The following is a 144,179-nucleotide window of genomic DNA, read 5'->3' as shown; positions in this document are numbered from 1 at the left end:
ATTTATAGTTAAACTAAGTGAATATTTGTGTTGAGCTGGTTTTTTTTTTTGGTAAATATCGGAATAATACAAAGATTTCAATACCAATATCAATCAGGTTTACTTGTGCTTTATTATTTAAACAATTTTGCCCCTCCTTGATTTAAAAAACAAGTTGAAAACCTAGTTTCACGATAGGCCATGCTTCCAGTGTAAATTGAAATTTATATGATTTATATCATTGTGAACAACTATCACATTTTTTCTGTCAGGGCATAGGTAAGACTGACATGCATATGATCAGTGTTTTGGAGGCTGATTAAAAGTTAATAAAGTAACAACTGTTTTCATCTTTAAGGTTGATCACACTTACGAAGAAAAGGGAAGGAAGCTTGTCCTGCCTAGCCACAAATGGAATTGCCCTGCGTTCATCATGCTGCGATATATCGTCAGGTTTCCTCAGTATAAGGTGAATACCTCTCTAGAGTGTGTGAAATTGTTGCCAAAAAGAGCATTTACAACTGGGTTTTGTAGCTCTCTGAAAAAAATCACTGTCAACTGGTGCTCTATATGAAATGTTAAGCATTGGTCCAGATCTCTTCCATTGTGATGTCAAGTAGATCTGCTAAATGCACTTCTATGTATTCCAATCTGTGAGGGTTTTAAGCTCGACTATTTGAAGAATAGGTGGGCTATACTACTCGCCCCAGCGTCGGCGTCTGGTTAAAGTTTTAGGGCAAGTTGGGATTTTCATTTATAAGTCCAATACCCTACATTCAATTGACTTAATACTTCACGCAGTTGTTTAGGGCCATCACATGATGAGGTTAGATAACTTCATATTATTCTTAACTCAGATTATTGCCCCTGATTGACTATGGAACTTCGGTTAAAGTTTTAGGGCAAGTTGGAATATTTATTAATAACTTCTATATCCTTTGTTCAATTGACTTAATACTTCACACAGTTGTTCAGGACCATCACACAATGAGGTTATATAACTAATATTATCCTTAATACAAGTTATGGCCCCTGATTGACTTTGGTTAAAGTTTTAGGGCAGGTTAAAGTTTTAGGTCAAGTTGGGATTTTCACTTAAAACTCCAATACCATTCAATACTTCAGACAGATGTTCAGAGTCATCACATAATGAGGTTAGATAACGCCATATTATCTTTTATACAAATTATGGCCCCTGATTGACTATGGAACTTAGGTTAAAGTTTTAGGGCAGGTTGGGATATTGTATAATAACTTCTATTCCCTTCATTCAATTAACTTAATACTTTACACAATTGTTCAGGACCATCACCCAATGAGGTTACATAACTCCATATCCTTAATACAAGTTATGGCCCCTGATTGACTTAGGTTTTAAGCAAGTATAAGTTAAGGGTAAGTTGGGATTTTAATAAAAAAAACTTCTATACCGTTCATTTAATGCACTTGATAAAATTCAAAAATTTATTACGACCATCTTACAACAAGAAACATAACTCCATTTTAAGCCTAAATATAAATTATGGCCCTTGATTTTTTTGATTTTTTTAAATTTTATTTGAAAGGCATATATGTATATTCTTAACCACATTTTCATAATGGGAAATCAAGTTATTTGAATGACTTGCCTCATTGTTTGGGCGGGCTGGTGGGAGAGCAGCATCAAAGTCACCATATGTATCGAATAATTTTAGTTAGGTTTGACATAAAGAGACCAAACTTGGTATTATTACAACCTTATTGTATTATAAGTCAAAGCGGCGTAGTCGAGCGCGCTGTCTTACGTCGGCTCTTGTTTTGTTAAATGACCTGGGAGGCATTTATTTCATTTTTCATCTTAAAATTTTGTCGCTACACAAAAGCTTGTCTGCATATATATATATTTATAACCAATAGTAGTGCACACAGGTTCATGGACCTTTTTGTTGAGCTGAGCATGCACATACTTTTTTTGTCACATTCCACTTTGTCTTTCAAGAGTTATGGTGATGATTGTTGAAATTCTACTACTCCTGTGTCCAGGCCTTGTCTGGGGAATTCATCACTTCTGTGATAGCTTAAGTTTACGGAATGATTTTAGATACACTCTGATTCCAAATACCAACGTAGAACACAAATTGATCGGCTGAAAAAGTGATCTACAGAACAAAGTCATGCCTGTGTTGGAACATGGGTGTATTGCTCTACCCCAGAAAGTGCTGAACACAAATACCATGTGAGAGGAGAGGTATGATCATTTTTAAAAAAAGTTGACAATTTTTATATAACTTGAGACTAAGAAAAAACACTAGGAACAGAATGAAAATACTGTTACTTCTTTTATTAAAAATGATTTTTTTTTCACACATACCCTTTTTTCCTTGTTTTTGATAGGAAATACAGCTTGTGTTAAGATAATCCACCTTCTGTTATTTTTTAAGCTTGTTTTCTCTGAAGTCATCATATGATGTCTTACCTGAGGTTTAAAAGTCATTGATAATAATTAACAGTTTGATGATGGTTTGAGCCATTGTAGGAATCACCTTAAAGCAGTGTACATAAATTTAAAAACAAGGTTATTTTGTCATTGATCAGTTTTAGATATTTAAATCATTATATTGACCAAATAAGTATTGTTTGGTAATTTTAATCTCTGTTGACATGTTATGATGATGGTGATATTCATTCAGTGGAGCCAAAGGTTACATGATGTATTCTGAAATGACTTTTTCCTTTTGATTCCTTCTTTTTTCAGTTTGGATCAATATTTCAGCCATTGGACAAAGTCATCATCAACAGGATCAAAGCTCTTGTTGCAGAAGAAATTCGAAGCGTGTCAGAGATGAAGAGACATCTTCGAATTTTCGCCAAGCAAAATTTTCCAGGGGTATCAGAGCTGAGCAATCGGTATTTCCCTTCAAACAAGGACATCAGGAACCATATGTCAGCAACTTTGAGACTTGACAAGTAAGTAACAGGTTATACCAATTTATCAGATATTATAATAAGCATAGCAACTTGAGTGATGCTTTATTTTTAGCTCGACCATTCGAAGAATAAGGAGAGATGTTCTACTCACCCAAGACTCTAGTTTGCATTTAATGCCAAAAATTGCCCTTTATATTATTCGACTTAGAAATTCTGGTAAAGGTTTTGCATCTAAGCACACATAGGTTAATATCTCAGCAACTACTTGATTTATTGCAATGAGACTTAATACAATGATACCCAACCATCCAACTTACTTAACCAAGTTAGAAAACCCTAGTTTGCGTTTAATACAAAATTATTGCCCTTTATTATTTGACTTTACGATTCTGGTAAAGGTTTTGCATGTTACCACATTAAAGTGAATATCTCAGCAAAAACATGTATTGCATTGAAACATTAGATATGTCTTTCAAACTATCTGACCTACTTAATTAATAAAGTTAGATAACACTTTTTTGTAAATATAATGCAAACACATTTATGTTACTATCTCAGCAAAAACATAATGTTATGTATTGCATTGAAATGAAATCTAATTTAACAGTGATCCATGCATTTTTCGCCAAAACTGTTGAATCCTTACACTGAAAAGTGGTGGAATAGTTTACATGCTGTCTCTGTGACAGCTCTTGTTAATGTTGTTCTTTTATGAGATAAATTTGATAACCATACTGCTGTGGTGTGTCCATGTCATGAAAGAACTGCCCAGTTTTTAAAATGACATGTGTATATAAAACAAATCACAATGGCCTGTAAAATCGTGATTTTCTCTAGATATTCTGATGAAGAGCAAGAGAATCTAAGGTTGCAGATCAACCAGTGGCAGACTGAAAATCTCCAGGACAATTTTCACTATATCCCTAGGTAAGTTTATATCGCACCTAACAATGGAAGTTCATACAGAAGTTCCAAATTGCAGTACCCCAGATAAGCTGCATATTTGTTTATTCCACTTGATAGAAATTGCCAAATACGCTATTAATTTCATCTATAGGATGCAGTGATTGAAAATTTGCCCTATTAGATTACAATTTATGCATAAAAACAGACTTTTGACACTTACACTTAATATATTTTTTTCTCCGCAATTTTGCAGTGCACATGCTTGCAGTGCTTCGCAATCAGACGGGCTAGGGGATCATATGGAAGAACTTATTTTTGTGCACCAAAACAGCGACAAAAAACGCTTGCTGGCCAAATAAGGTCATGAAGTCTGTCTTTTGGATGCAACATATAAAACAACCAAATATGACCTCCCATTGTTTTTTGTTAGTGTCAACACAAATGTGGGGTATATGGTTGTTGGAAGTTTTATAGTGCCGTCAGAGTCTTCCTACAACATTGGGCGAGGTCTTCAGGTACTCAAGGCTTGGAACCCTTCCTGGAACCCAACATACTTCATGACAGATTATGATCGTAAAGAAATCAATGCCATAGAAAATACTTTTCCAGGTATGTAACATTCCTCAATGATTTTTACACTTAACTCAAAATTTACTGAGACTGTATACTTTGTATACTTAAGATAAAATTGATTTTAATACTTGTCATTTGTTTACGAATAAAAAAATGAATTAGGATTACAAACTGGTTTAAACAATTTTCTGATGTAACAAGATGTCATAAATCTCTATATGTATACCTAAAATATGAGCTGTGCTTTGACAAGACTAAGTTTAACTTAATATCAATGTATTCTTAAACATCATGAGATGCCTTTATTCTCCTTTGTCATATGTAATATCAGACAATGATTGTCAGAGCAGGGCTTATATAATGTAGTGATATGTAGTGGCATTCTATGCTTCGATGGGAGATGCACAAATCAGTTCATGTTTGGTCTAAAAGTATAAATTTTGCAGTGACTAGAAACAACTTGTAGATGATAATTTGGCAATGAAGTCTGAGCAAAAACATTCAATTAAATTTTAAATAAATGTACTCATATTTATGTTCTTTATTGATAGGTAGATGTGCTATGTGTGAAAAAGATTACAAACCTTCGTTCTTTTACTGTGTGCATCTCCTTGTTAATAGCTGTTTAATCTGTTTCAAGTCTGATATGTGGTGTAAATCAGTCACCATAATCCCTAACCCTTACCCTAGTGACGTAGTCAATGTCTTCTTTTTATATTTGTTTGGTGATAGCACTCGCTTTTCTTACATCTAAACAGAATTGATATTATTTTGTTTTCTATTGTACTCTCTTGTGTTTCTTTAAATTTTGCTAGCACATACACATAATACAGCTTAACCTTTTTTAGGCTTTGGGCAGCTAAGCACAAAGTCAGGTCTATAGATATCACCTAAATGCATATAAGGGTTTTATTTAAATTCAATTTAGATACCATTGGCCTGGTTTTATTTAAATTCAATTAAAATACCTTTAGGCTGATTTTCTTTCTTAACATTTTCCGAAAATTTATATGCCAATTGTGCAAGCTGAAGAACAATATCATAAATCCGAGCCCTTTTTTCCCCTCTCAATGCCTTTAAAAAATCCAACATTTTTTATGAAACATTTAGCCAAAAGCCCTAACAAAGATGCTCAATGCACATAAACCATGGGTCATGCAGTCTAAAGGTCATTGTTGCATAAAAAAGTAAATAAATGGAGCCTGATGTTCAGCGCTTATTTTATTCATATAAAAAAAGACAGAGGTGATATCTGTTTAGCTGTGTGTTAACCGCAGATATAGCATAGTTTTGATTATTTCTAACTAAAGCAGGAGTCAAGTTTTCAATATGTTGAATGGAATTCTGCTTTTGTGCAATATTCTTTGTTTCTTCCTGTATAACCCTTCAGCAGTACAGTTATTTAATGTATTATCCTTTTCACCCAAAAGCAAGCAGTACGCATATTTTGCAAAAGTAAATTCTTCTTGAATTAGAATTTTATTATTGCATTAACATAATACCAGGTAAGGGAGATGTGGACTGCAGATATTGAGGTAAATTTATTGCAGAAAATGTTGAGTATATTTAATATAATTATGTTCTTGGCTTAATGAAATGAAATTATGCTTGACTATTGGATACTTCTGATCAATATGGTGAAAATTCATGATTTTGTAACTTAGTTATCATTAAAACTGAAAGCTTATAAAGGCTTGTGAGGTATGATTAAAGCTCTCCTAGCTAATTCTGTCATGCGTCTAATCAATATTTTGAATTACACAATTATATTTATTAAAAATTGAATTTCTTGTGACAAGTCAAGATACAAATGATTTGTTTTGCAAATGTTTTGTTTGTTAAAAGAAAATAATTCAAATTAAAAAGGGCAAAAGCTGTTTCCTCTTGTTTGCTTAAATCAGCATTATTTTGTAAGATCTTTATAAAACAGCGGGTCAAGTATGAATCTAGGTCACATTGAGGAATTAAAAACAACACCAGATAAATTCTTAGAATTACTTTGTTAAAGATGCACTCTTACTCCCAAATAAGATTAAACACAATACAAATGTTTTAATATACCAAAAATGATGAATAAATGTCAAAAACAATGGTTTCTATGAAGGATGCTAAGTTTAACTTGGAAGAAGGGTGCAGAAAACACGGTATTTCTACCTATTGAGATGATAGTGGAATACAGTAAATCTTTGAGCATTCACTTCACATGTCACTAAACTATATAGTGGCCACATTTTCTGTTTGATTGAAACTTGTTTTAGGAATTGCATGTGACTTTCGTAAGAATCTTAATTAATGATATACACATTTGTAATATCTGTACCTTATTGCAGGTTGTTTTACATACTTGTGCGACTTCCATCGGGAACAAGCTTGGCAGCGCTGGGTTGGACCATCCAATGGTATTACAGAATCCGCTGACCTTCTAAAAAGTGTTAGTATTATGTTCAGCTGAACAAAAGCATAAGCTTAACAATTAATTTAGTTGTTTTTTTTATTTAAAGTGTGGTGTATTTTATACTTGGTTGTTGTATTTCAATTTATTTACTATAAGTGGGCAAATAAAACCTACTTTATTCAGTACACCAAAGAAACATGTCAAATATCAACTACTACAGCAATGGACCATTTTTTCACAAGCATTATTCAAATGTACAACTGCTTCAGATTGAGGAGGATTGCCAACTCTCAGTCAGAGGAAGAGTTCATTGTAGCTGTTGAAACGCTCAAGGACTCTGTAGATTGGAAAGAAAATCACAAGTTCCGCACATGGTTTCAGAGATACTGGCTATCTGTGTCAGAGGTGATATAAAGGCACAAGTGTCTATGTTAATAGAGAATCACTTTATCAAGTAAATAAATCATAATTATTTACAAGTAATATGTCAGAATTTGAGAGTTCTTCTTATGAGATTTTATGACATTTTAAGAAATCATTTATATGTATGTTGTATGTTGCTGATAAGTGGTTAAGACCAGATACATATCTTATATTTTACACATGAAATACATACAGATTATTTCATAAATAAATGTTCTTAAATATACTCTTTTTAGTGATTCTACGAGAGCATATGACCCTTTCGATTTAGTATTTAACAGAAGAAAATACTTCAATTAAAAACATGAATGTGGTTTTGACAGTTTGCCTTTTGACTAGGTGATTAACATTATTTTATATTTTAAAACAGAACACAGTTATCTGTTCATCAAAATGGTTGATTATGCTTGCTTCAGACCAGTGTTTTATACCTAACTTCATTATGGATGTACCATGATGAAACACTTGACCTTCAATTGACCTTAATAAGCACACGACATTGTATTTGTCACTCTCAGGTCATCTATTTACATTTCAGAATAAGAGTTTTCAATATTTTGTTTACATTGCATAAGGGCTATTCCAGTAAAACATATAACCCCTGGGGGGGAAGGCACTTTACAATTATGCCAACCCCCTACAGAAGCAAATTTACCCTATATGGGTCCAAATTAGAGAAAAAGGGCACCCTCCTATATATACCATTTAAAAAACTGCATTCCCCCCGTGGGTTATATGTTTTACTGGAATATCCCTAACAATGATTTGAAGAAAAAAAATTTAACTATTGTTTGCAGAGATGGGTTCAATACCACCGTCAGACATATTTGATTGTGCGGGTGAACACTACAAATGGTCTGGAAAGGCAGCACAAGGAGTTTAAAGAGAACTACTTGGCCAACTATACGATGGGGTCATTGAGCAGTATGGTCACTACTTTGGTAAAAAAGTTCCTTCCAGAGCGCTACATTAGGTAAATGTATACTTTATGATAATCATTGTCCAATCTTCACCAAATGTTATCAGAATGCATGTGTATGGTCATAATAGCTTCCAGCATGTTTGATAACCAGACATATTGCTTCAGACATTCGAAAGTTTTGCTGTTGCGTTAAAGATCCTACCTAAATTCATTATTGTCTGATGAATAACCTCAGGAGCTTTTGTCCAATCATCAGCTAATTTGGTCAAAATGATCATGGAAAGAATATATCAGTTGGGATTGATTACCAGCCACGTTGTCTCAGTCATTATTCCAGATAAACAAACTTTGATTTACTGTTACTACAATTTCAATTTGGTTGTAAGCTACAACCACTTGTCACTATATTTGATTACTATAAATAGGATGGGCATATTTTGTGACAGTGGGAGCTCTTGTCACAATTGTGTGCGATTTTGGAAGTTCAACTCCTCCAAAATGTTGGCATGTATGTCTCTCAAACTATACATGTTGAGACTTATGAAATGGTTGTGTAGAAATACAGGGGAGATTGCCCTTAATTATTAAAGGATCCATTAAATCTGAAATGGATTAATCTACATTTAAAGTGGAACTTCGTATGTTAGTTAACTTCATTTTAACTAAACTGTTTGCCAACAAAAATATTGAAATTGCATGACATTGTAGCTCTATGCTTTACCAATATTCACAAAGACACCATCCAGCAATTTGTATACACTTAAAAACACTACTAGGCCAATTTTTGTTTGTCATAGCTTGTATTATTTCTTATTCTAGGTGTGTTCAATACAACATCAAAAGCATACACAAGAAATATGCCAGTGATGTTCCCAGACACTGCAAACCCAAAGTGTTTGTTGACCACTGTCTTGGACGACTGCCTACACCAGGCCATCCAACTTCCATAAGTGCCGAGGTAGTAGGACCAAGAAAGTTCAAGGTCACCAGCTATGATTCTGACAGTGTTTATACTGTTGACTTGGGACAAGCTCTGCCTTGCTGCAGCTGTAAAGACTGGCTAAATACACACTGGCCTTGCAAGCACATGTTGCATGTCATGATCAACATTCCTGGCAACAGTTGGCACACACTGTCAGAGGATTTTATTAATTCCCCACATTTGTGTTGTGACAGTGATATACTTGTTGAAGGTCAAGTTCATGACCATGCCTCTGGTGACTCACCTGCATCTGCAAATGTTTCTGTAAAGAGGAAGGCAACTCTGAGCATGTGCAGTGGTGGCATAATAAACAAAAAACCTGTGGCCATAGCATCCACATGTAAAACTTTGGCTGCCTCTATTAGAAATATGCTGTTTTTGGTACGGGACGCAGCTGACTATGAAGACATCTATGTTGATCTCCTATCGGTTCATAGGAAGCTGGCATCTCGAATCCCGGCCCAGTCTGGTCTTTTTCTTCGGCCCACCATTAGAGGGAGGAGACCCTCAGTGTTGTTGCATGGCTCTCTCAAGATGCGTAAGAAACGAAGTTGGAAAAGAAAACAAGGTTTGTTTTTTGGGGGGCATAATAATTAATACAGAAGTGTTTTTTTATACTAGGACTTTATTTAGGCAGGTGCATGTGTCGGTGCAAATCTTTTCATTTTACAACCGGTTAACCACTTATTGACTTAAACAGATAAGCCTGCACATAGTATAGAGTAGTCAATATGACAGACCCTATAACATGCCTTCCATACTGAGAACTTGAACAAAAACAAATTTTATCTTGCAAACTAGCTGTGCATAAATTAATCTTTGATAATCATCTATTGGTCAATGAGTTAAATTAAAGATATAACACATATATAAAAAAAATGACTTACATTTGACAAGCATGAAATGATGACCAATTTTACAGTTTTACTTTTTCCAAACAAATGTCACATGTTAGTCATTTCATGGTTTCTTTTCTTTGTACATCAAGGGATATTTGAGCAATCGCTAAGATCACTGGTCTTTTTTATGGTTTTGATGTTACATCTATTTTATTATTTTCAGTACTGAAGACTGCTGCCAGGGTTAAACATCATGTATCTTCTAGTTTAAAGGTTATCCCTCAGGATAGTGTGCTGACCGTCCCACAGGATAGTGTGCTGACCGTGTCACAAAACAGGTGATATCCCAAATTATTACTTATTATAGCTGTAAAAATTCATACAACATCATACATGTTTAATGATTTTAGATTATCAGAAGATTAACTGTTTTTAAGTAAGTAGCAGTTGTAACCTCAGTGTCCTCTTTATCTATCTGACTTTGTATTTGCTTAAGCCTTTTTACTAGAATATGATTCTTTTAAATATAATCATTGACAAAACATCATACAGAAAACTTAAGTACAAGTAATGTATTTTTTTTATTTTGACAAAACTTTGGAGAAGTACCTCAAGTAGAGCTAGTTCTGTTAAAGGGGCTTTACTCTGTATGATAAAATTGCCATAAACTTGGTATTAATGTGTACAATGCATTGAAACTTACTAACTGAAGTACCACATAGTTTACAATTTCTTTAAGTTTAGCAGTTATTTCGTATTTTTTCATAAAAAAAGATTACTGGGTATGTCTACCTAATAGAATTCATTCCTTATGCATGATTGGCTAGTTGGTGTTGTCACGTGATATTACCAGGTTAGGATAAAGCTTAATTATGTCACTTGATCAGAGGAAGCCATCGTTGCTCACTGGGTATGATGACGCTTCACTGCAATTTTGGCGACACGGGTTCAAACCTAGAAAAAACTTTTTTTTTGGTGCCAATCTGGTTTACAGTCCCTTTAATTTCATCACACATATTTATATTGAATTACAATAAAAGTTTTTATGCATTTTTATTAAATCTTTGTCAAATCCTACTTGCAAATTTCCTTAAGAATTATAGTGCTGTGTTTGACATTGAAAAATAATGAAAATGTTCTTTAAACCTGTAGACGCTGATGACCTGTTAAAGTCTGGTCCAACAGTTGATGCCAGGAGTGGGACAGCAGGCAAAGGTATCATTCTTACAATTAAGTTGTTTTTTATTTATGTATACTCACGCAGGTTATGTATATATATAGGTGAAAGAGTTGTATAAAAATGTTTAAACAAAATAAAGATTGATTTAGTATATATCTTTCCATTGTTTCCATTGTTCTGCCAAAATTTAACATTTAATATACTAATTGGTAATTGCAACTTGTACCATTTAATTTCTTATACTGCATTATGCTTATGTTTATCAATTCTTGTTTTTGCATTGAATATGTTATCAGAGGCTGATGCAGAAGACTGTTCTTGCCCGACTATAGTGCCTTTTAAAAAAAGTCTATAAATAAATTGAAATTTATTATTATAAGTATTGATTGTCAGCTTGTCCCCATTAGAATATATAATATCTAAGAGTAAACAACTACCACATCAGAGATTGGATTTAAATGAAGAGAACATCTTTTCTATGACAGGTAGATCTGAATGAAGCATTGGTTTTGGGTCTGGCATAACTATTAACTATTAAAAGTGATATTAGGTAGAGAGATGACAGTTTACAGGAATGTTCATGAATATCCGAATTTGAGCCCTTGATTTGTTTAAATATTGACCCTTACACTGTTTGCTGGAGGGCCAAGTGTTGTTATACCTTTAGAAGAAAGACACAATGAATTTGCAGCTGGTGAAGATGAGAATAGTCGTGAGTAAAGAATGTTTTGAGTTGAAGATTTAATCACTTAAGTACAACAAGTTAATTATGAGCTTTAAGGACTGTTTGATACATATATATATGTGTCATGAGTTATGCATCATTTTTTCATACAACGCTGGCAAGGTATTCTTTATTTAAGGAATGAATTGCGGGCTTGATGTCATTATCGGGATTTGAACGCAATTGGGCTGGTGAAAGTGTTTGGGGTCGAAGTACTTATATTTACACAAATAGTTCATTATTTCATTCAATAATTGTTTAAAAAATACTACATTTCATTTAAGAAAACCTTTCAGTAACTCGTTCCTACCCATTCTGTAAATATAATGCCCTGACTGTAACCGGAAGTTATTTTCTCAAATGACGTAACAATAACGCAGGAAAAGATCAGCCACTTGAAATCACTTTTAAACGTAAAATTCAAACACTACAAGGCAACTATTCATTTAAAATTTAAAAAAATACTTTCTAAAATGTTGATTTATATTTTATGGGACCTGCTGTCACAATTCAAACAATAATAGTATCAGTATTTTTCATGTATATTGTTTTGCAATCCGAACATATCCAAAGATGTTGTGTTCATCGATTGATAAACGCAATTGCCGAAAAGCAGTTCATTTAAGGAATGGAAGTTGAGTTGTAAATATTGAGACTTAGAGGACAAACATAATTTTAATTTGATATTTATTGGTAGTTGTGATACCATGTTGAAGCTCAAAACTGTGTTGAACTGACACAATTTCGGTTATAACTTTGATACTATTTATATCAGATGCTGTGCAACTCCTCTGGGATCTTCCTCGTGACTTTGACATCCCTGTGGCAAAGGTGTATGGAACGACTGTTACTGATACCGACATTCGTTCACTCCAAAGTCCAGAATGGCTGACTGACAATGTGAGATAATACATTACTTAACAATGAGTTGGTGTATGTATATTTGTCAGCTGCTGTCTGAGAAATACTGTCTAAATAACATAATAGAGAGTTGTTTGCATTCTAAATTTAGAAAATTTCATGATATTTAACATGTTAAAAGATATTGCCATGGAGATGTGAGCTTCAAGAAGAAAAGGTTGACAGAAAACAAGTTTACCCTCTTAAGCAAAATATTTCAAGACAAAGTTGAAAACCAGAATTTAAATAGTAAGCATGTCTCTTGTGCTATGTAAAGACCTGATCAGTGTCAACCTGTACTTCATGTAATAATATTTTGTTCAACAATGAGTTGTAGAGGTACTTAATTAGTCTAAGTTGATTGGATTATCTTATCCTGATTTACTAACACCACAGTCTTTTTACAGATAATTGATGCATACTTGCATATGCTGTGTGTGGAGCTGACTGGGGGCAAAGTAGGCAGAATGCTGAACATCGACAGTATTTCCATGAACGCGATCATGAACAAGACATTCCGCCCAAGGAACCCACCAAATGTAAGCATTTTTCTGTTTCTATGAGAATTTATGGCATTTGAACTGCACTTACTCATCACTGTAAACTTCTTTCATTAAACCGTTCAGGTGTAGAAGCTCTCTATACATTTATCAAAATTTATTAAAAAATAACCCATTTACAACTAATGACAAGTTGCGGATGGATGAACTTTACAGAATCTTGAGACATTAATGTTTTCATTTGTTTTATTTGTCTCAACTTAAAATAATGTCTTATTTCGTTTTAGATATATGAGTACATGTTCGTGGTAGGTGCCTACTGTAGAGCAGCTCATTGGACGCTTGTGGTGAGTTTAATCAGGAAAGATGGAGTTTTCGTGTTGTCTTCAACAACAAGTTTTCTGGAAGGCTTAAACATTAATATATACCAGATTTTTATTCAAGTATGTAACCATACATTAAGTTACTGTTATGGACTACTGTACATTTACAGATTTTGGATGTGGAGGAGAAGAAAGTGTTCTTCTACAATCCCATACAGGCGGTGGAGGTGCTTGAATGTGGAACCATCAAGAAAGCAATGTGGTAAATAGCTCAACCTGATTTGCACTTATATTTGCACCTTGTAATTATTGCTTAATGTATTTCATAGGCTAATGTTTATAGTTTTACATATATATAGCATACATAATCCATTATGAAAAAAATTCTAGGAGCTATTCCAACAACCATAGTTCTTAGACTTTTATGGGATTGACTTTGGGGCCCCTATGGTCAAGGTTATGGTCACTGTAACCGTTGGTTCTGAATAACTTTATTTAGGGTTGACATACTGTGACCAAACTTGCTAAATAGGAAGAATTAATGGAGGACTTCGATGGGATTCCGTTTGGGTCAAGATCAATGTTGCAGTTACTAAAAGTTGAAATAAAAACAGTAGGAATTGAATCAACCAATGAAGGCTGTAGTTCTTCTGTCAATCATTGAATTCCTGGTTTTGTCGCATTGCAACTTAACTTTTACATAGAACTTTTCTTTATGCCTCGTTTCAGTGGTTACATTGCTTTATGTGCTGGGGAGCCAGAACATGTCATACAGAGGGAATGGAGATCATCCTTTGTGAGACATGCATCACAAACAGACAGTTTTAACTGTGGCATCTTCTGTTTGATTGTAAGATGTTTGTCAACTATGGTTTAATACTAACTAGGATTTTAATGACATAATTTAATATAACTTAAAACAATTCTCAAACTCTCTTATATCAGTGAGCCATCTAAGCTGACAACATTTTTATTAATTTGTTTTAAAAGGTTATAGGTATATTCCTATAATTATGCTGTATTGTGACTCCTGGATTTAATATTGTAGTCAGTAAAAGATTTTTTAAAAGTTATCCCATGGAACAACCATTGGTTTTTCATAGGAATTGATAATTAAGCAACAGGTTTTGTATTACAAAAAGGAAAAGCTAAGGTGATCAAACCAGGGTCATTATTATTGTAGTTGAAGTTCTATCTTGTGTAATAACATGTTGGTTTCTTGATTTGTTTAAAATATTCTATATTAAGTATAATGTTCTGTACATTTGATATTTAATTTGCTGGAAATTTACATTGTTTAGTTTGCTGAGAAACACATGACTGGTGCTGCTGACAGCCTTGTACATATTACCCTGGCTGATCTCAACATAATGAGGCGGAAAGTGGCGAAGAAGGTTATGGTATTTGAAGGTATTTTAATGATTTGTTGAGGTTCAATTTCTATTGAGAGATTCCAAATTACTATAGGCACCATACTTTGTAGTTGATTTGTATGTACACACCCTATAATATGCAGGTGATCAAAACACTTTCTAACTTCCTTTAGGAACTGGTAGTATTTATGCCTCTTCTTTAAATGAAATGGAGATGTATCGTGTTTATCATTATTCTTATGATTCCTATTATTTATATATTTTTCTTTAGTCTGGAGCAAACTCTAAAACTCCTTGAATGAATTGATTTTAACTTGAAACTTTGCAACTTGTAAGAACTGTGGTACTTTTTTTTGCAGAATTACCTTTTTTATAATGCAAACTTAGTGTTATAGATATGCATTTAAATTGTATGTTAGAATTTGCCAGATAAAACCTAAAACTTGCTTTGTCGTATTATTTTTAGTGTTCCTTACTGGTTGCTGCCCAAAGTGTGGAATGACTGTGGATGATGATCTTGAAACGGTAATCATATACAACTCGAATAATGTACCTATGTACCAAATTGTCCTTTTGTGTAAGTAATTTTTGCTGAAGAATATTTGTACCTTCACTAATTTCTTCTTTTTTCCTAAGTTTCCTAGTAAATAGCTATCTGTTGCAGATTCCATGTGCTGATTGTGGTAGGTCCTATCATTTCACCAATTACTGTGTTGAAGCAGATGTTGAGAGACTGGGAGATGGGGAGAGATTTCGCTGCACTCTGTGCAGAATGAACTACTGGGTATTTATAAAATGTTACAATATGTAATTTCCAATGTTCAGATTGATGGTGCATTGTTTTGGCTTTATGTAGCTTATGAGGCTGGACATATTAAGCAAATATGAATATATTGTTAATATTTCAGGTGCAAGATATCCTTACACTAAACTCTGATCATATATGATTAATAATGTGTATTAAACATTATAAAGACATATTTTGTTACGATTTTTTGTAATACCCAATTCATTCTTCTTGTAGAAGTGGAAAGGCTTGTTGGAAAACTGATACCTTCACTAATTATTATTTGTAAACATTTAAGCCCCGGGTACTAAGGCAACAACAGAGGGCTACCAACACAAACCAATCCAACTTTCAAGATTATGTAAGGTTTAGTGTTTTGTAGTGTTTAACAGTTTGTCAAAACTATATCTTGTTATTAATTTGTGTTTCATATGTCACATTGTTATGTGATTTCTCGTACAGAAGTTTGCAGAGAACTTCTTTCCTCAGTCTTACAGTTTAAATTAATAATAGAATTATTAATAGAATTATTTTTTAACTCCAATTACCATCTGACTACCTTTTCAAATACAGAAATGTTATACAAAGCAGAAATTTTAGTTCATGTTAAAGGCTACATTGTATGTCAACATTGTATGTTGAAATAAAAGTATTCCAATCTGACAGGATTCAGTCAGTAGAGGACCTAAGAAGCCAGTAAGCCCAAAACTGCTGGCAGAAAAGACGCCAACATGTTGTTTATGCACAGAACCTCATGATGAAAGGTACAAACATAACAATATCAGCAATGAAACAGAAAACATCAGAACATTGCCCTCAATTGGTTAAAACAACTGACCTTTGAATTTTGCTTTTGAATACTGATTTAGGATTTATATAATTGTATTTCAATTACAGTATGATATTATTTACAGACAATACTGAGACTGTGATAAATGTGGTTCAAGGTTACATCCTGGGTGCATTGGCCGTGATCCAGATGAAACACCTGCAGATAGCTCCACCGCCTTCTGGTGTGAGGCATGTCTGGTAATAATACACGGTGGAATTATTTGTGTTTCAGCTTTGAATTTAAAATAAGTTCATAAAACACTTAGTGTTGCATCTTCACACTGGTTGATAGTTCTATTTTTAGAGGAATTACTGTTCTTCTTCAGACTGCAGTCGTCAAGGTCTGGCCTGTGGATAACTGTAAGGAGTTTATCGAATCAGGTGGACTCAGTGATGATGTAAGTACTATATCTTTGACTATTACTGAATTGTTGAGCACATATAAGTGTATATTGTCTGTAAAGTCTTTTGAAAAAGATGTTGCGAATTTGAGAACTGAGAGTTGTCAGTGGTAAGGGTGTTTGCCTCTCACTAAAAGGGTTGTGGGTTTTAGCCCTCACCATTGTAACTTTCCTAACTCACAGCTGCCTGAGAAACATACCGTAGTAGATTTATATCAGCTTTGAGCGGTCTTTTAAATGAAGCAATAATGAATTAATAAAAACCAAAAAAACATAATATTGGTTTCTGTTTAATGCTGTCTTAACAATTAAGAGAAATAACAAGTATAAACCAACACTGCTTCAATGTTGAAGAAATTCAGGCAGATGTTTGTTTAATTGCCAGGCTTTTAATAAGTTAATGTTTATGGTGTGTATCTTTCACTGTTAAATTACTCTTTGTACACTTGTACAATATTGTTTTTAACAATGTATCCACTGTGTAAAGTGCAACCTGAATATTTCTACAAAGGAGAAGTTGCCTCTAAGTAGAGCCATATTGGACCATCTTAGCCCTAGTTTTATCTTTCAGGAGGGGTACATCATAGATGCAAGTGTTGTTCTGTCACTGGTAAGGGTTTTTTTGGTAATACAGTAAAAGAAGTGGAAATAATGTTGGAGTGATTGGGTGGTTTATGATGGGCCCGATGATTGTCTTTATAAACCATGAGTATGTATTATAAGTAAACAACTACCAAAATGACTCACCAATTAACTTTTATTAATTTATTATTTTTAAGAGTAATATACATATGTTAAAAGTGTGTTTTGTTTCACTAATATTTCACGGAAATGTTGTGCAGGGAGACAACATGAGGTTTGCGCTGTATATAACAACATATATTTATAAAGTATTATACCAGTAGAGTATATATGTACATGTTTGCATATGTAATGCTCAATCACTTGTTATGTTTCAGATGCATGCTGGGTACAGTCGTTGTTGGCTGATAATCCATGCACAGGGAACAAAAAGGTTAATTTAAACAATTGAGTAGCAGTAGCTTTGGTATTGCAAATAGTTTGTAAAAGGATAGATCAGTAAAATACAAGGATCAATGGTTGTCTGTAATTATATAAAAAATGTTTTTATAATAAGACTAATAGGCAGCTTAAGAGTCATTGTAATAATGGAGAATGCGTCAACAAAATTATTGAGATTAATGGTAGTTAGCCATGATTATCTTACAAAATAAGGCAAGTTTAACTAATTGGTTTTTATCTTTACAGTTCATAAGTAATATAAGTTTTAACACATTTGTATCATATGAATATAATAATATTGTGGTGCAGAGTTTGCATACAGTCTGACCATCAATGCTACAATGTTTTTTTTATCACATAGCAGTTGCTGTCAATTTTCAATATAATCAGTCATGGATATGCAGACATATTTTTTTACCTTTCTTAATACATAGATATTTCATTTATAGTCAAACTCGATGGCTGAAGAGACATGAGGCATTCCTGAGATGTAGAAATCTGCCTTACAGTCGGTATTATGGAGCAAATGTGTTCTCAGGTGATGTAAGTATTAAACATGTTTTTTCCTCAAATGGTGCACACAAAACAATTTCATTGTATGTCACTTCTTTAAATCTTGCAGTCATGTCTTCAGAAATGATTCACATTTTGAGCACATGGGCAAAAGAAGAAAAATTATTTACTAAATATTTGTCCTTTTGATTTTTTGTGTTTTTGTGTTTTTGTATTTAACAATTGTATGACATATTATACAAAGTTGATTATAGTAACAGTATTATTATACCAAGATTTAAAGTTGAAGGTCACTATGACAATGAACAATTGACAAGTCTAAAGTCAGAACAGGATATAATTATGTTTTGCAAAGGTTTTCTTATGAACCAGAGACTATGTTATAAGTTTCAATCTCTGAATTATATATGTCCGATAAATCTGTGTCAACTTCTTTACAGGCACAGATAATTTTAAGAAGAAACCTTGACAGAATTTTCCTGAAGAAAAAGTAGTAAGCAAGAATTTTTTTTCAAACGGCTTAGTAGTAAAGTCAATGTTAGCCATCCTATTTTTAGTTTGACTATTCGAAAGATATGAAGAGCTATACTACCCACCCGAAGCGTCGGCATCACACCTTGATTAAGGTTTTGCTCACACACATAGGTTAATATCTCAGCGAGGTATTGCATTGAGACTTGATACAATGTAACTCAACAATCAAACCTACTGAATTAACCAAGAAAGATAACTCTAATTAACATTAAATGTTATTAATTGCCCTTGAGTAATATAGTCAACTAAGATATTCTGGTTAAGGTTTTACGTGTAGGCACACAAAGGTTAATATCTCAACAATTACTTGAGGTATTGCATTAAGACTTTATACAATGGTGTTCAACCACCCAACTTAAAACTAGACTAAAATATTCTGGTTACAATATTCCATGTAAATACATTTATGTAAATATCTCAGCACATCATGTATTGCATTGAAACTTATGTGACAGTGATCCATGCATGTTTCACCAAAACTTTTCAATCATTTAATACACTGAAAAGCTGCAGAATAGTCGAGCCCGCTGTCTCTGTGACAGCTCTTGTTAATGTATATAATTATTTCATAATATTTATATATGATATAAGTGAAATTATCACAGTAATAAAGTTGGGGAAAAGTTAATACTGTAATCATTTAGAATTGTTCCTATTAGTAATATGGCATGATTATATCTGATTGACTGACAATACACTTTTAAAAGTATGAAATTACTTTTATCAAACCTTATCCAGTGACTGATGGTTTTGTCTATTAAACGCATCAATTTATATCACTGTTATTTTCAGTCCAGAGGAAATCTACAGTAAACACCACATTATTGATGGCATTGAGAACAAGGAGTTTGCAAACTTGTTTAATGAAGAGTTTGGGTAAGAAATACTCAAATATGATATACTTTTGTAAATGAGTGGTTAATTAAGCTCATAGAAACTTGGTTTGAGATGGGAGATAAACAAATTGTGAAATCGGCTATAAGATCAAATGATCAAAAATGCAAGTTAGGCCTCCTCTTTCAAATGATTTGTCTGGCTGAAATTAATGTTGATTACACTTCCTGACAGATTGGCAGAGTGTTACGTGTCAAAAGTGTTGCAGAAGGAAGCAATGATTGCCATTCTGCAAATGGTAAGAGTAATGTTGTTTAGTTATTCAAAAACTGCATAGGAATTACCATAATGATTTCTTGCTTGGAGCGTTTGTGATGTGTTCTGGGATCACAAATGATGGTCAGAATAAAAAGTAGTCTTTGCATGTTTATTGACACCATAATTCAGTTAAGATTAATAACCAGCCAAATTGCAACATGCACCTTTTTACTTAATTCGCTTTGTCTTCAATCCAACTCAAATACTCATTAATTTCTTAAAAATGTCTTTGGTTATAAATGATCCAAAGGAATGATCTCTATGAATATTCTAGATCATTAAGGTCTGACCTATGTTAAATGTTATAGTATGGTTGTGTCTATATAACATCCAATATGATATGTCATAGTATTGGCGTGAAGAAGTCGGACATTTCCAGTCATCAATGTTAAGCACTTCTCAATTTCAGCACTCTGCTGTCGGTTATCAGGAGGTGGATTCAAGACTGAAGGAGGCAGAGAGTACCAGTAACAGGGCAATGTTGGCTGGGTTATTGTAAATGAGGCCATGGAGTGTGATGGCAATACTTAATATTTTATCACAATCTTAAGTGATTATATTGTTGATAACAGACAGCCATTAAGATATAATTCACTGTAATTGTGCACAACTATGTACCAAGTATTTTATATCAGGATAAACACCGGGGAAATACCGGATTAAATTTTAGCATTTGAACACATACATGTGTCATAGTGAAACTTTTCAGTTGTATCGCATTTTCTGTTTTGTCATTGTATAGTTGATGAGACCATAAGTAATAAATACACTGTTAAATTTCACACTGAAAGTAAGGTATGAGTGTGTATATTAATGTGTCACCAGTAAAACTTGCTTTGTAGACATCCACATCACCGATGATGGTTTGTTCACTTATGACTCATGCGATACATTGATATTTAAGAAAACGTTTATTTACATGTATTTATAAGGATAACTCTTGTGGAGAATATATTGAACTCGTTAAGTTTGTGAATTATTTCCTCTTCATAAGAGTGCATATTTCAACATGCATGTCTAAGAATATATTTTATTGTAATATGAATGTATGTAAATGGTAATTCAGTATGTGTATCAAAAAGAAGAATTAACTATTTTATATTCTATACTTGGTTCTAAACGTTATAGAAATGCTTCTTGGTAAATAAACATGTTCACTCGTTTTTATTTTTTTCTGATACAAGTAGGAGACTTGATTGGGTCACTTTCTGTATATTTATCTTATGACGAAAGTTGCTTAGAAATAATCACCAACGCTCTAGTACTTGTCGGTAAGCAAGCGCAGCTGTGCTCTTGATAGGGGTTGAGGGATCCCTATGTGCTAAGTATACAGTTTGACAGAGCACCGTGGAGGTTTCTAAGGAACATCCGGTATATTGCGATCCTTATATGCCTAGTTTATGGGAGTGTTGTTAGGGAGCATCCGGTATATTGCTATTCCTATATGCCTAGTATATGGGTTGACTGAGAGATGCGGGGAGCATTCTTAAGGAACATCCGATATATTGCGATTCCTTTATGCCTAGTATATGGGTTGACTGAGAGATGCGGGGAGTATTCTTAAAGAACATCCGGTATATTGCGATCCTTATATGCCTATTTTATGGGTTGACTGAGAGATGTGGGAAGTGTTGTTAGGGAAAATCCGGTATATTGCGATTCCTATATGCCTAGTATATGGGTTTACAGGGAGACGCGGGGAGTATTCTTAAGGAACATCCGATATATTGCGATCCTTATATGCCTAGTATATGGGTTGACTGAGAGATGCGGGGAGTATTATTAAGGAACATCCGATATATTGCGATTCCTATATGCCTAGTATATGGGTTTACAGGGAGACGCGGGGAGTACTCTTAAGGAACATCCGATATATTGCGATTCCTATATGCCTAGTATATGGGTTGACTGAGAGACGCGGGGAGTATTCCTAGGGAACATCCGATATATTGCGATTCCTATATGCCTAGTATATGGGTTGACTGAGAGACGCGGGGAATATTCTTAAGGAACATCCGGTATATTGCGATCCTTATATGCCTAGTATATAGGTTTACAGGGAGACGCGGGAAGTATTCCTAAGGAACATCCGATATATTGCGATCCTTATATGCCTAGTATATTAGTTGACTAAGAGATGCGGGAGTATTATTAGGGAACATCCGATATATTGCGATTCCTATATGCCTAGTGCATAGGTTGACTGAGAGACGCGGAGAGTATTCCTAAGGAACATCCGATATATTGCGATTCCTTTATGCCTAGTATATGGGTTGACAGAGAGACGCGGGAAGTATTCCTAAGGAACATCCGATATATTGCGATCCTTATATGCCTAGTATATTGGTTGACTGAGAGATGCGGGAGTATTATTAGGGAACATCCGATATATTGCGATTCCTATATGCCTAGTACATAGGTTGACTGAGAGACGCGGAGAGTATTCCTAAGGAACATCCGATATATTGCAATTCCTTTATGCCTAGTATATGGGTTGACAGAGAGACGCGGGAAGTATTCCTAAGGAACATCCGGTATATTGCGATCCCTATATGCCTTGTATAGGGGTTTACCGAGAGACGCGGGGAGTATTATTAGGGAACATCCAATATATTGCGATCCTTATTTGCCTAGTATATGGGTTGACTGAGAGATGCGGGAAGTGTTGTTAGAGAACATCCGGTATATTGCGATCCTTATATAACTGGTATATGGGTTGACTGAGAGATGCGGGAAGTGTTGTTAGGGAACATCCGGTATATTGCGATCCCTATATGCCTAGTATATGGGTTTACAGGGAGACGCGGGGAGTATTCTTAAGGAACATCCGATATATTGCGATTCCTATATGCCTAGTATATGGGTTTACAGGGAGACGCGGGGAGTACTCTTAAGGAACATCCGATATATTGCGATTCTTATATGCCTAGTATATGGGTTGACTGAGAGATGCGGGAAGTATTGTTAAGGAACATCCGATATATTGCGATTCCTATATGCCTAGTATATGGGTTTACAGGGAGACGCGGGGAGTATTCTTAAGGAACATCCGATATATTGCGATTCCTTTATGCCTAGTATATGGGTTTACAGGGAGACGCGGGGAGTATTCCTAGGGATCATCCGGTATATTGCGATTCCTATATGCCTAGTATATGGGTTGACTGAGAGACGCGGGGAGTATTCCTAGGGAACATCCGATATATTGCGATTCCTATATGCTTAGTATATGGGTTGACTGAGAGACGCGGGGAGTATTCCTAGGGAACATCCGATATATTGCGATTCCTATATGCCTAGTACATGGGTTGACTGAGAGACGCGGGGAGTATTCCTAGGGAACATCCGATATATTGCGATTCCTATATGCCTAATATATGGGTTTACAGGGAGACGCGGGGAGTGTTGTTAGGGAACATCCGGTATATTGCGATTCCTATATGCCTAGTATATGGGTTGACTGAGAGACGCGGGGAGTATTCCTAGGGAACATCCGATATATTGCGATTCCTATATGCCTAGTATATGGGTTGACTGAGAGACGCGGGGAGTATTCTTAAGGAACATCCGATATATTGCGATCCTTATATGCCTAGTACATAGGTTGACTGAGAGACGCGGAGAGTATTCCTAAGGAACATCCGATATATTGCAATTCCTTTATGCCTAGTATATGGGTTGACAGAGAGACGCGGGAAGTATTCCTAAGGAACATCCGGTATATTGCGATCCTTATATGCCTTGTATATGGGTTTACCGAGAGACGCGGGGAGTATTATTAGGGAACATCCAATATATTGCGATCCTTATTTGCCTAGTATATGGGATGACTGAGAGATGCGGGAAGTGTTGTTAGAGAACATCCGGTATATTGCGATCCTTATATGCCTAGTATATGGGTTGACTGAGAGACGCGGGAAGTGTTGTTAGGGAACATCCGGTATATTGCGATCCTTATATGCCTAGTATATGGGTTGACTGAGAGATGCGGGAAGTGTTGTTAGGTAACATCCGGTATATTGCGATCCCTATATGCCTAGTATATGGGTTTACAGGGAGACGCGGGGAGTATTCTTAAGGAACATCCGATATATTGCGATTCCTTTATGCCTAGTATATGGGTTTACAGGGAGACGCGGGGAGTACTCTTAAGGAACATCCGATATATTGCGATCCTTATATGCCTAGTATATGGGTTGACTGAGAGATGCGGGAAGTATTCTTAAGGAACATCCGATATATTGCGATTCCTATATGCCTAGTATATGGGTTTACAGGGAGACGCGGGGAGTATTCCTAGGGAACATCCGGTATATTGCGATTCCTATATGCCTAGTATATGGGTTGACTGAGAGACGCGGGGAGTATTCCTAGGGAACATCCGGTATATTGCGATTCCTATATGCCTAGTATATGGGTTGACTGAGAGACGCGGGGAGTATTCCTAGGGAACATCCGATATATTGCGATTCCTATATGCTTAGTATATGGGTTGACTGAGAGACGCGGGTAGTATTCCTAGGGAACATCCGATATATTGCGATTCCTATATGCCTAGTACATGGGTTGACTGAGAGATGCGGGGAGTATTCCTAAGGAACATCCGATATATTGCGATTCCTATATGCCTAGTATATGGGTTTACAGGGAGACGCGGGGAGTATTCTTAAGGAACATCCGGTATATTGCGATCCTTATATGCCTAGTATATGGGTTGACAGAGAGACGCGGGGAGTATTCCTAAGGAACATCCGTTATATTGCGATTCCTATATGCCTAGTATATGGGTTTACAGTGAGACGCGGGGAGTATTCTTAAGGAACATCCGGTATATTGCGATCCTTATATGCCTAGTATATGGGTTTACCGAGAGACGCGGGGAGTATTATTAGGGAACATCCGATATATTGCGATCCCTATATGCCTAGTATATGGGTTGACAGAGAGACGCGGGGAGTATTATTAAGAAACATCCGATATATTGCTATTGCTATATGCCTAGTATATGGGTTAACAGAGAGTCGCGGGAGTATTCTTAGGGAACATCCGATATATTGCGATCCCCATATCATTAGTATATGGGTTTACAGAAAGACGCCGGTAAGAATCGGTGCGGATATTATATCATTAGTAATACCCCGGTATATAGATTGTGTCGAAAGCATTGCCCATTACTGATTCATAATTTATTTCAAAGTAACTTTGTTTAAAAACCCTTTTCACAAAATGCATTTCAGAAAAACAACCTCGCGCTGAAACAACTAAATACTTATTATGTTTGTTTCCAAATAATCTATTCTGATAACGTCATTCTCTAGTTATTTATTAATCTAGTTAATACCCATATATACATTGTGGTCATGGTCAGGTTACAAAAACATAAAAATAAAAATTAACGACACCGAATGATCAATATTCTAAATAACATTAAGTATAGTCTAACATAACCTATGTAATAAACTTAGTGGCACGTAGCCGCCGCCTCATTTACATATTTAAATTTGTAGGCGTGTCATTTTCGCACAATATCGGATGTTATATAGACACCACCGGGAATTAGTAACACGAGTGGCGTAAATAATAAGCCGCGCCTACGACACGCCTTCGCAATATACTGGATGTTCTTTAGACTTAACCGAGGCGGAGTCAAGGGCAGTTGTTCGTGTGACGTGCTGCAAACGTCACAAAATCAAAATGGCTACCGAATCGACTGATGAGACTAATCATCAATGGCATTGTAATATAAATTCGAGGTATTAATCCATAATGTAAACAGTAAAGCATGTCGTCGAGCGCTTTATTTAATACTTATTACAAGAAAGACCATTGATGCAAAGCATCAAAGGGCGCCGTTTAATAGTTTATGCATTTGTTATATGTTGATAGCCAGGACAAACGTTTACGCACTTGCGCAGAATGTATCTGTCACAATGATAAAGTGACCATATAAAAACAAATTCTCATTATATTGGGATAACTATTTCGTAATATAAACTTTAGATTCGGCAAGTTAAAAGTTAAATTAACATTTTAAAATACTATTTGTTATGTATATTGTTGTTAATCTGGCTGACTTTCGTCATTTAACATATCGGATGTTGCGTAATGAATGTAAAATGGACGCCAAGATGTTTCGCAGACTCTGGATGGGGGGTTTCTTGGATGATTATTTTTTGTTAACCAATTAAATCCCTTGTTTCAAAATTTGTTGAAACTTAATAAGGGGGCACAAGGGTACTTAGAAGTGGTCTGCTTTCCACATTTTATGACGTTGCAACTTCGGAAATTTACTTCAGTATTTCGTCAACTTTCGGCACATTTCTTCCGAACTTAGAATAAACAGCAATCTTTTGCAAACTGATATATAGAATATTTAAGCATTTTATAAAAAAATGACATAAATATTTTATACATAAGTATTAGCGCTTCTCAGCGCTTTTGATGTGAATTGCCCCTGTACACCCGCGATTTTTTTCTCATTGTGATCGGTGCCAGGGGAGGTAATTTTTCGCTCTTTTATTTACTTCCGGCAGTCGTAGTTATATCTATCTATCTTTGAATACTGCCGAACCCCTCTTTCGAGTATTACTGGCAGGTGCGCGTCGGACTGTTAGTAAAGTGAAAGAAAGAAATAAAAGATAACATTGTGAGACATGGAATAGAAAAACAAAATCCAGTCATGGTTAAAACATGTTAGTCGTGAGAACATTTTTAAAAAGTAAAATATGATAGTACGTAAAACTAATATTGTAAGCTTGACACTGCCTGTTTGAACCTATCAAGTTCTGTTGCTGGCAGAGTTGCTACATTGACGGGTAGGCTATTCCAAAGAACTATGCTATGGGGGTAAAAGGACCACTTTTGATAATCGGATTGGACTTGGATTTGCTGAAAGCTATGGGGATGAACGTGCCGGCTAAGTCTGACAGGCTTCTGGATATAGGGTGGAAGGTTAATGGCCACGATGTTGTGTAAGATTTTGAAGAACATGATGAGCCGCATGTCATTTCTGCGATATTCGAGTGACCGCCAGCCAAGGCTGTTTTGCATCTCAGTAACACTTGCAAGAGGGGAATAGTTGTATTTAACCCAGCGGATGGCTCTTCGCTGGACCATTTCGATTTTATTTTTATTTGACTGTGTGTAGGGGCTCCAGACTGTTGATGCATATTCAACTTGCGGGCGAACTAGGGTTTTGTAAGCCATAGCTTTCACAGATTCATTTCTTGTGGTAATGTTACGCTTAAGAAAGCCCAAGGTCTTATTGGCTGTTGCTGTTATTCTTGTAATGTGGGAGTTGTATGAAATATCTGATGAAAGGTCTAAGCCGAGATATTTTGCACAGGGGACAGATTGGAGTGTTTGACCATGGAGTATGTAATTGTGCTTAATGACTTTTTTGTTTTTGGTGATGTGGAGTACTTGACATTTAGAGGGGTTGAACTCCATGTCCCAATCTCTCTCCCATTGTTCCATACATGCCAGATCTTCCTGAAGCATTTGAGAGTCAGACAGTGAATTTATTGTAAGATAAACTGCCGTATCATCGGCAAAAAGTCGTATTTGGGATTGTACTGTAAGGGGAAGTGTATTTATATAGATCAGAAAGCAGAGGGGCCCAAGGACAGAGCCTTGGGGCACACCTGAAGTGACTGGTACTGCTCTAGATTGATCGCCCTCTAGGACAACTGTTTGGTTTCTACCAATAAGAAAAGATCTAGTCCAATTAAGAATCTGGGATGAAACACCATGTTCCTGAAGTGTATATAGAAGTTTAAGATGGTTAACTTTATCGAAAGCTTTCGAAAAGTCTAGCAATATCAGATCTGTCTGTTTCCCTTTTGCCAGATTATTAACAAGAAAGTCTGTCAATTGAAGAAGCTGCGTTTCACAAGAACACCGTTCTCGGAACCCATGTTGGAGGTCGTAAAGAATTTTGTTTTCTGTAAAGTGAGAAGATAGGGCAGACGTTTATACTAAACAAGCCAACCATCGTTTATTTGAGGAATAATTATCATCTCTAGTGCACGATGTAAGTTATATTTGATCATTTTTGTTTCATTCTTTAACGCCAGTGTGTGATTATAACAAAAAATGCACAGATAATTGAAATGTCTGTCGTGTGTCCGAATTTACGTGAAACTCAGAAAACAAATTCGGATAATTTGCATTTCATGTATTAAGCGAGTGTCTGACTATATTTATAATGCATTATACACACGAGTGCATGTTTTATAAGTCTTTTTGAAATTGCAAATGGTAAAACATTTGTTTCTTTCTCCACAACATGACATTGATAAAAAAATACTTTTTAACTGTTGAAGTTTTGATGTATTTTAATAATTTCTGTGACATCATGATAATCTAAGAAATTAGTTTGGTAAGAGGAGGAGTTTAAAGCTGTGTATTGTTATCTTGATTATACATGGTTCATATGTACTTTTGATTTACAGTGTTATGTCACATGGCTGATCCTGAAGAGGTTGTTGTGATAGACAGTGACAGTGATACAAGTACTATCAATCCGCTCAGTCAGGATTTGTTTTCTGACGGTGTAGAAAGCCCAGCTGCTTGTCTTAATCTTGAAAACTCCCTGGAACCACTTGTCCAGTATGTATATACTTAAGGATTTTATTGCATACTTTATTAATAAAAAACAAGAGAATAAATCTCACATAAAACTGCTCTTGTTTGCAAGCATGGTCTGATCAACTGGTAAAGTTAAGTGAATGTCGTGACCACTCTCGAATGCTGAAACTGGGAATCAAACCTGTAGAAAGAGTTGAAGCTCTTTTGTAACCACTCAGATGACTGTTTAATGATCAATTCATAAACTCCAGGGTGAACTTTATTTGTAATGCATTCCAAATTTTAAACAATTTTAAAAATTATCTTGATAATGAGTAAGGCTTACAAAAAAAAGTTTGCTTCCGGTAACCCTTAACATGCTTATATTATAGGAAAGCCCCGTGTTCAGATGTAGGAAACGAAAGTGCACCTACCAGGACGAGTCAGACATACAAGCCAGTACCAATAGCCTTGTAAGTGAAATTGAGAGAAAACCTTATTTAGGCTAGCTTTGAAATTATTTTCGTAATATGGGTCAAAAGTGTACCCCATCCAGATAGTGAAAAATGAATTATATTATCATTCAAGTTGATAATTGTCGTTGACAATCTTCAATTTTACTGACCTGTTGAGTGAAATTTGAATATTAAAAATAAATTATGCATACTATTTAAGTTATAAAATACAATTTAATTAGATCTCTGTGGTACATTATTGAGGGTTGTAAAATGTAACTATTTAACTTTATAGAATCTATCATGCGTTTCCGGTACAGATAGAAAAATCCGACCCGAGGGCACGCGCGTAAGCTGGTAAGGAGGCTTGCCTCGTTACCGGTCACGCAGCGTGCCCGAGGGTCGGACTTTTCGATCCGGACCGGAAAAACATGATTGATATCTTTTCTTGCATACTTAAAAATATGAATTTGTGGAAAAATTGACGTAGAAAACACACTTTTGTACATTTCACCAAAAAGCGAGTGCGACGTTGTGTACTAACGTCATAAAGCGCAGTGATTTTAAATCACTATCGACGTCAAATAGTTCCTTTTAAATATCGCGCTTTTACAATTTTTTATTTTCAATTTTAATTAAAAGTATTGTATACTTATTTTTTTATTCCGCTTTATAGAAATTGCATAATATACTTTTCATAAGCCATACAATAAAAGAAATAAGAAGTGGCGCGTTGTTGCGCGTGACTCATCTTACATGGGGGTGTAAGATGAGTTTTTTCTAGCACCGGTCACATGACCGGAAACACACGTCCGGTATGCAAGAAAGTAGTTTATATACTAACATGAATGAAGTCATTTTATATAAACTAACAATCATATATATATATACTAACAAAACAATATCTTTGGTGTTTTGAACTCTGCTTGTCCTTACCTTACCTGCTTTTGCAAGTTAATAACAGTCATTTATAATATGAAGTACCTAAATCTGTTAATACTACATTTGTTTCTGGTCAAGATGGTAAGGGATAAAAACCATTATTTTTGACTTGAATATTTGCATTTTATGATAGTCCATAACAGTATATTTTTTAAGTGGTCACTGATGCAATATTTTCTATTCCGATGAAAAAAACATTGAATTGTCTTGACACACTTCTAAAAAGCTGTGTATTAGTAATTTATAGTGGTTCATAATATCAATAATTGAAAGGGTGACCAGAAACAAGATGTTTTAACTCAATAGACCTCAGTGCATTGATGTGTCCCTGTTGCATGAGCATGTTAATCAATGTAATAGGTAGAAGCTTTGTGTTTTTTTCGCAGAGGATCCTCAGAGATGAAAAAGGCATGCAGACATTAACATCTTTTGTTAAATCATCTGAAAATTTATTTAACATTGGTTGATCAACAAGGAGAAAGATGAGCGTGACAAATTATGTAACAGTGCCAGAAAGAATGTTAAAAGATTAAGACAAGACTTCAAAAAGCGTCAGCTGCAAATAGAACAGGAAACAAAGAGAAGAACACAGGAAAGGCTTGATGCTGCTGAACTGGCTAAACAAAGGCAAATAGAAAAACTCGAGAAGCTAGTCAATGAAATACAGGTCTGGAGCCTTTGGCAGACCACTGCGGAGGTTGAAAGTGGATTAAAAAGAATTTCTACACAGAAGGATAAGTTTATTGCTTTAAAGACACAGTTAAATTTTCGTAAGAATGTATTAAAGCAAACTGGACCACCAGATATCTTTAACTTCACTAAAAAAGCTGGAGATAAAAGAGTAAACCTTTCCGTGCAAGAACTATCTGGAAATCTCAAATCTCTGGTTGTAAGAGCTCAGACCATTCCAATTGATAACACAGAACCTGTTGTGATTCTTGGCAGAAAGGTGCAACATGCATTTAAAGAAAATGACAGCACAGTATGGTACATAGGCCAAGTAATATCACAGGTAGTTTAGTGGTTGACTTTGCTGTTGCGTTTGTTGTGGTTGTTGTTACTATCATGGAACAAGTTGTATCACAGGTTGTTTGAGGATGTTGCAATTGTCGTTTAAATTGATAGTTGATACACATTTAAAGTTAAATCACCAACAATTTGGAAGCTGTTTTAGCAGTTGTTGATGATATGACACATTGTTATAAGAGAACAAACAGTGGAGCTGGTATTCGGCTCATTTGTTTAAAATGCAAAGATCGTGAAGAAATCTGGTTGTGCTTAACTTTATGCATGATTTGGTGCAGGTATTAAGCTATAAGAACTTGAATAAATACTCCTTTAAGAAATCATATTGAAATCTTTTTGCTGAATAAAACTTTCATAATATTAGATGTTTGCTTTAAATTACAACAGTTAACAAAATGTTTGTTTTTAGAAAAGATCTGTTTAATATTTGAAAATAATATAATGCAGAGACATAAATAATAAATATGTGCTGAAAATGAATCACTTGTAAATATATGCAACTGAAATAAATATTCACCAGGAAGGAATATATCCATTAAAATGACTTTTAATGTTTTGGGGCATGTTTATTACATATTCATCTTCTAAAGTTTGATTCTGTTAAAAGTATTTCTCATATTTCTGTATTTGAATAGTGTCTACTATTATTTCAGGTTCCAGGATATCCGCTGTGGTTCAACATTAAATACGCTGGAGATTCCGCTATATCTGCGGATGCATCGAACCGCATCCATGAAATTCTCAAAATATTTGTAGTATTCTGCTTAACAACATAGGCTAAAGCATTGGAATTGAAGAGTTTTAAGTTGAACATTTCATTAGGGGTGTGGTACATTAATGAACACGGCAGAATTAGGGTGCTTGTGCACTGTACTATTTGTCATTGCCACCTATCCATATACCAAGTTTTATTTCAATACCATGACTATTTTGAAAGTAATGCTCTGGTCAAGAAAAAGATGCAAAGAGCAATAATTCTGTAATTAGCTGAAATACAGCTATAGTCATTGTGCTTTACTATTGAATGATGTTTAATGAAATTCCAAAAAGTACTTTTCTTGTTATGCTACGGACAGGAAAAGGAACAAAGGGAATAACTCTTGCAATTCGCTGAAATAGAATTATTGTTCTTGTACACTGCAGTTCTAATCATTTAGGGGGAGGGGGCAAAGTCACCATGCTGGAATGATAACTTGAAGGGAAGAATAAGTTTCCTGATTATATGGGGAATTCATCATGAAGAAGTGACATGAAATAAAAAAAAATGTAGAACTTTAATAAACATTATCATTTCGTCTGAAAGTTACAAACATAAATAGAACATAATTATTGAACTGTTGTATAAAAAGAGAACATTGTTTACTAGATGAAATGCATTTATAACATAACATGCCTTGAAGTTGTTTTTTAAGCTGTTTAATAATACTAAAATGTATGAAATTGGACAAATTGCATAAAAAACTGGTCAATGGAGTTATAATGTTAACTTCTCCATTTACATGGTAAAGAAGAGTTGAAAATGGATGTTTTTAGTTGATAGTGATATTAACACAAAAATAGCATGTGTCTTATAGGACAATGGCAAATTTTTCAAATATGATAAAAATAATGCATACAAACTGAATATGTATCAGACTATGTATGAAAGAAATAATACTGTTTTTATTTTTCACAAAGGTTTTGAAATGCAACAATGCACATATAAGCATAAATAGGCCAAATATGCACAAAATAATAGTAAACAATGTGTGAAAGTGATACTGAACACTTATAATAATTTCTTTGTGCATTAAATGAATATATACCAGAAAAGCAATACGAAATCAAGTCCAAAATGTATAATAACATGAAGAACACCCCTTTATGAATATCTTCATAACAAATCAGAGTACATGTAAACAATAATCATTTATATCATTAGTATCAAATGTGTCTACTTTAAAGTGTGTTTTCAGTTGCATTAAATTAATATATACCAGAAAAGCAATTATAAAAATCCTTAAATGTATAAGAAACTGAAGACAACAAAGAATAACACCCATTTATGAATATCTCCAAAACAAATCAGAGGTCACCTAAACAATAATCATTCATACAATTAGTATCAAATGTGTCTAGTTTTTGTGTGTCTGTTCATTATCTTTAAATGAGCATCTTTAAAATGAAACTCTTATTTGAAATCAATACATATTTGATATAATTGTATTTATAACACACATCAAATTGACTGATAAAACAATAACTACTTACTAAATAATGTATTTACTGAAATATTGTTTACTGATTTATAACAAGCTTGTGACCCTGTTTATAATAGCAGAAATCATGACAAATATTAAATGATTGGTGATTGCTAAAATATTTACTGTGGTCTACTATAGTATCACAAGCCAGAAATACCATGTTTTATGTTCATTCTTATTAGCAAATTGAACTCAAAATCCTTCATTAGAAACATTGTTGTTGACATCTATCAACCCATTTTGAAAAATCAAAACAATAATATTAATTGTGATCAGTCTTGTTTGGGAGTAAGAGTGCATCTTTAAAAATAGTGTGTGTTTTTTTCACTTTATATGAAATATGTACCAATTCAATTTGACAAATGAGACACTTTTTTAAGTTAGGAAATAGAAGTAGTAATTGTACATAATACAAAACAACAAAAAATTGACAAAGCTCAATATAACAGGAAATCTATATGAAAACAAAAGTCATTAAAGGCCATAATTATTTAAACTGAATTAAGGTATTAGTAATACACACTTTAATAAAAGCTTTCACCGACAACATAGTTATTATCATGGTACACTATGGGACTTTAATCCAAATTTTGAAGATAATTTACCGTGAATTAATAAAGTAATTTAAATTTCATTACACCCAACCCCAAACTCCAAGGGCTACAAAGAGCGACAAGTAAATATTTTCTCTATATTTGATTTGTTTTACATTATCAGAGCTTATGAAATAAACACAACAGTTTCTGGTGAAATACACTTCAGTTAACAGAAAACATAAGTTCAACCGAACAGCATTATTGATACACATGCAAAAAAATAATTTTGATTGATCTTGTGAGTCTTCTGAACAGAGCAGTATTTCGATGTTTGAAAATATAAAGCAGTTTTATAAATTCATAAAAAATAATTAATAATAAGACAACCTGCTGAAATCATTTTAAATATTTTCTATGATGTCTAATGAACAATTTAAAAGACAATTTATGATAGTTTACCGTTCAATTGAAGAAAATATACATAATGTCCTGTAACCATACATTTCTATAGCTAATAAAATGCTTAAAAATCAACCCTTTTCTTGAAAAAAAAAAAAAAAAAAAGCTTTATTGGACTTTTTCATAAAATGTAATCATTCAAAGAAATGAATTTTACGTATGATACTTACTCAGAATTCAGATTTAAAAACAATGAATGTACTTTCAAATTTAAATATGTAAAGAAACAAGAACACTATGTACATGTAGGCGGTAATGCCCCTCCAAAAATGTCAGAGTGAAAGTTCTCAACTAATTTGCACTCTTCAACATTTGAAGCTTGGTCTGTTCCCATGCGTTTGTACTTGTAGTGTGTGCACAGATGATAATTACTCAATGCTGAGTCAATGCTGATTTGGTTTTCATGCCCCTTCAGGTTCTTTACCCATCTAGAATGTTTAGTGCTGTAAAGGAAAAAAAATGTACTTTAAAGCTTTCTAACTTATTAGTATCGATAATAATACTGCCATACATATACAAAATAAAATATAAACAGTTTAATATTTCTCGACATTATATAAAAAAACAACAACAAGCTGATACAAACATGTAGATAATATATAAAGAAAATTACTAAATTTATCAATAAAATTCATCATCATCATCATCATCATCATCATCACCACCACCACCAGCACCACCACTTGATTATTGAATACAGTGAGTTTATAAAACAACAAACATCAACTCAAATATGTTTTATATGAAATACTCACATCATCTCTATCAGATGTGACTGCCTTGTGGATGACATGGATGTCCCAATGATCCAACATAGTATTTAATGCAGGCTGGAATTCTTCATAACCCCAATTTGTTGACTTAGTAATATTCAGTCATCTTCCTACCTGAAATAAATTAGACTTCTGATTATCAACCGGCAGAAAATACAACTGTGAAAGACAAATGCACATGTATCAATTATACATTCTGTACTAATATCCGTGTTAGCCAAGAGTAAGTTGGTAGGCACAAATGTGTAGTTGTTGTGCATTATGGTTGATAATGATTCACAACAGTACGGGGTTTTAACGAGACCTACACCAAGCAAATGAATGTCGCTAGTGTCAAAGCTGTCGTGGCTTCCAGCCCGAAACCATGTACGTCTTTTCTTACAGGTTTATTTGAAAATATGCAGTTTGTAAACAAATAATGGGTATGTTCATGTATTATGGTATGTTAAAAATAGGTCACATACCAAAACACATCATTTTTAAACAAAATTTTAAGTCTAATATTTTTCTAAGATAAAACAATCAAATAAAAGATTACATACTCATATCATATACATAAATAATGTGCATAAGTACATTTAAAAATATGAAACATATACATAATGCACCAGTCAATTGTAACCATGGCACCCCAGGTCCGGGGATAGCCGGGGAAACGAGCCGTGTTTTTACCTTACAGGTGGCCCTGCAGTGCCGGGTGAATGCGGTGGTTTTGTCTTCGAGCAAAATATAGCGGGGAATATGCCTCACCTAGGCTCCCTGGGGTGCGAGGGCATATGGCAGGGATTTGACCATCAGTTCGTCCTCGCAGGAGGAGGATTTTACCTGGGGTTGGCTGGACCGAAAGTCAAAGTCCCGGCTATTCCCCTTACCGGGGGGGGGGGGGCGTGGTTACAATTGACTGGTGCATAAGTAGATGTATATGTATATTTATAATAATATATAATTATAGTACATGTATGTACAAATATTAACACGCTGTCTTAACATTTAGCAAATATAAATGATTTAAGAATTCCAAAGATAAATTAAAAAAACAAACATTTTTGAACACATCAACGTACAAAACTACTCAAAGATACTTACATACATAGCCCTTTGATACGAATATCCCAGTTCCATGCCGATTGTTGACATTCGTTTTTTTTCGACAGAAAATCTTCTCCTACGCGTATAATTCACTTATAATCCATGTTTTACTGTAATGACTCAAATTGTTAGGTGTATCGTAATCAACTGTCAGTATGCACTTTTAGTGTTTACTTATTTTAAACGTATATTCATGATAAAAACATCACCCGAGTTTCCAACTACTACGATGTAGAAATTCCAATATTGACCTATGAATAGCGGGGAAATACCTCCTGGTTCTAAAAATAGCAACATCCGGTATGTGTTACAAATCGGGGACAATCGTAATAAAATTTTACAAATGTCACCTTCAACACATTAACAAATAAATTTAGGTGAACATTTAATTCCAATATCGATGAGATTAAAGAAAAAAGATTACCTCATGGTTTATCAATGCAGTAAACATAACAAAACAACATAAAACATAATTATTCCCATTCACATAATTACCGGTCCACACATTTTACATTTCCGGCACATGATATTTCAGATATTTCAGGTAACCAATCGGAAAACGTCAACGAATCGGGAACAGTTATTATACTTATTTGTCGTTCTTCCGAAATAATGTTTTAAAGATAAATTGAAGACTATCTATTCAACCATAAATAGCATTTTAACACCCATGCAATAGCCATCCATTTGCTTTTTTTAATTATTATAAAATAACAGTAAAACCCAACTGTCAACCAACTTAAAAACCGCTCCTACCACTAACTAAAATAAATTCCCATTCCATAATAGGCGCGCACTTCAGTGCGGCGCCAATTAATATTAATTGTCATCTTAATTCATCGTTTTGACAATTCATGGCAAACTAATATTAACTTATTTTGTCTGTAAAAGTGTATAGCAATATTATAGGAGGTCACTTTATGTTGAGCTCAGGTCTAGATCGTACAGTTCTAGTGTGTTCCTTTTATGCGTTTGCTAGGACGACAAGTGGTCAAAATTAACATAAGCCAGCAACTCCCGCACTTGTTAATTAACATAAGTCAGCAACCCCTGCACTTGTAAAATGTCTTACGGGCTTGCGCAAATTCTTGATTCTATATAGCCTTGTATGTCCCTATTATGTGTCTGGTAGCCAGAGGTCCTTATGTATTCATCTCTGACCTAGTATGACCCTATAATGTGTCTACTAGGGCGACAACCAGTATCCGGAGGTCACTATGTATTTATCTCTGACAAAGTATCTCCCTATTATGTGTCGCCTTGGGCGACAACCAGTAACCGGAGGTCACTATGTATCCAGCTCTGTCCTAGTTTGTCTCTATAATGTGTTGACTGGGGCGACAACCAGTATTCGGAGGTCACTATGTATTCATCTCTGAGCTAGTATGTCCCTATTATGTGTCTACTTGGGCGACAACCAGTGTCTGGAGGTCCCTATGTATCCATAATCCATCTCTGACCTAGTATGTCCTTATAATGTGTCTGCTAGGGCGACAACCTGTATCCGGAGGTCACTATGTATTCAGGTCTGACATTGTATGTCCCTTCTAAGTGTCTCCTTGGACAACAACAAGTATCCGGAGGTCACCATGTATTCATCTCTGACCAAGTATGTCCCTATAATGTGTCTACTAGGCTGACAACAAGTATCCGGAGGTCACTATATGTATTCATCTCTGACCTAGTATGTCCCTATAATGTGTCTCCTTGTGCAACAATCAGTATCAGGAGGTCACTATGTATCCAGCTCTGACCTAATTTGTCCCTTTAATGTGTCGACTAAGGAGACAGCCAATATCTGGAGGTGACTATGTATTCCTCTCTGACCTAGTATGTTCCTATTATGTGTCTCCTTTAGCGACAACCAGTATCCGGAGGTGACTGTGTTTTCTCCTCTGACCTAGTATGTCCCTATTATGTGTTGACTAGAGCAAAAGCCAGTATCCGGAGGTCACTATGTATTCCTCTCTGGCCTAGTATGTCCCTTTTATGTGTTGACTAGGGTGACAACCAGTCACTTTATGTTCAAATCTGACCTAGCATGTTCTTAGTATGTGTTTCCAAGATGTCCAGTTAGCGCAGTGGTTCCCAGCCTGGGCGCATGTGAGTTTGGTTAGTTCTCACTAAGCCGGACAAGTAGGCTTCATTGTACTTTGATTTCCTCCACAACACAAGACCACGCTCTAGTTAAAGTTATCAAAACTTTCTTCACGATTATTGTGCATTCTAATTTATATAATGTTAACGAGCTTTTGCTATTACTCATTTTGCAGTTGGACACATTTGTTTGAAGTTGTGGATCTTGAGACTCTGGAGCAACTCTCGTTGTGTCACAATGATAGGGGACACAGGGCTGACTTCTTTGTGGAGAAGGTTGTTGTCACAGAAAGGAGCGAGGACAAGTCACACATAAGCAACGTGTTCCTGTGCGGCCCCTGGCTGGACTTGCACAACGATTGCTGCCACACGGAGACAATGCTGAGAATGATTGGTAAGTACTTGGCTGAGAATGTTTAGTACATTCTTGGCTCAGAATGTACTTGGCTGTGAATTATTTATAGACCTCTCCTCAGAATGATTGGTACATACTTTGTTGAGAATCATTGGTATGTACTTGGCTTAAACTATTTGGTACAAACATTGTTTAGAATGATCGGTACTTACTAGACTCGGAATGTTATTTATAAAGATTATACGCTGTATTTGTGTTAAATACGTTGTTTTATTTTGTAGTGTACTGTTCTTCGAATTTTTTGTGATGCTCAGATTGAATTAAAAACTAATGTTTTAGTGAATAAAAGTAATAACATTCAGATGTCATTAACACAAAAAACAACCATCAACAAAGGAAAGAAAAAATCCAGTTCACACTTTATAAACTTTTATTTCGAAAACCATTTCAACTGAAGATTACCAAAAACAAAGCAAAGCTGAGAGTTTGAGGTAGATCACCACCTTTTGATTAAAAATAAATCATGCACCCCCATCATGATTGTGGAATAAGAATTTATTCACTAGCCATTCAACAGTTATTTTATGACTAATAATCCTAAATTAGGTGGCTCAATGGACAGTGACTGTGAAGACAAGCGAGGGTTAAAGGACGGCCACCACAGGGAAGGTTCAAATCACCATGTATGGCACCAGTGGCCACACTGCAGCCCTCCTCCTCTCATCTTCAGACTCTGGGACTCTGGCATTCACTTCCGGGGCCGAGTCTGAGTTCCATATCAGCACCGGGCAGGTTTGCCGAGTAACCAAGATTCGACTAGAATGTGACAACTCTGGCTCTAAACCTGACTGGAGGCTTGATTATGTATGATATTGCTGATTTTATTGTGCATTCCTTTTTATTAACTTAAACCACTACAAACTAAGTATAATGATCATTATGAGAATCATGATTTGTACAAGCATACATTGCCCTGAAATCCTATAATGGGCCATAATTCTAGATCTGTTCTGTTGAATAATACATGACCTCTGAGATTGTTATTTAGCCTCTCTACTAATTCTCTGTCTTGCAAAAGTGTCATCAAAACTTCTTTGTACTTAGGATAGCAGTGATAAGCTGATGTACTTTGTCGACCGCTGGCTTGCCCTTGACAAAGTTGATGGTTCAATCTGTAGAGAACTACCAGCAGTACGAAAAGGCACCCCTAGCCTGCCAGGTCTATATAAATATTCATTGTACTTAAAGCTGCACTCTCACAGATATACCGTTTTTACAACTTTTTATTTTTTTTGTCTTGGAAAGAGCAAATCTTTGCGTAAATATCTGCATACCAATTATAAAAGATGCTGACAAAAGGTCAGATCACACATTTTCATATTTCTGTTAGAAAAAATGCATAAAACATAAATTTTTAAACTTAAATATGAAAATCTGCGATTTATTTTTTTGTCAGCAGTCTTACATAACTGGTTTCCATGCATTTTCGCAAAAAGTAGCTCGTGCCAAGATAAAAAAGTTGTCAAAACGTTCAATCTGTGAGAGTGCAGCTTTAAACTTTCCACGTAATGTTGAGTATTAAGTACTGGTATTAATGTTAATTGCTTTCAAACTTTGTATCAAGGAAAAAATCAGTTAACTTTTTGGAGTTAGCTCGTGTGCTCTACTGGGTTTATACAGTATAAACGCTCAAACAAATCTTAAGTGTTAGTAAACAGGCATTTGTTGACAAGCCTGTTTGCGGTGAGTGAAACATAGTTGTCACAATGGTGGTTCCGTGTTTGTGCGTGCATGCATGTGTGTCCGTACGTAAATGCAGACTAAATTTGTCCCAGCTCTTTCTTGACAGTGCATTATAGGATTTTCTATAAACTTGCCATGAAGGTCCACCATGGTGAGGTGGTGTGTTTCGCGCACAAGAAGCAGGTCTGTATGTCAAAGGTCAAGGTCATGATTAGAGGTCAAAGGTTGAAATGATCCTTGTCTGGGTTGTATCTTGACCATGAATTATAGGATTTTCAAACAACTTGCCATGAAGGTACACCATGACGAAGTGGCGTGTCACACAAAAGACCAAGGTCTGTTCATTAAAGATTAAAGTCACACTTACAACTTAAATTGTCAAAATGAGTACTGTTGATGGGACTAGTTTAGACTAATCCATATCAGGGCTGTAACTTTACCATGCATTATAGGATTTTCAAAAAACCATGCTGAGGCGTAGTGTCGCAGGTTTCATGTATTTTTCAACTCCATGTTATTCTGTAATGCAATTGCATGGAAGATAATTATCTGTGTCAAAGTCTCTTTCACATGTCGCCATTTGGCGTATAGTTGTTATCAGCCTCTCAGTGGATCTTAATTTTGATTTTGAAATTTAAACCCTGATTTTCAGTGTTACGCTGTGACAACAGGAAGTTACACCGATGCTGGGGTGGACAGTGCAAATGTATTACTCAATCTGATTGGTGTAGATGGAGATGTTGGCTTGAGGGACCTCACTGGAGCCATTTCTAAAAGTAGATTCCCTTGGCAGCCTAGACAGACTGACATATTCATTGTTGAAGTCGTTTCTGGTGGAAAAAATAAAAAAAATGAAGTGACCTTCGGCAGTCCTAATCAAGGTAACTACAAATGTAAAGTTAATCTTTTGTGAAAATAAGTAAATTATGTGAGAAAGAGCTATGTACATCACTTTATTGGTGGATTCCTTGAGCTGGGTTGGTCTGATAAGATTTTAGCATTTTTGAAGATGACAAACATGAAGTGTTTATCCTGTCTAATTTTTAGCTCACTATTTGAAGAAGTTGGATTTGTTACTTATAACTCCAATACCCTTCATTCAATTCACTTCATAATACTTCACACAGTGTGTCAGAGCCATCACATAATGAGGTTAGATAACTTTGTATTTTACTTTATACAAATTATGGCCCCTGATTGACTATGGGTCTTCGGATAAAGTTTTAGGGCATGTTGGGATATTTATTAAAGGGACTGTACTCCGTATGATAAAACAGCAAAAAAAAAGAGAAAATTGTCGAAAAACTGACATAAACTTGGTATCGATGTGTACAATGCATTGGAACTTACTATATAAACTGAAGTACCACATAGTTTACAATTAATTTATTTTTCGCAGTTTTTTTTTGGTATTTTTCCATTAAAAAATATTTCTAGGTATGTCTAACTAGTAGAATTCATTCCTTATGCAGGATTGGCTAGTTGATGTTATCAGGTGATATGACCATGTTAGGTATATAGCTTAAATATTCCGACTGTGTAGAGTAAGCCTTCGTAGCACAGTGGATACAGCACTGGACTGAAATTTTGGCGACACCTGTTCGAACCCGGTCTCCGACTTGATTTTTTTATATTTTGGTATGGTTTTTTTACAATTATGATATCAAAGAGTAAAACATTTCATTTAATAATTGTCCTGAGATTCGAGACAGAAAAAAATACTTTTTTTGGTGCCAATCTGGTGTACAGTCCCTTTAATAACTTCTTTATCCTTCATTAAATTGCCTTAATTAATACTTCACACAGTTGTTCGGGACTATCACACAATGAGGTTACATAACTCCATATTAACTTTAATACAAGTTATGGCCCCTTATTGACTTAGGAACTTGGGTTGAAGTTTTAGGGCAGGTTAAAAAAACACTTCTATACCCTTCATTCACTCGACTTAATACTTTGCAGAATTATTGATGACCATCTTACAATAAGGTTGCATAACTCCATTTTAACCTTTATTATAAATTATGGCCCTTTGTTGACTTTTGTTTTCATATTTTAATTCTGTTGCACATTTTCATATTCTTAACCAAGTTTTCACAAGGGAAAACTATTTATTAGAATGACTTGTGTCATGGTTTGGGCGGACTGGTGGGAGGGCAGCGTCGAAGTCACCTTATGTATCAAATAATTTTAGCTAGGTTTGGCATATTGTCACCAAACTTGGTATATAGGAAGAGTTTATGGAGACCTTTCATGGGATTGCTTTGAGGCCCCTAGGATCAAGGTCAAGTTCTATTTATAGAAAAAAAATTAGTATCGAATAACTTGAGTAACGGTCGACATATTGCGACATAACTTAGTATATATGAAGATTTTCCCAGAGACCTTTTATAAGATTATGTTTTGAGCCCCAAGAGTTATGGTCAATGTCACTGTTGCTGAAAATGGAAAAATGGCTAGTACTGAATAACTTGTGTATTAAATAATTGACATAGTGTGACAAAACTTGGTATTATTATATAGGACAAGTTTATGGAGACCTTTCATTGGATTGTCTTTTGGCCCCCTAGGGTCAAGGTCACTGTTTCTAAAAATAGATTACTGTTTGGTACTAAATAAGTTTAGTTGTGGTTGACATACTGTTACCAAACTTGATATGTAGGAAGAGTTTATGGAGGACTTCCATGGGATTGTGTTTGGGGCCCATGGCATCAAGGTCTATGTTACAAAAAGTAGAAGAAATCATTTGAAACTGAATCTCTTCTGCCAATCATTAAATGTCACATCGGGGTTGTTGTTTACTTTTTAATTTGATTTTTTATTGCTTTTGACAGACACATTTTACATCATTGTTTTCACATCTAAGGCAAAGCAGCGTAGTCGAGCGCGCTGTCTTACGACAGCTCTTGTTTTTATATAAATTAAGTCTGCAAAATCTTGAAGAGCTCTGGTATATGTTGTATTTTGCATGATTATCTCAGAATGTATAATTTCATCGGGATTTATTATGCGGTAAAAAGTATGACAAGAGTTATTTGTATCTGCGTGGAATTTTGCTTCCCAAATAAATCCAAAATGAATTAAAGGATACATGTGGGGCATTAGTTTAACATAGAACTTAACACGTAATCTCTTGTCATATTTTTGCTGAATAATGTTGCAAATGTTTAAGCAGCTGCTACTACAACTATTTAAAACGTGTGTATGATATTTATATGAAAATCAAATTTGCTACTAGTCTGAATTTTAACCATCCTCCTATCTTTTCAGATACCATTGCATCAGTGTGATGCTTTGATTGGTGCAGTCAATGAAAATCAGGTCCATTGGGTTCTAATGGTAAGAATGACATAAGACAATGTTTCTTGTAAGATCCGGTTGCTGTGTTTCTGTTTGTGTTTTTTTTTTCAGAATACGTTTTCTTTATGAACACTCCATTGTACTCCATAGATCTACCCCCTACAAACGAAGTTATTAAAATTAAACTTTATACAATGTTAAAGCGCAAGGAAAGCAAGTGCAGTGCACAAGAACCATAACTCTATTTCAGCCTATTACAAAGATGTTGCCCTATGGTACTTTTTGTTGTCCAGAGCAAAACTTGAAAACGAAGAGATGAAATTTAATCAAACTTTATACAACAGTTAAGCACAATGAGTTGATTTCCTGATACAAGAAGAACCATAACTCTATTTCAGATTAACAGAGTTATTGCCCTTTGTTACTTATTCTTGTCAGCAGCGTAACTTCTAAATTACATACTTTGGTAAAGCAGGATAAGAGGAAAATGCATGCAGTGTACCATAATCTTGGAGTAATGGCTTCTTTTCCAAGAATTAGACTGCCAATCCTATGTTCAGGTGGCATTCAGAGGGTATCCTGATCATCTGACCCATTTTTCAGATCATAGTTCCAGATGCAAAATGTTTGGTGCACTTTAATCCTATGGGTGAGCACACATCCAAATGTGCCAAGTACAAAAATACTTTTTATCATGATATACCATCAATTTCTTGTGTCAGAGTTAGACCAATAAGCTTTTGATCTTTGATCCTTTTAAGATCAAGAGAGCATCATGGAGAAACACCAGAGAAAGGGAAATTCAAGGCAAAAAAGACCAAAGGATGTGTTTTCAAAGAAAGGTAAAAAAATAACCCTTTATGGATAAATTATAGTTATTTTAGTTTCACATAAAAATCCTGGTTATGCAAGAACTCCAAACATATTCAAAGACGACTATATACAGATAATGAAATTATATTTTTATGAGGCCAATTCTTTGGATGCTGTGTGGACACAAATTGTAAGTAAAATGTTCAATTTGTGTTTTGTATACAATAATACAAGTGTATTATTACTTCTGGAAGGTTCTTTAATCTTCAGTTTGTGGAAATGGTCTTGATTCAGGCACAAAATTTAAGGTGTCATGGCAATAAAAAATGATAAAAAATATTTGGATGATAAACAGTAATAAACATGGTTTGCCTCAAACTACATTTGTTCTTGGTTGGTTAATGCAATCTAATATCTACCTTGCAGGTTGCAAAAAATGAAAGAAATGAATGAAACCCTAGTGCAGTTCCTGTCTTTTAAGGAAGTCAAGGTAATGTAATTTTTGATAGTTTTACATTTCAATTCTTACTGTTGAATGTTGAACCAAGATTTTACTGTACATACCATATTTATACATGTATATATACATGTTTATTATACACTCTGCCCATTTGGCTGTTTATTGAATTATAATAAGTCCAATGTAACACATGAGACATGTGTACAGAATCTATAATATACTCCTGCTTAACATAGTGAATTATTAGAATCAAGTACATATCACATAGTCTTTCCCTGTTACTATAAATAATTAATATACTAGACTTAGAGAAACAGCAATAAAACTTTGCACTTACTGTTATAGGATGGCACTTATGACTTTTAAGTGTGTGGTATTCATTTATAGATCTAGTTTAAACTATCCAAAGAAAGATATTTACAATATAGTAACCTCATATTGTTTATTTCCAGGCATACCTCCTGAAGATTATGCAAGGTAAACAGGCAAGCAATCTTTACACTATCTTCACTGGGCTGTCACAGAGAGCCAGGAGAGCCATAAAATATAGTGGATTTGGTCCTATTGATGATGATGAACAGGTACATTTGGCTTACTGAATTTGATAACATTTATGGATAGAGTTGGCTTTTGTTATCCTTTGTGTAAGTGTTTTTAGTTCTAAAATTATTAGGATAAATGCTATCTGATGCTTTTAAGGCAATATATGTGTCTCTTATTTGTATCCTATTTTTTTGTGAAATATTTTTTGTTATCACACTTGTGTGATCAGGGCTTTATAAAAAAGTTGATTCTATTGCATAAGGGTATTGTAAAAGAAATACAAGATTCTATTATTTGCCCCCTCAGATTGATGTGTAGTAGAGGGATACATTGGATATATTGAAGAGCTGAAACTAGACACAGTAAAACACATAGACTATGTGTTTGATGTCTGGGTCCCTGAGGTGAGCTCTGCTAGAATTTAAGATTCTCTTCAGTTTTTAGCTCACCTGTCACATAGTGACAAGGTGAGCTTTTGTGATCACAATTTGTCCGGCGTCCGTCGTCCGTCCGTCCGTCCGGCGTCCGTCCGTAAACTTTTACTTTAAACGACATCTCCTCATAAACCGCTTAGCCAATTTCACAAAACTTCACAGGAATGTTCCTTGGGTAGTCCCCTTTGAAAATTGTTCAAAGAATTGAATTCCATGCAGAACTCTGGTTGCCATGGCAATGGAAAGGAAAAACTTTAAAAATCTTCTTCTCCCAAACCACAAGGCTTAGGCCGTTGATATATGGTAGGTAGGATCACCAAATGGTCCTCTACCAAGATTGTTCAAATTAGCGCCCTTGGGTCAAAATTGGCCCCGCTCGGGGGGGTCATGGGTTTTCTCTATATGTTTATAGTGAAAACTTAAAAAATCTTCTCCTCTGAACTTACTTGGCCTAGAGCTTAGATATTTGTCATGATTCATCGTCTAGTGGACCTCTAAAAAGTTTGTTCAAATTATGGCCCTGGGGTCAAAATTGGCCCCACCCCGGGGGGTCATGGGTATGCTCTATATGTTTATAGTTAAAACTTCAAAAATCTTCTCCTCTGAACTTACTTGGACTAGAGCTTAGATATTTGGCATGATTCATCGTCTAGTGGACCTCTACAAAGATTGTTCAAATTATGGCCTTGGGGTCAAAATTGGCTCCGCCCCGGGGGGTCATGGGTTTTCTCTATATGTTTGTAGTGAAAACTTCAAAAATCTTCTCCTTTGAACTTACTTGGACTAGAGCTTAGATATTTGGCATGATTCATCGTCTAGTGGACCTCTACAAAGATTGTTCAAATTATGGCCTTGGGGTCAAAATTGGCCCCGCCCAGGGGGGTCATGGGTATGCTCTATATGTTTATAGTTAAAACTTCAAAAATCTTCTCCTCTTAACTTACTTGGACTAGAGCTTAGATATTTGGCATGATTCATCGTCTAGTGGACCTTTACAAAGATTGTTCAAATTATGGCCTTGGGGTCAAAATTGGCCCCGCCCAGGGGGGTTAGGGTATTCTCTATATGTTTATAGTTAAAACTTCAAAAATCTTCTCCTCTGAACTTACTTGGGCTAGAGCTTAGATATTTGGCATGATTCATCGTCTAGTGGACCTCTACAAAGATTGTTCAAATTATGGCCTTGGGGTCAAAATTGGCCCCGCCCCGGGGGGTCATGGGTATACTTGATATGTTTATAGTTAAAACTTCAAAAATCTTCTCCTCTTAACTTACTTGGACTAGAGCTTAGATATTTGGCATGATTCATCGTCTAGTGGACCTCTACAAAGATTGTTCAAATTATGGCCTTGGGGTCAAAATTGGCCCCGCCCCGGGGGGTCATGGGTATACTTGATATGTTTATAGTTAAAACTTCAAAAATCTTCTCCTCTTAACTTTCTTGGACTAGAGCTTAGATATTTGGCATGATTCATCGTCTAGTGGACCTCTACAAAGATTGTTCAAATTATGGCCTTGGGGTCAAAATTGGCCCCGCCCTGGGTGGTCATGGGTTTTCTCTATATGTTTATATTAAAAAAAAAATCTCCTCTGAACTTACGTTGCTTAGAGCTTAGATATTTGGCTTGATTCATCGTCTAGTGGACCTCTACAAAGATTGTTCAAATTATGGCCTTGGGGTCAAAATTGGCCCCGCCCAGGGGGGTTAGGGTATTCTCTATATGTTTATAGTTAAAACTTCAAAAATCTTCTCCTCTGAACTTACTTGGACTAGAGCTTAGATATTTGGCATGATTCATCGTCTAGTGGACCTTTACAAAGATTGTTCAAATTATGGCCTTGGGGCCAATTTTGACCCCAACCCCTTCGGGGGTCATGGGTTTTCTCTATATGTTTATAGTGAAAACTTCAAAAATCATCTCCTCTGAACTTACGTGGCTTAGAGCTTAGATATTTGGCATGATTCATCGTCTAGTGGACCTCTACAAAGTTTGTTCAAATTATGGCCTTGGGGTCAAAATTGGCCCCGCCCAGGGGGGTTAGGGTATTCTCTATATGTTTATAGTTAAAACTTCAAAAATCTTCTCCTCTGAACTTACTTGGACTAGAGCTTAGATATTTGGCATGATTCATCGTCTAGTGGACCTTTACAAAGATTGTTCAAATTATGGCCTTGGGGCCAATTTTGACCCCAACCCCTTCGGGGGTCATGGGTTTTCTCTATATGTTTATAGTGAAAACTTCAAAAATCATCTCCTCTGAACTTACGTGGCTTAGAGCTTAGATATTTGGCATGATTCATCGTCTAGTGGACCTCTACAAAGTTTGTTCAAATTATGGCCCTGGGGTCAAAATTGGCCACACCCCGGGGCTGATGGGTTTTCTCTATATGTGTTATAGTGAAAACTTAAAAGATCTTCTCCGAACTCACAAAGACAAGTAACGTCTTAATTTAAACTGGATAACATATTTAGTACACATACCAATTTTCAATATGGGCCACATACAACAATTAATAACAAATATACATATATAGATACACACGTAAAATCAAGTAGTGACAAGAGCTTAGATATTTGGCATGATATATCATCTAGTTGACTTGTACCAATATTGTTCAATCTTTGGCCCTGGGGTCAAAAAATGGCCCCACCCGGGCGGTCATGGGTTTACTTATATATGTATATGATGAAAATCATCTTCTCCGAAACCAAAAGGCGAAGGCCTTAGATATTTGGTATGAAGCATCGTTTATCGGTCCACTATTAAGATTGTTCAAACTTTAGCCCTGGGGTCAAAATTGGCCACGCCCCGTGTTCATAGGCTTAGGTTTTCAATATTTTTATATAGTCTTATATAATAAAACTTTAAAAATCCTCTTCTCCAAAATATAAGACCTAGAGCTTTCATATTTAGTATATAGTGTTACCTAGTGGACCTACACCAAAGGTATTCAAATTATTGTCCCGGGGTCAAATTGGCCTTGCTCAGGGGTCATTTGTTTTTACATTGTCTTGTCACTTAAACATCTTTTCCTCTGAAAGTAAAGGTCAGAATGACTCCATACTTGATATGTAGCATCCTTACATGGTCCTCTCTCAACTTTGTTCAAATGGTTTTGTTTGGCCCCTTTTAGGGGTCACCAGAGCAAAAAATAGAAAAACCTTTAAACAACTTGATCTTATTAACTGCTTGATGGATCTTCATGGGCCTCTGTCAGGTCTTTTCAAATAATTTTGTTTGGCCCCTTTTAAGGGCCACCAGAGCTAAAATTAGTAAAAAAAACTTAACATTTTCTTCGCATGAACCCCTTGATAGATCTTCAGCAAATTTGGTTTGAAGTGTCCTTGCATGGACCTCTCTTAAATTTGTTCACATAATTTTGTTTGGCCCGGTTGCCATGGCAACCTAAAGGAAAATGTCAACAATTGGTTATAATCATCTTCTTCTCCTAAACCGCTTTGACAATTTTGATGAAACTTCATAGGAATGATCCTTGGTTGGTGCTTTTTCAAAATTGTTCAAAGAAATTAATTCCATGTAGAACTCTGGTTGACATGGCAACCTAAAGGAAAAGTGTCAACAATTGGTTACAATCATCTTCTCCTCCTAAACCGCTTGGACAATTTTGATGAAACTTCATAGGAATGATCCTTGGTTGGTGCTTTTTCAAAATTGTTCAAAAAAATTAATTCCATGCAAAACTCTGATTGCCATGGCAACCTGAAGGAAAATATATGCTGTCGTGTCCGCGCTGTGACTTACTCTTATATGGACAGATTTTAAAATGACTTGCCATATGTTTTCGACATACCAAGACAACGTGTCGTGTGCAAGACCCATGTCCCTACCTCTAAGGTGAAAGATACACTAAGTGTTTATTCACAATGGAATGCTGAATATGAGGACATAAAGAGTTTTGGCTGTCATTTAGTATGTTTGGGGTTTTTTCTATGCTCAGAGGCAATTTAATATAACTTGCAATATGTATTTGACACATAAAGGCAAGATCAACTTTTTATGTACTTGTTCATAGATCAATGTCACATTGGGGGGGCATTTGTCACATACTTTGACAGCTCTTGTTCAATATTCTTTGAGAAACAAGCTATATTAATAACAAAGGTTAAACTCTTTTACTCAGGTGAGCGATTTAGGGCCATCATGGCCCTCTTGTTATAATTCTTATAAGTTAACACTTGTCAATGTTTTGAAATATGTGTTAGAGATTGAACTCCAAGCACTTGTTGACCACATGTACAAGTTAAATGTCTTAGTTTTAGAGGTGTGAAATTGCTTGTCTTACACATTTGTGTGTGTGAAGTGTTCATGACTATCAGATAAGTTATGTTGATTTAATAGAACACTGACAGTATTTAATCTGACTAAAGGGTCAAGTATATTGCTCATATCTGGTCTATTTCTGCCACTTGCTAATGTGGCCTTATTGTTATTTTTTTTATATGATGTCTAATTTTCCAGGCAACCATGATGTTTTACAAAAAGAAAGGGTACTCGAAAGCACAAGCAGAGAAAATGTGCAATAAAGGTAAATGCAAACTAGGGTTTGGGATCAAAATTCATTAAAAATAATTTTGCAATTTTTATTACATCCTAAGACAATATCTTTGTCAGAGGCGATACAGGAAACACTATGACCTGTCTGCCTGTCTGTCTAGCCAACCAAAACTGTACATCCATGTACATAAAAATGGCTTCATGGTTTGTGTAGGAATAATTTCTAGTGATATCCCTAGTAGTATGTGGAAATAACTGTTTTGGTCTGTGTATTCCTTGGCCTTTAAAAATAGTCTGATACTAAGAATGTTTTATTTGGTTGAATTTTCTCCTATGAGAGATTTTGTAGTAAATGAAAATGAAAAGTTATAAAGTAAATTAGATACGATTGTTATTGAATATTATTAATTATAACTTATGTTCTCAAAGTCTCAATCCTTATGTAATGTACATATTTTATGTCCATCAGGTGTGAGGCGCACTAAGGAGGAGATGGAGGTCATCATGCACAGGGAATTTCAGAACTATTGAAAGTACAAAGCAAAGTGAATCCATTCCATGTTTTATGTCGTTATTACCCTTTTTTACGGAGAGAGAACCTTGAGGAGGATTTAAACCAGTTAGTAGCGCCAAACCTCACAATTGCCGGGCACTAAAAATATTAAACGAATGGTCTATTGTGCATTATTTGCAGTGAAATCATTTTACATTTATCGATGCTAAGGATATCAGTTTCTTACATTTCAAAAATGTATTTATTTTGTCTTTGCTCATTGACATAATTACTAATTATTAACCTTAAAGTAGGTTCATATAGGCAAGGCTATAAAACAATCAGAAAGAATAGTCAGATTCAGGAATATTCAACATACAGTATTTTACTGAAATGTTAAACATGTTTCAAGCTTTTATGCGGCAGCATAAGTCTCAAATTTACAAATAAAAGATTTGACAGTATATATATCTTAATCAAATACTAGCCAGTCTCTTGTAAGCATGTTACACCAAACTCAAGTTTACATGTGACACAAGTTCCATGTTAACATGTAACATCAGTCAGACTTGTACTTATTACATCAGTCCCACATTTATGTACCTGTAAATTGTAACCATGGCCCCTCCAGGTCCGGGGAATAGCGGGGACTTTGGCTTTCCAGCCAATCCCCGGTAAAATCTCTGCCCTGCGGGGACAAACTGCTGGTAAAATCCCTGCCAAAAGCACCCGCACCCCAGGGGCATCCTAGGTAAGGCCCATTCTCCGCTGTTATTGGCACGAAAATAAAACCACCGCAGTCACTTGGCACTGCAGGGCCAACTGGTAGGTAAAAACACGGCCCATTTCCCCCACTATCTTCGGTATACCCCCGGACCTGGGGGGACCGTGGTTACAATTGACTGGTGGATTACATGACTTTTGTTCCATCCGTCTCATATCGGGGTGGCGGCATGGGTGGATCCTAGTAAATGGTGCTTGCTGATGATACGCAATGTGTTATCATAATGTTTTACCGTAAATTAGAGCATGTATTCAATTTGTTCCAGGCACGCTGGAGGGCATTGCAGTGAAAGATGCATCATGGGAGATTATGGCGTGGTGGGGTACCCAGGATTGGAGTGCGCTGTAGACAGACAATTCTTCATGGTGATTGAAAAAAACTGTTTCATACTGTGGATTTCGGTTTCACATTGTGGATTTTTATTAAGTTTGGTGGATTTTCATTTTATGTTGTTATTTTAATTTCATCTTGTGGATTTTTATTTCATGTTGTGGATTTTGAAAATGTTTTATAAGTGTCTGTTGCTGTATGCATTGACAAATAATTATTCATAAAAGCTATCATGAGGAGATAAATTGTTGAGAAACATATTCCATTTTGTGCTACCAAAGTAGGCGAATCGAATAGATCTGCAAACAAATCTAGCTTTATTTACAATTATATACAGCCCTTTTCTTTCATCAATAGATCATTATTGATTATTATTTTGATTATCATTTAACAGATATGCATCCATTTGGTTTATAGCTGATTTAATAACCTGTCCCCAGTTTCTCGAAACTTCTTAAGCTTAACAGGCTTAAGTAGCTTATTTCAATTAGCCGAAATACATACTTAAATTGAATTTTGATAAATGAAAAATGGTCTTATGTAATCAACATATAGATAATTCCTATCTAAAATATTAAAAGTCTTAGAGAAGTTTTTATTTTACAAATTATTGAAAAACAAAAATAATGAGTTTAGCTTAATCCTGATATGATGGACTTAAGAAGTTTCGAGAAATTGGGGCCAGAAAATATTTTGCAAAAAAAAAATGTTATCAGTGTGCAGTGATATGCATAACAAAACCAATGTAAAAAATGCATTTATATATTTGAGGCAGAATTATATTACAATAAGCATTGATGAATAAGTATTAGTACAACAAATTCATTTTAAAGGGACTTGTTCATGTTTTATTCATGTTTGTTAGTCATTATTAAAAATTTATGATTAATAAAAATGTGATAGAAAATACTTTGTTGCTTTACAGTTTGGCTTCTAAAAACAGACAATTTGCCGGTCTGGACCGATTTTGACCACGCCGGCCCGATTTTAGGAACAGATAATGGTTAAGAAATTGGTCTGATAAAAAAAAAAAAATATTTCCGATCCAAAACGTTCAAGTTAGTAAAAATTGCAATACCAAAACTTGGTTTGTCATTCACACCCCAATAAAAGTGATACGATCACATCCAGTGACGGTGTATAGGATCATTGAATATCAAATTATTTTATGCTTTGAATGACAAATCAGAAACTGACAGTTGCTGTTTGGTGTTAAAATATCTTCATAAAAGTAAGTCAAATAACTCCATTTCAATAAAAGTTTTAAACCGTTAAAATCGTTGCAAAGATACAACCTGTGAGTGAGTTCCTTTAAAGTGATACTTGTATTTAAAATCAATACATACACATGTATAACAAACATAAATTTTGAATGATAATTATTTTTAATATTCCTTACTTAATAATGCATTTATGGAAAATATTAATTACTGATAACAAGATTGTAACTGTGTATTTAATAGATGAAAACGCATAAGTTATGCTGGCGGGTCCTAAAAGGTTTACAGTGATCAACTATCGTCTCATAAGTAAGAGTTCATCTTTAATAGATAGCTTGGTAAATTTTACTCCCCACCAAGGCAGTATTTGTTTATAAATACTAAGAATAATACTAAGCATATAATAAGTGTGATAATATTTTCTGTGTATAGAATTAATAGTTTTAAAAGTGAACTGAATAAAACCATATGTGTATGTTAAATATGTGAGCAGACAAAATATCCAAACAATATAATAGATTAAATGTTATATACTGCCAACGACCAATCTCCTGCGCAGTGATCTCCCCTGACGAGCAAAATAGATCTCTGCCACCATGAGCAAGTATAGCTAGATTTTAGCTAAAAAAAGATTTATTTTTTATTTATTTATTTTAAAATTTCAATTATTCCAGGTGAATAAAGCATTTGAGGTTGAAATACGAAAACAAATATTTAACTATGTATCACGTGATATCTATTCATGGTCATGTGATTCGCATGGTGGCAGTGATTACTGTACTGTATGGGAGGTAACACTGCCAGGAGTTTGGCAAACTACATTGCCATGCATAATAAGCTGACCATTCATGGAAGTTATGTTACATAAAATTTTAACAGTACAAGATGTAAATCAGAAAATAAATGTGCAATCTAGTGTAAGAGGTGCACCTCTTTATGTGTTCCTCTACTATTTTAAAAACTAATTTGGGTGGTGGAGGATACACCTATTTTTCGGCATGCAATTTGATTTTTTTCATAAATCGTCCATTTGTTGTTGCATGTTTGCATGGTTTATATGAAAATAAACACCATGCATAATTGTCTACCATATGAATTTAATTAATTGAAGAACGATATGTTTAACTAAACATATTACTAGTATTGAAAGGAAACAAGAAACAGGTACTATTACTGTGTGAGTGAGTGTGTGTGCGTGCGTGCATGTGTGTGTGTTCGTCTACCTTTTATGCATTTGTATGTTATCTGCCTCTTTTTATCTGTGTGTGAGTGGGTGTGTATATAAGCAGATGTGTGTACGTGCGTGCGTGATATCCCTCCTAACTGGGGTGTATGTTCTATTTCTCTGTTTTCCCTCTTAGTGTGTCTGTTCTATCTATTTCTATTCATTCATCTATTTTTCTCCCTCTTCTTCGTCTGTCTCGTGTTGCCATCCACAGCCCATCATATATATATTATAACTTGATACCTGATTGTATAAATAGTATGTATAAAACCAATAAAATGATATAACTTTGTACCATTTGCAATTGTTTTTCATCACTTGGCCATTTGCATAAAATTTAAGGTTCATGATTGCTTCTTGGTTGTCACCAAAAAAGCATTATTAGGGAAACTTTTAGCCTCCCTACTTGGAGTTAAGGTATACACCATTTCACCACATTAAAAACGTATCATAGCACAGACCCATGAACAGCATCATGAAACGAAAGGGGAATGAGTGATGATATTACTACAGTTGCTGATGGACAGACGGGCAAGATGTTGATAGAATAATGCCATACATTTATTGACATCGCACCCTATTACCCTATTGTAAGAACAAATGTCCACGTTGAAAGAAATGGGAACGAAATGACAAGGTTGTAATGCTTTTTCTCCACCTCAGATAAGTAGATCCAAAAATTTAACTAAATTATACTAGAAATGCTTTCCTAGCCCTAGGGAAAAGATAAAACAAATACCGTGTGGATCTCCTTTTTAATGGTCATCACATTGTATTACCTTGTTGAAGACTGTCGTCTGTAGCATCATAGAAACCTTGTCTTGTGGCAATATTAAGAATGCTAATTAACTATATATCGCTTTAAATGTCACAATAAAAAGGTTTTCACGCACCTTTCAAGAAATAATGCTTCACTCTCCTCATAACTATTTTAAAACCGATTTGACTATTAATATAATCTGAATCACTGCGCGCTTATCCATGACAACCACGAATTATCGCATATCCATACGCATTTATTTTCACTGCGCAAAGAGTTCCAGCAAAAATATACTTTAACTTAATTTTGTTTAACTGAGGTGGGAGAAAAAGCATCTACCATAGCCTCTCGTGTAAGATCGGTTCATCCTGACCCTTGCGCAGGGTGTTTTGCGGAAACTTGGTAAACCTCGTTTCCGCAAAACATCCAAGGATCGGGTCGGGATGAACCTATCTTACATTCTCAGCCATGGAAGATACTTATAACCATTAATGAAAAAGAGCAACCTACTAAAAACTTGTGACTTTATTATGTTTACGAGTAATATTATACCCATATCATTTTATCGTATATATTTTAGCAATCTGTGTTCGGCTTTCACAGACATAATGAAATGGCGTATAAAAAATCATGCAATTTTAGGCGTAGAGGTGACATCGTACGTGTTATTTTTTATCATGTTTAAACGACTCGTGTATTTCGTTTCTTACTCGTATACTGAGCAAAGTTTTATAGCTGTACTTATTCAAAATCGAGATTCTTGGTTGAGGGGGGGCCATCAGTACCAAGAGGTCCTAATGTAGTGATGATTTGTATAAAGTTATTTGAAAATCGCTTTATTAGTTACCAAGTTATGGCCCTGGCACGGAATTGCTAACAGACGAGTAACAAAGATGTGGCCAGGACATAGAATTGCTAACGCCCCCCATGGTGATTCTAGTCTTTGAGGTATGGATCTGGAAATTGCGCGCGACACATCCTTTTAATGTAGTGATGATTTGAATAAAGTTATTTGAAAATCGCTTTATTAGTTACCAAGTTATGGCCCGGACATGGAATTGCTAACGGACGAGTTACAAAGATGTGGCCCGGACACAGAATTGCTAACGCCCCCCATGGTGATTCTAGTCTTTGAGTTATGGCCTGGACATGGAATTGCTAAGGTCCCTCCCCCATGGTGATTCTAGGCTTTGAGGTATGGACCTGGAAATTGCGCGACACATCCTTTTAATGTAGTAATGATTTGTATAAAGTTATTTGAAAATCGCTTTATTAGTTACCAAGTTATGGCCCGGACACGGAATTGCTAACGGACGAGTAACAAAGATGTGGCCCGGACACAGAATTGCTAACTTCCCCCCAAAGGTGATTCTAGTCTTTGAGGTATGGACCTGGAAATTGTGCGCGACACATTCTTTTTATGTAGTGATGATTTGTATAAAGTTATTTGAAAATCGCTTTATTAGTTACCAAGTTATGGCCCGGACATGGAATTGCTAACGGACGAGTTACAAAGATGTGGCCCGGACACAGAATTGCTAACGCCCCCATGGTGATTCTAATCTTTGAGTTATGGCCTGGACATGGAATTGCTAACGTCCCCCCCCCCCCCATGGTGATTCTAGACTTTGAGGTATGGTCCTGGAAATTGCATGTTACACATCCTTTTAATGTAGTGATGATTTGTATAAAGTTATTTGAAAATCACTTTATTAGTAACAAAGATGTGGCCGGGGCACAGAATTGCTAACGCCCCCTATGGTGATTCTAGTGTTTGAGGTATGGACCTGGAAATTGCGCGCGACACATCCTTTTAATGTAGTGATGATTTGAATAAAGTTATTTGAAAATCGCTTTATTAGTTACCAAGTTATGGCCCGGACACGGAATTGCTAATGGACGAGTAACAAAGATGTGGCCAGGACACAGAATTGCTAACGCCCCCCTTGGTGATTCTAGTCTTTGAGGTATGGACCTGGAAATTGGGCGCGACACATCCTTTTAATGTAGTGATGATTTGTATAAAGTTATTTGAAAATCGCTTTATTAGTTACCAAGTTATGGCCCGGACACGGAATTGCTAACGGACGAGTAACAAATATGTGACCCGGACACAGAATTGCTAACGCCCCCCCCCATTGGTGATTCTAGTCTTTGAGTTATGGCCCGGACACAGAATTGCTAACGCCCCCCCCCCCCCATTGGTGATTCTAGTCTTTGAGTTATGGCCTGGACATGGAATTGCTAACGTCCCCCCATGGTGATTCTAGACTTTGAGGTATGGACCTGGAAATTGCATGTGACACATCCTTTCAATGTAGTGATGATTTGTATAAAGTTAGTTGAAAATCACTTTATTAGTAACAAAGATGTGGCCCGGACACAGAATTGCTAACGCCCCCCATGGTGATTCTTTTGTTTGAGGTATGGACCTGGAAATTGTGCGCGATACATTCTTTTAATGTAATGATGCTTTGTATAAAGTTATTTGAAAATGACTTTATTAGTGACCAAGTTGTGGCCCGGACACGGAATTGCTAACGCACCCCCATGGTAATTCTAGTCTTTGAGGTATGGACCTGGAAATTGCGCGCGACACATCCTTTTAATGTAGTGATGATTTGTATAAAGTTATTTGAAAATCGCTTTATTAGTTACCAAGTTATGGCCCGGACACAGAATTGCTAACGCCCCCCCCCCCCCCATGGTGATTCTAGTCTTTGAGGTATGGACCTGGGAATTGTGCGCGACACATCCTTTTAATGTAATGATGCTTTGTATAAAGTTATTTGAAAATGACTTTATTAGTGACAAAGTTGTAACGCCCCCCCCCCCCCATGGTGATTCTAGTCTTTGAGGTATGGACCTGGAAATTGCGCGCGACACATCCTTTTAATGTAGTGATGATTTGTATAAAGTAATTTGAAAATCGCTTTATTAGTTACCAAGTTATGGCCCGGACACGGAATTGCTAACGGACGGACAGACAGACGATGGAGGCCATAACATAATACGACCCTTCGGGCGTATAAAAATGAATTTTTCGGCAGTTTTCCAAACAATTGAGATTTTTTCTACTGTGAGTTGTCTTATATGAATGCATTGAAGTCATTGGTACCAAAACCAACTGATTCTGAGACAAAAACTAAAATCTGGATCTGGAGATACACTGAGACACTTTACCATGGTTAGAGCCTATAGTTTTCGGATCTGGAGATACACTGAGACACTTTACCATGGTTAGAGCCTGTAGTTTTTGGATCTGGAGATACACTGAGACCCTTTACCATGGTTAGAGCCTGTAGTTTTTGGATCTGGAGATAACACTGAGACCCTTTACCATGGTTACAGCCTATAGTTTTTGGATCTGGAGATACACTGAGACACTTTACCATGGTTAGAGCCTGTAGTTTTTGGATCTGGAGATACACTGAGACACTTTACCATGGTTAGAGCCTGTAGTTTTTGGATCTGGAGATACACTGAGACCCTTTACCATGGTTACAGCCTATAGTTTTTGGATCTGGAGATACACTGAGACACTTTACCATGGTTAGAGCCTGTAGTTTTTGGATCTGGAGATACACTGAGGCCCTTTACCATGGTTACAGCCTATAGTTTTTGGATCTGGAGATACACTGACATCCTTTACCATGGTTACAGCCTATAGTTTTTTGATCTGAAGATACACTGACATCCTTTACCATGGTTACAGCCTATAGTTTTTTGATCTGAAGATACACTGACATCCTTTACCATGGTTACAGCCTATAGTTTTTTGATCTGAAGATACACTGAGACACTTTACCATGGTTAGAGCCTGTAGTTTTTGGATCTGGAGATACACTGAGACACTTTACCATGGTTACAGCCTATAGTTTTTGGATCTGGAGATACACTGAGACACTTTACCATGGTTAGAGCCTATAGTTTTTGGATCTGGAGATACACTGAGGCCCTTTACCATGGTTAGAGCCTGTAGTTTTTGGATCTGGAGATACACTGAGACCCTTTACCATGGTTAGAGCCTGTAGTTTTTGGATCTGGAGATACACTGAGACACTTTACCATGGTTAGAGCCTGTAGTTTTTGGATCTGGAGATACACTGAGACCCTTTACCATGGTTAGAGCCTGTAGTTTTTGGATCTGGAGATACACTGAGACACTTTACCATGGTTAGAGCCTGTAGTTTTTGGATCTTGAGATAACACTGAGACCCTTTACCATGGTTAGAGCCTGTAGTTTTTGGATCTGGAGATACACTGAGACCCTTTACCATGGTTAGAGCCTATAGTTTTTGGATCTTGAGATAACACTGAGACCCTTTACCATGGTAAGAGCCTGTAGTTTTTGGATCTGGAGATACACTGAGACACTTTACCATGGTTAGAGCCTGTAGTTTTTGGATCTGGAGATACACTGAGACACTTTACCATGGTTACAGCCTATAGTTTTCGGATCTGGAGATACACTGAGACACTTTACCATGGTTACAGCCTGTAGTTTTTCGGATCCGGAGATACACTGAGACCCTTTACCATGGTTAGAGCCTGTAGTTTTTGGATCTGGAGATACACTGAGACACTTTACCATGGTTAGAGCCTATAGTTTTTGGATCTGGAGATACACTGACACCCTTTACCATGGTTAGAGCCTGTAGTTTTTGGATCTGGAGATACACTGAGACACTTTACCATGGTAAGAGCCTGTAGTTTTCGGATCCGGAGATACACTGAGACACTTTACCATGGTTAGAGCCTATAGTTTTTGGATCTGGAGATACACTGAGGCCCTTTACCATGGTTAGAGCCTGTAGTTTTTGGATCTGGAGATACACTGAGACACTTTACCATGGTTAGAGCCTGTAGTTTTTGGATCTGGAGATACACTGACACCCTTTACCATGGTTAGAGCCTGTAGTTTTTGGATCTGGAGATACACTGAGGCCCTTTACCATGGTTAGAGCCTGTAGTTTTTGGATCTGGAGATACACTGAGACACTTTACCATGGTTAGAGCCTATAGTTTTTGGATCTGGAGATACACTGAGACACTTTACCATGGTTAGAGCCTGTAGTTTTTGGATCTGGAGATACACTGAGACACTTTGCCATGGTTAGAGCCTGTAGTTTTCGGATCTGGAGATACACTGAGACACTTTACCATGGTTAGAGCCTGTAGTTTTCGGATCTGGAGATACACTGAGACCCTTTACCATGGTTAGAGCCTGTAGTTTTTGGATCTGGAGATACACTGAGACACTTTACCATGGTTAGAGCCTGTAGTTTTCGGATCTGGAGATACACTGAGGCCCTTTACCATGGTTAGAGCCTGTAGTTTTTGGATCTGGAGATACACTGAGACACTTTACCATGGTTAGAGCCTGTAGTTTTTGGATCCGGAGATACACTGAGGCCCTTTACCATGGTTAGAGCCTGTAGTTTTTAGATCTGGAGTTAACACTGAGACACTTTACCATGGTTACAGCCTATAGTTTTTAGATCTGTAGATACACTGAGACCCTATATCTTGCTTTCAGCCTATAGTTGTCGGATCTGGCGATACATTGAGGCCCTTTACTATGGTTTCAGCCTATAGTTTTTCGGATCTGGAGATACACTGACACCCATTTTCATGGTTATAGTCTATAGTTTTTTATCTGGAGATAACACTGAGACCCTTTACCATGGTTACAGCCTATAGGTTTTAGATATGTAGATACACTGAGAACCTATATCTTGCCTATTGTTTTTGTATCTGAAGATACACTGAACATCCTTTTCCATGATAAGAGCTTATAGTTCCCATCTGAAGATCAATACACCGATGACACTTAACCATTGTAAAAGCCTATTATTTTCGGATCACGGAAGAGGGGTATTTGGGCATGTCCAAATGTCCTGCAAGAAGGCTCCCTGAAACGTCTAGCTTGGAACTTCCTCTGCACTAAACATTATTATTGTTTTGGAACTTGTTTTGCTCTTCTTTCAGTTCTTTTTTGTTCTTTCGTGCAACACCATCTGAAATCATATTAATATACATATATGTACTAAATTAAATAAACAAAACATTTTCGCTAAACATATAACACACCTGGGCGCCTGTTCAGAAACATTTTGCAGATGGATAAAGGTGTTTAAGGAGGAAGAAATGCATTGATGAATAATGGTTGTAATGAGTTTTTAGGATCATATGACCTCTCAACTGTAGTGGCAGTCGACCATGACCTTTGATCTACACCCCCCCCCCCCGCAAAAAATGGGAGGGGGGATATTCTGGTCAAAGCCAACGCTCAACTGAAGTGGCATGGTCATTGGTTGAACAGTTCTTAAGTATTGTAGAAAGACTGTTTACGCTGACATGGTCACCCAGCTCCTCCAAAAACTAAATAACCACAGGTGCTCGTCACAATGCCTGGATACAGTAATATGTATCCATTATAGTAGTAATATTTTTTATATAATTTTTTTTTTGGTCAAGATAGTGACCAAAAAAAAAAAGATAAAAATAACAAAAATTAAAAAAAAATATTAAAAATAAAAAAATATAAAAAAAATATATTACAGTATCCAGGCAATGTGACGAGCACCTGTGTAAATAACCCCATGACAACATTTTCAACAATTTAAATCTCGTTTCTGAGAGAGGGACGCATGTGAAAAGGTTTTGAACTTAAGTTATGCTCCCTCTTAGATCAAATCCTGGAGGCACCCCTGCTAAATACCAAATCATTTATATACATACACTTGTATACATGATATATATATATATAGCTCAACCCCTTATACATTCTGTCTTTCTTGTATTTCCTTAAGGGAAGCAGCTGTGTCCAGTACTGCTTTCGAGCTGTGACATTTACCTCCCTTAATAATCAATTATTTAATATTTTCGAATAAGCCGGAGTTATGTCGCTTTTAAGGTTAATGGGGCCAAATATTCTGGCGACACCTTCAATATAAGTTTTCTAAATGGTATACTGTTATAACTTCAGATTTCATAAGCTTAACGACATCTTTTATAGAATTCCCGACAAACATCATAGTACAACTGAATATATTTAGACAATGTAAACCATAAGTAAAATCAACCTATAGTCTATTTCTCATTTCTACACATACCAATGAAATACTACGTTTGATAGTATTCATTCATGTTTTTATATACTATAAAATGACATAGCACAGGTCATGTGACTAGTCACGTGGCCATTCTATAGTATATTATTTAGTGGGTGTATCACGGATTATAAATAGGTGGTAGGATGAGTTCGTGTATTAAATATTAATGTTATGGGTTTAGTATTAAATGTCTAAACTAAGCTGTTAAATCATAAATTGATACAAAAGAAGTTAATTATTATTATTCTTAATGGTTTAACTACTTTTTCTAAAGATTAATTAACTTGACACCCCTACTCTATAATGTAAGTTAAAATGGATCATTCCGGTTTGGTCACGTGATGTTACTGTATATAGGCAGCAAAACACCTTGTACAGTTTTCTTTCGTTTCTCGACGCCGATGTGTTGATATCACGTTAATATACAAAAAAGAAAAAAAAATATAGATAAAAAAATAAATATATGTGGAAGCTTTTAAGTCTCCTTTTGTACTGTTTATGGCGGGTTCTGAACTATTGGATACTAGGAGCATTAAATTAAAGACCTTGTTTTTGGCGAGTTTCCCCGACCCCATATACTAGATAATTACACATTTGGAGCCTAGTGTTTTCGTGCATGAGGCGGGGTCGCATATTCTGATGCTTAATACCAATTCACCTATAGGTGAAATATTGATGACACTTAATATAATTTGTATATTCATGTAAGTAAAAATAAAACAAATCACCATATAGGTAAAATATCGATGGTGCTTAATATAATTTGTAAAAATTATGTGAGTAAAAATGAAATAGAAACTTGATATATATAGCTACTTCAAATGTAACATCTTACTTAATGATGGGTTGGCTCTGGCTGTGGCAGGTTAGGTTCTGGTAGCTCTTCAACTAGGTCCGGTGCAGCTGGGGTTGGCGGTACTGTAACAATGGTTCTAGACATCGGAGGTATGGGCTCAATGCTCGTACTAAATTGTAGAAGCATATATAATTGTTCCGAGTATGGATTTTGGTCATCGTCGATGAGTGAAGGGGGCTGTACATGTATATCCATATTCATAACATTTTACGCATGGCAACGGTTGATTACATACCCCATGCAAAGTAAGTACCGTCTACATACGGCATCGACAACAACACGTATGCGACACAACGTGAACGTCGACGGCATGCATTTTCCAGCAGGCAACATATACTGTACCGACGCCCGCAAACGATGGAATGATCACTTATAAATGTAAATCCCAAATAAATTGACCAACAAGCAAAAGCACGGAAATTACAAGTGGCTAATATCTCATTTTGCGAAATAAAATTTAACAAATACTCATATATCGAAAACAGGGAATCTCGCGTTAAGTTGTGCCGCTTATTATACTGCTGATCTATGTAGTTTAGTACTTTAGTGGTTTACTGCTGATATGATACTAAGTAGCGTATTGGTTAGACAAACAAACGATCGCATATATGAGCCAATACGCTACTTCGTATCATATCAGCAGTGAACCACTGCACCTATTACACATCATCAGTGGCGGTTCTACCGGGGGGCACAGAGGACCCGTGCCCCCCAGCGGCCAGGTGTTACGTTGTAAACTGACCCCAATAGAAAAATGACCCCCGGTCATTATTTTATTTAGAATAGTGACTCCCCAGTCATAATATTATGATCGGGGGTCATAATATTATGACTCCCCTGCTCGTAGAAAAATGACCCTTACATAGAATTATGACCCCCTATAGAATAACAACACCCTAACCCAAACCCTAACCCTAACCCATCTAAGGAACACTTACAACATAATTATCCCCACCGATAGGCATCGGAGGAGAATATGGTAATGACACCCGTCCGTGCGTGCGTCCGTATTGGACGAAATTGATTAAAACTTTCAGGGATTACTTTTTACCGATGCCCAGTTGTGCAGCCACAAAAATGGATTTGCTCAACCTGTTCGGGAGTTATGGCCCTTAAATTCGAACAACATCGTATTGTCATGGGCGTCACAGGTCATAAACATGGGACTTCCCCATTACCGATTTGCATATTTTATGCCTTAAATTGATATAATTGTTTACTTTTTCTACTTAAAAAACCCTGAAAAGTGACACAAATACCCCAAATCCAAAGAAGGATGTCTCTTCAACAATATACTGACATTTAAATGATTTCTAACGACGAGGAGCGTCACAGGTAATAAAACCACTGGGCTACCCCACACCCGTTTCGCCTATATTTGGAGGTATATATGAGTGACATATAGGTGACATGAAGAAGGTTAAGGTAATTTGACATCATTTTCAGGGGTGGCATAAAACATTGTGCTTTTCCACAAATGAACAGTGTGATGATTATCATCAGACATGTCTCATTCCATCATCCTCATTTGGACAGATCCCATGGACACAGACTTAGATACTTCATCAGTGTGTCTACATAGTTGTACAACAAACTCTTAGGATTACAATATAAATAGTTACAGAACATTATAATAATAAATTTGGTATTTATAATGAACATCCAAAATAAGTTTCCTGTTAATAAAGTCTAATGCATTGCATCATTTTTGTTTATTGGCTTTGTTTGAGTAACATTTTTAGAAACCTACTCACAATGTTCCTGGGCAATCTCAGTCATCCTGAGTTGTTTACCAGTTCTATAAAGTTCCCATACTCCTATCAGTAACTGAGAAAAAAGTTGAGTCGCGGTAATTTCGTGAGTCGGTCGCGTTACAGCAAACATTCATTTTTTTAAGGATGGCCTTAGAGGTACTATCTCAACGAAACTTGGGAAATTATTGGAAAAATAAACTTAAGCCTGTTGAAATACTTGAAGCATGATACCTCTATAGGTAACAAAAAGATTTAGATCTAAACAAAACAAAAAGTCATCAGGGGCGTAACTAGGCGTACTCCTGTACGCCCGTGCGTACAATTCGATTCCGATTTTAAAAAAATAAGAAAGGCTTAAACTTCGAAAACAGGCATAAAAACCAGAGGCTTAGGGGGTATAGGCACATAAATACTGACTCTGTGGTTTGTCAGAACTGTTTTCGAATTTATGACTTCGAAGTCAGTTTTCGGAAGAGTGATAACAAAACGTGTCCGCTTTTTTTAAATTTTAACTATTTCTTCAATGATGTCACGCTTGTGACGTCATCAACCAGTATATAAGTACACCGAGGTTATTCCGAGTAATCAGCCATTTCAAAATGGCATCCTCGTGTGTTTATCCGCCGTATCCGGATGTTTTTGCTAGCAGTATTCAGCCTTTGACTGATGCTCAGAAGTTTGAGCTATTGTCCACTCCATGGGACGAGGCACATTGTTGCTCTTTCCCATCAAGGTATATATGTTAAATAATTGCTCGACACTGTACCTCGGTGTAGCATACAACTATTTCATATTTGTTTACGTCGGATATGTATACTAAGCAACTAAAGTTAGGCACCGATATATCATTCATTTATTGCCTTCTGTACCGAGAATTGTATGTTTTGTTATGAAGATTTTTTTCCCATGCTAGGGGATTGTACACAAGCATTAGTTTTGTAACGGGTTCTACCAATTCACTATGACGAAAGTAAATGATTCATTGGGAAGTGTGTTTATTATGAAATTAAATATGGAATAGTTTTCTTTAAGTAGCTTGTTTGGAATAAAGTATATCATTAAAATGTTTTATAATTAGCAACCTATAGGCTTGTTATAAAGTTGTTTAGCTTTGTCTTTTGGTTGATTTTATAACCAAATTAAACTATGCTACTTGTGTTAATATTCATATTTTAGTAACCGTAGTTGGATTTGTTTTCTTTCTATTTAAAGACTGACTGAATCAGTTTCATTAAGTTATCTGTCCTCTGACGGTAACTTCATCCTTTTTACATTCATGGACTCTGTCAAGGTAGTGTGTGGTTTCCCTGTGGGCCACTCACATTTTTCATATAGGTTTTTCAATCTAAAACTTGATTATTGGTAACTGAGATGTGAAAGTTCTTTGATATTTGATAATTAACATGAATTACTTGTTTAATTTTTTTATTTCTGTGTTTCTCAATATTTGACACTCGATAGAATTGTTTTAACCTTACGACATAAAGTTGCATTATGGCTTGCCTGAGCAGCTAGGTGTAGCTTGGACATTTGTTAGTTTCCTAGTTGTTTTTGTTTTACTGTGTTATCTCCATTTGAATATAATTAATGAACTTAAATTCTTGAATAGATTGTACAAAAAAATGAAAACATCTCGGTTGTTTTTCACGCCCTGCCTTTGCCCTCTGTCGAACCTGAGGGTTTTTGTAACCGCCCGTGCGGCTTACCACCACTCGTTGAGGTTCGGTTACAGTTTAAAAAAAAACATGCAGTACAGTACCATGATATGGTATACGATTTTGTAAATAGCAGGCAACATTGTACCAGTGTGATTATTAATCGCAGAGTAGCAAATACTTTTGAAACGTCGTCATAACATGGTAAAGCAAAAGCTTTCAATACTGTCAAAATTATACGATAAACAATTATTTTGAGTTTATTTTTATAATTTTCAAAACAAATAATGTAAGAGCAAATACATTATAATTTTATCTTATTTACAGATTCAGCGGAGGAAAACTTCGGAAGGCCCAAGGTGTCTGGTTCAGGACCCATTCATGGCTGAGGTATTCTATCAGCAAAGATGGCGTTTATTGCGCCCCGTGCTTCCTTTTCGGTGACCAGGTGGCCCGTAGTAAATATTTGACTAGGGAACCTTTTACAGACTGGTGTAATTTTTCAAAGATTGTAGAAAGACATAGCAAATCCCAATGTCATATTGACCAATTAATTGCTGCGGAGAACTACTTGGCCGTGTTGAAAGGGCAGAAAAAAGACATTGAGTGCACAATATCATCTCAATTTAACGCCATGGTTGAAAAGAATCGTCAGATTTTAGTGTCTATTGTTGAAACAATTATTCTTTGTGGTAAGCAAAACATTGCGCTAAGTGGTCATGATGAGTCATCAAGCAATTTCCAAGCGCTGTTGCATTTCCAGACAAAACATAATAAGCTTCTCAATGATCATTTGGTAAATGGTGACCCTAGAACCCGGTATACATCGCCCAAGATTCAGAATGATCTGATAGGTATTTGTGGCCAACTTATAAGTGGCGATATCGTTTCGAGGTGTAACGACGCTGGCGTATTTGGTTTCATGGCGGATGAGGCAACGGACGCTGCCACTATGGAGCAGATGAACATCTTTTGTCAGCCCTAGTTCCACTGTCTAACATGCTACAGGCGAAGTACTGTGACTTGCTTCATGCAGCTAACGACACACGGGTCGTTATGGTTCTTCTTCAGGTTAATTTTATTTTCCATTTGTAATGATAAATGTTAAATATTCAGCACGCACGTGTAAGCATGTACATAATAATTCGTTTTAATATCCGCAGCGCCTTACGACTCCTAATTCTTTCAGGCGGAGAGAAATGACGATGAAGTCTGGAACAGCCTGTTTCAGAAAGCGGTGGACATTGCTGGTGACGTTGGCGTCATACCCGCCGCTCCCAGACGTTATGGTCGTCAACAAAATCGACCGAACGCCCCAGGCAATACGTCCGAATTTTGGAAGAGAAACATGTATTTGCCTTTCGTCGACCACTTGCTGGTAGAATTAGAAACACGCTTGATGCAGGGCCATGGTCGGTTCTGTGCCCAAAAGCTTCTCCCATTGAAGGTATCTTTTAACATACATATACATCCTTGGATTTGTTTGCTAAATCAGGTATATGATTTATTGTAAACTGATTTATTTAATGAATAAAAAATCTATGTCGCAACATTTGCGTTCTTTTGTAGATTCAGAATGACGGTCTTCCCCGGGAGAGTATCAATGACGTGTACCAAGCCTTCCAAGCATGCCTAGATGTGGATGTGGATGAAACCATTTTTGTCCGCGAGTGTGAGCGGTGGCGTATGTGGTGGACGGACGCGACGTTGGCGGTTAACCGTCCAGCTGCCCCGGCGTCTCTAGCGGAATCAATTACGCTTGCAAGCAAAGCCCTTTACCCAAGCATACGACACTGTCTCACCCTTTTAATGGTCATGCCGGTGTCTACGGCAACAGCCGAACGGTCGTTTTCGGTAATGAGAGGGGTCAAGACATACCTAAGAAGTACGATGGGTACTGAGCGCCTGTCAGGTCTTGGTCTCATGAATGTATACAGAGACAGAGAAATCAGTGCCGAACGCGTTGTCGACAAGTTTGCTAACCAGCAAAACAGACGCCTTGCCTTTGTGTTCAAGGTTTAAATCTTAATGTCGCTTGGGAAATTTATGAGATCAATTATTTGCAGAATCTATTTTTAGGTTATCTGAAATCCATCTATAGTCTGTTTCTATTTCTTGCTATCATATAGAGGCACCCAATGGGGTGATTGCTAACCAGATACTGTACAGTGCCTTGATAATATAAAAGTATACTGTATATTTGATAAAAACAACAACTGTGGTTTGACAACACACCCAAGTATGATTTTTTGAGTTTGTTAAAATTTATATAAATTATACTGTTACATATTCTGATCACAAGTATTTTAAGAACCGCGCATAAAACCACAATACATGATCACGCATTTACTCATACAACCTGAAACAAGTTTTGAATTATATGTGGCAGCCGTAAAAGCCCTAGCTGGCAAAGTTTCCCTACTCCCCAACCCATTACACAAAGCCCACTTATGAAACCTAAGAAATGTGCTTCATTAGTATTTCTTGCTTGTACTGTGCGCTCTGGAACTTTGTAGCAGCTCCGAGAGTGGGTGCACTCTGCCCGCCAACATTTACGGTTTTGACAGTATATATAAACTGAATTATCGTGTAGCTTTATGACATACTGAACTTCATCTCTATCGCAAAACTGCATAATGTTCAAAACACAATACTCTTTGTTCATGTTTATACCGACAATACTGCCTTTCAATACGTCCCATATTTATATCAGACAATAGTTTCATATAATATTTACATATTATCACGATGCTATCATTAGTAATAACAAGGCAATCCTGTCTATTCATAATCGACTGGCAATACTGCCAACAACCTGTTAAAACAATTGTTACAAATGCTCAATCAAATGACAATACTGAACACCTGAAAGTACTTTTCATTTCAAATAAAACAGCCAATAACGCTTTCATCTTATCAAAGGGAGACAATCTACTCCTGACGTACACACATTGATCTACAGAGTTACAGTTTCAACTACTATGTATCTGTACGTCGGAAATTTACTTCAGAGCTTATATTCTAAATGCAAATCAGCATTGCCAAAGATTCCTTTGCCGTTTTACATCTAACATAGTGTACTTTTCGCGTTGTAAAATCAAACCAATAATTAACTTCTCTAACAAAAGAACCATTGAGACATATAAAACAGAGCGGATTTCCAACACGGAATGACTAACAGACAACTTGTTCTGCCAACAGCCATTTTCTTGATTGCTTGATATATTACAGATATTGGGGGTACAAATAACCCAAAGTCTTTACCCCAAAATGCAGAAAACGCGTCTACGACAGCACAAGGATTCCAAGATCTTGAATAAAACGTAATTTAAAAGTGTGCTCTGAGGCAAACCAATCAACTTGCAGCGGGCCACACCTATCCTGAATCATGCTCAAAATAAAAGTAGAAAACTCCCAATCGATGTCCACAATTTTTGAAGCATAATCTGCTTTATCATTTTCGGTTCTGGGTAATCCATTCCATTTCTAGGGAAATGGACTTTGACATACATAATCTAAATATACCAAAAGCTTTGTCTTGCAATTCTTTTTTTATCGAACCTTAACAACGATAGCCTTGATCCCTTGGTTATCTGTGAACCACTTCATTTTTATTTATTTTTGATTGGCTAGAATATGCGTCGGACTGAAGGCTGAAGGACTCTATAAACAGCAACTTACTCTCTCTAGGTGGACGATTACAGCCTCTACACATACCATGGGAAATACCATTAATCGTATTTACTTCGTACCCAGCATAACCCATTCAACTTGCATCTGAAAATCAATTTTAGTACATTTGTGCGATTCAAAAATATCTTTTGAATTTAGTGTTTTTAGGCTCGACTGCCAAAATTCGAGCTGCTAAATACTTTCTTCCGGAATCTGACACTGTTCCCAGTGGTAAGCCTAAGTACATCAGTAATTTAATCCTTTTTCTAACACCTTTCCCGATAATTTGGCTTGTTCTGTTAAATATTTAACTGATATATTGTCCGGAATCTTCGCAAGAGAATCGGATTCTGATGCTTTCGTAGCAGCGAGAGCCGCCAGTTGAATTTACGCTTGGGGCGCGTAGTAACAATATCTAAGGGGGCGGAGCTTATCTTGGCATCTCGGATCGATATCTCGTCATGATCTGTGAAATATGGCCAATAACCACTCTCATTGAAATGACCTGTCCGATTATGCTAGCAACCTTTTTAACATGAACACTCATGTGTACTTCAATACTTTCAAAAATATCAAATGGTTTTTAGAACTTGAATTAACATCCTATCAGGAATGTAAATCTTGTCTTTTAAAGAATCCAATACGACCACTAAAATTTTGAGAATCTGCACCGGGGTCCATAGACATTTTGTAGCATTTGGTACAAAACCTGAACTAGGCAAATCTGCTTTAACCTGGCGACTAAGGTCAATCGTAGCATCTTAGCTACACCCAAACCCACCATCCAAAAACATGGTAATACGTTTCCCTTCACCACGCCATTTATTTACAAGAGGGCGAGTTAGTTTTGTAAATAGACCACATGCACTAGAAATCCCAAAAGGTAATACTACGAATTTGTAAAATACTATATTTGTGTTATGGTCAAAACATTAAAATCCTAAATAATCAGTATGGGGCCATATATGTCTACACAATGATAGGCTCTAGTCAAATCGAACTTATTCACAAAAAGGGGACTCAATACACTTTAATCAAAACCCTATCCAGAAGATCTTGTATATAGCCCATACAAGCATCAACATTTGCATAGGTATTCCTTTAAGGTTACTTGTTTGGAAAAACCCGTTAGCCATCTTTTTTTTTTAAAATGGCTGCCATTTTCAAGATGGCCGCCAATCCCGATTGAAAAAACTATATAGCCTCTGTAACGAATTCTGGTTCAGATAATGATGACTTGTGATTTTTGATAAAAGTCTTACATGGCTGAGAATAAAGTGGTAACTTACAACCTTTCTGAATCACATCTAAAATAAAATCATTGCACCAAATTCCTAATTTTTTCTTAACCTACCCGTAACAATATGCTTATTGACCTTGTTCGTATTCATAAACGTGATGCGTAAAACACTCAACATCAAAATACTCATCTTTCATATAAAAGTCATCAGATACTGGTTCACTTCATGACAGTGGCTGCTGTAGGCTGGTTCCCGGCTGTTCTGGTGTGGGGACAGACTCATCGGAAATGCGAATACTCGCCGCATGCAAAACAGGGCCCAGGAGCGAAGGCAGCTCCAAAATTCGGGACGTTACCATTGCTGAAGCTCGTGGCTGCACCATATTGACCTCGTAAAAGTCGATCATGGACCACGAGCTGTAGACCGTAAGCTCTGGGCATTGCTGGAGTACGCCATTTGGAAGACACAGTAGAACTGGGCTGACCGCAGCTAGCTCCACCCCTGCCGCGAGATTAAGTCTTCTTCCGTTTGGCAGCCCTGTTCTCCGCATCAGAGATATACCCAGCTCTCTGAGTCACAAGAATGATTCCGTATTTCGTTTTCATTTTAGCTTGGACCAATAACATTTAATCCTACTCCCAGAGTTTACATATACAGGAAAATGCCCTTAATGATGGTGTAACGTGCGACCGTGAAACAAACAAACACCAAAGGGCCGAACTTTCTGGCGTAATGAAATAAACACCAACAGATCCCTTCAGAGAAAAGCATGCTCGACCTTGAAGGGGTCCGCTGGTCTTTATATACACTAAATTCTCTATCCACACAGATACCGGGTTTTGCTAATTTGCATATAACCAACCAAGTTTACAAACGTATTACGAACGTACTTCCGTTTTATACGTAATATATTATGAACGCACATCCGCCGCATACAGCGGATCGTTACAATGGAAACACTTTGAGAATTAACTAGGAGCTTTGTACTTCTTGGACTATTGGATGTTTCTTGTTGAATAAACATTTGGATTTATTTTGTGCTAACTATTAAACTTAAACGTTGAATTAACAATGTATCAAATTTTAACATCTTAATTTGACTTGAGTTGTTTTGAACGATTAAACTTTGTCTTAACTTAAACAGCGACTCGCAGTTGTGTCAGCTTATAACACAAGCTGGCCAAAAACACGTGCCCTTAAGACGGTGTCGCTCGGGCTCAGTGAAGCTGCACGGCTTAAGGAACCGGGGTGCGCGGTCGCATACAAGGACGAATCTGTCAACGTGTGACTTTGTGGCTGCAAATGTACTTATGAAAAAAATCCTATCTTGTTTTATCAAAAAACATTTAATAAGCAACTAAGGTTGAACTTAAATTTAAGATAGGAAACGAAGTGTTTTGTTTGGCCTGTATATTTACCCAGCCAATATGCTGAATGGATTCAATGAGGCATAAAGTGAAGGATTTTCTTCGGGGTGTGCTACCTTTATATATATAGGATAGGATTATGGTGCTTATGCCCTGCACTTCCTCTAATTGCCATCTACCTTTATACTTCAACCCATGAGTAGTTTTGGACGGACACAGACTTGCTGACGGACAAAGCTCTTCCTTCGGGGGGCATAACAAAATACAACACACAGACTGCCAGATTTTAGAGTAAAATTAGCCAACATATTTCGATTACGGTCAGTTATAATGCGTAACGTGCATTTCGGTTGTTTAACGTCAGCATTGTCTCCTGCTACTTGTAAAGGTGTTTTGTCTCTGTGTGCTTTTTCATATATGACTTTCCCCCCATCTCGTAACTAAGCTAACATGAACAGATAACGGCATTTCGTCATTTAATACGTCAAACGATCAACCTTGAAATAAACAAAGAAGGAAAGACATTAATAAAAGGGTATGAAAATGAAACTAGTGTGGGGGATTTAGTTATTAAAATTTGCTCTTTTTTTTTCAAATAAGTGATTTTATGATAGATTCTGAAAAAAAAAGAAATATGAAATGTACTGGCTGTCTGATTAGCTATACATGTATGGTCAATAAGCATTTCATACCAGGCAACATTCCCATTTTTTGAAAAAATGTGATTTTTTTTAATGATTCTTTTCAGAATTAATACATACACAGTACACATAGTACAATGTGAAAAGTATTCAAAGACAAAACCTCAAAGCAAGATGTTTTGGGTACAATTTACGTATTTATTATCTGAAATATACATCAATACATACAATGTCAATCATAACAATATCATGACGACCTTGGATATGTGCAAATGCAATATGTATCAAGCATATATAAATATACGGTATCATTTTATTATTATTTAATTTTCAAATTGCACAAATAACTAATTTACTATTATACAATGCGAGACATGAACAGCTAGCAAAATGCAGTAGGCGCATTTAGATAATAGTACACTGTGTATTTGTTGTCGTGTGCAAGGATCAACCTAACCGAAACTTGTTTTGTTAACAGTCTTTCACTAAAAACCATTTTTGTCATTTTAAAACCAAAACTCTTGCGTATCGACTCCAATTTTTGCTGCTTGAAAGTAGACATTTGCATCTTCGCCAAAACTTGCAGCATCTGGCATCATTTCTCGACAAACTTGTAGCAGCTTGTAGGTGTGCTCATCTCGGTCATCATCTAGAACACGCTTGATGAGCGTTTCCCAGTCCTGATCAGATGGTTCACAGTCCTGTACAGGAACATTCAAAGCAGGTGCTTCCTGGGCAATATAGACAGCAATAAGTGTTGCGGCGAAGTTGCGTACCGCGTTTAGTGCGTCGTTTTCACCCAACACAGGTACAATGTTGTAAATGCTCCAGGCACAAGTTACTCCGTGAACCAAGAAGAAATCATTTTTGTTTTCCGACATTGTGTAGACTAGAACAGCCCAATAAACAAACCGTCTAGCCAGTCTGGAAGGGTCAACAGCTCCATTGGTTGTTTTAACTTCGCTCGGTACTGCTATAGACAGTACGTACTCCATCAACGCATCTCCCTTTTCGCCACAAAGAAAGCCAACCGATCTCTGAAACCTGTCAACTTTCAGTGCTGTATATTTCTCCATTTCTGAACCTTCTATAATCGATTCGCACAGCTCTTTGTTTCTTTTTGCTTGATCTAAGACTTCCAAAATGCTCGTTGACCCAGTTCCAAATTTTGCAAGCTCTTCCGAAGATTTCTTCGATACGACCGGTCTGAATGAAAAGTGGGTGTAAGCCAGCCCTTCTAATACACCACGAACATTGCCATTCACGAAATGGTAACCGAGATGTATAGTACCGTGAAGCGCCGATCCTGCCAGACCTGCGGTCAGTTTGGGGTATTCTCGCTTTACCAGCTGATTAACATCGCTATCGAGTAGTTTGTATCGTTTTTTCATATTCCTTTGCAATCTTATAAAAGGCAACTCTTTGCCCCTTTTGTTGTTCAGATGATCTATCATCGCCAACGTCTGTTTCTGCTGACTCTAACTTTGGAGTGTACCAGTCGACAAAACGCTTGATCCGTTCTGGTTGAGCTCCAAGACGATGCAGAGCAATTATCCCGTATGACACGTGGTTGGTAAGGAACCCGTCAATTTCGATGAAGAACTTGCCAGTACTAGTTTGATCGAGAATAGAAGAAATAACGTCTGAACATGACATTGCAGCAAGCAACACGCGACTCCCAAGGTAAAACAAGTCCTGAAATTGCAAAAGTTCTATAAATGTCGAAATATTTACTTTTATACACATATACTTTATAACCCACATCTAAACATACACTTATATTTCTCTACAAAGATTGATGGTGTCGTCTTACAATATCAGCCATGCGTCCAGTAAACATGTTTGTGTCAAACGTTTGCTGCTTGGTTCCCCGCTTGCTATGTATGCGCTGCGTTGCAACAGGGATACAAAAAAGACATTTCGCTTACGTTAGGTAAACGCTCGCGATACTGAACGCATTGCAGGTCAAACATAAAATTCCATATTTACAATAAAAAAACAAACTCAAACAGATTAATCTATATCTATGTAAAAGTGACACTCTTATTAAAAACCAACACATACACATGTATAACAAACATAAAATTTGACTAATAAACCTTTAACTACTTACTAAATAATGCATTTATGGAAAATAATAATAGCTGATAACAAGATTGTAACCGTGTGTTTAATCGCAGAAAGCGCAAAAATATTAAATGATTGGTGATTGCTTAAAGATTTACTGCGGTCTACTATATTCCCATAAGGTAGAAATACCGTGTTTTATGCGCATTTCTTTCAAATTAAACTCGGTATCCTTCATAAGAACTATTGTTTTTAACATTTATTCATCCTTTTTGAAATATTAAAACAATAATATTTATTGTGGTGAATCTTATTTGCGAGTGCATCTTTAAAAATACTTCAGAAATAATATTATTCAACTATGTTGTTTGTTCTATAAGTTCATGAATCCCATGTCCCAAATAATTAATACACCGCAAAAAGAAGAACGAGTAAACTGCGTTGAATATGCATCTGCACATGTAGAGATACGATTAGATACTGCGAATAAAGGATCATAAACGTGTGTATTATATCTAAGTAATTGTGTAATAAACAATTAGACACTAGTTAAAGTAGTTAAACTGACTCTGTCAAACAAAAGGGCACAGCTGTATGTAGTAAAAATGGCAGCAGGGTCCTCGAAAAGGGCAACGTGGTGCCACAGCCTGCTATTTATAATTTAGGCCTAGCTTGAGCACTGATCATCACAAGCAAAACCCTACCTTGCACGCTTAAATACTTCTTTCAGTTTGGTGTAAACAACTCTTTGTGGGTATAGCTTATGTCACCAGTACTATAACAGTTTAAGTTATTTTAATAGGTCACATTGATGCTTAATAAATATATGACGTTTCGCGATCGTATGTTGTTAGGTTCCATATAATAATATATGTTTACACTCAGATTACACGTCATTCGCTTCTAAGGGACATAACCGTGTAAATTATCCTTACAGCATATCTTATAATTGTAGATTGATAAAGGTACGTTTACTCCCTCCGTAAATGAAGAGCAGAACGTTATAATAACATATACATGGACACTGATAAAATCATACACACAATAACGATTATTAAAATAGTTACACTTTTAATTCTCTGTGTATGATATTAATAATAAAGGTGATGGTATACCAAATGAATACAATCATTAAAAAATGTCCGTATTGACACTGTCTCCAGCTTCGTAAACTCGTCAGTTTTCAGAGTCTACCAAATGCAGGAAATGAAGTAATACTGTTCAATAATGGACCTTTTATGTTTTAAAAGTTTAACTTAATAACTGATGATAAGTGGCAAGCATCAAAGAACTGAAAAAATATTTGTTAAGATGCCTACCATGCTGTTAGGGCATTAGACGGGTATCCGCGGGCTGGGTACGTTTTAACAAGATTAAAACGTCGTCTGTAACATGATATTTTTTATTAATTTATCACGTGACATGACAAATAGTTCTTAAGAAAAAAAACAACATTTTTGTACATAATGAAAGAGACTAAAACCATGTAGCAGGTTATCATAGTCGCATATTATAACAATAAACTAATGTATTTAGCACTTACCATAGGCAAACAATAACAGTTACGAAGACAAAATGAGGTTGGAATGGTATGTTATTCATCCAACAAGAAAAAGATATATTTATTTAAAGTTACAAAATATTGCTCACGATATTTGAATGCTTAACAATTTTCAGCTTTATGAATGTATTTATATAACCGTTCGATACATATTGCAACACCTAGTCTAACATTGAACATTATTAAATAAAATGTCCAACAGTTTTAAAAATACATCAAAACATACAAAATGGTGCTCATTTTATAAAGCACCAGGTCCACATACAAGACAGTAGCTTTAGGGTATGTCATATCAATGCCGATTCGGCCAGTTGTGAGCATAGCCTTTACTATGTAAGGGAAATGCAATTTGTGTTCGGAACTGTGTCCGAATACAAAGACAATTCAAAAACACTATTTAACTACTAGTATCTATACATACATAAAAGAGAGTTAATTAACCATTCTTACTTGAACTTGAGTATCAAGCTTAATTGTATATTTGATGAAAATGTTTCAAAGCAACGTTGTTAACTCCAAATATCTGTAAAGCATGCATTGTCTTAGAAGTTCTTTACAGTAGATGCCTATCAATGCCTTCTAATGCTTGGTGCTTTTTGAGTGTTTTGCGTCAGCCCTGTCGCCTAGGTTACTTGTTTAGGTGAAAATGTAATGGAATGTTCCTTCTCCATTACTTTTTCAAACCTTTGTGACTGAAAAACCGCTCTTCGCCTTTTTCATATGACAATCGATAAAAAAGAAATATTTCATACGACATGGTTACTATTGCACGTCTTGATTATTATGGCGGCGTGAAATGTATATAATTATATATAGTTAATCGCGGGTAAATGACGATCGGTTACCCGGGTCCGAAAAATCTACCCGTCAATGCCCTATAGTGTATGGTCAATAGTGTTATGCAAGGCATCTTAAAATAGTATCATGTAAGTTTTGAAATCACTTACTACGTCTGTAACCTGGCTAATCTTACCTATGGCTTGGTGCCTACTGAACATGTTCTTACATGTTAGCAATCTTTTATTTCAGTTGTCTGCCTGTCTCATTTTTACAAGATTTTCCAGATAATTTTCACTATTAATTCCAATCCACATCAACTTGTACTGAGTCTCTCTTGGAACAAAAATAAACTAAACTCTGTGTCGACAAGCTCGTAGATACTATACATATAATTACTTAATTAGTAAAACTATTACCGGGTGTCGGGATGGGCGGAAGTACCATGCCCTTACCACGCGAGGTCAACACAGAATATTTACGTAGCACGGAGTCATTGTAGGCCCGGGTTTTGCATATTTATTTGTAAAATGTGGGTATTTTTTAGTTGGAAAGCAATAACATGTTGTTGTTTTTTATAAATTATCCTAGAGAAGTATGCCCCGGGGTACCTTAGGAGAACCGAACCAATTGTTTGCCGTTTAATAATTTATTAATGCTGTAAAAGAACCAAGTAGGCGAAAATTTAAGAAACGGCTTCGAAAATAAAATAGGTTTTGGAGGTTTAATTGTCAAGAATTGCTAGAGTACTGTGTTTCGGATTTCAGTTCTAAATTCAGCGATTTCCGAATTCCAGTCCAAAAATAAACGATCTGCAAATGGGGAGAGGTGACTAATTTTAAACTTGCAGACCGCCCCAATGGTATTCCGAACCGAAACATATTTTTGATATATTTTATTTATTACATGTTCATGTATATATTAAAGCAAACCCAAAAGAAACTAGGGAATTGAGTGAAGGTTGAAAGATATATTACTGTTTGTAATACTATGTATGGTAAGATGTCTGTTGTGTCTGTTGATTTGAATTCGATTCTTACGCTGAAGCATTCGAAAATGTTATGTTTGGTTATTTTAGTCATATTCAATAGGCCAATAGGAGATTTTCTAACATTATCTTAAAACCATAATTCTCCAGTTATTTCATGATTTCGTGATTTCATGATGGAATCGGAAGAAATAATCACTATTTTAGATCACGTTTCATTAAATTATGCAGGTCATATGACCCACAATTAAATAGCTGGAGTCCATTCAGGATCGTCTTACGATGGTGGAATGTACTAGCTGCCAAAGTACCTATATGATACATTATAAGCATTTCATACAAACAAAGAATACATCATAAGGCAACAATTTTTTTATATGTTTTATGATTACTGTCAGAAATAATACGTATACAGTATACATTGTATAATATGTGATGTCATCATTGTCAAAACACAAGCCAGGTTCTTTGGTTTTGGTACAATTTACGTATTTATAATCTGAAATAAATATGTATTCATATGGTAACTAACATAACAATATCTTGATGTCCTTGAACATGTTCAATACTACACGTATCAAGCATACAGAAATGCACAGTATTAATACATTTAACTTCAAGATTGCAAAAATGATGAAGTTGCTAGTATATAATGCAATACATAACAACGTCCGAAAAAAATGCGGTAAGAACAATTAGCGCATGAAGAACTTGTTACTTTTTGCCGTGTGCAAGTGTCATCCCAACCGAAATTTGTTCTATTAACAGTCATTTACTAATAACCATTCTTGTCATTCTAATACCGAAACTCTTGCGTATCCATCCCAATTTTTGCTGCTTGAAAGTAGACATTTGCATCTTCGCCAAAACTTGCAGCATCTGGCATCATTTCTCGACAAACTTGCAGTAGCTTGTAAGTGTGCTCATCTCGGTCATCATCTAGAACACGCTTGATGAGCGTTTCCCAGTCCTGATCAGATGGTTCACAGTCCTGTACAGGAATATTCAATGCAGGTGCACCCTGAGCAATATATACAGCAATTAGAGTTGCGGCGAAGTTGCGTACAGCGTTAAGAGACTCGTTTTCATCCAACACAGTAACGATGTGGTAAATGCTCCAAGCACAAGTTACTCCGTGAAGTAAGAAAAAATCATTTTTGTTTTCTGACATTGTGTAGACAAGAACGGTCCAATAAACAAACCGTCTAGCCAGTCTGGAAGGGTCAAGAGTTCCTTTGGTTGTTTTAACTTCGCTCGGTACTGCAATAGCTAACACGTACTCCAACAACGCATCTCCTTTTTCGCCACAAAGAAAGCCAACCGCTCTCTGGAATTTTCCAACTTTTAGTGCAGTATATTTCTCCATTTCTGAACCTTCTATAATCGATTCGCACAGCTCCTTGTTGTTTCTTACTTTATCCAAGACTTCCAAAATGCTCGTTGCTCCATTTCCAAATTTTGCAAGCTCTTCCGACGATTTCTTCGATACGACCGGTCTAAATGAATGGTGGGTGTAAGCCAGCCCTTCTAATACACCACGAACATTGCCCGCCACGAAATTGTAACCCAGATGTATTGTTCCGTGAAGTGCCGATCCTGCCAGTCCTGCGCTCAGCTTGGGGTATTCTTGCTTTACCAGCTGATTAACATCGCTATCAAGTAGTTGATAACGTTTTTCATACTCCTTGGTAATCTTATAAAAGGCAACTCTTTGTCCCTTCTGTTGTTCAAATGGTCTATCATCGTCAATGTCTGTTTCCGCAGACTCTAACTTTGGAGTGTACCAATCGACAAAACGCTTAATGCGTTCTGGTTGAGCTCCAAGACGATGCAGAGCAATTATCCCGTGTGACACGTGATTGGTTAGGAACCCGTCATATTCGATGAAGTACTTGTTGGTATTAGTCTGGTTGAGAATAGAAGGAACTGCATCTGAACACAACATTGCAGCGTGCAACACGCGACTCCCAATATAATTGAATGTTTTCCTGAAATGATAAATATTCTATAACTTTTACTGTGGAAACATTAAATATTTAACTACCCATATTAACCCACAAAAATCTACTTCTATAATCATCCGATTGATATATTTTAAACAAATATGTCGCCTAAAATCATATTTACATTACAAAACTATCAAGCCAATTAAACATTGTTTCTTGTTAAAATTGAAGACGATATTAGCAGTGAAATGAAACGAATAAAATGGGATGATAGCAAACGTGCAGAAGAATCTTTCTTTGCCAAATGTTATGATATTTTCCGCAATGTACATAACATTGAGCAAAGGACTATTGACAATCTTATCACACAATTCACTAGCCTTATGTAGCAAGACTCGTATTTAAAACTTGAGTAACGGTCCGCAGAAGGCGGCGGATGTGCGTTCATAGGGTAAAGGACGGCTGTATGCGGCGGATGTGCGTTCATAATAACATTCCGTTATAAACGGAAGTGCGTTCGTAGTTCGTATGTTAACTTGGTTGGTTATATGCAAATTAGCAAAACCCGGGCTCTGTGAGAATAGAAAATTTAGTGTATATAAAGACCAGTGGACACCTCAAGGGTCGAGCATGCTTTTCTCTGAAAGGATCTGTTGGTGTTTGTTTGGTCTCGCACTTTACAAATGGTGGCAGCGGTGGGATGTTGACAACTGCCGAAACAGAGTTGCCTTATCCATGAGATTCCCAGACCAAGACTCGGGACGAGTCTTCTCCCGAATCTTCTTGGAGGGGAAAGTAATGTAACGGTCCGCTGTTTGCGGCGGATGTGCGTTCATAATAACATTCCGTTATAAACGGAAGTACGTTCGTAGTTCGTATGTCAACTTGGTTGGTAATATGCAAATTAGCAAAACCCGGGCTCTGTGTGAATAGAGAATTTAGTGTATATAAAGACCAGTGGACCCTTCAAGGGTCGAGCATGCTTTTCTCTGAAAGGATCTGTTGGTGTTTGTTTGGTCTCGCACGTTACACTTGTACTCTGAGAATAAATAAACGTAAAAAAGTACGTGTTAAAATTCAGTCATCGGTTTATGCCGAACGCTAAACACGAGTACAATGCAGCGTTAAATACGTTTTCAAGGGTAAGGATTGACGTTAATAGAGCAAATTTACTCGAGAAAGGACGACTGTATATACATGCTTTTAGTGAACCATAAAAAGACACGTTACAACTTGATCAAATGAGTCCAATTGAAGCGATGAAAACAAGAAACCTAAGGAGTTCTGGAAGTATTTTGTAATAATATATCCTCAAAAGGATAATGATTGAGCGTAAATTAGTTTCATGACTATTTCAAAAACTTGGTTGATGAAATAAACATTGAAGCCGACGAAAAGAATGAACAAATCAGTGACCAAGAATTATTTGAATATGACCCAATGTATAATAAACTAGATAAAAAATACGATACAGGAGGTGAATAATGCGATCAGAAACCTAAAAGATACTAATCTGGTTTAACGGATGAGCTTATATGTCAATATTTTATTGATGATGAACTGCATGTTTTAATCCGAATAAACAATTGTACTGTATGCTATTCTTGTTAACAATACTTCATATTAAAATCAGTATTAAGATTATTCAGTTGCGTTGTTTCTCACTATAGTTAATGACTACCAAGAACGAAGTGTGTGTATATCATATTTTATTTAACATCTTCCAATTTTTCTACGTATTCAACTCATCAGCTGGGCTATTTCATACAAAACAATATACCTGTTTCCTAAATTAATTTACATTTTGCCATTCAGAAACACACTTTACCCGACCTTATACACGAACTAGGCGCCAGCCCGAACGTTTCTTATTGTCCGTCTGTAAAAATAAATAAAACATAAAAGAAAATGTTTTCATTTTTTGTAAGTTTGTGTTTCAATATCTAGTTGTTTTTTTAGAATTATACCGAGATTACTTTTACGCAATTCCCCAATGATGACAAAAACATTCTTACATATATATACAATAAAAAAAAACGACGCCTACCTTTCCTAACTGTTTCTGAACATGATGTAACCCTGACCACACACTATGTTTTGTCCTATCGAATACCTACTTATTTAAATACATATTGTATAACCTTTGTATATATACTTACTGTGTTATTGTGTAATTTGTATATAACAATAAATATATCAGTTTAATGTCAATATAACTCTGTTTAAATCTTCATGCTTTGGAGGAAATAAAGATACATTAATGTATCAGTGAGCACATGTTAATAATGTTGTTGTTGTTGTTGTTGTTATTATTGTTATTATTATTATTGTTATTATTATAGTATTGTTAAAACTCACGAATGGTGAATACATGTCACGTGATGAAGATATTCTGAATATATTTTATACAGTTAAATACTAGTTATGCGATACAATGTGAATAATAAATAATAAGATTTAATATGTAACCGTATTTAATTTTATATAATAATAATAACGAGCAAAACAGAATAATATGTAAGCGAGTTAAACTATAAAGTCTTCTTACCTTGTAGCTCCGAATGCTCTCATCAAATTCATGTAAACAACTGTTTGTGGGTCAATGGCTTAAGAGACCTGTATGGGGTCTTATCACAGTTCAAATATTTTTTTGTGATACCGCAAATATATGACGATTCACGATCCTTTGCTGTTATGTTCCATATGTTGACACTCCGATTATATGTATTACAAAATGTCATAACCACAACTAAGGAAGATAACTGTGTTTATTATACTTACAACATATTTAATTTAAATGGATAGTTGCACTTTTATTTACTACATTTATGAAAAACATAACGTATTATAACACATATTTCATTGATAAAAAGCATATGTGTTAACAACAAATACTATTAAGATGTGGCTGTTGTAGAAAAGTTGTACATTACCGTGAACTGTATTCATATCATCATATATGTCATCAAGAGCCTCATGCATATATATACGGAACAGTAACTGTAATTATCGTGCTTAGAAGGCATCCATTTATCATCATTCGAAACTCCGCGGCCATATTTATCGAAAACAACCTCGGGTGTATTTGGACGGTTTACACACTCAGAACGCTTAAAAATCGGTATGTTTAAGTCCGCTGCAGGTAGATCAAATCAAATCAAAATTTATTTTCAGTCGGTATGACATAACGGAGAAAAACATTAGCTATGAATAGCTATTGACCGACTACATATATATTATAACAAGCATATATCAATATAACATATTTAACTTAAAGAAATTGTACCTAACTAAAAAAGTGAATTAGCACATTATTAAGACATAAATACAGATGTCATATACAGTATACACATTTAAAAACTGGGATGCTGGCGCTAATCTCGACCGTAGTCTAAAAAGATCTTAAGATGAACTTAATAAAAAACTGAAATGAAAAATAGCACAAGTTATTTAATTCAGCAGTTAAACTTAATGACTTAACTCTTGGGAATCCTAATTATGTTTCCAATAAAACACTGGCAATCAATTTAAACTTAGATCAATAAATACAAGCTAAAAGACTACATTTAATTAATGATATAATTAACATTTTACTAACTACTTCAACTAATGTACCGGCATATACATCCGAGTTTGTTTTCGATAAAAATGGCCGAGGAGTTTCGAATCATGTACCATAGTTCTCGGCATACATTATGCTCATGTACATTACCGGAATATCTGGAATACCTAACGGTCATTCAAACGCACAAACCTTGGCGAATCCGCCCTTTCTAAATTACTCTAGTACTTATTTGCCAATTTGGAATGATTATTTGAGCTCAAACGCCAAAATATATATTAATCAATTTAAACATCTTTATTACACTGAATAACATTAGTCTTCATACTATGCTGTGTTTATATCGCATTTTTGTTTATTTTTAAGGAACAGTTGAAGTTTACTGTAATAATCGAGATCTTACTGCTGTAAATAACCTAATAGTAGATGTTAGCCTTTACTTTGAATTTTCTTTGGGCTGAATTAAAGGTCAAGGTCAATAAAACAGGAAGTGAGTAGCCATATTGACAACAAATCGTGAAATTATGGATTCTTTTTATTTCTGCATTGCCTTGCTGTAGTTTTAACATTAAACTGTAACAATGTCAGTCAGTGGCAGCAGCGTCAAAGATTCTAGTAAAACTGGATTCTGGAAAAGATCAAGTACTGTGCCAGGAAGGTGGGTAAAAAGTTTCAAAACGCCTGTGAATAGTCATGACGAGTGTATCTTTTTGATTGTCTACCTGTCATCATGGTCTAGTCAAATTAGCTGTATTTGAATTACTTCGCAAAATTGAGAACAATCCCATTAGCATCTTATGTAATTCTTCAATTCTCATACATAATTCACACTCTTGCTCAAATCATTTCAAATCCTCCGAACATTACAAATTGTGTTTTAATTTTTTATTGTTTCGTTAAAACTTTTACAATAATGTGTAGTGGGTCAGGTGTCACCTGCAAGTCCAGTGAATCCTGGCTCGATGCATTCAGTTCGTGAAACCTTTTACAATATCATTTGTAATTTACTTTTTTTTTGTGGACAGTTTTATAAAACTAAGATATTTTGTAAGATGTTCAATATAACAGGTATTGAATGATAACAACTACAGGTTTTGGAAGTATAAGATATAACAGGTTATTGAAGGTTTAAAGCTATTTAATATGCTTTTATATGGATCAGGGATATAATGCTATATGATTACTTAGTCTTGCTTGATGCTGTCTGGGCCCGGGGCCAATAACATACTACTCCCAGATGCGAGGTGCATCATTGCAAATGATCTGTAATAATTTGTATCTGTTTTGAATATGTTCATTCTTTTTAGTTATCATAGACAGATAAAAATTACTAACTGTTCCAAATGGCATGACTATAGTATTAAAGTTATTGATTCCAGGTTAAAACATTTAAGTTAACATGAAGATACTACATGTATGTATAAACAATGTATTCCCAAATGATATTATGATCTTTCAATTATTGTCTGATAGCTAATAGAAGGGCTTGGTCAGAATTAATTTAATTATCGATAGCAAATGGTGACCAATTTCAAACACAACCAATTATTGTCTATAAACACAGCAAATTAAATTAAAAATCAAACACATGTTGACTTCTTTTTCTGATTTTTTAAACATTGATGAAAGATTGATTTTCATGTTAATATAACATTAAGTGTCCTAAATGTACATGCCAACATTTATATAGCTTTTAAGACACATCTTGCTAATGCCTTATTGCAATTTGCATTTTGCTAAAGCAAGAAGTGTTTTTTCGAGTTACGAGGTTACAAAATTGAGTGACTGTGTGAATGTAGTTTAAAAAACTGATAAAGCTTTAAACAAATAAATACTATATATAGATAACTTTAGTGGTATTTCCCTTTGATGACAATAACTTTCTTAAATGAAACCAAAAAAAAGAGTATTTTTTTGTCATTAAAGCTTCCTACCCAACCTGTTTTAGGACATGATGGAACCCAAACCACACACACAATTTATTTTTTTAGGGGTGGGGTTTTCAATGATGTTTTTTTTAATTTCAAATTCAATATTTAATTTGTTTAAATTATATCACTATTATTTCCAAGGTATCTCTATTTGTACTAATCTCTGTGAAAGATTTGCCATATCATAAACCATAAAAATAGCACTTAACATTAAATTATTTATATACCTCGAATAAATAAAGTTTCTTTATCTGTGCTTTATCAGTAACCCTGTTTATGGCTTTGATATAGTTATTTTGCTTTGTTGCAGCAGTAAGCCTGTGTATGGAGGGGATCAAGTTATCTTTGCATTTGTTAATTGAATGTTTTTTATCTTTGCAGCGGTAAACCTGTTTATGGAGCTCAACATCCACCCATTCAGCAACCCATAAGGTTTGTAACTGGAGAATTTTAATAGGAAAATTTTGTAAACCAGGCCCTGATTTCTCGAAACTTCTTAAGCCTGCCTAACAGTCTTAAGTACTGGTAGCTTATTTTGTTTAAAAAAATTTCTTACTTTGACCTGATTTTGATACATAAAACTGATTTTTTTGTGATTATCAGACAGATAACTTCAAAAAACACTTAAAAAACTTCCTCATTTTAAAAAGTAAATGTTTCATAAGTTATAGAACAAAAATAGTGAGCTTAACTTAATCGTGTTATAACAGACGAGAAATTGGCCCCAGGGCTGGTATTCAATATTGGTATTTACTCGATTTAAGGAAGATATAGCTAATCAGAAAGTTGCTATTAATTATATACCTGAGCAATAGAATGAATAGAAGTCAAATTGACCCTAAGAATAACTTAAGTTGAATATTAAATACCACCCCATGAACAGTCTTAATCTGAGTCGAGACTCAGAAATGCATTTTTATCATCAAGAATAAAAAAAACCATCTGTATTTGATTTATTTACAAAATATATATCTGAATAATGGTAAAACTTTCTAATAGTACTGTAATATAACTCAGCAAAGTTCACCATTAATGATCTGTTATAAGCAGAGTTACCTGTTACAATGAAGTAAACATAGGCACAGGATTCATATTAAAAAAATGCACCAGCCAATTGTAACCATGGCCCCCCAAGTTTGGGGAATACTTGGGACTTTTGACTTTCGGTGCAGCCAAGCCGAGGTAAACTCCCCACCCTGAGGGGAATTAACTGCTGGTAAAATCCCTGCCAAATTCCTCCGCACCTCAGGGATGCTAGGTAAGGCCCATTGCCCGCTATTTTGGGCGTGAAGACAAAACCACCGCTTTCACCCGGCACTGCTGGGCCACCTGAAAGGTAAAAAAACTAGGCCCATTTCCCCGGCTATCCCCGGTATACACCCAGACCGGGGGGGGGGTTACGATGGACTTGAGCAAAACAACTTCAAACAATCTCAGAGATGTTTTACATTGTCTACTAATATAATAATTATAGTTTTAGATATAAATAACTATACTTTTCAAACAAAAAGAACTATCAATTTCTTAAAAACAGTTGTTTTAATATATTAATTCTAGTACTAGAATTATACTACTTTTTGTTAGCATTTTATATCAAACAAGAAATAGTCTGAACATGGAAAATACAGCACTCCAAAAATTGAATTTATTAGCTCTCAGTTTAATTCATAATACATGTTCAGTGATTGCATCTGTGGCCTAGTGGTTAGGGCGTCTGCATATAGAGCAACAGATTAAAGGTTCAAGCTCAGGGTTCGAATTTAACTTTGAGGAGCACTCGCAAAATTTTGCGAGTGCATTTTGAGGCAACTTGCAAAATGACAAATCAACTTGCAATTTTATTATTTGCTTTATTATACTTTTGACCAAGAAATACATCGATCAACGAAGTCTATTCATTTGACAGGATGATGGGGTTAACATATAGTGCGCAAAAGCGCTAATTTAAGCCAATGATTGAGCTAGGTGATTACGTCATTCGTATTTACTTTGTATTATGAACGCCTCGGAGCATCCCGGAATGATTCGAGATAAAAATCGGCCTTTTCCGTATTTGTTCTATTTTTGAAAACCTACTAGAGCGTGACTCCGTACTGTCTTCTTTATACCGGTAGTGTAAACATGCCACTTATAGGCTGTTTACACTCAACTACATAGCGGAATTAAGTTCATGTTTAATCTACTTTCCTTTTAACATTTTGTGGTCTAGAAAAGCCACTCGCAGAATTTTGCGAGCTTGAATAAAAGACACTCGCATTTTCCAAATGTCCCTCGCATTTTGCGAGTATGCGACCCTGAAGCTCCATAAGGGACTTGTTCTGATATGGCCATCTGCTGACCACATAGCTAGTTACATAGATACATAACCGTTCAAATTACCTTCTTGTCTGTTGCCTGACATTTAGGAAAGGAACCAGAATAAAGATGTACGGTTAAGGTGTCTTATACATGTAAGTCCAATGGACTGGCCCTTAAATCAGAGGGTGACACTACAGTCAAAACCTGTTGGCTCAATATCCCAGGAACTGGCCAAAATACATTGAGCTTGGCGAACATCCAGACAATTGGGAATGCTTACATAGAATAAAATTAAAAAACACAATCAGTTCTTTACATCAAGTACAAGCCAAGCGATATCGAGTCAACAAGTTTTGACATGTACATGATAAACAAACACTTAACTTTGTTCAGGACAAGATATAGAATACTTGACAATAAATAAAGAGTACAAAAATTAGTCTAATGCAATCTCATTCTTAACTCTCCCTGACACAGTGATGCTAATTAATAAAACAGTTGGTGGTGGTGAAGTTTAAAAAAACAAACTCTTTTACAGCTCAAACTTGAAGAAAGATGAAAAGATGAAAACTGCAAAGACTGGTGACTCATTCCAAGACTTTCAGAACAAGACAGAAGATGCTTGGGATGATGGCGACGATGATTTGATGATTGATATGGCCAATATTCGAATGTCCATGAAAGATATACAGTCAACCGCTAAACAGGTCTTGGACAACCATAGTCAGCAGACTCGTAATGCAAACTTGAAGTATTCTGGTAGGTTATGTTTGTTCCAATAGGGTTTTAGTTTAAGAATTATAAATGGGTGCTGCATCCTGTTTTTTGGTAGCACCTTTTGGCATGCATGGAGACCAAAATGTGCACCCTTCTGCCCTCGTGGTGTCCAAAATGTGTACCCTTCTGTCCACATGTTGACCAAAATGTGCACCCTTCTGCCCTCATGGTGACCAAAATGTGCACGCTTCTGCCCTCATGGTGTCCAAAATGTGCACCCTTCTGCCCTCATGGAGACCGAAATGTGTACCCTTCTGCCCTCATGGTGTCCAAAATGTGCACCCTTCTGTCAACATGTTGACCAACAGTCTGTACGAAAGTCATTATCATATTGCAGGACACGAGGTCCTGCAATACTGTCTGCATTGCAGGACCGGACCAGTTTTTGCAGGTCCGATAATTTTATGTACATTTTAGTCATTCTCGTAATATAAAACCAGAGTGATGATGTTTGGTACCATACTGTTAGATTTATCATTATCAAACCTCTGATGAATGAGGTCTGATTTTCAAGAGTCAAAATCAGATCTTTAAGAGTCATTGTCCGTTTTATTTCTAAATTCTTGGTCGTTCTTCATAAATAATAGTTATTATCTGTCATAAGATGGCATTGCAAGGTAATGATTATCTATACTTGGTTTAAAAGCTTCCGAAACATAAATAAAAAATACAAAATCTATTTTCTATAACGATCAGCGGTATTAATCCACTTTCAATTCTAGTAAAAATTCAAGGAAAAAGAAATATAATCTTTAAAGAATACCTTGTTGTCTTATTTCCTTCTCAGTCTCTTGGGTGGTAAACAAATTCCAAGAGTCAAAACTTGGAAACATATGTTCTGACTCCTATGAACGTATTATTTATTTCATGTTGAGTGAAACAGGAATTATGCATGTATTACTCATTATGTAACCCTATGCATCCTTGTCAGACTCATATGCACCATCGATTGTTTTATAGTTGCAACAACATATTTGTACTTTCGGTTTCACTTTCAAGTTTTTCATATTTTTTCCTAAAGTAAACAAAAACATTCAACGTCCCTATCTCAATATTGTAACATAGTCATTGTTTTTTATTTTTCATTAATCACATAACAATAAAACTCTTTTGTTATAGAACTATACACTGACAACGATTTACGCAGTTCTTCTTTCACTTTCATTAAAATTGACAGGAAGTAAGCGTGCACCTGTTTCCCCCGCTTTTTAGATCATGTGCTACGAAAAATCTTTATTCCTTTCTGTTACACATTATTAACGAACACAAATTTCATTAATTTCATATAAGACAAGATATAAAAATACAAAATATATTTTAGCATTGTTGTTTTTCAAACCATCGTACTTAGCGAAAAAGCCGAAGATATCCGTTAATTTGCATAATGGGCGGAGTTTATAATTACGTCATTAGTTTGAGTTGGTAACGGTCAGATTCCAGATTGATAATCACTTGTCACTTCGGCAGTTAATTGCTTTTGACTTTAATTGATTAAACAAACATTTAGAGCTTGCCTTGCTGCTCCTTTCAAATGATACCGACTCTTGCACTGAAATTATCCCGGGTTGAAACTGACGCATTGCACAAATTAATGATGCGTCAATTCCGGGTCATTTACGATTTCTGTGCGTCAAAACCCGAGTCAATTGAAAGCCCTGAATTTATGTTGTAAACATAGGTTAGTTGATTAAATTAACAAGAAACACCTTTGACACATAATTAATAAACAACAGATTTTTCCCTAAAATTGTTGCCGGACACGCGGGCCTACAATATACATGCGATTGCCGGACCTCGCCATTTATTACCGTCGGGAGCCGAGGTCCGACGAACTTTCGTACAGACTGGACCAAAATGTGCACCCTTCTGCCCTCATGGTGTCCAAAATGTGCACCCTTCTGTCCACATGTTGACCAAAATGTGCACCCTTCTGCCCTCATGGTGACCAAAATGTGCAAGCTTCTGCCCTCATGGTGTCCAAAATGTGCACCCTTCTGCCCTCATGGAGACCAAAATGTGTACCCTTCTGCCCTCATGGTGTCCAAAATGTGCACCCTTCTGTCAACATGTTGACCAAAATGTGCACCCTTCTGCCCTCATGGTGACCAAAATGTGCAACCTTCTGCCCTCATGGTGACCAAAATGTGCACGCTTCTGCCCTCATGGTGTCCAAAATGTGCACCCTTCTGCCCTCATGGTGACCAAATTGTGCACCTTTCTGCCCTTATGGTGACCAAAATGTGCACCCCAGGGTTCGAATTTAACTTTGAGGAGCACTCGCAAAATTTTGCGAGTGCATTTTGAGGCAACTCGCAAAATGACAAATCAACTTGCAATTTTATTATTTGCTTTATTCCCTTATAATATTGTCTAATTAAAGTAGAAATTAACACCTAAGACATATTATGAATATTAAAAAGTATCAATCTTGAGTGACTCGACTACTAGAACTTGTTGATGGCTTATTCTATTTGGGGGGTATGGAAAGACTCGTCTGATGCTGGCAGCTTTTTGATAACAAAGCTGTCCAATAATTTGACATGTTCACTTTGTATATTTACCCTCGCCATCGGGTAATTTAATACCCATTCGACAAGCACGCTACAGATTTCATTAAGTCTATAAGTATTAAAAACAATAAAATAATGAATTTAAAATAAAAAAAGCAACAGTAAATGTAGCGTGGATACTTTGGACCATGAAATATATCGATCAACGAAGTCTATTCATTTTGACCATTCGGCGCTCCTCGGCCATTTTTTTCAAAAACAACCTCGGATGTATTTGGACGGTTTACATACTCAAAAAGTGGTACGTTTAAGTCCGCTGCAAGTAGATCGCGTAGTAATTTTATTTAGCAGTTAAACTTTGTGACATTACTCTTGGGATTCTTAATTATGTTTGCAATAATACAATTTAATGGCAATCAAATTAAACTTAGATCAATAAATACAACTCTAAAACACTATATTTAATTAATGATATAATTCAAAATTTTACGAACTACTTCAACTGATGTACCTGCATACATCCGAGGTTGTTTTCGATAAAATGGCCGAGGAGTTCCGAATGCATTTTGACAGGATGATAAGGTTTACATATAGTGCGCAAAAGCGCTAAATTTAGCCAATGATTGAGCTAGGTGATTACGTCATTCGTATTTACTTTGTATTATGCACGCCTCGGAGCATCCCGGAAAGATTCGAGATAAAACTCGGCCTTTTCCGTATTTGTTCTATTTTTAAAAACCTTCTAGAGCGTGACTCCGTACTGTCTTCTTTATCCCGGTAGTGTAAACATGCCACTTATAGGCTGTTTACACTCGACTACATAGCGGAATTAAGTTCATGTTTATTCTACTTTCCTTTTAACATTTTGTGGTCTAGAAAAAGCCACTCGCAGAATTTTGCGAGCTTGAATAAAAGTCACTCGCAATTTCCAAATGTCGCTCGCATTTTGCGAGTATGCGAGTCTAAATTCGAACCCTGCACCCTTCTGCCCTCATGCACCCTTATGCCTCCAAAGAATTAAGTGCTGAAACATAAATATTGGAAACATAAACCAATATTTCTTTTGTTTTGATTAATATTTGAAATATGGTTATAAATTCAAACAAACTACATATTCAGTATTTGAGCTTATATTACTTCAAATATTTTCTAACTTTTTTATGAAACTCATAATGCTTTAATAATTCACTGCCCTTTTGTCCCTCAGCACCCTTTTTAAAACCTGGCAAAATCCTAGTCCAAAAAATTTCCCTTCTTTTATCATTTAGTTTCTCAAGTGCTATTTCAATGAAACAATTTCTTGTACCAGTTATTTTTGACTTTCAAGTGTTTTTGTTTCAACATGTATTTGGATCATTTTACAATTTCAGCAATTATCAGTGAAATTAAAATCCTGTTTGATGTTGTATGGCAATCTTGAAGCAGTGTGCTCTCTGTAACAAGACAAATATGCAAACACTAAAACATAGATCTATGTGTATAAAAAAGGTAATTCAAAGAAAAAACTGTGATGTACAAACTGTTGTTTAAAAACCTGCTGGTTTTCCAGGTACAGCCCCAGGCTCAGGGGGTCATCACAAGGCCGGCCCTGGGGTCGGGGTTCGTCTGAACAACACATGGCAGCCACCAAAACCATCCCCTATACGCTACACGCAGAACTCAGCTGTGGATAAGGAGGCAAACAAGTTAGAGAAAATCAAAGCAATTTTGGCAGGTCCAAATACAAACATTGGTAAATTTATTCTTTTACAGATAAAGTTCACACATGCATAATACGCTAATTTTAACTTTTGTAAGACGTTTGTGGAAACTCTCTGTTTAAAAAATATCGTAAATCACTGTGTATAGGATTTACTTTCTTCCCCAAAAATTTCCCGTGAATAAAATGCCTGCGTCTTATATATAGTATTATGCTTTGAGGGTTGTGTTTTTTCAGGTCTAAATACAGTTTAGCTATTAACTTTTTATGTGCTTTATACCACTTGTACCATTGTTTTTTATATATATTTTATCATTTATGTACATGTGCTGTACTATTTAACAACCTTTGCCATTAACACTATTCAATAAAAACAAATGTGGCGGCTGCCGAAGTTGACATTTTTGAACTGTGTACTAAAAAAAGTTCTCGTGCATATTTTCCCTTCATCCTTTCTGTGATAGCGTACTTTACAAAGTGATTGATTGTATTATATTATAAAAAAAAAGATATTTACAAAATGCATGATTCAATAATCAATTAAAACTAGTGATATTTTCCACTATTGACGATTTTTGATTGATTTTTGATTACAATAGATTATTGGAACAACTCTAGTTTATATTTTAAAAGCGTGTATAATAATGTGCCTATATGATCATACTTATTTCAGTTGAACTTCAGAAGTTGAGCTGGTCAGGTTTACCAAAGAGCGTTCGACCAACTTGTTGGAAAATACTTTCAGTAAGGCATTTTTCTTATGTGTTTAAACAGTCATTTTGTCATTGCTGGCTCTCTAGCATAATTCAGGGCGTCAATTAAGAATTCAATTATTGGAAGTTTAAAATTCCATGCCATCAGTTTTGGAAGTTTTTCTCCCAAACATGGAAGTTCAAACCCCTCAAACAAAAAGAATTTCTCCATTATTGTACAATTATTCTGACAAAATGTGAAACAATTTGCAACTTAAATCTGCTTCTTGGTGAAAGATGATTCAAATTCTAGACTTATTCAAAATGTGTCCTTAAAATAAAATAAAGGTATTATTAACACAAAGTTTTGATATTTCTAACTTCAAAGCTTTCACTTCTTGAAGTCATTATCCAAAATGTTAGATGTTTCTGTACTTCAAAAGTTTATTTTTTTAGCTGATTTATAAGAACCGCCTGGTAAAAAACAACATTTGGTTTGGGTTATATTTTCGGAAATAGGCCAGGGTTCGAATTTAACTTTGAGGAGCACTCGCAAAATTTTGCGAGTGCTTTTTGAGGCAACTCGCAAAATGAAAAATCAACATGCAATTTTATTATTTTCTTTATTCCCTTATAATATTGTCTAATTAAAGTAGATATTTACAACTAAGACATATTATGAATATTAAAAGGATCCATCTTGAGTGACTCAACTACTATAAATTGTAGTTGGCTTATTCTTTTCTTTTTTTGGGGGGGGGTGGGGGTGGGGAGGGGGGGGTACAGATGACTCATCGGATGCTGGCCGCTTTTTGATAACAAAGCTGTCCAATAATTTGACATTGTTCACTTTGAGGGGGGTATATTTACCCTCGCCATCGGGTAATTCCCATTCGGCGAGAACGCTACAGATTTCATTAATTGATTAAGTTTGTAAGTATTAAAAACAATAACAGTATAAATTTAGAATAAATAAAAGCAACAGTAAATGTGGCATGGATGCTTTGGACTATAAAATATATCGGAAGTTTATTCACTTTGACAGTTGAGCAGATATATTCAAAGGTTGATGGGGTTTTACGAGAGTTCGCGAAAGCGCTAAATATAGCCAATGATTGAGCTTGGTGATAACGTCATGTCAACTTTTTGTTTTCACTTTGTATTATGCACACCTCGGAGCATCCCCGGAAAGATTCGAGATAGAACTCGGCCTTTTCCGTATTTGTTCTATTTTTGAAAACTTACTAGAGCGTGACTCCATATTGTTGTCTCTTAACTGGTAGTGATGCCACTTATAGATTGTTTACACTCGACTTTGTAGCAAAGTTAATGTTTATTCTACTTTCCTTTTAACATTTTGTGGTCTAGAAAAAAAACACTCGCAAAATTTTGCGAGCTTGAATAAAAGTCACTCGCAATTTGCAAATGCCTGTCGCATTTTGCGAGTATGCGAGTCTAAATTCGAACCCTGTAGGCTCCGACCCTTCTGTTTTTAGTGTTAAATAGACATTATGAAATGTTTGTAAAGGTAAAACATTGTTGTAAAATTATAATACTGATGTACAAAATTCCTTATTTTTCAACTTTTGATACAAAAAATCCTAAGGTTAAAAAAATGTCATTAAGTTGTTACTTTAAAAATACACTTTAATACAAAAACTGTTTTTTATGTTCATGTTTGCAAGAAAAATTTATGTTTTAGCATATGAGAATGGGTCTGAAAATTGGCCACAAATTGGTTAGAAGAAAACACAGTCATTGGTTTTGAAAACAGGGTCAAATAATGATTTCAGTTTCTGACAGATATAAATATATGTATACATGTTGTCATATTCAAGGATTTTTTCAATAAGTTCAGGGGTGTGATTTGTCTGCATATTTGCCCATTTCAGCGGTTCTAATGGCTTTAGAGACCAAAAACTGATTCAAAATGTAAATGGATGCTTTATTATTATTTGTTGTTAGTATTGCCACTCCATTTGGCTGCATCTTTGATGTCAGGAGAGCGCTCAAAAGGTTTGTCCGGTTAGCGAAGTGGTTAGCGCACTTGCTTCTCACCAAGGCAACCCAGGCTCAATTCCCAGCCTGGGCCCATATGAGTTTGGTTTGTGGTCAACAAGCCGGACAAGTGGGTTTTCTCCGGGTACTTCAGTTTCCCCCACAACACAAGACCACACTCTCGCATAGCATCATGCCAATGAGAGTGATTAATAAAATGTTGTAATAACTTGTTTCACTATCGTTGTAAAATAAATATATTATAACTAAAAGGGCTCCAAAAAGTCATTTTTGCTTCTGCAGCAGGGTACTTCAAACTCTTGAATCCCATTAGGGGGCCCGAAGTGCCCTTAAAACCCATATCGCAAAATGGTTTGAGCTCTTCGGCTGTCAGGTCAATCACAATGCCTGATAAGCAATAATTGTGTGTAAAACATGGCATAATTGTCGTATGGGCCAGTACAGAGTGTTTTATAAAGAAGTGTTTTGTTTGCAGGGTTATCTACCGGCCAATTTCGAGCGTCGGGCAAGCATGTTACAACGAAAACGCCAAGAATATTTCAGCCTTATAAATCAGTATTACGAAACACGGCATGATGATCAACACCAGGAGACTTTTAGACAGGTACGAGGTTATGACACATACTGTATTTATTGGATGATAAGACAAATAAAAATTAGATAATGAAAAAAAGGTTTTGAAGGCTGCAAGACATAGAAAAGTTAAGCTTGAAAGCTTTAAACCTTTTGTTGATTATTTTATAAATTTATTAATAGATACAACAGATGAACAATAGATAACTAAAACACAGCAGCCATTTTTTTTTAAGATAAGTAGTCCACGGCACAGGTTACCTTATTTAAATGATTTGATTGGTTAAAGCTGCACTCTCACAGATATACTGTTTCAACTACTTTTTTTATTTTTGTCTTGGAATGAGCCAAATTGTGGGTCAATATCTGCAAACCAGTGATATATAAGATTGCTGACAAAAGATCAGATCGCAGATTTTCATATTTCTGTTTGAAAATAATGTTTTATGGCTAAAAGTGTTACTAACAATTTAAGAAAAATGCATTAAATATCATTTGTTGAATTTAAATATGAAAATCTGTGATGTGCTTCTTTGTCAGCAGTCTTATTTCACTGGTTTCCATGCATTTTCGCATAGATTGGCTCGTTCCAAGAAAAAAAAAGTTGTCAAAACGTTCAATCTGCGAGAGTGCAGCTTTAATAGTAATTATTGGATAAATAAAGCAATGAACAAACATTTTGGCTATCTAAGACCAATCCAATGATTTGACAAGATTTATACAAATGACTAAAGAATATAGATCAAAGCATGTCTGTTAATAAGACAATAAAAATTATATTTGGCAGCCATTATGTAATGATGCTTGCTGAATTATCAACCCAACAGATATATTTTTCAATATACTTACAAAAAATACATCAGTGTTTTTTTTCCCTAATTTGAGAATTGGGCTAGAGACCTACCAGTTGTGAAAATGTCCACATAATGCCTAGATTGTAATTTTACCATATAATTTTTTTAACAAAGCAAAGCTTTAATGCTGCACTCTCACAGATGGACTGTTTTGACAATTTTTTTGTTGTCTTGGGATGAGCCAATTTTATGCGTAAATGTCTTGATATAAGACTGCTGACAAAAGAGTTAATAGCAGTTTTCATATTTACGTTTGGAAATTGATGTTTTATTGCTAAAAGCGTTACTAACTTTTTAAGAAAAATGAAATTTTCGGCAGTTTACCAAACAATTGAGATCTGTTCTATTGTGAGTTATATTATACAACTAAATTAAAGGCACTGGTGCCAAAATGAGCTGTTTCTGAGTCAAAAAAGTAAAAAGGTCAAAATTGTCAATTTGTGAGAGTGCAGCTTAAGATGCTTAGTTTGAAAAATGTTAAAAGAGTGAGACTGAAATTAAACCTATCTGAAGGTCAAAAGATAAATGAACTTTGTGCCTAATGTTGTGGAATAGATTTAAGGATTGTGAACTGGGCCAGTTAGACCCCATTTTCAGTACAAAAACACACATTGAACATGGATGTGTTATTTGTATGTACGTTGACATGTATGCAGGGCTTGAATTTAGCACTCGCAAAATGAGAGCAGAAATGGGAAAATGTGAGATGAGTATTAGGGTACTCTCAAAATTTTGCGAGTGAAAACTTTCAATTTGCCTTCGTACGTTTAGTGCACATTGAAGACTGGTTTTTCCTGTTCAGATTTAAGGTGGCAGTATTTTGCTTAAATCTTATCAATTTCGCGGCATAGTCCATCAACATGACAAGCAAGTTTTTAATCAACGATGGCTGATGGCGATGATCCAACTTATCTGACACAAAATCAAATATATCGTCCATTTATACTAAAACTTAATAGGGAAAAGAGAGTACGTATAAAATTAGACATACCTTCAATACAGATCACTATGGGAATGTCTGTAAGATAATTTGTGCAGACTGAGTTTCAGACTTCCACAATATGTTTTCTATGTGAACGAATCTAATGGCTTTAAAAGTTGAGTTGTTATGACACTGAAAACAGTGTTGTTGTTTTTGATTACCATCCATTTTCCAAACAACAAAAAATTTTGCAAGTGAACTTCAGATTTTGTATTTTCTGCTTTCCAAAATTTGGGAGTACATTTTTTTCTAAATTCAAGCCCTACCATGTTGTTTTTATGTTTCATGAGTGTTTGATATTACAGATTCACATAGACATTCCAAGAATGAACCCTTTAATTCCAATATTTCAACACTTATTAGTTCAAAATGTAAGTTCTTGTCGGGTAACCATGGAAACCAACATTTTTCTTGTCATGCTGCCCCTTGATAACTGTGGTTCCGGTGTCATTGTGTGTTTTAAGAATGGTATGTGTTGTTTGATACCAGCTGATACTAAACAGTAAAACTATTGATTCATTTAATATAATTACTTTCTTTATTTTATTTTTTTTATTCACCAAATTTGAAGCTTGCCTTTTTACATAAATGAGGGTATTGTTTCAGCCTTGTTTAAGTCATTGGTATTCAAGAACTATAACATCAGCAAAAACTTGATAACTGATAAAGATTTTCACATGAAACTTTGTATGTATGTTTTTAATGTCATATGCATGTAGAAGGCCCCACATTTTCTGCCGCCTCTCTTTTGAATCATGAATGTATGAGACTATCAGCTGGTAAACAAATACAATGCCTTTGATTTATTTGTATTTCTTGAGTTTCATTATCCGTCTAACATTTTCCAACATTCATGCATTTACTTTTTTTAATTGCCATAAAAGTACATTAATTCTTCACCTTTGTTATTCTGACCAAGCTCTGTTACCTCATTTTCTCAAATTTGTGTCTTTAGAAATTCTTTAGAATTGTTCTAAATTGATTCATTGCATTGTCATAGTTTTGTTGGAAAATGTTAGAAAGTTCATGTATTGGCTTTGCATGGCATGTTATCAGACATTAGAGCTGCACTCTCAAAGATAGACAGTATTGTCATTTAAAAAAAATATAATCTCAGAATGAGCTGATTTTGGCACCAATGCCTTCAATTCAGTCGTATAAATGTACTCACAATAGAACATAGCTCAATTGTTTGGAAAACTTCTGAAAATTTCATTTTTCTTAAAGCGTTCGCAACAATAAAACATATTTTTTAATGTAGATATGACAAACTGCAACCCAATCTTTGGAAAGCAGTCTTATATCATTGGTTATCACATTAACGCAAAAATGGCTCATTCCAAGACAAAAAATTAATACAAAAGTTGTCAAAACAGTCAATCTGTGAGAGAGCAGCTTTAAAGGCAGACTTACTAACAACCATTAAAGTAATACCTTGAAGGTATTGAAAAGGGTGGTACCTTAAATGAATTGAAAAATGTACTGTTCCTTGCAGATACTTAAGGACGTCCCGAGAATGACTTCACTTGCTCATTTGTTTCAAGAGAAACGAATACAAGAAGTGAGTATTGTAACAATAATGATATAGGAGATGAGTAGCACTTGTGTACAGTGTTGATAAAAGCTTAATTAATACTAATTCTGAGGCAGCAACTAACCCTTTGTGTGATACATTATAATGTAATCAGGCAGCTTTGTCATGCTTATGCACCAGACAATTGTAACCACGGCCCCCCAGGTCTGGGGGAATAGCTGGGGAAATGGGCCGTGTTTTTACCTTCCAGGTGGCCCCTCAGTGCCGGGTAAATGTGGTGGTTTTGTCTTTCCGCCAAATATAGCGGAAAATGGGCCTTACCTAGAGTCCTTTGTGTGGGGGGGCATTTGGCGGGGGGTTCACGAGCAGTTTGTCCCGGACTTTGCCCGGGCTTGGCTGGACCGAAAGTCAAAGTCCCCGTTATTCCCCGGACCTGGGGGAGGGGGGGGTTACAATTGACTGGTGCATTACTAAGAGATGGTCAAGGTTGATCCACTGTAGTAACAATACGCAAGTAATTTACAACACTGTTTTACTTTCTGCCGTCTGACTGCTTTACGCTGGTCGCAATTAGTTACAATGGCAGTGTTCCTTGTAGGAAATGCTGCAGAATTTGATGAGAATCTCATTTAATATTAATACAATACAATGTATCAATTACTATCTAAATCTGCTATGATGGCTCTAAAGCACAGCTTATGAATTGCCACGTTGTAAAGTATATTGACAGAATACACATTGCGAAAATATGTGACATAATTTTTTTGACATTTGTAAGACTTTTTTTCGGATGGTTGAGGGGGGATTTTTTGGGGGGTGGAGGGGGATCGATGTCGCCACGTCCAGACCACTTGAGGTTCCAAACTTTTAGAAGCCCTATTATCACGTGATTAGTAAATGTCTCCAGAATGGTTTAACAGTAATGAATGTTTAGAATAGAGTGGTTTGGCATAATTGAATCAATTATTACTTTTGCAATATGTTTATAACAAACATTTTTGAAATCTGTCAGACAAGGTCAAATTCGGTCCAGACTTGCAAATTGTATGTTATAAGAAGCACTGATAACTATATTTAGGACAATTTCCTGCTGTATACCATGCACAAGTATGTGCATTTTTAGATGCTTAGTGACTCTCCATATGATTTTGGTATAAGTTGCAAGGGTATGATTTGTTGAGAAAGAATATGTTCAATATATTTAATATGGAAAACAAGCTTTTTTTAACATTTTAAGATTAAAATGGGTCACAGGATGAACAATTTTGGTTGAAATGTTCAAGGGCAGAAACACAAACTGCACTAACATTATCTATGATTAATTTCTGGACATTGATTTACATATGTAGGGTTTTAGTGAAAAAATAATGGAAGGGTGCTGTGCCCTGACCTTTATTGGAAGCACGCTTTGTCCCTCATGAAGAACAGCATTTGCACCCTTCTGCCTTCATAGAAATAAATGCTTAAGATCATTAAGTTTTTTACTGTTTTGATGAAAACTTATAATATGATTATAAACACATACAAAATTTATATATTCAGCAGTTAAAACCTAAATTTACTTTAATTTAACACAAATATTAGGACATTTGTTCAAAATCATAATATTTCATTTTTTACAGCGCAATATAATTTGCCTTTCTCCCTTATCGCCCTGCCACTCTGCTGTGGTACCCTGTCCTTTATAAAACCTTGCTAAAACCCTACATATGGGTAACCAACATACAATACCCTTTCAAAAGATACCAGAATTATAAGGGGTCTCCTTGCATGGAACTTGAGCATTATTGCCAATAGCCGTAAGAAATAATAAGATTGTTTGTACACCAGATACCTTAATGAGTGAATTTAAACGGTATTCCGTCCCAAAATGTTTATTTATCATGTTTATAATAAATAAAAAATATGTACACCCTCAAAAGTGATCGTCACATAGCTTGGATACTAACACATGGACCTTTACTGGGCTTTAGTTATTTGATATTGTTTAACCCTTTGCATGCTGGGTAAATTGTCGTCTGCTCAAAAATGTCGTCTGGTTTATTCTAAATTTCTTTCAATTTACTTAAAACTTTGGGGATATATTGACTGAGTGGCAAACAGCTTGGAACCTGACCAGGCGCCGAGTTACTCGGCGTCTGGTCTGGTTCCTAGCTGTTTGCAAAGCCTTTAAAATCGCCATCAGCAGCTTAAGGGTTAAAAGTAATAATATGACATTTAAATATAATTCTAAGAATATTACTTAAAATATCTTATATTTACATGTAGTGTCCATTTGACATCCCTTTTGTACATAATATTTTGGATAATACTTATTGGCATGAAATTGTAAATATATTATAATTTTTTTTTATTGTTTATCAGTTTATGTATTTGTTTTCTTTGCGGTTGCTTGTATATCTTTTTGGTTTTAATAAAGAATTATGAAATAAAATCACTTATGTCTGTGGTAAAAGGCTTTTGCAGGTTTAATGTTTTCTCAAATGTACTGAGACCAGTATTTTTGTTGCCGTACAAGTGAAGTGAATGCCATTTATCCGTATCTTCTTGTTTCTGTTTGCAAAAGCAAAGTAATATTGTTAAATTTCATAATTTCCTTGTCCATTTTTAGCTCCACTATTTGAAGAATAAGGAGAGCTATACTACGGTACTCAACCTAGCGTCACCGTTACACCTTGGCTTAAGTTTTGCATATTAGCACCTTTAAGTCATTAACTCTGCAATTACATCATGTATTGAATTGAAACTTTAGGTAAAATGTATTCCAAACCATCCAACCTACTTAATTAATGAAGTTTGATAACACTAATTTGAATAAAATGCAAATTAGGGTCCTTTATTATTTGAAATCTGGAAATAATGGTTTAGGTTTTGCATGTAACCACATAAATTATAGGTTAATATCTCAGCAACTGCTTGATGTATTGCATTGAAACTTAACACAATGTAGTATGATAACTCTATTTGCATTTAATGCAAATATTCCCAATTTTTATTTGACTTAGAAATTCTGGTTAAGGTTTTGTAATAAATCCAATTTGACAATGATCAATACTTGAACTTAAAAGTGGCAGAATAGTCGAGGGCACTGTCTCTGTGACAGCTTTTGTTTAAGTATAAATATATACGTTACTATAAAATTCTGTTTGCAAATGAACTTAGCAACTTAAAATTGACTGATCAGTCACTAAGTAGACGGTACAATTTGACCGAATTTAGGGCACAAAATATCATTGGCATCATGCTTTGTTTAACTGATTGACTTGTACAGTATGCTAAGTTCAGTTGCAAACATTTGTAATTTATCTTGAATAGAGAAATCTCTTTTAAGTACTCGTAACTTCTTTTTTAAAAACAAAATGTTTTTTAGTAAAAATGAAAAAAAAAAGTCAAATGCAATTGTTCATTTCACTTTAATTGTGAACTCTCTGTTAACAGATATTTGAGCGTATTTTATACATCTGGGCGATTCGGCATCCAGCGAGCGGCTATGTACAGGGGATTAACGATCTCGTTACGCCTTTCTTCGTCGTCTTCCTGTCTGAATACATTGAAAACGGTAAGTCCAGATACACATTTTTATACAATGGGGTCAATTGAAAAGACATATAGCAGCTATCAAGAATGTGATGAAAAGAGGGCTTGAAATCTAACCAAATCATAGTTGTGATAATTAGAGATAATTCAAGATCATTAGAGATCGAAAAGTGAGATTTACTGGTAATAATGATCAAATATTTTTATGCATACATATAAACACTTAACATTTTACATTATATTTATTTCTTTACATGCATTTTCTGTTATGTTTTTTTACATATGTCATCCTTGATTAATTACATTTATAACAAATTGAAGACCTCATTTTAGAGGATCAATTTTGTTGATATGTTTCACTTCTAAGTGCATGAATGCATCATATTTAAACAAAACCCCCTGGCTAATTTTTCAGGATTCATAATAATTGGCAGTTAGTCCCTGACTAAGCTTTGGCCAAGTTGGTGTAGTAAACTATTTCATGCTTGGAAAATTTATAAAAACCCTTATAATTTCAGATGTAGAAGTAGAAAATATCAATCTTACGGAATTGCCGGAAGATACATTGAATGTGATCGAAGCTGACACGTTTTGGTGTACGTCAAAGCTGCTTGACGGAATTCAGGACAATTACACATTTGCTCAGCCTGGCATTCAAACCAAGGTCAACGCCCTCAAAGAGTTGGTGAAACGAATAGATAGTAAGTGGATGTCCTCTGGCTTTGTTCATTTAAGAACATAGGGGCAATTTTATTAATGAGTTTACAACAAAAAATAGTATTTTCAAGAAATTCAGATGACTTATGGGCGCTTTGGTGACTACAAATTAATTGCAAAATTTTCATCCGGCGTGCACCCTCTTTTTTCTTTATTTTACAACAATTGTAACGAGTTATTACAACATTATATTTAATTACTCATGTTGGCATGATGTTACGCTAGAGTGTGGTCTTGTGTTGTTGTAAAACTGGAGTCACTGGAAGAAACCCACTTTTCCAGCTTGGAAGCCTCAAACCAAATCCACATGCGCTCGGCTGAGAATCAAACCCTATTGGCCTAGGTGGTAAATGAGTGCGCTAACCAGACAACCCATTAACACTTCGTCCATGACACTCTTATTAGTCTTTGATATACTATACATGTGTTCTAACTCCGTAATCTAACCTCTTTTATTCTGCCATATTTTACAGTACAGCTTCATACTCACCTGGAGGAACAGTGTATTGAGTATCTACAGTTCGCGTTCCGATGGATGAACAATCTTCTCATGCGAGAAATCCCGCTACGATGCAGTATACGACTCTGGGATACTTTCTTGGTAAATGGTTGTGTGCTATTAGTATTGTGTTTTAAGTAAACATTTAATTCAAATGATGTAATATATGACTGGACTAATTCTTTGTACACTCTTTGTCACACAGTAGAGTTTTAGCCAGGTTTTAAAAAGGACAGGGTGCTGCAAAAAAAGGAGCTGGGTGCTATTTGAAAAACAGGCACAATGTGTCGGAATTTGAAGATTTTGAACATTTATGATTTTGACAGAAAACGGTACTAATTGTGTTTAATTGATGTTATGCTAGCCTTCAGCTGCCACATATGTCAAGTTTGTATGTATTTTAATCAAAACAAGAGAAATATTTGACTGTCTTAAGCATTTCATTCTATGATGGCAGAAGGGTGCTTGTGCTGGTCTCCATGATGGCAGAAGGACAGGGTGCTGCACCCTTCCGTAACTCTTTATAGTAACCTACACTGTGTCTTGTGTTAAGAGTAGTTGCCACGGGTCACGCTATATCTTGCATTAAGAGAACACCAAGTATGATCTCTTATCTTGCAGTTAGAGTTTTCACTAAGTTTCAGACTGACTCATGTGTTAAGAATAGTCACTCAACTTAAACTATATCTTGGGTTAAGATTAAGATCTTGTGGTTTTGTCCAGGTTTTTTTGCTCCCGCCCACAACAAAAGACCACATTCTCGCTAAATATCATACCAACTGGACTGACTTAACATAAGTTGATATAATTTCCTTCAAAATCGTAAATTTAATAATTTTTAAATTGCTTAAAAATTCTTTTGTTTCTTTCAGTGTGAAAACAACGGCTTTGCTGACTTTCATCTGTACGTGTGTGCAGCGTTCTTGACACGATTCTCGAAGGATCTGCTGCGAGAAAGGGACTTTCAGGTAACACTCAGACTTATATGAACATTGTAGTCATATGATCAAGGAGTGTACGACAAACTATTGTAAGATTGAATACTTTGGGTGTGTCAGGAATCCAATTAAGATTTTACCTTTCAAATAACCTGTCAAACATTTTCAAAATAATCTCATTATGACTGAAAGTAAACCATTCAAAGAATCAATCAAGCGTAAGATATTTTCTTTTATAAGATGGCCCTTTAATTCTTGGTAGAAATTAAGATAGAGTTCATGTGATTGTATCAATGTCAGCTTCTAAACCAGATTATAGATAACTTGGGTTTCATCCCCTGTGTATATATTATACGCCTGTGTTGCGGCGTTTTTGGGCGTGCGGGGATCATCCAATATGTTGTTCCCTTAATAACTTAAGAAGCCTGTAATCAATCACCAGTTTTGGTCAGAATGTGTATTGTCATAATGTCTTGGACAAGTTTGATAACCAACCATATTGCTTTTGTAACGCAAGAGTTATTGCCCTTTAATTATAGAAGTAACCTAAAATTGGTCTCGCCCGCTAAGTAACCTTAGAGGACTTTTCCAATCATCAACAAATTAGGTCAGAATGTGTATTGTCATAATATCTTAGACAAGTTTGATAAACAGCCATATCGCTCTCTAGAGTCCCTAAGAGAAAAAACAAATTATTGAATATGATGTAAGCCTCTTGCTCAGGGGGGTCCCTGTTTTTAAATTAAAAAAAATAAAACTGCCATCCTTAATTGTCTGCAATATAAACATGTGCCAGAAGAGGGCTTTTTTCCCCTACTAATAATGTTTGTCAAATATTCAAACATTTTCAATTTCCGACTAAGCATTTTAAAGTTTTCACATTCCATACTAAATAGGCAGAAACCTTTCCGAATTTGGATGGCACAGGTGGTGAACATATTTTAAAAAAATCAACGGCATTATGTTACTCTAACTTCCGTTTTTGTCTTTTCAGGGAATATTGATGTTCCTTCAGAATTTACCCACTCATCATTGGCATGACGCGGAAATCGGTGAACTGTTAGCCGAGGCCTATAAACTGAAATACATGTTTGCAGACGCTCCCAGTCACCTTTCGAAAAAGTCCTGACAGGGGCGTTGAACTAGTTATAGGATAAAAAATTCCATCTGTCCGAGTCAGTGGCTAAAGACCACAGCAAATCTTCGCAGAAGTGGATGTACTCTTGTGTTGGAATTTTTCATATGTCAGTGGGAAATAAGCTGAGCATTATTGTTCACAGAAGTGGATTTGCTGTTATGTTAAAAAATGGCAGACAGGATCCATACAGCTATCGCTGTGTTGAGCAAGGGCAGACCTCATTCTATGAGGTGACTTGAGCAGTTTAGTCACCATAGCTGGCGGCGACTTCACTATTTTCAAACATTGAATGATGACAGCTGTGCTGAACCTTTTTAGTGCATATGAATATATTTAAATACATGTGCATACTAGTTCTTTTATGTGACAATATCCCAAGGCCAAAAAATATAGTTTGGTTAGGTTTTCATCCATTTCAAAAACAGGTAGGGTAGGTAAGCTTTTTGAAAAAAGAAAAGAAAAAAAGTATTATGCTTTAGGGCTATTCCAGTTAAACATATGTCCCACCCCAGGACGGCAAAATAAAGAAATTCTGTAGGGGGTAGGTCTTTTTCTTAATTTGCTACTGTAGGGGGTGGTGATAAGTCCTTATATAAGGAAGTTATTGTCATCATTGGAGAATGGTGTTAAAGTTATCTTCAATATAAAGCGTTAAATGTTTTAAACTACATATTAAAACACACATTTTTTCATTGTTTATTTTTTTACTAACCGACTATAAAAACAGTAGGGTAGGCACCTATATTATAAGTAGGTGAAGGTTACTTTTGGCCGAAGCGAAATTGAGGCGTGAGAAAGTGACGTTTTCATTTTTGCGAGGGTTCTTGCCTCATAATAAGGTTATAACAACTATTTGTTCATATTATTCGAAAAGGCTCTTTATTTTGATATAACACATTGTTATGAGATTTTTTAAACTCAATCTTGGTTTAATTTATTTTTGTTGTGTACGTTAATACCTCAAGAGTACTCATTTTCACAGGTGACGTCACAAAAGTTCACATTCTGACAAAAAGAAGTGAAGTGAATGTCACTGAAGCCAGCAATATCTTGCTGATACATTTGCTAAAAAAAATCTTAGACAAAATATCTATTTGATATATTTTCTGAACACATATTTTAGTGTCAAAATATTGGCATTGCCATGTGTAGAGAAAGTATGCATAACACCTTAGCTAAGATTTTCGACTGAAACTTGGTACAAATCTTGTGAGAGACAATGCGCACATGTACTGCAAGTTTCATAACTCTGGCTTCAATATAACTGTCCAGTAAAGCCCCTCGTTTGACTGCAAAGAATCAATAGACAAGTGTTGGCATTCAATCTGTGGCACTTTTGTCTTAGTTTTCATGGTTTTGATGATGATTATAATATACCCGGTAAAATTTTACTAATGTCAACACCCAGTGTAATCAAACTAAGAATTCCAAAAATAACACCAAAAAAAGTATTTTTTTATGAACTGTGCATATAGCATATAGCATACTCTATCATAACCTAGTGTTACTAAACTCAAAATTCCAAAATGCACCAATTTTTTAAATTTTATTCTGAAAAATGCATAGCATTTTTTTAAAATTAAAAATGTAATATTTATTTTCTATCCATTCCATAACATACAATTGTTTGCAAATGAACTTAGCATTTGAAGGTTTTGGTGCATTGAATTGAGTATGAATTTTGCTCCACCCTAAAAAAACAAGTGAGTTTTTAATAAAGTGCAACATTTATAGCATGTCAATCGACTTCACACATCAACGAAAGCTGTCTGCCACTGTTGGTGATTAAGCATATTCTTAACTTTTTAGTGTTACTACTTTAGGGCCAACTCATAAACTCATAAAGTATCCATACATGTACAGTTTGCTGCAAAGTGCTCTAGTGGGTTATCTGGGGTTGCTAGTTCATGAGATTTACATCAACCAACCAAACAGCATACTTTTAATTACACAATTGAAAAGTGCAACCTCTATTGCCTATAAATTCATTTCAAAGAAGGCAGAATCTGCCGCTCTTAACGATTGAGTGTATTCTTTTACATATCAACCTGGAACTTACTACTTAGGGTAGTGATGTTCCAATGATTGATTATAATCGAAAATCGATTTGTTTGGTATGAAATTGACAACAATCAAATGTATTTGGTCATAATCGATTATCGATTGGCGAGTGGTTTTTCTTCTTTCGTCTCGGTACTTGCATTTAGTTGTTTTTCCGACAATTTTCTCCTTTGAGTTTTTTATTCATTTGGAAGTGTTCAGTCGTTATCGGTAACAAAATGGTTGACACAAAATTACTTCAAACATACCCATAACATAAGCATAGTTAAGGATTAAGAGTTATTGTACAAGAATAAAACTACAATTAAGGTATTGTCCCAAACCGAGTGTCCTATCAATAATCGGTTACCGTAAATGACTGGGTATTAGACGCACTTTTTTCCCTCAGATTTTGATGCAAAAAAATGCCTGCGTATAATACCCAGTAACAATTTTTTGAACTTTTTTTCTGAGGTCAATTTCAAGCCGAGAGTTTGTTTAGATTTATGTAGAAAGGAATGTTACTCGCGTCATATTGATCGAGTATATACGGGTTAAAACGGCAGTTGAAGATCGGGATACGGTATATCGTAAGACGTTTATAATTTCAACAAAAATATTTTTCGATTTAAGTTACCGTAATTCACCTAAGAGTTCGGACACTCTAAATATTTGGACACCCATAATTATTTCCCAAAATAATTTATTTTGCGTACCTAATTTACGGACACCCAAAGGACATCAATCATAACTTTCATAGTTACCAAGTTTCACAGACGAAGATTATTGATTTTTATTTTTACACTGCCTGGCTAGATTACCTAACCGTATTCACCACTGTGACAATTTAATTAGTTACTACCCATCCTAAACGATTTATTGCCTGTTGAAAAGGAAGTGTGATATATTTATTTGAGGATTAAACAAACAACAAGGGCAATCAAGGGATTAAGAAAACATCGACATGGCATGTTTGTAAAACGATCTGCCAATAAGCTTTCAAACTTGTACCACACTTATAGACTATATGAAGCAATAATCGTACAGTTATACATTAATTCTGCATAGCAATGTCCATGCTCTCCACGAGATCCTCGTGGGTATAACTGTAAGTTATGTGACGTCACACAGTGTGACTCTTTGATCTGAAGCCGATAGAATGTGTTTATTCAGTTCAGTGCATGTATAAAATGGTGTTTTAATTAACTTCATGCAGGATTTACACTTATAGGCGTAATAAATAAGTTTATGACCATTGATTACTACGGATAAATTAATAAGTGGTAAAAAGCAAACATGAAGAAAAAAGGCAGGTTAAACAAACATGTAAATAAAATGTAAAAATGATAATTTTCTATGTATTCGGAGAGCGAAAAAAATAATTTATGGTGTCAGACCTCTTGTGAATTACGGTATTCAATATTATTTTGAATAATAAATTGAATTAAACAATAATCAAACTTACATATAAAAAAGCAAAGTTGGGCACTGTCAAAATATTTTTTGCATAACATAACTTTTCATTCTCGACAGTATGGTTGTATGGTTTTAAAGATAACCATCGCCATTTTTACGAAAAAAAATAATTTTGTCACTGTCAACAAACATGGTGGCTGAAAATGCTGGATGATTTTGACATTTTTTCTATGCGTCCTTTAACCAAAAACATAGATTAAAAGTTTTTTTTCTCGGATTTTTCACAGATTTTTTTCCCTGCGTCTAATACCCCCTATCGTCTTATACCCAGTCATTTACGGTACTTGAGTTGAACCGAATATCGATAGTCAAGTAGGGACCGTTTCCCAACACTTACAAAGGAGCAGGCTCATCCCCCACAAAGAAGGATCCATATTGTACAGTTTGCCTTGGATCTAAATCAACCAGCCAATCAGATTGAAGCTTTAAATAAGGCTCTTTGAAGTGCAGAAAACTTATTGTTTGAAATTGCTTTTGGGGCGGTACAAATCAATGGTCTCTTTGTTGCAAAAACACATAACGTTTATGCTTTTATTAGCTGATTGGAGAAGAAGCTTTGCTAAGCTTATTTGCAAACCATAGTAACAGTTCTGACTGTAGATATACTTTATGTACAATTTTGTGTAAATCTTGACATAAAATGTGGGCAATTGATATGCAGTTATTTCTTGTTAATTTTATTCCATGTCTTTTAAACTTAGGTCGGCATTTACAGTTTTCTTATTTTTTGGTAAAATATGTTTAATGAACTTAAATCGAAGCACCTTAAATTCATTGTATTGATTGTTAGAATGTGATTATTTTGAACAAAAAATGATAGAAAATAAGTAGATGTGAAATAAGTAAAGCTTTTAAGAATGAATGTAATATTGTATTTTTTGTTTATTTTCTCACTACATGTAAAAATTGTATTTTTTAAAGGGACAAGACACCAGGTGTTACAAAATTGGCAAATACATTATTTCCTCAAAACAAGCCTAGAATTATCAATAACAACTAGTATGAGGCTGATAATACATCATTTGACATTATTAAAAGAATATTTTGTTTACCCATTTCAAAATAGTGAATAACGGTTTATAGTGTGTATATTTAGCATGTTAAAGTCACGTGATTAGTACAGATACAAAACCGTCGCTTTAATTAAATTTTCTGGGATTTAAGTGGTAGACAACCCCAGTAAATTTTGAATTTGAAAAATACGCAAAAACTACAAAGATACATGTGTCTAAAGCGATGTGATACAACAGTAAGATACAATACCTTGTACACAATGATATCAATTTTATGTAAGTTTTTGACATTTTTTTTCGTGCAATGGTACCATCTAGTGTTGTGTCCCTCTAAGTTACAAAATATGTGATAAAGCCTCTCATACTATCAATGTTGAGTTTTAGGTTGTGTGATAGAACAATTTATTATATATCTTTTTTTTTTCCACTTCTTATCACACATTAAGATAATATTTCTGGTGGTGTATCCACTGTTCATTGGCAAATTGTGGATTGGAAATAGGTTATATTTATTACCGTACTCAAAAAACATTTTATAACAAGTTTCATCAAAAAATTGTGTTTAAATATATTTATATGTGATTGAAGGGAGATGTGTCTTAAATTGCCATTAAATGTGCAATATTATATTCTGTTCAAACTGTGATTCTGTGAAGGGTATAAATGTTGCAGAAAATGCATGTTTCTTTTTTTTGTAAACGTAAATTTCTGGAAAAAGTCATAATTTTGCGCTATATATATTAAGCGTGGTAAAAAAATTTGGAATGTTTGAGCACAGATTATTTTTTTATATTGATAGTGCTGTAACTATTTGTTTACATACTAAGAAAACTAGGACTTTTTACCTCATCAGATTTTTTAAAGAAAAAAGTGGAGGTAATGTGATAGTGCTGGCTTCGATGTCATTAGCGTTGTTGGTATGCACAATTTTTAACCTTGTCCATAACTTAAAAACATTTCAAGATATATTAAAATGAAACTAGGTACAAATGTTGCCAGAGACAATACACACATGTACAGTTAGGCTCGTAATCTTATCTTTAATCTTTTTTGAGTTATGCCCCTTTCTCGACTTAAATTTAGAAGACAATTATTGACGTTGGCTCCTTGACGCTCCTGTTGTAGATTTCGAGAAAGAAGCTCTTTAAATAACATTTATACCATTTATAAATTATTATTTGTTATACGTTTCATTTGCTGAAGTTATGAATTTTCTTTATGGCATACCAATTTTTGACAGCTATTACGTTGCAGTGTATGCTATAACTAGTATTCAGAAATTAGTTGTTATTTCATTTTCAAACAGCTCTTTTAATGAGTTATGATTTTTCTCATATTGTGAAGGTTGTATTAGCAATGTGTATATTCAGTATAAACTGTAAATGTGAAACAAATTCATTATATGTTTTCCGATGGTTTATATAGATTTATCAGTGAGAAAAAAGATTTTTTACTTTTTCAACTAGTGAAAATATCAGTTTGATGTTAATGTGAAACCTATTCATTATTTGTTTTCCTGTGGTTCATAGCGATTTATCAGTGAAATAAAAATGATGTTTCACTTTTTCAAATAGTGAAAATATCAGTTCGATATTTTCACTGTTTTGAACTTTAAGCCCGTTCTACTATCTGAATCAAACAAAAGAGAGCACAGGGAAGTAACTCAGTATCAATAATGTCAATTTCAAAATTATGTTATGTGTGCATTTATTTTGGGGTATTAAATACAATAAAATGTCTTTTAATAGCACTTTTAGGCTTATTGTAAAAAAATAATATTGCTTGTTTTAATCTAAGATTGCAATATATTTCGTTGGGAAATAAAACCTTTTGTCCTCACTCAGTGAAATAAAAAAAAAATTATATTACTATCTTGCACTCAAACAAACAGTAATCATCTATAAATTTGTTTCCCCAAAACCGTATCTATGCCAGGTTGTGAACCTTGAAAAAAACAACATTACATTGTGTGTAAAGTATATAAAAAATTGGAATGTCTATTAAAAATATACATTTTGTGCAACAAATATTAAATTAAATATTAAATCTACTTTGATATAGTCAGTAATTAGTCAAATATGGTGAAATGCTATTTGCACCATGGTGCTTTTGAGGAAATTATGAATGGTTTGATGACATTTTCTCTCACTATTTGACATTAATCGCATGTTATAAGCTTGTGTGCGTATCTTCATTTTCTCTACGATTACTTTGATGCTTGTTATTTTTAGGACAATTAATAAATATATGTTATATTTGATTCCAAGAGATTTAGTTTTATACTGTGGTAATAAATTTACTGTTATTGTCATTTTGTTAGCTCGTATAACACATTGAACATTTCATTTTGCAAAGATATACTCATCATTTGAAATAAAATGAAATTTAAATAAACCGTTTTTGTTTCCTTCTGTTATTGCCACACACAAACCTTACATAGCCTCTCCAATATGCACCTGGTTTAGATTTGCAAAGCGGTATTGAAAGACTAGGGTTTTAATATCAGAGAAAAAAAATGTACCCTTAGCTCAATTGCTCCGGTGTACGAGAATGGAACAAAATTGATGCTTGTAAAAAGGAATAAACGTAGGACATATCAATAGCGTCACTTCCAAATGTTGAAACTTAAAAATCCCATGTTTTCAGTAGCAAAGTTTTTGGTATTTAAGCTTGGTAATTTGATCACATTTTTTTTTACAAAATGCCTAAGTAACAATTTTTGTAGTTACAATTTCTGTAGGTGCGGCATTTTTGCTTCTCTGTTTGATGTCCAATCATTGATCACATGATACAACACCATTATCTAATTGGACCATTTACTCTGCATTTTTCAATTAGATGAGCTCGCCTTTATGATTTTAGCGATGTAAAAATTCAGAATCAGAAAAAATGCAGCTTAGGCATTTTGAAGTGAGGCCATCGATATGTTATCTAAAGATTCGAATTGTATTATAAAATATGATATTCAGGATCATTTGACATAAAGGGACTAATTATATTTTATAACTATGTTCCGTTTAAGTATATATATTGATATATATATATATATATAACACTCCGACACTATTGATCATTGTTAGAACTCATGCTATATTAATCAGATTATTCCACAGAATATAAACTGAAAACTGAGGATGCAAATAAAATAGTACCCAACACATATTTATATAAAACTTTATACTTCATATTGAAGAAGACCAATGCAGACATAAATGTAAAATCACTGGTCATTTAAGCGGGCACACAGAATCTCACAGACTGATAGTCACACTCAGAAAAACAATAGACTGAATATCACGGAAACATTTCACTCTCTGACATAAAATTAGAATGTCTGAATGTCACTGAATGAATAAAAGGATACAGAAACATTAAGTAGGCAGACAGAGAGTCAAAGAACAAAAAGAGATAAAGGGGACTGATGGAATATCATAGAACAATCATTACTCTCAGACATTTGAGAATAATGTCTCATAATAAAAGACACTTGATGACATCAATATGGAATGTCATTGAACAAAGCCCCCTTAGACATAAAAGTAGACTAGCCGAATTAAAATCTCTCCAAGCAGGACAGATTGACACAGAACAAAAGCCAACATCATACATTAAAGTAAAAGGCCAGAATGTCACTAAACCACAGGCACTCTCTGACATTACAGTGGAATGTCAAAGTGTCACAAAACCAAAGGCACTGTCGGACATTATGGTGGAATGTCAAAATGTCACAAAACCACAGGCACTCTATGACATTACAGTGGAAGGTCAGAGTGTCACTAAATCACAGGCACTCTCTGACATTAGAGTGGAATGCCAAAATGTCACCAAACCACAGGCACTCTATGACATTACAGTGGAATGTCAAAGTGTCACAAAACCACAGGCACTCTCTGACATTAGAGTGGAATATCGAAATGTCACTAAACCACAGGCACTCTCTGACATTACAGTGGAATGTCAAAATGTCACTAAACCACAGGCACTCTATGACATTAGAGTGGAATGTCAAAATGTCACTAAACCACAGGCACTCTATGACATTAGAATGGAATGTCAAAATGTCACTAAACCACAGGCACTCTCTGACATTAGAGTGAAAGGTCAAAATGACACTAAACCACAGGCACTCCATGACATTAGAGTGGAATGTCAAAATGTCACTAAACCACAGGCACTCTCTGACATTAGAGTGGAAGGTCAAAATGACACTAAATCACAGGCACTCTATGACATTAGAGTGGAATGTCAAAATGTCACTAAATCACAGGCACTCTCTGACATTATAGTGGAATGTCAAAATGTCACAGAACGAATATCACTCTCATACTCAGAAGGTCACAGAACTAAACTCCAGCTTGTACATTAAAGAAGGTCAGAAGGTCACAGAACTAAACCCCAGCTTATACATTACAGAAGGTCACATATCTAAACCCCAGCTTATACATTACAGAATGTCACATAACTAAACTCCAGCTGATTCATTAAAGAAGGTCAGTAGGTCACATAACTAAACTCCAGATCATACATTAAACAAGGTCAAAGAACGAAACTCCAGCTTATACATTAAAGAGGGTCACAGAACTAAACTCACACCTATGCATTAAATAAGGTCAAAAGATCACAGAACGATACTCACTTTAATGCATTAAAGAAGGTCACAGAACGAAACTCACTCTTATACATTAAAGAAGGTCACAGAACTACACTCACGCATATGCATTAAAGAAGGTCAAAAGATCACAGAACGATACTCACTTTAATGCATTAAAGAAGGTCAAAGAACGAAACTCACTCTTATACATTAAAGAAGGTCACAGAACTACACTCACGCATATGCATTAAAGAAGGTCAAAAGGTCACAGAACGAAACTCACTCTAATGCATTAAAGAAGGTCACAGAACAAAACTCACTCTTATACATTAAAGAAGGTCACAGAACTAAACTGACTTTTATGTATAAAAGAAGGTCAGGGGGTCACAGAACGAAACTCACTTTTACCCATTAAAGAAGGTCAGAAGGTCACAGAACGAAACTCACTTTTATACATAAAAGAAGGTCAGGAGGTCACAGAGCTATTCTCACTCATATTCATTGAAGATGGTCAGAAGGTCACACAACTATTCTCACTCTCATACATTTAAGAAGGTCTGGAGCTCACGGAACTATTCTCACTCTCATACATTTAAGAAGGTCAGGAGGTCACGGAACTATTTTCACTCTCGTACATTAAAGAAGGTCTGGAGCTCACGGAACTATTCTCACTCTCATACATTTAAGAAGGTCAGGAGGTCACGGAACTATTTTCACTCTCGTACATTAAAGAAGGTCAGAAGGTCACAGAACTATTCTCACTCTCAAACATTTAAGAAGGTCAGGAGGTCATAGAACTATTCTCACTCTCATACATTAAAGAAGGTCAGGAAGTCACGGAACTATTCTCACTCTCATACATTTAAATAGGTCAGGAGGTCACAGAACTAAACTAACTCTCATACATTAAAGAAGGTCAGAAGGTCATAGAATTAAACTAACTCACATACATTAAAGAAGTCAGAAGGTCACAGAACAAAACTAACTCACATACATTAAAGAAGGTCAGAAGGTCACAGAACAAAACTCACTCACATACATTAAAGAAGTGCACAGAACGAAACTCCGTCTTATGTACTGAAGTAAAAGGTTAGAATGTTACTTAACAAAGAGCGCTCTAAGACATTAAAGTGGAAAATCACTCCTAAACATTAAAGTAAAAGGTCAAAATGCAACTAACAAAAGTCAAAATGAGGCATAAAAGGAGACAGGCAGAGTGCCTTTAAATAGACACAAACATGTCACATAACAAAGGCCATTGAACAGAAAACCCGAGGCATAAAAGGAGACAGGCAGAATGCCTTTAAATAGACAAAATTAATGTCACATGACGAAATACATTGAACAAACATTAAAGTAGCCTGTTAGAATGTCACAAACGGAAATTACACTAAAACATTTAAGTAGACATTCAGAATATCATAGAACAAAGTCACTCTTTGACATTAGAAGTAGACATTCAGAATATCACTGATCGAAAGTCACTCTGTGGCATAGAAGTAGACAGTCAGAATTAATATCACAGAACGAAATTCACCCTTTGACATATTATAAAAAGTAGACTGTCAGATATTCACAGAACGAAAGTCACTCTTTGGCATATAATTAGACAGTCAGATATTCACAGATCGAAAGTCACTCCTTTACATAGAATGTCTAATTCTAAGTCAGAAAATCACAGATCGAAAGTCACTTTTTTAGATAGAATTAGACAGTCAGATATTCACAGATCGAAAGTCACTCTTTGAGATGGAATTAGAGAGTCAGATATTCACAGATCGAAAGTCACTCTTTGAGATAGAATTAGAGAGTCAGATATTCACAGATCGAAAGTCACTCTTTGAGATAGAATTAGACGGTCAGATATTCACAGATCGAAAGTCACTCTTTGAGATAGAATTAGAGAGTCAGATATTCACAGATCGAAAGTCACTCTTTGAGAAAGAATTAGACAGTCAGATATTCACAGATCGAAAGTCACTCCTTGACCTAGAATTAGACAGTCAGAAAATCACCGATAGAAAGTCCTTTTTTTAGATAGAATTAGACAGTCAGATATTCACAGATCGAAAGTCACTCCTTGACATAAAATTAGACAGTCAGAATATCACAGAACGAAATTCACTCTTTGAGATAAAATTAGACAGCCAGATATTCACAGATCGAAAGTCACTCTTTGACATATGTAGAAGACAATCGGACACCACAGAACGAAAGTCAGGCTCTTTAGCATAAAATTAGACAGTCAGTTTATCACAGATCGAATGTCAGGCTCATTGACATATGGGTTTACAGTCAGAATATCACAAAACGAAAGTCACTCTTTGACATAGAAGTAGACAGTCAGAATATCACAGAACGAAAGTCATATTCCTTCATTAATATAGACAGACAGTAGGCCTCGAAACGGCGGTCTTACTAAAGAAAACACCATTTAAGCCACAATTAATGCTACGCAGAAAGGGAATCACGGAATAATTAAAGTAAACAAGCAGCGTGGTACAGCATGAGTCACACTCAATACATTACGAAAGCGGACCCAGGGGTTGGGGGTGCACTCGGCACATTTTAGCTAGCATTTGAGAACATGGAGACAGACAGAATGCCGCAGAATGAATTCATTTTCAGACATTCAAGTAAACGGACTTATAAAGGTCACATAAGATATAGTATGCCACTCTCAGACTTTGAAGTAGACCGAATGTCACAGCAAATATCCGCGGCTGAATTTAAGTTACTCTGCCTGAAAACGTTGATAATCACTAGTATGGATATATTTTTACCGTGCCAATAAAGATGGCAGCCTCCATGGAAAACGGTAATTATTTCGGATATTTTTTGTTCCTAAGTTTATTAAGAAACATTTAACCGCCAATTCCTTTTTTTATTTCATCGACCAAATATTAAAACAATATTTTGGGTAGCATGTCAAATTCTGTGAGTTTCACTATTTCCGGTGTCGCTTAGAAATTTTAATAATTTCATCTTCAGAAAAGAGGTATACGGATAACTGTACGGTTTTGGAGCCCCTCCTTTTACCAGATAATCCAGAACTGTTATACGGAAAAAAAGATGGTCGTGTGTCCCCGGAAAACCTTATGCCATGTCCCATTTGTGAGGCAAAAATATGCACAGCCGAAAACAGAGAAGAGTTTCTAACACATCTGGTAAAGGATCACAAACTAGTCATTGCTGATGTGAACTTGATCGCCAATCTAAAAAGGTATGTACTTGTCAATTAACTAGATTCTGGCAACCTCTTTAATAGCCCTTCCACAGCCTTTATCTGTGTCAATTTACTATTAATAACATATTATGTATAAAAAATGACTTGTCAAAATATGCAGAAGTCGAAATTAGCACAAGCCCGCAAGCCCTACCAGTAGGCGAGTAGTTCTCGGACACTTTTAGAGGTTTTATTGTTAAAGTATCCTTATTTTAAAAGATATATGATATTCAAATGTTAATAACATACTTCAGCTCTTCTTCTGTTGAAATATTGCAGAATCAAGTGAATTTAAACAACTTAAGTCTATTCTCATAGGCTCCAAATGTGGTGCTCAAAAGGGGTTAAATTTTAGTTTGACAGAAGTAGTTCTCGGACACTCCCTTAAATGATCAACAAAAGCGGGAAATATGCGCTGAAGTGATTTTTTTTATTTAAAATATTTGAAAGTGGAATTTTCAAACCAGTAGGTAATAGATATCTTATTATTTTCCATTAAAAACTAATCTAATTGTACATATATACATATAACATGAAGCTCATAAAAATGAAATAAATGGTATCTTTTTTTAGCACATGTGTAATGTAAATGCTTGACTTAACATGAATATTTTCGTAAATGCAGATGGTCGTCTGCGTCAAAAAAGAAAGTATACCGAACTAATAGTTTAACCTAACTGTTGCCCTTGTTTTAAGTTGTGTTTTTTTGCACATGCGCACTACAATTGTGATTCCCAGTGGAGGTAAGATGTGATTTTGTAAACAACTGGAAACTTTTGGAATTTAACGTCTTATAATCCTTTCCTAATGAAAAGATTTGGTACCTGCTGAAACTTTTCAAACACCTGATTGATTTAAATGCATGTTTTCATTTCAGTTACTGTCTTTACTGGAAGGAAAGATTCAAACAGCAGCCTGTGGCAGATTTCTGCTCTATTGTAAGAACGTCAACAACAAAAGAAGGTAACCATTAGAGTCTGCCAATGGGATAGCAGGACAGATTTTGTAAATCGTTTAGAAGATTGCCAAATTATCAATTGTGTAACGAAATCAGCTTATCACTAAGTAACGTTAAAACAACGGCCAACTTATCATTTAGTAACAAAAACAACCGCCAACTTATCATTTAGTTACGAAAACGACTTTTCATTAAGTAACTAAAACAACTTATCACTAAGTAATGAAAAACAACTGCCAACTTATCATTAAGTAACGTAAACAACTGCCAACTTATCATTTAGTTATGATAACGTCTTATCATTAAGTAACGAAAACTGCTGCCATCTTACTTAAGTCATTTTTTTTGGTGACCTTATCGTTTAGAAGACCCAAAGTAAACACTGTTATTTTCCACTTATAAGGGAATGGTGACAGGGTCCTTTGATGGGGAAAAGTAGTGTTGTTTTGGCAAAATTGGTAAAAAAACAAACATGATTAATGTAATGTTGAACTTGTTTTCAAACCATTGATTCAACAAACCTAACAATATATTCATAAAAGGCACGATATTGCTACATTTGCTAAGTGTTTGAAGGTCAAGGCTCCTCTTAAAGAAGAAAAAAGAAATTAAAGGAAACTTTTTCACCCCGGTTGGGTAAAAAATATTTACTTTTTCATGAGGGTCGACCCCAAAAAAGGCTGAAAAATAATGGAAATCCACACCATTACTTAGACCATATACTGCTTAGGTATGAACATATGATATTTTAAGGTACAATGTAAGACTGTAATAGTTTAATTACTAGTAGTTTGTTTACAATTTCTGCTTTATTCTTAATGAAATTTTGAACTTTAAGGCAACAATTTGTAATTGTATGTTTGGTGTTTCCAAACTGACTCAAAAATACCTGCAACCCAATTTTTCAAGTCAATCCTTTTGTCATATTTTTTTTACATTTTTTGTACTTCTAATGACACCACTTACCCCATTTTACCCCTTCCCCCTCCATCAAATACAAAAACAAAACAAACCCCACAACAATTAAAAATCAACAACAAGAAAATCAACAACTTAAAAAAGAGAGAAGCAAACAACCTCTTGGGTAATGGGAAACCAAACAAACTATTTTATAATTGTAGCCTTATATCTGTTCATGAAATTTTACAACAGGAGAGCTGGGTTACTACTTATTGAGTGACGTTCACCCTGAGGACAAGGAACTCCGGGAATTCCTGCAGAAACGAAAATTGGTAAAAAATATTAGCTTCTTTTCTTGCTCCTTCGTTATAAGATTTAATTGACTGTTTATATTTTTAGCAAGGGCTTAAAAAAACACTTACTTGATCCTACCTATGAAATAGGTGCTGATCCTACCATTTTTATAGTCAGTTGAATTTTTTTTTATATATTTTCTATTTTTGTGTGTTTTGATATGCACTTTAAAACCTTTAAAGCTTTATTGCTTTTAACACAATTTTCCAATGAAAATAATAATGTTCTTACATTAACATAATAAAAAATAATAATTAAGGAGCCTACATACCCTACCCGTTTTTTTAAAAGGATTTAACCCTAACCAAACCATTTTTGATTTTTTTTTTTGCCTTATCTGTTGTTTTTTCAGACAAAAGGCGAAGTATGATTATATTTAGCCAAGGTCTTCTTTTTGGTGTTGATGTGTATAATTGGCAGTGAAATTGGAAAGAAACAAAAAACATTTTGGCCTAGGTAATATTTTATTAATGTATTGTAAGATGTTGTTTCTGCATTTGTTTATTGACAGGAGGTCGTGTTAGCTGCTCAGCAACGAGAGCGTGACAATGAAACCTTCTGTCGGGGCTGCTTGTTCTGTCGGGAACAATTCAAGGGGAATAGGTTTGTAGGCATCAGTGGGTTTTTTTATAATTTTCACAGCCTGTGCCTTGTTAATTGGGAAAAATGTAGACTTTAGGAAAAATACACAATCAGGCTAAAATAGCTAATAAAATAGCAAATATGTTTTCATTTTTTTATGCATATATTATGCTGTGAACAAAAAGTATTTTCAAGATTTTGTTTATTTTTCAAGAAATTCATTGCTTATTTATTGCATCTGTATTCATCAAATTGGGAAAAAAATATACATTTGGGGCAAAAATGGACATTTTTTGCAAGGGGAAACAGCTTTTAGAAGGCAGTAAATTGTACCAAAAAAATTCACTTGGCATGGCTCATGTTTCGTAGTAGTAATTGGGTTGCCTCTTCGTGGACATGTGTTAATAAAGATTATAGTCAGTCACAGTTGTAAAGTGTTATGTTTTCTTTATTTTGCTTCATATTTGTGTGAATTGAACACTAGACAATTATAAGTCAAAATGAACATGTAAGTTAAGGAAATAAAGAATATCAACTTGTTGCCATTTACAATGATTCTACAGATTTAAGATTTTACATGTAGATGAATACAGTAATCTCTGCAATTTTTGCAGGTTGAAAATCAAATACAAAAACATAGATTTTATTAATTCGAAAATTATTCTGGAATTTCCCTATCATCGGCAAGTCACCAGCAATATTCAATTTATCTCACGTTTTGCAAGAAACTTAATCCGACTTTTACAATTCAAACGTATGGCTAAAATATTAAAAGCCTCCATGCTGTTTTGTCATTTACAGTTGTATTTTTTTTATCAGATATATAATTGGTAATTCTTCAAAAAAATATTTCAACATGTTACAATTATTATTTCAGGTCAGATCTGTTTAACCACATGGCCGAGGACCATTCATTCAACGTTGGGCAGCCAGATAATCTAGGTAACCGTTGCCTTGAGTCCAAACTGTGACAATAACTCAAGATATTAAATTTTTGAAGCCACTAATGTGACTGAAAACAACAACCCCAATGAGTGTGGTTTTTGCTCGAAGGCGATCTTCAACTTGTCTAAATATTCACTTTACATTTGAACGATTTTATTAAGATTAATTATGAGAACCTTATTTGGATGTCAAGTCCTGTTTAAAGCATTATCACAATGTTTAAGTTGATTAATACAAGGTGTCTTTCTTTTTCAGTCTTTACCAATGAATTTCTGGACATTCTTGAAGAAAAACTTAACAGGTATGACACAATTTTGACGCATTAGTCAGATAACCAGTATACATTTTAGTACTTTTGCATTGAAAATGATTTCATGTTTCAGTTAATTTTCTCAAAGAAAGTTAGTCTATGAAACATCATAATGATTATTCTACCATTATGGTAAACAAATAATGATTTTAAAAGTTTAGGAGACTACAAAATGATAGTTCAAATCATTTTGTAAACAAAAAAACAAACTGTTTACTTATTTTGGAAATCATACTCTCCTTAAGCTGAATAGTAAGATAACAATGATATAAAATGCTAAACTTGGCAGTGGTCTAGAGGTTAAGTTGTATGCCTCTCTCACCCAAGAGGGTCTGGGTTTGATCCACACCACGCATTTTTTTCTTGGCATCTGTTAAAGAGCAGTAGTACTAGGATTTTAGCTAAGGAAGATGGAAGGGTGCTACACCCTGTCAGTTTTGGAGGCATCCTTCTGCCCTCATGGAGAACAGCATGGGTACCCTTTTGCCCTCACGGAATTAAATATTTAAATATTCCTCTTGTTTTGATTAATACTTGAAATATGATTATATATGCATACATACCAACTTTTACATACTTGGCTGCTGAACCTTAATATTACTTTATTAATTGAATAAACACAGTCCATGACAATTTCTGTGAAGTTTATTATGTTCAAGTTTTTAACAACCGGATACAGTATGCCCATAGCACTCTGTCCTTTTTATAGCCTGGATAAAAGCCTTCCTATTTTTCCCAGAATACATGAACTGACCTTGACCATGTGTATTTTCATCTGTTTTAAACACATATACATCCCCCTTTAACTCACAAATATATCATTTTGTGCATGTTTTTTGTAGAATTTATATCAACTACTTTCAGCCTACAGTGTTTATACTGTGAGAAGGTTTTCCGGGACAAGACGGTACTCAAGGAACATATGAGAAAGAAACAACATCGGAAAATCAACCCCAGAAACACCCTCTATGACAAGTTCTATGTTATAAACTATCTGGTATGTTCAAGTGTTTATAGAAACATCATCACAAAATTAAGCCATGAGACAGCTTTTTTGTGATATTTAATACAGGTTTTATGTGATATTTAATACAGGTTTAATGTGATATTTAAAACAGGTTTTATGTGATATTTAATACAGGTTTAATGTGATATTTAAAACAGGTTTTATGTGATATTTAAAACAGGTTTTATGTGATATTTAATACAGGTTTCATGTGATATATAATACAGGTTTTATGTGATATTTAATACAGGTTTTATGAGTTATTTTTAATACATTTTTTTGTGATATTTAATACAGATTGTGACGTAATTTTAAGCTGGTTTTATGTAATTTTTCAGTCTGTTTTAAAAACATTTTTAAGTCCAGTTTTATGTGAATTTAAAGTCTGGTTATATGTTATTTTAAAGTCCGTTTTTATGTAATTTTAAGTCCGGATTTATGTGATTTTAATCCGGTTTTATGTGATTTTAAGTCTGGATTTATGTGATTTTAATCCGGTTTTATGTGATTTTAAGTCCGGATTTATGTGATATTTAAGTCAGGTTTTATGCGATTTCTAAACAATCTAGTATGTTTTACATGTTGAAAATCACTCTTAAAAATATGCATAGACAAGCTGTTTCACAACAAATGTTTTTCATATGTTAGTAACACCAAAAAAAATATCCTCTAAGCAAGTATAGTAAGTTAAAGATGTGTGAATTTGTAGCAATTCCTGGTCTATAAAATTTCTTTTGATACTTACCCTAAAGGTTGAATTCACAGAAGCCCAATGTAAAAAAGTGGATAACTTATCCACAGGTAATCTTTTGTGTTATTATACCCCCGACAAACAAAGTTTGAAGGGGGTATATTGGAGTCACCCTGTGGTCAGTCGGTTTGTTGGTCAGTTGGTCGGTCGGTTTGTCGGTCAGTTTACCTTGTCCGGAGCATAACTTAAAAACTACTGGATGGAATTGGATACAATGTTAGAGCATAATGAGAGGAATTGCAGTGTACAATAACCATAACTCTATACTTGCTTATTACTGAGTTATTGCCCTTTGTTACTTTTTTTTGTTCAGAGTATAACTTGAAAAGTACTGGATGGAATTCATTGGAACTTCATACAGTCGTAAAGCACAATCAGTACACGAGATATACACGTCGTTCAACAACTTACATTTACACCTTAACTTCCATTCCTTAAATAAACTGCCTTTCAGCAATTGCGAATATTTTCCGATGAACGCAACATCATTGGATATGTTTGGATCACAAATCATCGCACAACAGTATACAATCATTGTCAATTGAAAATTCTTCTTATTGTTTAATTGTGTCAGCTGGTCTTGAACATCTTAAATCAAAATGTTAGGAAGTTTTAATTTATGATATGTTAAATGTATATTTGTCATTGGCGTTTCGATTTTACTTTCAAATGTGATTAGAAGTAAAAAATTTTCCTGTGTTATGGTGAAGTTATAAGATAACGTGTTTCCTGTTACAGTTGGGTCTTCTACTTACAGAATGGGTGAGAAAGAATGACTGTAAGGTTTTCTGAAATGAAATGAAGTATTTTCCTAACACTTTTGGAAAGAAATAAAGACTATTGTAAAAATTAGTAATGAATTGCATGTTTGATGTCATTATCAGGGATATAAACACAGTTGGGCTGGTCAAAGTATGTGTAGAGTCCTTCCACACACATAAACCAGCCCAACTTTCCGCCCCGAAAATGACATCAATTCCACATTTCATTCCTTAAGTATGCTCAATATGATATATCCAAAGAAAAGTAATAAATACACTGTGCAATTTAGTGGTTGTGTTAAGTTTGAACAATGAATTTCTATTTCAGGAGCTTGGAAAGAATTGGGAAAATATTCACAAGGAAAGGGACATAACTGAGTGTGACTTTGAAGACACAGAATCTGAAGAGTAAGTTGGTTACCGCCCTTGAATAAGATTGTTTCTGTTTGTATCAGGGATAATGATAATCTATATTCATCGAAAACTAAACAGAAGCCATCTTCCTTCAGTACGACTGATAAACCTGGTTTAAAAGGCTGTTACTATTAAAAGCGCCTATTTCAGTGGATTAGGATGCAGGGAATAAACTGATCGCCAAGTCATTTGCCAGTAGGTGTTGTTTTTTTAAAGGGACTGTACACCAGATTGGCACCAAAAAAAGTTTTTTTTGTAACTAATCTCGGGACAATTATTTATTAAAATGTTTAACTCTTTGATATCATAATTGTAAAAAAAAACCAAAATGTTAAAAAAAATTGAATCAAAGACCGGGTTTGAAGCAGTGTCGCCAAAATTGCAGTTCAGTGTTGTGTACATTTGTTTTCCTCTAGCAGTACTGATAAGCTCCCCCTACATGTCATAACTATTTATAACCTTTTGCTTTGAATGGTGGACATGGCCAGGCAGTTTGCCTGTACTGCTAGTTCTCCTCTAGCAGCGCTGATCAGCTCTGCCTACATGTCGTTGCTATTTTTACATTGTATGGTGGACATGGGCGGAAACAGACTGCCAAGCAGTTTGCCTGTTCTACCAGTTCTCCTCAAGCATGTACTTATAAGCTCCACCTACATGTATGTTACAAATTTTAACCTTTTACAGTGAGTGGGCAGGGTGGGAGGAAACAGACGGCCAAGCAGTGTGCCTGTACTGCCAGTTCTCCTCAAGCAGCACTGATAAGCTCCGCCTACACATGCAAGAACTCCATGACTTTGACCTACATGAACTGAAGCTGAGACTCAATCTGACTTACTACCAGCAAGTGAAATTGGTGAACTACATAAGACGGCAGGTGAGATGTGTTTGATACAAGTGTGTCAAGTTTGAAGTCATCAGGGTAACAGATTCTTGTGAAAGCAGTCGCATTATATTTGGATTACGTTATATTTTTAGTTACGTTATGTAATATAATATATAATGTAATAATCATACTTTTTTGATAAAACCTCTTGTACTTTTCTTTAAATTTGACTTTCAGGGCTTTTTCTAAAGGACCCACGGGTCCAACTATCGGACCCATTCCCAAAGCAAAATATAAGATATTTTTTCCCAATCTTCAGAAAAAAATCCCAATAACAAAATAAATAAATATTTTTCCCACCTCAGATAAATAGATCCATTAATTTAACCATGCTAGAAATTCTTATCTTGCCCACGGGTGAAGATAAAATGCCCGTATGGAACTTCTTTTAATGGTCACCACATTGTAATTACTTCCCTTGTTGAAGACTGTCGTCTGTAGCTTCTGTTTGAATCGCATCATAGAAACCTTGTCTTGTGGCAATGTTTAGAATGCTAGTTAATTATTTCTCGCTTCAAATGTCACCAGTTTTTACGCACCTTTCAAGAAATAATGCTTCACTCTTCTTAGAACTATTTAAAGACAGATCAGAAAATTTACATACTCTGAATCACTGCACGAATATCCATGAAACACACGAATTATCGCATATCCATATGCAATTATTTTCACTAAGCACAAAAGAGTTCCAGCAAAAAAATACGTTTACTTAAGTTTGTTTGACTGAGGTGGGAGAAAAAGCATCTACCATAGCCGCTTGTGTAAGATAGGTTCATCCCAACCTTCGCGCAGGGTGTTTTGCGGAAACTCTGTAAACCTCATTTCCGCAAAACACCCTACACTCTGGTCAGAATGAACCTATCTTACACTCTCGGACATGGACGATACTTATAATATATATATATTATCTGTCATGTTGAATTGCAATACATATTTAAACCCCAAGGATTGACATTTTTGGGGTCTTTTAAGGGGAATATAAACTAATATTAAATCATTTCCTAAATTGCAGGAGACTAGACAGCTTTTTTTTTAACTATAAAATTTCCCAACTTCGGCATTGTCACAATGCAAAGTTTCCCTAAATATTTAGGGTCTTTTTCCCAAAATGGGCAGAAAAAGCCATGACTTTGAATATTTTAGGAGATACAAAGGCTTAGGTTAAGAATGAAAATTGGAATCGAACAATTAATATTTGAGGCAATATAGATTCACTTATTCAGTGGGAGATCAGATATTTTCAGCGAAGGTCAGGATGTATTCACATAGCAGATATCTTGCAGGTCAATTTACTTACATACCAGATGTATTTACATGGCATATATTTTGCAGGTCCATCTAGGTGTGTGTATAGGCTGTGGGGAGAAGTTTGGTGAGCGGTCAGTCCTTCTTGACCACATGCACCACAGTGGACATTCCAGCAGTGTACCGGACACTTCCGAGTGGGACCAGCCTCAGTAAGTAGTGGTACTCAGTAGTGGGTACTCTGTAGTGAAAGAGAGCATTTAGAACGGGGTAACATTACTAATAATCAGTAATGAATATTCTTCATAATACTCGATAGTGGGTGCATTGTAGGCTTTTTAATATAACTCAGTATTACTTGTAGGTGGGTTATTTTAGTACAAATCAGTAGTGAATGCTTTAAAAATTACTCTCTAGCATATACTCAAAGTATTCTTAATACTTGATAGTGGGTAGTCTTAATGTCACTCTGTTCTGAGTACTCTATAATATTACTCAGTTGTTGGTAGTCTGTAGTATACTGTAGTTTAGTATAGAGTACTCAGTTGTAAAATTGGTATTCTGAATGTCACTCTGTATTGAGTACTCTTATCATTACTCTGTTGTTGGTAGTCTGTAGTGTGCTGAAGTACAGTATAGAGTACTCAGTTGAATCATGAGTACTCATTGCTTTAACTGATAGTGCTCAATAGATATATTCGTACTTAGTATTGGGACTTGATAGAACTTAAATAATTTAGGATTTTGTGATAATTGATTCATCTGAAATTTTGTTGATTTTTCGCTAATATATTCAATAATACGCAAGTGATTTGAACATCTGTGATATATGCATGAACAATTCATTTGTGGTCTATTTGACTAAATTTTTAAATTGAGTTCTGAACTATAATTAACCTGTTCTTTCAGGCATCAATAAATTGATTCAGATAGATTTTTATGTGAGATAAAAAAAGTTTTGTTATAGTAATAAGGTGAAGTTAGCGTTAACGTAGTTGCAAATTAGTTAAATTACTGTGTCTCTTATCTACGAATGTTGTAAAACATCGAACCACCCGCCATGCTGCAATTAGTGATCATCGTCGAGTCATTATGCCTGCTCATTGGACAATGTATTACATGACATATCTGGCTGACACATTTGATTTACTTTGTTTGTTATTGTGTTTAAAAAACAGCCATTTGTATTGATTTTTCATGATGCATTTGACTGCCTTTGAAAGGCTGTTTCACATCAGGGAAAAGTGTCAATTTTTACCATAAAAATCACAGTATGTTCCCATTATTTTTTAAACAATATTTGTGTGAATGAAAAAAAGCGAAGTATTTCTTGAAAAACAAACAAGATCTTTACAAGACACGCTCTAATACAGTAAATCTATTTATAAGAACCTAAAAACATGTATTTTCGACGTTTCCTCAAAGAACAACCGAGCTAAAAAGTACAATTAAGGACTAATTTAATTGTCCACTTGTAAAAAGAATATTAAAAAATAAAATAAAAGAAATGAAAACAAATTTTTATTGTATATTAATGTGTAGTACCTTTTAAGCTTTATGCTAAATAATACCTTAATGCCATTCCGTAATAACGACCATGGCATTCTTACTTAAAGCTGCACTCTCACAGATTAAACGTTTTGACAACTTTTTTATTTTTTGCCTTGAAACGAGCAAATTTTTACATAAATATCTGCAAACCAGTGATAAAAGACTGCTGACAAAAGATCAGATAGTAGCTTAAAATATTTCCGTCCCAAAATTGATGTTTTATGCATTTTTCTTAAGCCGTAATTAGTAACGGTTTAAGCCATACAACACTAAATTTGGAATAGAAATATGAAGATCTGTGATCTGATCTTTTGTCAGCAGTCTTTTATCATTGGTTAGCAGATATTTACGAAAAAAATTCTAATTCCAAGACAAAAAATAAAAACAATAGGAAAAACGGTATATCTGTGAGAGTGCAGCTTTAAAGTGTAATAAAATGAAGAAGAAAACAAATCCTACCTGTCCGTACATGTTTCTGGACAAGATTTAATCCTAACCACACTAGCTATTTATTCTTTTGCCTAAGAAGACCCCCCCTCCCTTGGCCCTGTAAATAATGGAGCCTGGCTAGGCACAGCCTTTTGACTCCATTATTAAGGAGACCAAAAGTAACCACTCACTTACTTAAACATTAATCGGGTTTTTAGTATCAAATTTTATTGTAATTAGATTGCTAAGTTACATTACACTGGTAAGAAATAAAATGCTAAGAACAATGGGATAAAAAATATTTAAATATTATGTTTAAAATGCAGGGAAATTTAACTTTTTTTTGTTTCACCCTCAAAAAATATGTTTCATGAAAAATGGCAAATGCAGTTGTGATTCTTATATAGTAAATATATTTTCTGGATCAATCATAATATGAATCACTATAAAGCATTTCATTAAAATTTGTTTATCATTAATACTGCTTCAGATTTTATAATTACGGTAACTTCATTAATTCGTTAAAATAATTACATATACCTGTAGCCGTTTTTTGATTTGCAATGCTTTGCACACGTATTAAATTTATGAGGACATACAGGCTGGACAATAAGTTATGAAATTTATATTCTATCGCTATTTATTTCCTTAGGTATATTTTTAAACATGTTTTAATGTTAAAATTCAATGCTTTGCACTCACAAATATTTTTATAGGGAAAATGAATTAAGGGCATGAGTCTTTGACTGCGCGTTGATAACATAAAGTTGTATGGTCCGATATTCGATCATTATATCTATTGAGTGCGTTTTATGTGTTAATTGCATAATAAGTACCGTAAAATGACCTAGCGTAACTTTTGATTTCTTTATATCTTTTGTATGTGATTAAATGTCCTTAGTTTGATTATCGTCTGGATCGTGTATGTGATTGTGTGAATAAAAGTTTTATTGAAAATACAGACATTCGATCAAATCAAATAATAAACTGTCTATCGTACCTTTGTAAAATATAATTAGAGTTATCAAATGTCAATCACAGTAAAGCTGTCTTTTATTCATTCACAAAATTGATGAAATTACACATAAATCATCAGTTGTGATGGTATCTTTGAAAATTTTATAAAAGATATTAACGTTATGAAATTTAATGTATATTTTATGATTTTTGCAAGTCATTGAAGTTTTATATATTGCATTTAATGAATGGTAAAAACTTGATGGACAATGTTTTTTTTTTTCTTGTACTGCGTTTGAGAGGGTTTTCTGTTTTTTTCTACACAATATATCAGGTATATGGACCGGTAACAAATAGAGTGGTTGTAACCATTCAATAACTGCTGTGCAGATGAATAACAAAGCTTTTCACTTTACTACACACTGTTTATTGAACAATTTCCGAAGACAATATTACAAAACAGTTAATTTGTAATTGGAAACATACACCAATGCTAAAGTGCTCATGTTCAACCTCAATAAATTTGGCTATGGTTGTTTTAACTATGACATAAATGATTAATTATGAAAATATCATTGACAAAATTATATGAAGCAAAAAGTTAGTGACTAATAAATATAGTAAATTATAGCGGAATAGCCTAGTTTATTGTCAGTGTGAAATACCTGAAATTATTTCCTAAGCATAAAGACCATTTTTTAAGATGTTGTTTTGAAACTTGGTACACATGTTGACCGTATGGATATGTGAAGCAAGTCCCATAACTCTGGCTGAAATAGCTGTGGAGTTGTGTCCCCTGGTCATAGAAGTGTGGGCATCACATAACTCTTGCTGAAATAGTTGTGCAGTTCTGCCCCCTGATCAAAGAAGTGTTGGCATCCCATAAAAATCTGGTTGAAATAGTTGTAGAGTCGTGCTCCCTGATCATATAAGTGTGGGCAACTCATAACTCAGGCTAAAAGAGTTGTGGAGTTATGCCCCCTGATCATATAAGTGTGTACATCCCATAACTCTGGCTGAAATAGTTGTGGAGTTATGCCCCCTGATCATATAAGTGTGTACATCCCATAACTCTGGCTGAAATAGTTGTGGAGTTGTGCCCCCTGATCATAGAAGTGTGATTCCCATAACTCTGGCTGAAATGGGTGTAGAGTTGTGCCCCCTGATCATAGAAGTGTGGGCATCCCATAACTATGGCTGAAATAGTTGTGGGGTTGTGCACCCTGGTTAAGAAGTGTGGGCATCCAATAACTCTGGCTGAAACAGTTGTGGAATTGTGCCCCCTGATCATAGAAGTGTTGGTATCATATTTATTACCATAAGATTTGATGGAAATAGCATACCTAAATCCAATCTGATCCTATGCATGGATAGGCAGGGATATAATATGCTAGTGAAATGGCGGATTTCTTCATATCTGATGGCTCCATTGACCAACAAATAAAAAAATGATAACAAAAATAATGATTTAGAAATATAAATCTTTCTTTTTACATTGATTAAAAAATAGAACTGGTTGCTTTTTAGTGCTACTTTATTTATTGTTATATTTGAAACTCCAGTTCTCTTCAATTCTTAAGCTAGAAAAGCTCTCAAAGGGCCTATTAAAAGCCAATTTTGCTTCTGTGACCTCCAAAAGGGGGAGGCTAATGTGCCACCCCCTCAAACCCCTCGCCAAATTGGTTCAGCCCTTCAGCTGCCAGTTCAGTCACATTCCTTATAGGATTAAAATGTAAATCAAGTGCTATTCAGACAAAAGCACTGTGAAGCAAACGCTACTCTACTGTTTGTCCGTTGTTTGTTTCGTCAGAAAAGGGACATAACTCAACAATTGTTAAAATCATAGTTCCCGGACTTGCTATGCAAGTGTTTATTGTCTTTGGCAACATGACTGTTGACCAAGTCACATTGGAATGTTTTGAACTGTTTTTGAGTTATTGCATAGGTTAAGGATTTTTAAATAAGACGCCAAAGTGCTGTCGACAACTACAAAGCTATGACACACCTCGACTTTTCTTCCTCAAAGAACAGCCAAGCTAAAAATATAATAAAAAAACAGTACAATTATGGACCAATGTGAAAAAAATGTTTTCCTTTAGTGTGTCTGTAATTTGACTCAGGAAGATCAGCTTTTGTCTGACTCCTTGGCAGCAGTTTTGTTCAACTGACAATTTCTCGTCTACATATTTCAAAGAATCACTTCAACACAGACATCATACACACTCAAAGCATGTTTTGTAAAATGCCGGTCATGTTATTTTAATGGCTGTTTTAACTTTCTTTCAAATCATTTTCAAAAGACGTTTTGCTTCCGTGAAATCAGATCAGCAGATTATGTAACCTTTTAATTTTGTAGGCGTCAGTTACTTTGATTGTTTGTTTTTTTGCAAACATGGAAATGAGGTCTTACAGAATGTTTTCAACAGGAAATTGGCTTTTTATCTTTTACAATCATTTTTTTCTGACCCGAGTGGAAAAAGAAACAAATTGTTTTCTTTAGTAAACATCACTGTCAATGATTGAAAGATTTAACGCCTTGCTTTTCATCAATAAGCCATAAAAAGATCAAGCTAGAAATAGCCAACAGTTAAATGAAGCAGAAAAATTCAATTTTACTATCTGAAACCTGTAATTTGGGTGATAATTTTGGAAATTGGGAGTATACCTAGTCATTATGTAATCTATGGGCTCGATGCACATCAGAAAATGTTGAATTTCAGCTTTGCTTTACATCAGTAACTACTGTACTTTTTCTTTTTTGGCTGTCGTGTAAAATGGCTCTGCTGATTTATGGTACTATTTCTTCAGTCAATGTGTTGTCTGGAAACAATGGCAGGCACCTTCTTGCATTTGATCAACCGTTTCGTCATTAGGAAGTGTCACACTTTTATTTCCGATGGTTGTTAAGTTTTAACAACAGATTGTAAATTCTTCAAACTTCAAACTTGGTGTAGACATTGGTCACTGTCAATAAATGACCAATATTGATCTATGGGTCAGTAGGTCAAAGGTCAAGGTCATGAGGATCTTTACTAAATAAAAGATGGGTTATTGGAGAGGTGATTCATCTGATTTGCTAATTTCTTATGAGTCCACAGATTAAATTATACACCAGTCAATTGCAGCCACGCCCCCCCCCCCCACCATCAGGTCAGGGGGGGTAACGAGGGGAAATGGCATGTGTTCTTACCTTCATGGTGGCCCTGCAGTGCCGAATGAGTGTGTTGGTTTTGATTTCACGCCGAAAATAGCAGGGAATGGGCCTTACCTAGGATGTCCAGGGGATGTGGGGGCATTGGCGGGGATTTTACCAGCAGGGTGTCCCAGCAGGGCAGGGATTTTACCCGTGATTTGCTGGACCAAGAGTGAGAGTCCTCGCTATTCCCCGGACCTGGGGAGCTATGGTTACAATTGACTGGTGCATTAGACTTTTGAGTTAACAAGCCCCAATTTTTACACCAATACACTGCATTAAAACTGTCAACAAGCCATGAACTTGAGTAGCCCTAGAAAGTACTCTACCAGTGCAGGCTTGTACTTATTTCAACCACTGATTCTAAAGCTCCTGATTTTCCAAAACCATTGGCAAAAGATAGGATTGACAAAGTAAGGACTGGTTTTCAAAAGAGGTTGATCAAAGTGAAATGTAGTTTCACAAAATGTGAATGATAGCTGTATAAAATATTTTGTTACATAGAATACTTTGAGAGAAGTGTATCTGAGTGCAGGCTTGTCAAAAGTTAAGAAGATATTTGAGACTTGATCAGTGACAAAGAAGTTGACTTAGTTCATCTCTTTATGTTTACACTTTTATTGCACTGACTTCGATGATCGAATATCCTTTCAACTGCCTTTCGATGGTCTCACTTCCAAATGTTGAAGCTACAAAATTCTATGTTTTCAGTAGCAATGTTTTTAGTATTTAATCTTGGTAATTTCATTACAATTGTAAAAAATGCCGAGGTAACAATTTTTGTACCAACAGTAGTTACAATTTCTGTAGATTCAGCAAATTTTGCTTCTCTGTTAGATGTTCAATCATTGCTCGACATTCTGATCACATTATACAACACCATTTTCTAATTGAACTATTTACACAGCATTTTGCAACTAGATGCAACTCACCGTTATGATTTTAGTGATGTAAAAAATCCCGAAACAGAAAAACTGCAGCTTCGGCATTTTTAAGTCAATTTATAATCTTGTGGACAGAATATCTTCAGAATACCTCTGATTGTACAAAAACAACGTTTGTAATTGGTCAAATGTTTTAAATGCGTTTGAATATATGGGCCAGGGTACTGAATGTATGTGGCAGAAACTGTTTGCTTGGGGACTTGGGGTTACTCCCTCAAGAAAATTTAACAATTTGTAGTCAGAAATGGTGCATTATGAGCATATTTTATTACTTTTTTCTTCCATATTGATATAAAAAGTAGACATGGACAATTTAAGAAGGGACGCGTGCCGGTTGCAACCCCTCTTAATTCATTAGTGTGGTCCGTGGATGAAATAATTTACTTGATTGAAGCCGCCACTGTTCAAAAAGCCAAGTTTTTAACACATTCCATTGTCTTCTTTAGATACTTTTTTCAGCATTTTAGTTTGGGTTATCCAAAAGAAATTTTGCAAATAACATGTGTTAATAAAAACAATCGAATTTCTGAAAATTGTAGTCTGTCTATGTATAAAAAAATATTTACTCATTGCAAGGATAATTTTGAGGACTTCACAAACCATTCACTGACCAAATGTTTCATACACCTATGAACTGCAATATTTAAACATTCAATCCTTAAATGTGTGCTCTAGCACTACCATCCATTCTAGGACTGACACACTTCGAAACTGGACTGGTTTTTGAGTTGTAAAAATGCTTGTTATTTTTAGTATATAGCATAATTATTATGTAAAATACACATGCATAGCAGAAAAGTTCAGAACTGCAAATAAACACATTTTTTCTTGGCTGTTACAACATAGCATCTCGTTTATGGAAGCCATTTTAACTGTTTCATTTGATGAGGGACTTCCTCATGGCTATAAATAGCAACCAATCAAAATACAAAAAATCTATTATTGTCCTGAAATGATATTTCCAACATGTATTGCTTTTGGCTGATTATTTGTATGTCCATTATTTTTGTGTGTCCATCTGTCTCTCATAAATCAATTCATACTACCCTCTCTGAAACTGGCCAATTGTTGGCTTCTCATTTTTTAGGACAAAGTCTTGGTGTTGTTGTGGACATTGTGCGAAAGCTTCATCCTTGACCATAACTCAAAATTGTTAAGGAAGGTCAACTGAAACTTGGTACAAATGTTACAGGATACAATATTTATAGTTACAGCAAGGCCTATTACTCGGGCTTAAAAAATTTGTTCAGTTTTGGCTCTTATCCGACTGAAAAACAACAGATTAGCATTAGCGTTCACTCTGCATGTTTTTCGTATCTTTTAGTGTTTGAATGATTCACTCCTACTATTTTCAGATACTTTTTCCCAACCTACGAGAATGACAATCTACTTTGTCAACTGGAGGATGATGAAGCCTGTGGTAGCCATGGAAATGAAACTGTGATTGCAGAAGACACGCCTACCCTGAGTTCAGTTTTAGCTGAGGAGGGACTGAGACAAGAAATTCTTAGGAATTATTGAGATTTGTTTTTGTGACTAGGATACAGTGGTTACCACGGCAACTAAACCGTAGTTGCAGAAGACACCCTTTCTTCTTTCGTGTTTCCTTAGTGACTGGTTGAAGTGTTTCAATGGTAAACTTACTAAAAAGTTTACAAAACTGGTTTTGTAGTAATAGACATGTATGTTGGTTACACAGTAAGCCACATTGGTAACTTAATAGCTACAGCTAAAACCGCTGCCATTTTGAATTCTATGATGTATGAAGAGGATTTAAGAAAATATTTCATTTATAAATTTAGGATTATCGCCAGGGATTCTATAAATAGATTGTTGCCATGGAAATTGCTTTCCATGCAAAGTTATAAAAGCATGTGATTGCTATAACAAGGTGCTTTTCCATGATTTGGACCAAGGTTTCGCCAAAATTTGTGCAATCCAAAAAAACTCACAATTTGTTAACAAGTCGAGCTGAAATGCACCGTACGCATATTCCCCTTGTAAATGATCACAGAAGAATCAACTTCAAAAATCATGTGGTACATTAAACAATATCACCTGACATGCCTACAAATGACGAGTGTCATGACTCGATTTGTTTTCATGATTTTCAAAGACAAAATTTGTTAAAGTGAAATAAAATCATCTCCAGTTTGCTATTTATTATATGTATAAATGATAGAAAAGCCATTTAGACCTGTTCTTTCAAGAGGGAGGATTATATGCATGTAGCTCTGAGACCATAAGGCATCTGTGAAAATGTTCAAATAATTGAAGAAAAAAAATAATATGATAAATTTAAAGAAATTGGAAAGATGCTACACCAAATATATGCATGAAAATGAAATAGTCTAAATAGTTAGTGCATACCAATAATTTTAGGAAAATTAGAGAGTATTTAGGATTATTGTTGTCCGAAATAATTTCAACATTCAACATTTGCACTAAGATGCTTAATGAATTCCTTTGAGACCATTCCCTGATAGTTGCTTGCACTTATCAATGAAAAAAAACTGTTTTATGTTCACTTTTGAACTCGTCAACTTTTAATTAATTTTTAGCTTGACTGTTTTTCAAAGAATATTGTGTTAAGGTATTGTCATGGCCTTGATGTCATTGTTCGTGCCAGCACCATTGCTGTGCAGTTTGACACGTGAAATTGTAAATGATCATTTTTATCAAATATAACGTGAATAGCGATGTAGTCAAAGTTGATAAATTCAAATCAATAAATCTAATGGAAAAAAGTTTTTAAACCTTTCTTGTCCTTTAAACATGGCCTACCGATATTTCTCAAAAACTGTTAAAGATATTGAAATGAAACTTGGTACACATGTTGCAATAGGGCCTAAAAAAAAAATACATTTGGTTCGAGTTACCCGACCCTACCTACGGAATAGGCGCCGACCCTACCGTTTTTATATTTTATTTTTTTGCTTTTTTTTTTTGCTTTTCAATAGGAAGTTTAAAACCTTAAATGCTTATATAGAAGATAACTTTAACACCATTCTCCAATGATGAAAATGACATTCTTATATAAAGCCTAATAAAAAATAAAAAAAATAAAAATAAAAAAAGCCTACCTACCCTACCTATTTTTGAAAAGGATGTAACCCTAGCCAAACAATTTTTTTTTTAGGCCTAGGAAATACACATATGTATAGCAAGGCCCATAACTCCAATTAGAATAATTGTAGAGTTATTTGCCTTTTTTGGCTGAAAAACAACATACAAGCATTTGCGTCGCTCTGAAGTTTTCTTGTTAATCATTGTATGGGGGCATACACCAGTTCTACTGATAGCTTTGTAAATTGTAACCATGGCAAAGAAGAAGGATACTGCATGGTGTCTGAACATATTTTCTTCTGAATGGATACCAAGTTACAGAAAGTGCGATGTTTGTCGCTGTAATTTTGAGAGACTGACATTCTTTCTACTGTGATATAATTTGTTATGATAGTAAAATATTTATGTGCTGTATCTTAGATGACTTTTTGTATTACATGAATAATTAAAGTATAATTTGTTGTGACATTATTCTGTTTAATTTATTCATTTTTTGTGAACAATAAATATTTATGTAAGAGTTTCAGTTAGAAGTGTTAGTCACTATAGTGCAATGTTTATGTAAGCAAGGTTATTTAAGCTGCCCTCTCACAGATTAACCATTTTAACAACTTTTTTATTTTTAGCTCACCAGAGCTTAGGTGAGCGTTTTAGGGCCATCATGGCCCTCTTGTTTGTCTTGGAATGAGCCAGTTTCTGCGTAAATATCTTCAAACCAGTGATATAAGACTGCTGACAAAAGATCAGATCACAAATTTTCATATTTCCATTTGAAAATAGATATTTTATGGCTAAAAGTTTTACTAACGCTTTAAGAAAAATGCATAAAACGTCGATTTTTGAACTTGAATATGAAAATCTGCCATCTGATATTTTGTCAGCAGTCTTGTTTCACTGGTTTCCATGCATTTTCGCATAAATTGGCTAGGTCCAAGAAAATAAGAAGTTGTCAAAATATTCAATCTGTGAGAGTGCAGCTTTAATAGTTCATATTTGTGTCTGTCTGAGTCTGAATTCCACTCAGACTCAGGACATTAGTACAAATGGGTGCTGAGGTTTGACGGTTGTTGAAATATACTAAACGAAAAAATGTTCCGTTCTTTTTACTTAAAAGTAACTTAATTGTGCACCTGTATCTTAGTTAAGCATCTTAAATATCATATTTCTTATTTTGACACTTAAATGAAAATACCCAAGTCATGTATGTAACAATGGGACACTTTTTACCGAGATTTCATTGCAAAATACCCGAGTCGAGATCTAAATTCAGATACATTGAATCTCACAATATTCTTTCCCCGTTTGATGTACATAATGCAAGTATTGTTATATCAGATTTCGGGCCTTTTTGTTGAAGTGAGTCGAAGCGTTAATTCATTACTTTGTATTAAACATCTTTCTTCGCCCGTTGTATTGCGTTTGAAAGTAATTACGGGGAACAGGCCTCGTATAGACACTAGAAGTTATATGTTTGTTCAGCTAGCTATTTTCATCGGGTAACATTTGATAGCCGTATTTTTATTTCAAAAGATAGCCTGCTATGTAATTACGGAATACTGTAATTTACGCCTAATTGATTTTTAGACATTTTTCGTTTAATTCAGATACATTTCTAAATGCTTTAAATCATTGTCATTTGTGAGTTTGTTTTGTATTATATATTTAAAGGGTGTGGAATATATTTACACACCTTAATATGAATGCTTAAATCAACAATGTTGAAAATAAAATGAAAAATTTGAAGGCGTATGCATCACGCAAAAACATCAACTTACACAATATTCTGTTCAAAATATTTACTTCAAACATTATATAAGTGCAGATGTGTACAATGATAAATAAATATTAACTAAATTTTTCTTTAGTTTATTTCTGTATTTAAAGCTGCACTCTCACATATTGACAGTTTTTACAAATTTGGTCTTGGAATGAACCAATTTGTGTGTAAATGTGGTGAACCCAGACTGCTGACAAAAGATCAGATCGCATTTTTCGTATTAACAAGAATAATGTTTTATGCCGAGAAGCTAGTTGTTAGCATTGGTATTCGTAAATATTAAAAAAAATGATAATTTGTTACCCATATTATAACACTGGTTTCTAGTTATTTACGCCAAAATTGGTTCATTCCAAAAAAAAATTTTTAAATGTTGTCAAAATGGTCAATCTGTGAGAGTTCAGTCCACTCAAATATATAGAAAAAATACGAAACACTGACACTATAATATTTTCTTGTTAAAACTAAAATTGACTAAAAATTTTATTGATACAGCCCCAGATACTTGAAGTACATGACATCTTAACTGAAGACTTCATGATCAATTACCTATAAAAATCACTGATACCAGCGTTCAATAGGCTATTGTTTCTAAATTGCTATCAAATATACTCCATTTAATGGTCTGATTTTGAGGACCATAATTCATCAAAATGGCCATACTTAATTCATTACAGTGCTTGAAAGCATTAAGGGTCTTCCACAGTGCACAAGTCATTTGAAGGACCAAAAGTAAAAATGCTTAAAAAATAATATTTTTATTTATGTTTTGGGTTTAATATTTAGCGAGCGTAATTCATTTATCGGTTGCAACATGTGTAGCTGTAATTAGGAGTAAAGAAAATTTTATGAAAGAAGAAATTATCAAAATTCCGATCATAAAGCATTAACACTTTTCTAAAAATGTCTTCATACAAAATTAATATGTTTTTGTGTCCAAATTGCCAGTACTTACCAATAAACAATGTCTTAAGGCTTTAATTGAAGAGAAAGCAGCTATTTGAAGAAATATTTTGCATTTTTGTCACCAGGAAATGAATTTAATCCATCTTTTTCATTATTTTATTGAATATCTTTCTTATTTGAAAAGATAGCATCAAGAACTCACAAGAAATTGTTGGTTAGGTAGTCTTGGGCATTTTGACACAAAAACAGAGGGATGATGTCGACAGACTTTTCCGAAAAAATGTGAATACTTTATTATCCAAAATCTGATAAAATCTTCTTTCGTAAAATTTGGTCAACTCCATACTACCTCAAAACATGTCATTAAGAATGAATGTTTTACTCCCTGAAACGATTGTTCCTCAAAACTAAATTAAACATGAACTTTTTATGCATTTTAATTTTTGACCTTTCCCCACCCACTTTTGCACTGTGGAAGGCCCTTAACCGTATTTACGACAACAAAAGTGGGAGAACTTTCTGAAAGATTTACTGTTTCGACCCCTGCAAAGACACTAAATCTTAAATTGTTAATTGTGCGTGTCATTACGTATAAATAAAATTTATGTGTTAAAATATTGAGTTTTCATGCACTCAAAAAAGCTATAAATATGAAGTCAGGTCACAATATATCTAGGCCACTTTTAACAAAAAAATATTTTGCGATTCCTGTCCATCTCACAAAAATATGTGCGGGTTAAAAAATAAAACGACTCTCCCGTGAGCATATTTCTGTTTTATCATTGTTACATAATTTAAAGGCTAGGAATTAAAACATTTTTTTTAAACATTCCAACACCTAAAAATGTATTGAGGGAAATGGAAAAAAAAAGAAAAAAAGTGTGGCCTAATATATGAATATTTTGAGATGTTTTGTTTTACATTGAAATTAAATGAATGAAAAAATGTAGTTGTTAATTATATGTAGGCTAGAATTTCATGTATGGCAAAGTCAGTGGATATTTATTCTCCTTTAAATGATCAATTATTAAAATAGTCATGCAACCAAAGGGATATTTTGGCTGACCCAAGTATCATGGTGAATATAACATATTTTTAAACAAATTGTTCAATACTTTATGAATGAAAACAAATTTTGAATATGATGTGACTTTATATGACAACATTTTTGACAAATTATCCTACTTCAACTGATACGAGTATTTTCGACCCATAGATTGCTTGTGGAAAGCAAATATACGGTGCTTTTGAGATATTTATAAGTCTCACACGGGATTAAACTAATGTTTCATTTTCACTTCAAAGAGATCAACCGATTCTAATCAAAGATATAATTCTCTCATTTGTCAACACTGCTCTGACAGCTTCTTGCTTTAATGTAGATTTTCGGATTTAACGTTGAAAGGTCAAATTTGTTCTTGCAAGCTCTTCGAACAAAACTTTCGCTTCTGTAGGCCATAAAATTTGTTCGTCTAGTTTGTCAAAACCTTTGCATCCGAAGGTCTTAAATTACATTCGTCTAAGTGTTTATCTACATTACACAATTTCGGTGAATCAAATATTTTAGAATCAGATTAAGATTTAAGGTTTCTATTGAAGTTTGTGTGCTGTTCCGATATACTTTTCTTTGTACGAGTGTGTTAAAACTTTATTTCTAAAGCTTATAATCACTTTATGCATTAGAATAGGGGGATTAAATACTGATGTTGTTAAAAGTTCTTTAAAATACCGACTTCTTATTTTGTAATCACTTCCTTTTAGGTAAACAACATCTGAGACACATTATTAGCGGTTATGGCATTTTGATGTTAAATGTAAACGTTTCCATTAGGTGCTGAATTTTTTTGCATATATATCAACCCAATGAAAATTCAATGCACCTCCATTTTATCATTATTGTGATATAGGTTTATAAAACGTTATGACAATATTTCTATTTTATTGAAAATATTATTTCTTCAAGAAAACTTGACAATAAAATCAGTCTATTTGAATCTCCATAATTGACATTAATCAAGTATGGGTCAAGTGTATATCTAAATTAATTAAATATAATACACTTATAATCATTATTTTACTTATAATGTTCGCATTTTTGTTTTTGTAAAGAAAAAAATGTGGAGATTTTTTTTGTTTTAGCTTTTGTTTTCATTGTGGTACAAAACTCCTGTATTTTTAACCATATTTAAAAAAAAAAAATATGGAGATATTCACATGAAACTTAGTACATACCTTAACTATGAAAATACAAGATTAGAAGAGGGTCAAGTCCCATAACTCTAGCTAGAATGTATGTTGAGTCATGTTCCTTGGTTGACTGAGAAAGTGGAAAGAAGTTTTGTTTTTTGTTTGTTTTTTTATCTCCAAAATCTCTGAACCTTTAATGAGAAATAAATATTGCAAGATATTAACACATGGTTTAATAATTATTTCGTGTCAATTGGCATGAAACATTGCATGATGGCAGAAATGTGAACTGAGAATTACTTAATATCTTAGAAATGGAGTCATGTGATTATTTCTTAGGAAAAAGATCTTATTTGAAAAATTACCATGCTTATGTTTTGATCAGGGACTAAACATTCTCCTTGTGAATTTTCACTCAGCAATTTTCAGTATTTCTCAAATTATTCAAGAAAAAAACAATTTACCAACAAAATGATGT

General features: G+C 35.0%; 5 protein-coding genes and 2 pseudogenes across 8 annotated transcripts; 5 read left to right on the top strand and 2 right to left on the bottom strand.

Annotated features, from left to right (window-relative positions):
- Positions 1–3,836: 3,836 nt before the first annotated feature.
- LOC128216275 (uncharacterized) lies at positions 3,837–8,280 on the top strand. Its single transcript, XM_052922842.1, has 5 exons — positions 3,837–3,867; positions 4,153–4,401; positions 6,696–6,807; positions 7,030–7,165; positions 7,981–8,280. Exons 1-5 carry the CDS (start codon positions 3,837–3,839, stop codon positions 8,158–8,160), a joined length of 708 nt encoding a protein of 235 aa, XP_052778802.1. The 3' UTR covers positions 8,161–8,280.
- Positions 8,281–11,721: 3,441 nt separating this feature from the next.
- LOC128217699 (uncharacterized) lies at positions 11,722–17,551 on the top strand. Its single transcript, XM_052925022.1, has 14 exons — positions 11,722–11,818; positions 12,606–12,730; positions 13,138–13,269; positions 13,518–13,577; positions 13,724–13,815; positions 14,283–14,403; positions 14,855–14,963; positions 15,393–15,451; positions 15,591–15,710; positions 16,012–16,074; positions 16,380–16,477; positions 16,628–16,742; positions 16,871–16,942; positions 17,517–17,551. Exons 3-12 carry the CDS (start codon positions 13,159–13,161, stop codon positions 16,635–16,637), a joined length of 843 nt encoding a protein of 280 aa, XP_052780982.1. The 5' UTR covers positions 11,722–11,818; positions 12,606–12,730; positions 13,138–13,158; the 3' UTR covers positions 16,638–16,742; positions 16,871–16,942; positions 17,517–17,551.
- Positions 17,552–65,660: 48,109 nt separating this feature from the next.
- Positions 65,661–68,714, top strand: LOC128216274 (uncharacterized; annotated as a pseudogene).
- Positions 68,715–73,910: 5,196 nt separating this feature from the next.
- LOC128218413 (uncharacterized) lies at positions 73,911–76,578 on the bottom strand (annotated as a pseudogene).
- Positions 76,579–79,473: 2,895 nt separating this feature from the next.
- Positions 79,474–83,706, bottom strand: LOC128216918 (uncharacterized). 4 transcript variants are annotated; one of them, XM_052923632.1, is made up of 4 exons: positions 83,525–83,706; positions 83,024–83,089; positions 82,805–82,855; positions 79,474–81,018 (listed from the first exon to the last, which is right to left on the bottom strand). In XM_052923632.1, exon 4 carries the CDS (start codon positions 80,973–80,975, stop codon positions 79,827–79,829), a length of 1,149 nt encoding a protein of 382 aa, XP_052779592.1. In that variant the 5' UTR covers positions 80,976–81,018; positions 82,805–82,855; positions 83,024–83,089; positions 83,525–83,706; the 3' UTR covers positions 79,474–79,826. The 4 variants fall into 4 exon arrangements, with proteins under 4 accessions (XP_052779592.1, XP_052779591.1, XP_052779590.1 ...); XM_052923631.1 differs by lacking the exon at positions 83,024–83,089; XM_052923630.1 differs by lacking the exon at positions 83,024–83,089 and having other exon boundaries at positions 82,810–82,855.
- Positions 83,707–85,028: 1,322 nt separating this feature from the next.
- LOC128217477 (TBC1 domain family member 22B-like) lies at positions 85,029–114,153 on the top strand. The gene is made up of 12 exons (XM_052924632.1): positions 85,029–85,196; positions 86,851–86,901; positions 89,306–89,526; positions 93,604–93,786; positions 94,427–94,497; positions 96,940–97,068; positions 100,369–100,434; positions 103,846–103,966; positions 104,463–104,645; positions 105,135–105,262; positions 106,033–106,128; positions 107,093–114,153. Exons 1-12 carry the CDS (start codon positions 85,120–85,122, stop codon positions 107,225–107,227), a joined length of 1,461 nt encoding a protein of 486 aa, XP_052780592.1. The 5' UTR covers positions 85,029–85,119; the 3' UTR covers positions 107,228–114,153.
- A 4,986-nt stretch (positions 114,154–119,139) lies between these two features.
- LOC128216663 (zinc finger protein 277-like) lies at positions 119,140–140,614 on the top strand. The gene is made up of 12 exons (XM_052923283.1): positions 119,140–119,174; positions 119,348–119,579; positions 120,460–120,545; positions 121,693–121,772; positions 122,306–122,397; positions 123,254–123,318; positions 123,577–123,622; positions 124,496–124,628; positions 126,478–126,557; positions 127,248–127,437; positions 128,779–128,903; positions 137,121–140,614. The coding sequence occupies exons 1-12, from the start codon at positions 119,153–119,155 to the stop codon at positions 137,284–137,286; spliced, it is 1,317 nt and encodes a 438-aa protein (XP_052779243.1). The 5' UTR covers positions 119,140–119,152; the 3' UTR covers positions 137,287–140,614.
- Positions 140,615–144,179: the final 3,565 nt, after the last annotated feature.

This window comes from Mya arenaria, chromosome 14 (assembly GCF_026914265.1).
Source record: "Mya arenaria isolate MELC-2E11 chromosome 14, ASM2691426v1".
In the NCBI taxonomy this organism is placed as follows: domain Eukaryota; kingdom Metazoa; phylum Mollusca; class Bivalvia; order Myida; family Myidae; genus Mya; species Mya arenaria.
The sequence above is the reverse complement of the archived record's forward strand: the minus strand, read 5'-3'. Positions and strand labels throughout refer to the sequence as shown.

Bases quoted from the DNA above. Each gene is read 5' to 3' on its own strand.
- LOC128216275 (XM_052922842.1), top strand. From the start codon at position 3,837: ATGGAAGTTCATACAGAAGTTCCAAATTGCA. The intron at 6,808-7,029 runs GTTCAGCTGAAC...CAACTGCTTCAG, and splicing joins CTAAAAAGTGTTAGTATTAT to ATTGAGGAGGATTGCCAACT. The intron at 7,166-7,980 runs GTGATATAAAGG...TATTGTTTGCAG, and splicing joins ACTGGCTATCTGTGTCAGAG to AGATGGGTTCAATACCACCG.
- LOC128217699 (XM_052925022.1), top strand. From the start codon at position 13,159: ATGCTGTGTGTGGAGCTGACTGGGGGCAAAGTAGGCAGAATGCTGAAC. The intron at 13,816-14,282 runs GTAAATAGCTCA...GCCTCGTTTCAG, and splicing joins ACCATCAAGAAAGCAATGTG to TGGTTACATTGCTTTATGTG. The intron at 14,404-14,854 runs GTAAGATGTTTG...TACATTGTTTAG, and splicing joins GTGGCATCTTCTGTTTGATT to TTTGCTGAGAAACACATGAC.
- LOC128216918 (XM_052923629.1), bottom strand. From the start codon at position 83,556: ATGAATTTGATGAGAGCATTCGGAGCTACAAG. The intron at 81,019-83,524 runs GTAAGAAGACTT...TTATCATTTCAG, and splicing joins AGAGCATTCGGAGCTACAAG to GAAAACATTCAATTATATTG.
- LOC128217477 (XM_052924632.1), top strand. From the start codon at position 85,120: ATGTCAGTCAGTGGCAGCAGCGTCAAAGATTCTAGTAAAACTGGATTC. The intron at 104,646-105,134 runs GTAAGTGGATGT...CATATTTTACAG, and splicing joins GTTGGTGAAACGAATAGATA to TACAGCTTCATACTCACCTG. The intron at 105,263-106,032 runs GTAAATGGTTGT...TGTTTCTTTCAG, and splicing joins GACTCTGGGATACTTTCTTG to TGTGAAAACAACGGCTTTGC.
- LOC128216663 (XM_052923283.1), top strand. From the start codon at position 119,153: ATGGCAGCCTCCATGGAAAACG. The intron at 123,319-123,576 runs GTAACCGTTGCC...TTTCTTTTTCAG, and splicing joins TGGGCAGCCAGATAATCTAG to TCTTTACCAATGAATTTCTG. The intron at 128,904-137,120 runs GTAAGTAGTGGT...TACTATTTTCAG, and splicing joins TCCGAGTGGGACCAGCCTCA to ATACTTTTTCCCAACCTACG.